Source organism: Chelmon rostratus, chromosome 15 (genome assembly GCF_017976325.1).
Source record: "Chelmon rostratus isolate fCheRos1 chromosome 15, fCheRos1.pri, whole genome shotgun sequence".
Lineage (NCBI taxonomy): Eukaryota > Metazoa > Chordata > Actinopteri > Chaetodontiformes > Chaetodontidae > Chelmon > Chelmon rostratus.
Genome location: NC_055672.1, coordinates 25,371,488 through 25,515,666, shown reverse-complemented (window position 1 = coordinate 25,515,666; position 144,179 = coordinate 25,371,488). Strand labels below are relative to the sequence as shown.

Below are 144,179 nucleotides of genomic sequence, written 5' to 3'. Positions count from 1 at the left end.
AATCCCTCCATTGTGTTGATACTATTAGAAGCAATCTTGTGCAACTGTAAATTGGAAGCTGCCAGTGTTTCTTGAGCCCTCTTGACAACAGCCACAGCCTCACCGTCAGATGGAAATGAGATGAGACCATCATCAACATAGAAATGATGTCCCACAAATTGCCTTGTCGTGTGGTTGCCATCTCCTTGATCTTGGGATGCTCTTCTGAGTTCACAGGCCGCTACAGCAGGTGACGGGCTATTCTCAAAAACATGGACGGTCATGCAGTAATCGACTATTGGCTCCTCCAGGTTGTCTTTTGGAGTTTGGAGAAGAGTCCGGGCATCTTTTGGAAGACGATGGCCATGCCTCCTAAGAACGCTCAAAAAACCATTAACAGCACTTAGAGTTTGATTGCTGGTTGTTGCCCATTGAGCCAAATCTCCAGCTAGAGTTCCTGTCTCATTGTCAGAACTGTCTGCCTCTGCCACGTGTTCATCAGATGAACTAGAATCAACAATGTCATGCCCAAAATCTAGGGATAGCTCTTCGTCAGAATCAACGTGACTGCTTGTGTCATTTTGCTCATCAGACGAAGTACCACGCAGTTCTGAGGTATCATCCGCCAACACTTGTTCTACCAAGGACTGTTCTCCCTGGTGTGAGGTGGTTGCTTCCTGTGATTCATCAAACTCATGCTCCTGTGCAGAAACATCTTCAGCGTCACTGTATTCAGCTTCACCGTCTTCAGCTTCAGCATCTGCTCTCGACCTCCGTCATCTCCACTCATGCAAGTAGTTAGAAGCCAAAGGGCTGTTTAAAGCAACAACAATATGGTTACAATACTGTGAGAAGAATCAATGTAATTTAAGGCGAATGAAGCACAGAGAGAACGATTTTGGACCACATTTCTAAAACAGTGCGAATGATGACTACTGATCCCCTTTGCACACAACACACTGAAGCACCACAAGTCATATTTTCCCCGTTTGCTGTCAGTTTATATCCAGAGCAAAATAGAGCATTAGAGGGTTTTCATTAAAAGGGATAGCAGCAAACTTTTAATTAAAATAATTAATGGCCCCTAAGTACTTTAAGTAGAAGACTCTATGCACTCCTCCCCTTAGCAATGACAGACCATAGCCCGGCCCTGAGATTTACAACATAAGGCGCATTTCCTCTGAATGAACTTCTGGGTGATTTTATTAATATTAATCTGAACTGTTCCTAAATTGACAAATCGTACAATTTGCATTCAACGATTATACAACAACACGGAAGAGGAGCCGTCTGCAAAATCTGCAAAGTTAAAGTCACGGATACTGCGAGCACCACATCAAATTTTATCAGACATCTCAGGACAATACACAAAGAAAGGTGAGTAACGTTAGCATGCTGTGAAGCTTGCTAGATGGCTTAAGTTAAGTTTTTCTTTGCGTCTTTTTTCACCTGGTCGCTCCCAGCATGTCACCATGAAACTCCGGGAGAGCAGATCAGAGGACATGGTGCCAATGCATTGCTGTGTGTGGAAGCATTTTTTCCCCTCTGCCAGATCAATGACAACTCTTGGTGCGCTCATGAAACTAACAGGTATAGGAATTTTCAGCAGTTCTGAACTCATAACAGCATAACGCAATATAACAGTGAAGTTGTTGGTAAGCTAACTGTTTTAACAAACATGTTAATTTTGTTATTTATTCATTCATGGGTTAAATAAATTTATTTCTATTCATCCATAAATTTATAAATTGTAGAAGGTTACTGTTATATTTGTGTCATGCTGAAGTGCAGAACTCAAAAGTTCCTACTGTAGCTGCCATGCACTTGCCATTTACATCCAAAATATCTATACATGCCTGCCTAGAATGAGGCTGTACGACTCAAAACTGTATTCTCAGATGTTTTGACTACTTTGTAGGCAGTAATGACAAGCTGTGCAATGAATAAATGGGTTAAAAAGGAATCTTTGTCTCCCTCTTTCCCAATGTTTAGGTATGAAGAATACCTTCACTCAAAAACAACTACAACAGACTTTGGCCAGCCGCAGATCTCCCAGTTCATCACAAGCAACAAGCAACACTACACTTCGAGCCATCCCCAGCAGAATGCTATCAAACGTTCAATACTCTCAGACCTGGTTATTGACTGTAACTTACCATTGTCCATCATAGAGCACCCAAGTTTTCATCACTTCTTGTCTGTTGTTGACACAAGGTACAGCCCTGTAAGCCGAAGAACTCTGACTTCAAAATTAGATGAGGTGGTGCTGGACAAACAGACAAAACTTAAGAGCAGTCTTGCAGAAGCTGAAAATGTGTCAGTTACAGTTGACATCTGGTCGGATCGCAAGATGCGGGGCTTCCTAGGAGTTACTGGTCACTAGTTGGAATGTGGAGAAGCAGGAATCGTCCTGAAATCCGCTTTGCTGGCTTGTAACAGGTTCAGCGGTTCCCATACAGGTGAAAAAATTTGTGACGGATTTAAGCAAATATATGAGGACTACCAAATCAAAAGAAATATATTGCACATTATATGTGATAATGCTGCAAACATGAGGAAAGCTTTCAGCATTTGTTTTCCACAACATGGAGATGAGGAAGAAGAGGATGAAGGAGTTGAGGATGATAACTTGTGGACTAACTTGCCAGATGAAGACCAAGAGAGGGTGGAGCTTTTTCTCCAAACTAAATCTCAGACAAGACAGCAGTGTTTTGCCCACATGCTGCAGTTAGTTGTGGGGGATGGCTTGAGAGACAAAAATAGCCAATGCAGCTCTTGCGAAAGCCTGCAAGCTGAGCAATTTGCTCCACAGCAGTACTTCCTTCAAGGACATTTTTGAGCGTGAGTTTGGGCAATCTGGCATCCCATCTTCAGTTGTCAAGCGTTGGAACTCAATGCTTAGACAACTGAAAGCAGTACTGAAATGTGATGCCACAAAGCTCACAGCCGTGCTTCGAGAGTCTGGCCACAAGGAGACAGCATTCACATCCAGAGAATGGAGTCAAATTCAGGAGTTGGTGCGTGTTCTTGAGCCTTTTGCCCAGGCCACTGACCTAACTCAAGGTGAAAAAGTGGTAACCATAAGTGCAGTAGCCCCGTGTGTACTCTCCCTCAACCATCATCTTGAAAAATTAAAAGGCAGCATTTGCTACTTGGGAAGCTTCATCAAAACCTTGCAGACATCTCTTCAAAGGAGGTTTAAAGGGATCTTCGTGAATGTGAAGATGGCAGAAAACTCCACATCTGATAGCCAGCCATTGCCCTTCTCTGATCCACTGTATCTGAAGGCAGCCATGCTGGATCCTTCTTTTGGCAGCATGTGGGTGACACATGATGTTTTGGTTCCTGACCACACTAAGGAGGAGGTGTCAAAGATGATCAAAGGTGTGTTCTAGCTTTACAGTAAATATATGAGTAATTTTGCCAAGTTAGCCCATCTAAAAAATAGGCAAAAAATGTCATACACATCATGAGTGATTATGTTTGTGCTTTTTCTTTGCTCAAGAATTGATTCTCCAAGAGGCGAGCAAAGAGGCAAGCAAAGCGGCGCCAACTCCATGTGGAGAAGAAGAGGAAGAGGTTGAGGACACAGAGCCTTCGTCAGGCCTTTTTGCGTCCTACCATAGGAAGAGGCAAAAGAAGGATTCCGCTTCAACACCACATATGCAGCTTACACACTTTTTGGCATTTGTAGTGGACAAGACTGCCCCCATTTCTGGACACTAAACAGACACACACCCTTCCTTCTCTCTTCGAGGTTGTGGCAAGACTGTTGCATATTCCTGCATCCAGCGCGCCAGTAGAGCGTGTTTTCAGCCATGGTGGTGTGATCATGGGACCTCATCGTTTCCAACTCAGTGCAAAAGTGTTGACTTATCTGATGTTTTGCAAGTGTAATAGCCATTGGTAATGGCTCACACAATTCAAGATATTCTGATGCTCTCTTAGGCACACACACCTCTCTCTCTCTCTCTCTCTACTTTTTTAAGTAATAAAAAGCTGTTTGAAATTCATTCATGTTGAGCTGATTCATGAACTTATCAGCTTACTTTAAAAAGAAAAGATATTGATTCTGAAAAACAGGATTGGTGAAATACAGACATTTGAAAAAAGTAATTAATTTGATAATGACTTGACTTGACTTGCTTGACTAAAGCTATGCTTGGACTTGACTTGCATGTATGGGACTTGCCCCCATCTCTGGCTGTTGTCTGTGGACCAAAAAAATGAGGTTTTGTGGGATGTAAAAAAGACCTAAACACTCTAAGAGCCGCCCACCCACATTTTAAGTTGCTGGGCTGATGTGGGGATATAGCTAGGCATAGGAGCTGTATATAACAAGAGCAATGATGGGAAAGTCTTCAAAATCATTCAAGCCCCCATCCCCCTTAGTGTGTGTATCTCACCTGGTGTGCATGTCTTCGGCACAGCAATACACCTGTAAAGTGAGATAAATTGAAAAAATAGTTATCAAAACAGGCCTTAAAAAACCTCAGCACAAGCAACAAGACTGTAACACCTGCACATGTGGGTGGGGGAAGGAAGTTCCCACAGGGCGCCGTCCTCAACCCTTGGCCTACCACGCAGCACGGGGAAGGGAGGGGGGTGAGGGGCCAAAGAAGGCGTTGAATTGATATATATAGGAACAAATCACACATGGATTTTCAATCAAAATATTGAATTAACGATAAGAGCATTAATTGAAAAAATCATGACAGAGATTGGTTACTTCTGTAGGTATTTTTCTCACTATTGATCAAATACTTTTTCTCGCTTTGGCCCCGTCCCAGGTGGCAGCCTGTAGCAGCAGCTCCCGTCTTGTTTTTTAAAGTTTCGTTTATTTGTCGGTTTGTTCTTTTTTCTGTTTTTCTGATCAATCACAACCTGTTCGTTAGAGTTGTGACAATGGCTGGTGTAGAAGCCATTCTATAGTGGTCTTTATTAAGTTCAGTTTTTACAGTGAATTTTAGTTACACTTAATTTAAGCAAACAGTAAATTATGAATACATTATGTTATAAATATTAAGAAAAGAAAACCATTCATTTATCTTAGTGACGTTTGGATATGGGTGGAGTACCTGTATCTGGCCTGACGCACAGGTGTGTGTTTGGAGCCCTTCGTTCTGAGAGGGTGAGCAGGAGCGTCATGGCAGATGTTTTTTGACCGTATGATCTCGGATCTTGAATCATGCCCTTTGAATTTTTGTTATCTTGGATTTGCTTAAATTATGGACATTGTGGAACAATAAAAGGACACTAACAACATATCTGTGAGTACTTTCAATCGTTTCATATTTTGGACTGTGGATACGCGTCAAAACGAATAGACTGCTCCTATCACCCAAGTGGCAATTTTTAATTTTATCTTCCTGTCACTACAGCTGGTGTTAACTTTGCTTCCCTTCTCCGCGTTTTTCTTCTACTTTCCCTACTCTTTGTAAGCATTGTTTACATGATGAAGGGGAAGGACAGGCAGACATCAGGGAGCCTGGACAGAGCAAACCAGTTTAACCTGTTTTTAACAGGTTTAGCTCACCTCCTGCCACCTCTCAGACGCCCCCTGTCTCCCACACACCCACACTGTCCCAAATGGCTAGCACCACCCCCCAGCATTCTCCCGCACATCATCTCTCCATCTGCCCCTCCTTCTCCTCCTTCTCCCCTTCCCCCACTGAGGACCCCAGCATTAACCACCCAACTGTGACTTCAGGCCAGGTAAAGAGGCAGCTGGAAAGACTCAATCAGCGAAAGGCAGCAGGCCCACACATGGCATCACACCTAGGATCCTAAAGACCTGTGCTAGCCAGCTGTCTCCTGTACTGGAACATCTGTTCAACCTGAGCCTTTGTCAGGAGAAAGTCCCGAATCTGTGGAAGACATCCTTCCTGGTTCCAGTCCCCAAGAAGCCGAGGCCATCTGACCCAGCTGACTACAGACCAGTAGCCCTCACATCCCATGTGATGAAAGTCCTGGAGAGACTGGTCCTAGCCCAGCTGAATCCACAGGTGAAGACATTCCTGGACCCCCTGCAGCCCCATTTAGGAGTCGATGACGCTGTCATTTACCTGCTGCAATGAGCCCATATGCATCTTGATGGTGGAGGAGGCACTGTATGGACCACATTCTTTGATTTCTCCAGTGCTTTCAACACCATTACTACTTGACAGGCCGGCCACAGTTTGTCCGTCTGGGCAGCGGGCTGTCTGATGTGGTGGTCAGTGATACAGGAGCTCCACAGGGGACTGTGCTTTCTCCCTTCCTCTTCACCTTATACACCACTGACTTTAAGTACAACTCTGAGTCATGTCACCTGCAGAAGTTCTATGATGACTCAGCTGTTGTCAGGTGTATAAGAGAGGGAGAGGAGGGGGAGTACAGGACACTGATAGGCAACTTTGTTGAGTGGTCCGAACGGAACCACCTGAGGCTGAACATCAGCAAAACCAGAGTGATGGTGATCGACTTCAGGAGGAAGAAGATGCCTTCACAGCCACTACGGATCAGAGGGGAGGTGGTGGAGGACTACAAATACCTTGGAGTGGTGATCGACAACAGACTGGACTGGAAATCCAACACAGAGACTGTGTACAAGAAGGGGATGAGCAGACTCTACTTCCTGAGGAAACTGAGATCCTTCAACATGTGCAGCAAAATGTTGGAGATCTTTTACCAGTCTGTGGTTGCCAGCGCCATCTTCTTCGCTGTTGTATGTTGGGGCAGCAGCATCAGAGACAGCGACACCAACAGACTTGATAAGATCATCAAGAAGGCTGGCTCTGTACTTGGACTCAGACTTGAGTCTTTTCAGACTGTGGTGGAGAGGAGGACGCTGAATAAACTGCTATCCATCATGGACAATGATCAGCACCCTCTCCATCACACAGTGGACAGACAGCGGAGTACCTTCTCCCACAGGCTGCTACAGCTCCACTGTCAAAGGGACAGATATAGGAAATCTTTCCTGCCACAAAAAAAAAAAGAATCTCTTTTGTACAATACTTCTAATCACTACTGTTTGCTACTTTTGATGTTTTATTATTATGTATATATTTTTTACTGCTTGCTTTTTTGATATTTTGTTATTATAGTTTGTTCTTTACAGTCCTATTTCACACATTTTCACTTTTCTCACTGTGTGTTATGCTTACAGTCACGGTGCACTTTATTTTCTACACACTGCCATTTGTTGTAGATATTCTTTTTAGTGCAATACTTTTCATTACTACTGTTTGCTATTTTATTATTATGTATATAATTTTTTACTGCTCCCTATTTTGATATTTTATTATGTATAGTTTGTTCTTTTGTTCTCTTATTTCACAATTTTTCACCTATTTCACTGTGTGTAATGCTGCTGCTGCACCGCAATTTCCCAGCTTGGGATAAATAAAGTCTATCTATCTATCTATCTATCTATCTATCTATCTATCTATCTATCTATCTATCTATCTATCTATCTATCTATCTGTCTGTCTGTCTGTCTGTCTATCTATCTACCTATCTACCTATCTATCTAAGTACTGGAAATGTTTATCATCCATAATCTGAATTTGTGTGTAATGAATTTCTCAAACCTGCATCAAGATAGGCAAAGAATAACATAAACTCCCAATTATCAAACACATCACACATACTGCTGGGACCCTTCTTCCAGCTGAAATGTGAGTCTTCACCCCAGTGAGCATTATTATTATTAGCTCATCTCAAGAGGCCAAAACAAAACAGCAACCAAATAAATAAATATTTATTCATTAAATATCACAAAACAGGGGGCGTGGCCATGGCGCTGAACTGAACGGACGTGTTTCTGTGAGCTCCCGGTGAAATTCGGCTAAAATCATTCGTCATTCTGAAGAAACACGAACACAGCAGTTAACCGAAGCTGACAATATTGCAGAATACTTCACAATTAAAATGCCATCGAGAAAAAGTAAGAGTAGAAACGCAGCAGGCTTCACCGTGGACGACGACGAGGGGGATACTAATAGCATGACTAGCTCGATTGAAGATGCTAACCCGTCGTCTGTGCCAGCGACAGCTCCTGCTGACTCGGACCCAAACCTGAATGTTATTCAAAGACTGGACCTGATGAGAAATGACTTCGCCACTAAACTGGACGGAGTTTTGAATGCTATCCGTGATGTTAAGAGGGATGTGAGAGACTTTTCAGGCCGCATGGACGAGGCAGAGGAGCGGATTAGCAAAGTCGAGGATGCGGTTAACTCGGGCAAAACTGAGGAACTTATTAAACAAGTAGAGCAACTCACACATAAGTTGGACAATCTTGAAAACCAAACCTCAGGTTGGTCAACCTACCTGAAAAAGCTGAAAAATCTGATGCAATCACTTTTCTTCAGAAGTGGTTACCCGAAGCTCTGGGCCCGGTGACATTTCCCTCACCTCCCGTTATTGAGAGAGCACACAGGATTCCCACGGGGACACAGAGTGCCAGTTCTCCCCGTCCTAGAGTCCTCATCATTAAATTCCTGAACTTCCAGGACAAAGTCAGAGCAATATGCGTGCAGCGAGGACCAAAGGCAAGGTACTATACGGCGAGCAGGAGGTCATGTTTTTTCCGGATATATCTGCAGAGCTACAGCGGCAGAGGAGATGCTTTGATGGGGTGAAACAGCAGCTGAGATCCCTGGATGTCTGCTACGGGATAGTGTATTCCGCCAAGCTTCGGGTCACGGTCGATGGACAGACACGCAAATTCAACTCCCCAATAGATGCCGAAAAGTTCACCAAAGGACTGACATGCACCAGCAGTGGTAATGAGACTTGACCTGGACTCATACGGACAACAGTAAACCTGGAAGCCATGTGAGTAATGACGCGGGGTAGACATTGGATTGTTAAAAGAAACTGTACTGGCAGTGTGTAATTTACCCACCTCATAATAACAGACCTCAGCGACCATTAGATGGGAGGCTAGTCGGTTACTTGCCTGGCGATATCAAAAAACTCAATTCAGAAAAAGCTATAAATGCAATTAGGAATGAAAAAGGTTTTAATACAACTGACCCATTGGAAATCAATCAAACATTTGTGTTGTTTTACAGTACACTTTATCAATCGAATTATCCATCAGATTCCTCAGATCAGAAAACTTTCTTATGTGGCCAGGTCAATGAGGGAGGAGACTGGACACAAAAATACTTTTTAGTAGGATCTTTAATACCCCGACTGCCCTCAAACGAGTACAGCATTAATTCTTTAATTTTGAGAAAGATGTTTGTAACAAATTGTAACAGTTGTAACAATAAAAAAATAAAACAAATTCTTTCCTGTCTTTCTTGAATATATTCTGAATGTCTCAGTATAAAACAAGCAAAATCAAACCAAACAAACAACAGCAGTGGCCAATTCTCTATGTAAACAGGAAATGAAATACATTAACACATTTTTAAGCCACTCTCATTATTTCATCAGACATTTCACAGTACACATTAGGTTTTTAACCCAGGAAACTTCATGAATTTAATTTATACACACCATGAATTAACTTTAATGCACATTTTTATATATCTCTTTGCACATTATGTTTTTACCATGACCTTTAATAAACTCACAGTACATTTAGAAAACAAAATCGTGTGCACACTTACTCTAGCTCCTAGCTTGAGAGCCTCACCCTGCACCTGGATGCAGCCCACACGCACACTCCGCTCTCTGTCTCCCCTCTGCACGGGTAACAACATATAACTTTTGTGAACAACGTTTTAAAACAGAGAATATAACGGTAACTAATATTTCAATAAACTACATGACACTTACGCTGACCCGTAGTCGTCTAGGACGGCTGGAGACAAGACACAAACTCTCGACAAATGAGAAATAAAACTATGTCTTCAGTCGCACAAGCCCGTCAGACAGCTCATTTATCGGTCCGCTATAACTCTTCAATGTATTTCCTCTGTTACACCCGCCTTTCAAGGTTCAAACTTAACAACACTTACAGACAAGAAATACACCTCTCCGCCATTATTTGCATTAGGAAGACAACGGTTCGCGGGGGTTATCACGTCTCGTGTGATTTCCTGGTTCCCATGGGATTTTCAACCTGGCTGGCCCTAAAGTGACAGTACACACTCAATTAGAACTCAGCTAACACAAAAAAATACAGTAACCCCTGTTCACTTGGCTACATTAGATGGGTTAGAAATTCCCACTATACCAGAAGAGACAAAACTTAGGTTGGATAAACAGCTAGGTAGTGCTTTTGAATGCACCTCCAGACTCAAGTCCTCAGTAGCCACGCCCTTAATTACAGCCAGCCTATATAGGGGCTGAGTGAGCACATGCTCCTTCTTTTTGGCAGCTGGTTCCTGTGAGTGGTGGTTGCTGTTTGCTGCACTGGTAGGTACGGGAGCCTTTTTCAGTTTAGTTGTCACGTTTTATTTCTTCCCTGCACTTTTATTTAAATCCCCCTTTTTTTCCACTTAGTAAGGCCAAAGGTAGCAGTGGTGTCTTAGCCCTCTCCCTGCTGTAGTGGTCTGGTACTATAGGTGGTAAGTAGGGTTGTGTTTTCTTTTAAACTTTCAAAAGCAGTGTTGTGAACCAGTATTAATCTCATTTTCACTTTATTATAGGTTCACGTTACTGCTGTTTTGCCCTTTCAGAGTTCTTTTGTTTTGCCCTTTTTGAGTCCTTGTGTTTAGCCCTTCCAGGGCCTTCGTGTTTTGCCCCTTTTAGAGTTCTTTTGTTTTGCCCTTTTAGAGTTCTTTTGTTTTGCCCTTTTAGAGTCCTTGTGTTTTGTCCTTTCTAGAGTCCTTGTGTTTTGTCCTTTCTAGAGTCCTTGTGTTTTGTCCTTTCTAGAGTCCTTGTGTTTTGTCCTTTCTAGAGTCCTTGTGTTTTGCCCCTTTCAAGAGTCCTTGTGTTTTGCCCCTTTCAAGAGTCCTTGTGTTTTGCCCCTTTCAGAGTTCTTTGTGTTTTACCCTCTTAGAGTCCTTGTGTTTAGCCCTTCCAGGGCCTTTGTGTTTTGTCCTTTTTAGAGCCTTTGTGTTTGGCCCTCGTTTTGTTTGTTTGTTTGGTTTCCTGTTTTGCTTTCTTGTATTGTGCTCAGTTTCTCATTCTGATTTGCTTTTACATCATATTGAGTTATTTCTTTGAATATATTAAAACATCTGGGTTGCTGTATTTGTTAATTTTGTTATTAGTACTTGTTTCTTTTAGTGAGGTGGAGCGCCATTTTGTTGGGGAGGCTAGGTAACCAGGGTCCTACACATTGCATGTAAGTAAAGGCACCGGGACACGATTGTTGCAATCGCTGTGAGGATTGCTGTGTTTCACTGAGGTGAATAGTGGTGGCACCTTTAGGCACCCCTGCATAGTAGTCTGCCTCCCCACTGATGGCCTCTGCTCACTCTTACCCTTAGGTTATGTTGGGCTGAGTTTTTTAGGTATTTTATTATATCTCTGGTTTTTAGATCGTATTTGTTAAGGCCTTTTTTAGATATTGCAATAAAGAAATGTTTATAATCCCTTCCAGTGTTTATTTAGTTTTAGTTTGACTAGTTAATTTTTCCCTTTTCCTTTGCAGCTTCAGCCCTGCCTGTTTATATAGATTTTCAATAAATAATTCATTTATTTAAAACAATACGTCTCTGTCCTGTTTCTGAACGAATCTGTGTGCTTTACTAATCTCCCAACTGTTAATATTCTTGGTATTTCCTGGGGTGCAATTCCCCAGGTGGCGTTGTCGGTTCTCCCCCCTCATACTACTTTGTGACCTTTCTCCCCTCACTCCGCCACAGACACAAGATTTAAATGAAATATCACTGGATGAATGGGATACAATATGTTCAAGGACCCATTCTCAGACCATTAACTCCCAGCTACGCTTGATACAAGTGGATAATGATATTGTACACTACTCCTGTAAAATTGAACAGATTTAACCCAAATATTCCCGATCTTTGCTTTAAGTGCAGTGAATATCAAGGTACTCTGTATCATTGCATATGGGAATGTGAGGTTATTCAAAGATTGGAGTATGGTGACACAGTATATCTCACAGTTGACCTCTACCCTGATTCCTCTAAATCCTAAATTGTGTTTTGGGTATCTATCCAGCTAATTGCTCTCTACCTGTTAATGGAAAAAAAGGTGGCAAGTCAAGTCTACAGGCTAGATGCTCAATTGCCCTGTGCTGGAAAAATGTTAATGTTCCTACCCTCAGTATGTGGCTGAGTAATCTAATATCAACTCTGGCTTTAGAAAGACTCACCTATGCTATCAGGAAGAAAACCTCTGAATTTAAAGACATCTGGGAAAGATTCTTAAGAGTTTATTAAACATGGTGATATAGAAGATGCTTTGTAAATTATAGTATGTAATTGTGAAGAGATGTGAATTTTTGATGTATCGTGGGATATAAGTAAAGGTTGGAGGTTATATGCTGCCTGTTCAAGTTGGGAAGTTTCAAATATTGTGTCTTTTGATGTCTATTTGACTGCCATGACTTTTTATTGTGGAAAATTCAATAAAGACATGTTTAAAAAAAAAATCACAAAACAATGAATCACTCCAACACACTGTGACGTCAGAGTTTGTCAGAGAAGCTTCTGATTCTCAAATTTGACCTCTTGAACCAGGAACTAGAGAATCAAATGGATGAACTGGTTAAACAATTCAACAATAAGTTGCAAGGGAAATGTAATGTCCTGGAGAGCAAGGGGGTGGTGGACCTTAGAAGGTTGAAGGAAACACTGAAAAACAAGATGAAGTGATGGAGGCAAAAAATTTAGCTCGGGAGTAGCCTCAATGGGTTGGTAACCTGTTGCAGCTGTGTTTGCTTTTATATTGAGTTTTTATTAATGATGCAAAGTGTTCTGTAAACTGTAAACAATGCACATAGTGAAAATGAGATATTCTAACAGGGAGGACTGACATCCTAGATAAGTCCACTGAAATGAATGGCTGATCTGAATGGTTCATGGAATATCAAAGGTTTTTATTCATATATTCTTGCTTTTGAAGCCATACATATGCTTGTAAAAGATAAGACTTATTCTTGTCAACAAACTGATTTAGATTCAACACGAATACATTTATTTTGCAACCCTTGTTTGGCAATTTGATAAATAGAAAATGTCTTCATATGATAAAATCCGCCCTTCTGCTGACACGCATAACATGTTCATAGAACTCCATCTCATCATAATTTAGACTTTTTTTCACATGTTTTATTTATTTTTATTTATTTTATTGAAAAGTTTACAATGAACAGGATTTATTACACAACGGCAGAAGAACTTAAACACACCCAATATAAATTCGCTACTCTTGTCACACAGTGACACTCATGGTAGTGAATTCCTTTCCCATGTATTTACACATTTAAAAAAAAAAACACACAAGACCTCTGAATGGCATCCTTTCTACACTGAAAATCAAGTCAATATCTTCAATTTCCAACTATATACACAGTAAACAATCTTGCTTATGCTGTATCAGATTGCTCGGTGGTACAAGATCAAATGTATAACTAGCACATTCAAGCCAATTGACTGAGGCCACCTTGGATATTCTGGCTCTAGAGTTCACACCTGCTGTTCTATTGAGGTGCAAGTGCATAACAAGAGTGAAATCTGAAGTAACTGCAGAGCACCTTCACCCAAAGCAGGGAAACAAAATGGGCAAAGTGATGTTTGCTGGTCGTTACAGTGATACAATGTCAGTGAGCCTGTGAAATGACAGTCTGGCAGCGCAGGCACAGGCAGTCTTCTGACTTTGCAGTGAAGCGGCGGCAGCGTGGACATTGGGCAGCAGACGTGGGCACCACTGCAATACTGTAGGCACTGTCCTCACGAATAACACCGCCTGACAGGACAGATACACACATACTGAGCAAAATTTGAAGTCATTGCTTACTCATGTGTTTTCCTCAATGGTATAGACCTTTTTCACTGTAGATATATTGATTTGTCCAAGCAGGAAAAGCACAAGGGTCTGCATTTTGAAGCAAATTGGGATCCCTTGTTTTACTTGATACTAAAGCATCAATTATATTTTCCACATCTGCAAAAGCGCTGGGTCTGTGCTACATAAATTTCATCAGCAGAGGTTGTACATGAAGGCTATGTGGACATCTGTGTTTTTCAGATTTGTTGTGCGCCACTATGTTACAACCAGCCACGGTCTGCGCATGAGTGCAACTCCTACAAGCAGACTCCAGAAAGTAGTATAAACAGATCTACAACACGTTCGTGGTGTCAGCAGCTGTGAAAGAGGTGGAGTTGATAATTAGAAGCAACATCATCAGAACAATGAGGGACTATTTAATATGAAATAGTGAAACCTGCAGGGTAATTTCTTTATAGCAGTGGCATAATAGTATTCTGCATTAGGAAATATATACAATATAATCACACAACAAGAAGTTTTTGAAACAGTACAAATATCTGTATGTGACAAATAAGGCTATGGATACATGTAGGAATTATTATATAGACCTGCTTAAATATGGTTGCCATTTTCAACAGTCAAAATTGTAACATTTTGGTGTTTTTTATGATATGAATAACAAACTGAATTTGATTATATATTTGAAAATATTATGAACACTTCAAACTGTTAAAGTAGCTCTTCATGCTCCCAAAGCGGAGAAGAAAAATAGTATTAGTCAAAAAAAGGTCTGAAATTAATATCCGATAAGGTCGCTGACCAAAAAGGGTATGATTTCACAAGCTAATTCACAACGTGTTCAATGGTGTGCGCCATTAATATGCAACTATGATCACCATTCATTGGCTTGTTACTGTGATAAATTATAGTATGTTTGGAAGAAGTCTCAGAGTGAACATATATTTGTGGAAAAACATTTTTCATGTTACGTGTTTAATGTAATTAAAATTGAAATCAAAGCAATTCTACTGATATATTAATATCATGAAAATATATGTTTCTGTTGCTCTTCATTTCTTGTCACTTTGTAAACTCAATAATTTACTGTTAGGATGATCATTTTTCAGTGATCTGATTGGTCTGTAATCAGCCTCTTGGACCTGTGAAAATTAGAATTCAGTATCTGGCCCAAGGATACTTGTCGAGGCCAGGGGATCAACCACCGATCTTTTGATAAGTTAACGACAGCTCTACCCCCCCCCCCCCCCTCATATCATTATATCACTAGCTTAGTGTTGATGTTCCTCACCCTCCAGGTTGATGAGGAAGGTACCGTGGCTAAGCAGGGCATCCGGTGGCAGGTCGCGAGGTACCTCATTGGTCAGGTTGACCCGCGCTACCATCATCAGCTCGGCCAGCTGTGAGGAGGTAGAGGTGGGTTCCTCTTGAAGAGACTGGGAATAAGATATGATAAAATAAGATAGACTTTATTAATCCCCACATGGGGAAATTTGGGTATTACAAGCAGCAGGCAATGGCAGTTGGAAAAACAATAGCAACAGAAATAGAGAAATACAAAATACAAAATAAAAGCTGTATATATGTACATTTATACAAATTACTATATAAAAGAAAAATGTGTAAAATATATATATATATTGCCGCAAAGAACACAAAGTTCTAAGTTAAGACCAGTAAAAATATACGACCAAAATACTATGGAATTTCACAGACTTTACACAAATTGCAGAAAGCTGGACAAGGTTATGATACTGCACAGTAATAAATATATATATGTCACAGTAGAATACCAATATGTACTGATCGATAGAGTACTCAATGAGGGTGATTAAAAAAACTCATTATTGCAAGGTAATTGGTGTATGATAAATCACACATCAGTGCAAAAGACAGTTTGAATATGGAAACCAGTGCAACATTAAGCAACGCTGGAGTTGAACACTCTAACACCTGTAGGAATGAAGGCCCTGCAGTGGTGTTCCTTCTTGCAGAGTGGATGGAGCAATCTGCTACTGAACGAGCTGCCCCCACTGTGTCATGCATGAGGGGTGGGAGGGGTTGACAATGATGGATGTCAGCTTGGCTAACTTCCTCCTCTCACCTACATCCTCAGTCCAGGACAGAGCCAGCCCTCCTGACCAGTTTGTTAAGTCTCTTCCTGTCCCACTCAGAGCTTCCACAGCCCCAGCAGACCACTGCGTAAAAGATTGCAGAACTAACCACAGAGTCATAAAAAGTTTTTAGTAATGTCCTACATACTCCAAAGGACCTCAGTCTGCTCAGCAGATGGAGTCCTCGGTGGCAAGACACCAGGGGTGGATGAGATCCGCCCTGAGTACCTTCAGTCTCTGGATGTTGTGAGGCTGTCTTGACTGACACGCCTCTGCAACATCGCGTGGCAGTTGGGGACAGTGCCCCTCGACTGGCAGACCGGGGTGGTCCCTCTATTTAAGAAGGGGGACCGGAGGGTGTGCTCCAACTATAGGGGGATTACACTCCTCAGCCTCCCTGGTAAAGTCTATTCCAGGGTACTGGAGAGGAGAACTCAGCCGATAGTCGAACCTCGGATTTAGGAGGAACAATGCGGTTTTCGTCCTGGTCGTGGAACACTGGACCAGCTCTACACCCCCCGCAGGGTGTTCGAGGGTTCGTGGGAGTTTGCCCAATTAGTCCACATGTGCTTTGTGGATTTGGAGAAGGCATTCGACCGTGTCCCTCGTGGCATTCTGTGGGAGGTGCTTCGGGAGTATGGAGTCCGGGGCCCTCTGCTATGGGCTGTCCGGTCTCTGTATGACCGGAGCAGGAGCTTGGTTCGCATTGCCGGCAGTAAGTCAGACCTGTTCCCAGTGCATGTTGGGCTCCGGCAGGGCTGCCCTTTGTCACCGGTTCTGTTCACTATTTTTATGGACAAATTTTCTAGGCACAGCCAAGGGCTGGAGGGAGTCTGGTTTGGGGACCACAGGATCTCATCTCTGCTTTTTACGGATGATGTTGTAGTGTCATGCTGGCAAACAACACATTATAGAAAACATTTGCAACCCATGTAGTTGTTTGTTTTATCATATATTATATAATCGGGATACCTATTTCTGCATTTGTTTCAGGAGTTAAACAACTACAAACAATCATTATACCTATACTTAATCATCTCCTGTGGACTCTTTTGCATTAAATCTAAACCATTTATAGTGTCCTGCTGACGTTTGATTTACCTCCATGAGTTCAAACAGCAAACTGGGTTCAATGGCAATGGTGAGGTCATACTGAGCTGCATTTTTGCCTGAAATGGAAGACAGAAAGGAGTCCCTGATGGCACACGCCCCTTCCACTGCCTCCTCCAATCCTGGTCGCCGCCACAAAGAACTGCTTTTGATCCAGCCGCTCTTGAATAATGTCTCTCCTTCTGCAGAAACAATTACAGTTTGTGAGTACTTTTGTTAGCAAACAAAAACAAATTACATAGGGAGCAACCTCAATAGTCTGATAACACAAACCAAGAGGCACATACTGTTATGTCCTGGTGCATGCAGATAGACCTCCTCAGCTAGATGTGGCAGAATGGGAGCTATGGATCTGGTCACTCCATCCAGAATTTTCTCTAAAACTGTCTGACATGATCTTCTGACCAAAGAGTCCACTGGATCACAGTATAACCTGATTGAAAAAGACAGAAATAAAGGAACAGATTGAGACAAAGAAAGACACAGAGATGCGTGAGTTTAAAAAGATACTTAATGAAAAGTAAGGCTGTAGGAGCCAAAGTGAGTATTAGATTGCACATTTATTTATGTTTTGGTTGTGCAAATTCTTGTGATTATGGTCGTTTCCAGTGATGGTAAGGGGTGTGGTTTTCATTCATATATTCACCTGTTCACTGGCATGGCAGGTTTTTTGAGACAAAGAGAGTGAGTGTGGCTCCGATATTTTCTGTTGACCGTCATGACTCATTTTGTTTATGGTTATTCGGAACGCTTTTGTTTATCATCATTGGTTGAAATAAATAGAAGGTTGGAAAATGTATCTGGATCTCAAAGTGTATTTTTCATAAGCTACGCGTCACAGCTAAGAGCCTGCTCCGCCTCTCAGCGGCCTTTTGTAGCCGCTTTAAAGGCCATTGGCAGAACAAATGCACAGCTAAACCAAGTATGGTAATTGTAGTTTTCATATTGTGGCAAGCCCTTTACCTGTCTTTGATGATGCTGAAATAAAAGCTGGAGAGATCTTTTGTGACAAAAGCTTGGAGGACACGGATGACCCTGCTAGCATCAAACTCACTGTAGGCATCTGTCACCTGCAACACACAAGCACACAAGCGCACACACACACACACACACACACACACACACACCTCAGTGGCTTTCACAAGTACAAGTACCCTTGTTTCAGCAGCTGGTTCTGTTTTGACTGAGATGAAAAAGTAATATACACACACCTTGATGCTGTACTCGTGAAGCAAGTGCAACATGTACTGATCAATGTAGTGCATCTCTTTGGGGTCCACAGCCTGCACATGTGGATCAAATCCCTGCAGGTTTCCAAGCAGGAACCTCAGAGTGTTCCTCAGCTGGGACAGTAATATGGATAGAGTGTGAAAGCAATGAGTATCGTTCAAAAAAAAAAAAAGTAGTCACTTGTCCTTACTGCACTGGTACCTTGCTGATGCTGTCTCTGGCTGAATTGAGCGCAGTGGGTCCGATCTGAACCTCAGAGAAGATATTTGACTCTGCCACCCACCAACGCAGCACATCTGCCCCATAGGCTGGCATACTGGGGTCCTGAAAATATATAAACAAAAATACCATTTTATCTTTAAAAGTATTTGAATGACTGCTTATACAATTTCACAAACCACTAAAAACATACCACTTACTCCTTAGGGTATTTTGTACTGCAGATAGCACATTTGTTTTAAAGTAAATTTGAACTCTATTATGGTGTGGTTAAAGTCTCCAGAGGCAGAGGTGTTACACACTACTATGGGTAAGTAGGAAAAAATTTTTGGTCCACATAAATCTGGATGATTGTGTGATAATGATTGCAAAGGACGAGGCCAATTTTTTGGCCTTTTGCCTAAACTTACCTTCCCTCCATTAATGACTTCATCAGGATCCACAACATTGCCCAGAGATTTGGACATCTTCTCTCCTTTCTGACTGACAGCAAAGCCATGAACTACCAGAGACCTACGCATACAAACACACATCAGTGTTTCAAATTGGCAAAATGAGGATAATTTCAAACTGGCTGAAACTTGGAGTTGTGCGGTCTTTCTGCTGGAACAGCTTCTCTCTTAGTGTGTTGCTGGGTTTGAAAAACCCATGCATGCAGTGTTTGTTGAAAATTCTCCTGAGTTAGATACTTAGATACTCCAAATACGTATGGAATGATGACGCTGTTGCGTTTGTTCTTGTTTTCGTCACACACCCACAACATCCCTCAGATGTTTGTGCTCTTTCTGTTGGGCCAAGGCAATTGTGGGTACAGTCGGTGTTGCTGGCTTCTGACAAATCCTACCTTAATGCTCCAGTGGGTGATGAGAGTCAAAGAGTAACCATTGCTCTGTGTGTGGGTTTCGTGCACACTCCAGCGTGGAGGTTCCTGTCCTTTTCAATGTGCATGGCACAGTCCAAGCAGGCCAAGCCATTACACCTGATGTCCTCTTGTTTGAACTTGATTTTACTATTGTAGTGTCAGATCTGAGGGTTACATGACAAGATTGTGCCACTCCACTCTGTGCTCACTCTGTGCTCACTCTGTGCTCAGGGGCATGAGGGAGACAGACACATGAAGAGGATTTCTGAACATGTTTCTTTACTCTTAACTCTGTATACTTAAGAAATCACATCTATGTTTATTTAGTGAAATCTCTGTTTACTTAGTGAGTCGAGTGTCTGTTTAGTTAGTACTATCTCTGTTTTGCTTGGCCTATGTTCTGTTATATAAATCTTTTTAAAAAATGTCCTAAGAGTTGGCTAGACACCAATAAAAACACTAGAATAGAGATAACTTGCTAAACTTAGAACAAAGCAGTAATCTGGAAAGTTCCTAAGATCCCAATAGATACTGAGGCCAGAGGGATCTCAGTGGAAAATCCCTAAAGGCTACAGTGGAAAATTACCAGTAGAAATTAGGCAAGAGATTATTAATTATGCATTAAAGGGGAAGACCCCCCTCTATGTAAACACCAATAAAATCAGTGTAAAGATGTAACTTGATAAAAAGGATGTGGCCAAACTGTGTGGCCAAGCCCTCTGACAAGTGTATAAAAGGTGATGCGCAGAACAGAATTTGGGCATTTTTGGCAGGACTTGCCTGGGCTTTTTGATCTGTGAAGAGAATAAAGCTCCCTGGACTCAACTCTTCTGGACTCTGACTCTTTTTCCAGACTCTGTGCATTTTTTGAAGAAAAGCTGATCTCTCCTAAGACTTAGAATTTTTAAGATTATAAGTGATAATATTAAGAGTTAAGAATTAGGCAAAGAATTATAATTTGACCCTGATCCAGTCAGTATCTGGTCCTTGGCGAGGCAGTAGGAGATCCCCGTCACTATCCACTGAGTTAATGTGTTCTGCAAAGGCTTTAACGTGTCGTCTACATATCTAAACCAGTGGCTCAGTGCGGATCCTCTGAAGGAGTTAAAGGCTCTATCCTGGTGGCTGCCCAAATTGGAAGATACTGGTGAGCTGATGGCACAACCATGCTTTTGTCTATAAAACACCTGTTGTACTGAATGCAGGTGGTGTTCAGACAGAGGCTCGACAATCCTTTCCAAGAAGATTTAACAACTTTTCATAACTGGCCACATGTAACAACCCTAATGTCTGTCATTCACACTGCAAGCAACACTCAAGTGATGTCAATGACTGTGATAACAACCCCACAGAGGTTAAATACCTGAGTAGATAGGACACTCACTTGTACGGTGCCTTGTTCCTGACAGCTACACTGGTGAGCAGTGAGGACTGAAACCAGCCTCCAATCTGGTCCTTCCCTTCCATGTATGCATCTGCCCTGGAGTCTGACTCTGTAGGAATGGAGGGCAGGTTGCGGAGAAAAAAAAAAGGGTGAAAAGTCACTTGTACACTCATGCCCCAAAAATTAGATAAACAAGAAGGTTAGTGGATCTCCTAGAGGACAGATCTGGGAAGAAAAGAAAGACCAGCCAGTGTTAGCTGTAAAATTCCAACAACCATGTGTGCAATGGCTAAACTTACAGGTGGCCACTGCTCAAGACAAGTATGCCTTGCCCATACAGTCTACAAATTACTGTTTTGTTTAACTCAAGATGCTTCCAAATGTTATGTGAGCAGTTTTCTGTCGCAACCAACTTTGGTATTGCAAAACATATCCCATTCATGTGTATTCAACATATAATTACAAAACATCCAAGAGCATCTGAAGGCAAAAAGAGGCCATACGAGCAGACGGAGACATGCCAGAAGTAAAAGCCTGAGAAACAAAGAGGGCCAAAGACATATTAGAAGACAAAGGCTGCTGTACTGATCACAGGAGGTGGACGATCAAATAACCTGCGACCAGAGGTTTGCGAAGTGGAGCAGGGAGCCAGCTGAGATGTGACTCGGACTCCTCAGTGTCCCCTTCTATCTCCTCTGGAAATGACAAACAGCAACAGTGAGCAGGTCCACTTTTGCAACCCATTTGGTCTTGCATTCTGATTCATAAGAAAGTTACATCTCCATCTAAATACTTTTGAGACAAAAAAACCATTGGGATTATCTGGTCCACTGTGACTTGTTATACACAAGCAGAGTCTACAGCCATGTTAGCAGGGCAGCTAACATGGCTGTACTTAGGCTTAGCTGTGCTTTAAACTAAATGCCATTGTTAGCATAGTAATACACTCAACAATGACAATCTGTGACAATGCTTACATGCTAATGGTTTAACAGGTACACTTGCATGGAAAAGTCTGGGCACTCCAGTCAAAATTTCTGGTATTGTGAATAGTTAAGTGAGTGGTGCAGCCAGTGGCATGGGGAACATTTCACTGGTAGAGGGAAGAATGGATTCAATTAAATACCAGCAAATTCTGGAAGCAAACATCACAGCATGAAGAGGATGGCTTCTACAACAGGATAATGATCCTGAACACACCTCAAAATCCACAATGGACCAAACTGAAGGTTTTGTTGTGGCTGTCATAGTCACCTGACCTTAACATCATCAAAAATCTGTGGGTAGACCTCAAAACAGCAGTGCATGTAAGACGGCTCAAGAATCAGACAGAACTAGAAGTTTTTTGCAGGAAGAATAGGTGAAAATCTCCCAAACAAGAGCTGAAATACTCAGAAATCCTCTGTAATACTTGTGGCGGAGTATCTAAGGGGGTGTTAGTAAACACTGACCATGCAGGGTGCCAAAACTTATGCCTTGGGCCCTTTTCCTTTTTTGCAATTTTGAAACTATGAAAGATGGAAATAAAAAAAGTAATCTTGTTTAAAACATTAAAGAAATCAGTCATCATTAACTTTATGTCACTTAGCTGCTCATTGAACAGAAATTTTGACTATGGGTCCCCAAACTTTTGCATGCCTCTGTACAATGTGTACTGTGTTCTCCATACTAGTTTAGTGTGTTAGTCTGCTAACATTTGATAACTAGCACTGAATACAAAGTACAGCTGAGGCTGATGGGAATGTTCGTTTTCTAAGTATTTAGTCATATTAATCAGTCAATATTAATATTCATAAAATCCAATTTTTTATCTAATGATGGCACCAGAGGACAAGTCACATGATCACCCAAAATTATTACAAGTTATCCACAAGTGGAGATGAATGTCTGTACAAAACTTCCCTCAAAAGGAAAAAATTAAATTCAACCACATCGTGGCACCAGAGGAAAAGTCAGTCTAAATGATCCCGAGGGGAACATGTATGTCTGTACACAATCCTAGACTATCTAATAGCTGTTTAGATATTTTGGTCTGGATAAAGGTGGGGGGTTGTCTGACCGACAATGTCATCCATATAGGCAAACTTCTAGCGAACCAAAACACAAATTGCATTTGTGTCCAGCTGCTAACTTTATGAGAGAAAATGTTTCTGCTCCAAATAAAAAAACATTTCAAACAAGATTCATAGAACAAACTGCTTTTCTTCAATAAAAAAAAATCACTGTTTTGTGTGTGGAAAACTTACTGCTAGACAAGCTTAAGGTAGGTATCTCTGGTGGCCTTGATTTTGATTTTGTTGTCAGCAGTTCTACTAATGCTGGGTCAGCAAATGACTGCTTCTGCTGATAAGACGCTTTGCAAAACAACTTAATATATAATAATATAAGGAGACTTAATGAAAGGCATTTTGAAAGCTGACAGTGATTGATATGAACTGGAGAATTAACTTTCCATCTAACTTTCTTGTAGATTATGAAACCTGGAGAAGAAAGCGTATCAGTGTTACAGAGGAAGCGAGTAACAGGCAAAGCATTTGTAGCTGTGGATATGAGTTTTCAACAATCACATCTTCTCTATTGAGCGGGATATACTATTGTTAATAAAAAATAATAAAACGTGCATTTGTACTCAGCATGATCTACATAACGGGACAAAAATTTCAGATGTACCTTCTAGTACAGCAGCCCATGATGCTCCACTGTCAAACCAGATGTCTAGGACATCTTCTCCAAGAATGTAGTCAGTCACTGGACCTGCTTTACTCTGATAGACACACACACACAATAACATATCATGTTTAAAGCTGCACCGATCGATTTTTAGCTACTAGTTGGCAGAATATCAATAACTCAAAAGTATATTAGTCTAGAAAAATATAAATATTGTAATATTCATGTCTTACACGGTGCACTCACCTTCTTGAGCACGTCTACTGGCAGCAAAGTCTCGATAGGAAGCTCCCACCAACAGTCACTACCCTTTTCTTTGAAGAGCTTTGCTATATGGGAAATTGTGTGTCTGCAGAGGCCAGAAACATGGGGAATATTTAATATATATAACACATTTGTTTGTGTGTGTCTCTGTGTGAGTATGAATATATATAAATGCTATGAGTATTTGTCTGCAATATCTCTAAAAATGTGACCAAGCATTTACTATTTGTGTGTATCCAAGCATGTGTACAAGCTTGTTTGTCTGGGTATGTGCTGTGTATCAGCTTACTTGTTGATTAGAGCTTCTCCAGTGTCTCTGTGGTAGAAGACGGGGATTGGGACACCCCAGCTTCGCTGTCTGGAGATGCACCAGTAGGTCCGTCTGTCCAGCATGGCTAGCAAGCTGCCCCGCGCTGACTCTGGCAAAATACTAACATTCTGCAGCGCCTCCTGGACAAACACACACACCAACAGATTTTTTTTTCCCTTGGAAACAAACTTTAAATGTGAAGTGAGTCCCCTCCTTGAAACAAACCACATTCCTTCCTGGATAAGCAAAATGCATCACTTTCTGTGCACCAGGAACAGACAATATAAGCAAATAGAGTAGCTCAACAAAAACTAGTCTAATAATAATACAGGTTCCAGCTTTACCTTAGCTTTGTCTTTAAGTGACACCATGTTGATAAACCACTGTTTGCTGGGCCTAATGACAACAGGCTGCTTTGTCCTCCAGTCATATGGGTAACTGTGGACACACCGCTCCTCCTTTACCAGTGCCCCACACTCCTTCAGCATGGAAATCACTAACACGCAGGATTCCACAAACACAAACAGGAAAGAGGAAGAACAATAGTTACAGAAGGATATGGAAAATAACACAACCACTCACGGTGCACTCACAGACCCTGGGCTAAGAAAGTCTATTTATTTTTTCACACATTTATGCTGTACCTTTTTCTGTCCCTTCTCTCATCACATACAGATGCTGTAGCTCAGGGCCAGCTAGTTCGGTAAATTTGCCATCCTCATCCACCATACACTCCTTTGGTAGAAGAAAAACACAGTTACATAGATGCAATGCATGTTTAACCATGTCATGTCCACCATGTTTTGCTTTCTTTCTTTTCATAAATAACAAACAGTTATCAGTTATCAAAATTGTTGTTTATAACTTGGCTGCAATCATTTCAACACTGAATTTCACTGGACCTTACATATGTGTTTGTAGAATATAATACATAATCTTGTATGGTACAAACAACCAGTTATTCTTGATTCTGGAATGGCTAATTTTTAAAAATAGAACCTACAACAGACAGTTTGAATTGTGAAGCCACACTATAATCCTCCATGCCATGAGCTGGTGCTGTGTGGACTAGTCCTGTTCCTTTTGCCATAGTCACATGATTGGCTGGCAATAGTGGAACTTCCTTGTCAGGAATTGTGGGATGTCTGCAGATCCCGCCTTCAAGTTGGGAGCCTTAGAAGAGAATGACAAGGGACATTAGTATGGTTATGTTTGTGTGAAGACACACATACTGAAGAGTGATGCATGTGTGTGAGCATTACCCATGAAGGTGCCTACACTCTCCAGCTCTGTGCCCAGCAGTGCTGCCACGTTGGCTGTGCGCTCAGTAGCCACTAAGAGCAACTGAGAGGTGTTGGCCTTCTTCACCACAGAATACCTGTAAAAACAGAACATAGCACTTGCCTCCAAAAATAACACTACATATGGTACCACATCACTTTTCATATCACATATCATCATATTTTTTTTGACTATGTGGTTGCATCTGCAATCTTTTACACAAATTTCCCTGGCTGGGAATTAATAAATCTTATCACAGACATGATCTGTATTGTTTAACTCTCATTTTATCATTGGTCTATCAAGAATAAATAAATTCTCTACTGAAAGCCTAAATCCATTGTTATTGTGAGGGAGCTGGGAAGTATCCCCCTCACTAAGAGTGAAACATGCACATTGAGAAACACAGACTGACACAGCAAGTTCATTTGTTTTGTTTGTTGTAAAAGACCCTAGTTAGCTGCTCTCTCTCTCTCCCTCTCTGAGATCCACTTCAGGGGCGTGCTTCATGGAGTGGACACATGAAGATGCGGCCGCAGCATACCAGCAGTTGCCATTTACCTAATTAGGTTAAGCTGGGGGATCAGAGAGGAGAGAGGGGAGGGGTTGTAGCGGGATTTTTGTTGAGTTTGGTTGTTGTTTAGTGTTTCTTTAGTTTATTAGGTGGTTTTGTTAACGGTGTCAGACTGTAGTGTCAGTGTGTTAAATTATACATATATGTGTATGTGTGTGTGTTTTAAGTTAAGTGTGGGCAGGTCACAGTGTCACTGGGGTGGGAGGAGATTGGCTATAAAAGCCAGGTGAGCAATAGTGCAGTATGTGAGATGGGGGGGGGTTGAAGCTCTTGCTCTGCTCTGCTGCTGCAATCTGCAATCTGCCACGATTCTGCCTGGTTCACCCATTTTGTAGAGGTTGAGTACATCCAAACCCCTACACTTATTTTTATCTTTTAAATTAAGTACAGTGCAGTACAGAAAAGCCAACGAAAGTAGCAATTTAGAAATACTGGTCAGTGTTTTGTCTTTTTTTGTGGGTTTTTTTTTCGGAATTGGGAAATTTGCAGTCTTGAATCCACATGACATGTGGCTGGAGAATAACATTTTCCCAGTAAAAAAGAAAAGTAAAGAACAACGCTGGAGCAACAGAAGGAGCAATATTAAGGCACAAGCAACTTGAGGACACAGAGACTGACCAGATTAAAGCAGACAGACATGAAAAAACACCATGAAAAACACAGCACGGGTGATCAACGTCCTAAAAGACTGCTTAGTGGAGAAAAAAATGGAAAAAGATTTTGAAATGTATGACGCTGAACGCTTAAATCAGCTTCTGCGGGCCTTTTGTCCATCTGTACAAAATAGATGGCGTCCAAATGTCTCCAAATTTGACAAGATTACGCTAAATAACTGTAAAGAAATATGTTCTCTTGCCTGCCGGCCTGCACACAGAGAGAGACGTACTCTGTTTACTTTCAGTGCCACTGCATAGTGAGAATAGTGACAGAAGAGAGTGGACTAATTTTTAATCAAAAACATATGTTTTAACCATTTGTGTCACATTATTGAATGCTTTAGTAGTAAGCCATGTTCTAAGGGGGATAATGTAGAGTGAGCAGATTCCTATGGAGAAATAAATCCCGACAGGATGATAAAGAAGCCAGACGCGAAGCGGAGGCCTTCTATTCATTATCCCTTACTTATCACTTAGCTTCCAATGATCCTCAATACCAGGGTTTCTCAAACTTATTACTCAAAGGTCTGCATCTGATTTTTATTCAAGGCCAGAGGTCCAGAAGTAGGCAGTAACAAAATAATATTTAATCAATTAACTCACATCACATCTCTTGCAATTGGGCTAGTACAAAACCGAGGCAGACATGGCATGGCATAGTCCACAATTTAGGAGCGGACAGCAAATTCTCCGATGTAATGCTAATGTGCCAACTTGGCAGAAACAATACACAACACGCTCTCCAGCAGTTAAGGTTGCCATGACATTTATGTCAACAATAGGGAAATCAGTTACATTAAAACCACATTCATCTGGGGACAGGTTCACTATGAATGATCTCCAGCTACACAATATATTCAACATCACTAACAATTTATTGATTGATGGCAAAACTTTAGGAGTTATTAGTGTGTATCAGTGTGAACAGCCACCGAAAAACTTGGAAAATCCACTATGATAACTAGATACTTAACTAGGAAATGCTCTCACACCTTTACCAAGCTCAATAGAAAAAACCCACAGCTAAACTACCTATGAATGAATCCTTATCTCAACAAAATATTCCTCTTCGTGAACCCAGGAAACAAACAAAAATACTCAGTTTAGGACTCAATACTGCAGTTGCCTAATGACAATATATCAGCCATTTAAAGATTTAAAGACAGCTAAAGTGAATGAAAGTTTAGATAAGCCTGACAACGTACAGCTTCATCAAGTAAAGTTTAGCCATTTCTGACAACAGAAAGTATTTTCCACGTAATTTTATGATGCAGGTACTTACTGGGCATTGGGCATGTAACAGACAGCCTGGTTGGCATGAATGGTCCAAGGCTGGGTGGTCCACACCAACACAGAGACACTTTCCAGATCTGCTGAGGTGCACAAACCACACACACACAAGCACCCATAAACTGTTAAGAGATTCCCCAGCCAATCAAAGCATAATCTTTCAAAAAGTTCTGAATTACTAGTTTGTGTGTGTATTTGTAGTACCTGCTTCTATGGCTATTTTAGGTGGCACTGTGATCAGGGGGAATGTAGCATAGATGGCTCTGCTCACATGCTCAGGGTTGTACTCCAACTCCGCCTCTGCTAGAGCTGTTCTAAAGGAGCACAGGGACAAGATAAAAGCACACAAAAGTAGGACAAACGTTATGTTAACACAAAATAGAAAAGAGTAAAAAATACTGATGCCTCTATGCCACACCTGCTATAAGCATATTAACTAGTCAAGTACCTTGATGAAGGAGACCAGAAGACTGGCTTATAGTCCTGGTAGATGAGCCCCTGTCGAACAACAATGTGAATTAAAAATTAGATTGTCTACAGAAAAACAAATAATATTAAATTCTACAGCGACTGAGAGTTAAAAATCAGTTTCAGTTACTACATTAATTATATGTACGTTTAAACAACTGCTAACTAAATAGTGAATTAGCAGTAGTAACTACTATTAGTATGTTACTATTCACAACATTCATAGTTATTAAAAGCACCATTGCCCACCTTGCTGTGCATCTCCTGGAAGACTTTCAGCTGAGCAGCCTCATAGGCCCCGTCATAGGTGTAATAGCACTGATTCCAGTCAGCCATCACACCCCAGCGCTGGAAAGCAGCCTTCTGACGGGCTATGGCCCCATCTGCAAATGCCCGTGCTGGATGGGATGAAAACAACACATTACAGCAGCTGTAAGTCTAATAGGCCTCATGGTCATCTAGTGTTCTGTCTGTCTTTACCTTTCTGTCGGATCTGGAGTGGGTCGAGGCCGCTGGTCCCCAACTCCCCCAGAGCCTTCAGCTCAATGGGCAGGCCATGACAGTCCCAGCCTGGAATGTAATGGACCTGTCGTCCCCTCAGCATCTCAAAACGGTTACGGATATCTTTCAGGATCTGAGTCAAACAAGATACAGTGAACTGAACTTAACAGTTCATGGCAGTGTTTGAGTTGTCATTGTCACCAGAAAGGTTACCATTTTTACAACAGCAACAAAATTGCACCGCAAATGTTGGCAGCATTCACACAATGCAACAGTGATAAGTATGTTCTAATGCACCACAACAGTAGGGAATAACTGAAACAGTACAAGCACAGTGTTAGGTGATCACCTTATTGAGTGCATGTCCTACATGAGGGTCTCCATTGGCATATGGAGGTCCATCGTGAAGACAGAACTCCTTCTTGACCTTCCTCTCTCTCTGCCAGGAGTACAAATCTGCAAATCCACACTCCTGCAAAGGCAGGGAGAATTTATATTTGATATGATAAAACAAACATCATAAATATGGGCCTCTGTAACAGCAAGTTAATCAATCACATTTGTATTGTTCAGAAGAGTAAGAGAGAAATGTAAGCCACTTCGTTATGTGTCCCTAAACCAAAGTCAATACTTAAACTATGATGCATACTGAATTAAACGAACACAGAGTAAATGTAGAATATTTACGCCATGTGCTACAATACATACAATACGTGTCGAGCTGTCAACGCTAATCGTTCGTCGTACCTGCTGTATCTCGAGCTCTCGGTCCAGCAGTTTCTGTCCCGTCAGTTTCATTGGGAACTCAGTCCGGGGAAGGAGCACTGTGTCTCGGTACAATCCCTGAACAGACGCTGATTCCGCAGGCTGAGCACTGCCTTCTCTTGAACCGACACCACTACAGCGGCTGGAACTGAAGGAGAGAGCACGGTGAAGGAGGCCGTCTCCCCGCTGTGACCGCCGTCCCCATTTCGTTACCGTCTGGCGTACTGCCGAAACCCGGAACAGCAGCATTGAGAGGGGAGGAAGCTCTGTGGCTACGTAAAAAACAAATACTGAAGAATGTTGGGTTGCTTCTGCCTTGTGACAGTATTCAGATATGGTGTTGTTATGTTCCGCCCTTCTTCCAGTGTGTGTTTCTCCGGAAGAGATTGCTAGAGGGCAACTATGGAAACCCAGTTGGGTCAATAGTAAACGCCAGTCGCATATTTATCTAATGGAGGTCTGAATGTCAGTTGAGCTATTTTTACATCTTCGAGGGAAACAACAGGGAATATAAGGGAAAATGTTCAACTGGATTATGTATTTCCTAGATGGAAGAACTATAGAAAACGGGATACCACCGGGGAGTGTAGTTAGTCCAACCTTATTTTCCATTATGATAAATGATATATTTGGACATGGAGAGGTCGCTGTTTGCAGAAGACGTGGGTCTGTGGAAAAGAGGGAGAAATGTTGAACAAACGGTGCATCTAAACTACCTCAAGCGGCGTGTATCCCAGCATACCTTGCGCGGTCCGAAGTTTTCCGAAGATTCCCACGTGAGATTGCGCGGACCCTATTTGATGTAAGCTAAGTAATTAGCTAATGTAAGCAATCAAAGTAAGAAATCATGTAAGATATCCTAAACTGTACAAGTGGCCCAGCACTGGATGCTCTGACAGTAGGGCTGGAAGCATTGCAGCTAACCTTTAAAGAATCCTTTGATGCATCGCCTGAAGGGCTGATACTGCTGCCACACAACGACCCAGACTCACGCAGGAACAAACACAGACATAATGACACCTAGCAGCTTTGCCACTTGCAAAGTCAAGGGACAGGAGTGATTACACTTAATGAGGCAGGTATGAGATGAAAGCTGATACAGCAAAGTTATTATCCCAGCAGTAAAGCAAAGCAAAGCACCTGTGACAGTTTGGATGACATAACACCACACCTATTCACTGCCTGTATTCACTCCATCTCACACACAAAGAGTTAGGTCCATAACTATTTGGACAGCAACACAATACACACACACACCCGTTTAGTGTTTTATTTACAGATTATAGTTTTTTATTTATTATTATTTATTTATAATTAAAGTTTATTTACAGATTAATGTTATTTTATGTATTATTGTTTTAATGTTATTTATTTATTATTATGGTTTTATTTACAGATTCATGTTTTTATGTATTGTTATTTTAATATAATTTATTACGATTTTATTTACAGATTCATGTTTTTTTATTTATTATTATTTATTGATTATTAAAGTTTCATTTACAGATCTGCTGTTTTCGTTTTTGTTGTTTTGTTTTTGTTTTTGTATAAGTAATGTATTAAATTAAAACAGGTCGCCTATTGTTATCATTGGGTTAAGTGATCGCTAGGGGGCCTGCACAAACAGGTTAATAAACAAATTTGATATTTTTATGGCTTTGTTGTTTGAAGAAGTCATTATTGTGTTAAAGTATTGTTTGAGTCGTTTTCAAAGTGTTTTCCATTTGGCTTTTTCTTTGTCTATTTTGTTTTGTGAATAGGAAATTTGCCCAGCATGATGATCGTCTGTAACAGGAGGGAAATGTCGTGAGGGAGGGAGGGTGGGTAGGTAGGTAGGTAGGTAGGTAGGTAGGTACTTTATTCATCTCCAAAATCTGCAGTTCCAGCAGCTCAAAAGGTGGAAACACAAGGGCATGCAAAATAAGAACAAGAACTACTTTCAAGTAATGAACAACTTACAAGTGATGAACAACTTTCAAGTAGAGAACAACTTTCAAGTAAGTGGCAAAAATACAATACAAAATACAAAATAACAATATAAGAAAAAATAGTGAAATAAAAATATAGAACTAAGCTATCCAGGATAAACATCTTAACATCTGGCTATACAGGATAAACATCTGTAATACCAGATAAACATTCAAGCAGTTAAATATGGGCACAGTAGTGCAGTTGTGCAAAATAACAGTGTGCAATAGCCGGTTTGTCCACACTATTTAGATGTGTGTGTGATAAAGTCCAGCATTTAGATGTGTGTGTGATAAAGTGCGTGTGTCCATGCTGTGTGGTGTGAGTGTGTAGTGAGTCCGGAGTTGTTGTGTTGATTATTGCTTTTATTGCCCTCCCCGAGAGGTGTTGAAGAGACGTACGGCGTGGGGGAGGAACGATCTTTTCAGCCTGTCAGTAGAGCAGGACAATGACAGCAGTCTGTCACTGAAGCTGCTCCTCTGCCTGGAGATGTTGCTGTGCAGCGGGTGATCAGGATTGTCTATTATGGACAGGAGCTTGTTCAATGACCGTTGCCCTGCCACAGATGTCAGACTGTCCAGCTCTGTGCCGACAACGGAGCCTGCCTTCCTCACCAGTTTGTCCAGGCGTGCTGCGTCCTTCTTCTTCAGGCTGCTTCCCCAGCACACTACTGCGTACAGGAGGGCACTCGCTACCACAGACTGGTAGAAGATCTGCAGCAGCTTTTTGCAGATGTTGAAGGATGCCAGCCTTCTGAGGAAGTACTGGCGGCTCTGACCTTTCCTGCACAGAGCGTCAGTGTTGGCAGTCCAATCAAGTTTCTCATCCAGCTGCACTCCCAGGTATTTGTAGGTGTGAACCACCTCCACGCAGTCCCCTTTAATGATGACTGGTTCTGGACATGGCATGGGTCTCCTAAAGTCCACTACCATCTCCCTGGTCTTGGTGGTGTTGAGGAGCAGGTGGTTGGAGTCACACCATGTGATGAAGTCCTGAATCAGTTTCCTGTACTCATCCTCTTGTCCACTCCTGATACAGCCCACTATGGCTGTGTCGTCCGCGAACTTCTGTACATGACAGAGCTCCGAGTTGTACTGAAAGTCGGACGTGTACAGGGTGAACAGGACCGGAGAGAGCACAGTTCCCTGCGGTGCTCCTGTGCTGCTGGCCACAGTGTTGGACCTGCAGTCCCCCAGCTTCACAAACTGAGGTCTGCCAGTCAGGTAGTCAGTAATCCATGCCACCAGGTGTGTTTCAACTCCCATCTCTGTCAGTTTGTCCCTGAGGAGCAGTGGCTGGATGGTGTTAAAGGCACTGGAGAAGTCCAAGAATTTAATCCTCACAGCCCCACTGCCTCTGTCCAGGTGAGAGAGAGATCGGTGGAGCAGGAAGATGATAAGGTAAGCAAACTGCAGAGGGTCAAGAGCTTGGTGGATCTGTGGCCTCAGGTGATGGAGCAGCAGCCGTTCCACAGTCTTCATCACTGGAATGATGCAGGATGTCTTCCACAGCTGGGGAACCCTTTCCTGTCCCAGGCTCACGTTGAATATGCGCTGAAGGGGGTGTCCCAGCTCCCTCGCACAGGCCTTCAGCAGTCGTGGTGATACTTCATCTGGACCTGCGGTTTTGCTGGGGCACAGCCTCTTCAGCTCACTACAGACCTGAGCTGCTGTGATTGTCGTGGGTGTGTGAGGGGAGGAGGGGAGATGTCCTCATCTGTGTTGGTGATGGCTTGCAGGAGTAGGAGGGTGGGGGCTGCTGTGCTCAGAGGTGTGAATGGGTTGGGGTGATCAAATCTGTTGAAGAAGTGGTTGAGCTGGTTTGCCCTCCCCACATCCCCCTCAATGTGGGCACCCTTCTTGGAGCTGCAGCCAGTGATGGTCTTCATCCCCTCCCACACCTCCCTCATGTTGTTGTTCTGCATCCTTTCTTCTATTTTCCTTCCGTACTGCTCCTTCGCCTTTCTGAGCTGGACTCTGAGTTACTTCTGTACCCTCTTGATCTCCAGTGTGTCACCACCTTTGAAGGCTTTCTTCTTCTGGTTCAGAAGGCCTTTGATGTCACTAGTTATCCAGGGCTTGTTGTTGGCAAAGCAGCGTACAGATTTTATTGGAACAACAGTGTCCATACAGAAGTTAATATAGTCTGTGGTGCAGTCAACCATCTCCTCCATGTTCTTGTTGTGAGACCCCTGCAATGCTTCCTGCTACCACTTCCTGAACGAGCGTGTGGTTGTTGGTAGTCTCCTCACTCTTGGTGTGTAGTGAGGTTTGAGCAGGACCAGATTGTGATCTGCTTTCCCCAGTGCAGGCAGGGGGGTGGCTCTGTATGCATTCTTCACGTTTGCATACATCAGATCTATAGTCCTCTTCCCCCTGGTGTTACAGTCCACGTATTAGTGAAAAGCAGCCAGTGTATTGTCCAAAGTGACATGGTTAAAGTCCCCAGAGATTAGCACAAGGGCCTCAGGATGCTGTGTTTGAAGTTTGGCCACAGCGCTGTGGATGACGTCACACGCAGCCTCCGCATCGGCGCGCGGCGGAATGTAAACAATGAGAACAATGGCGTGTCTGAACTCCCTGGGCAAGTAATAGGGACGTAAACTTACAGCCATGAGTTCAATATCCCTGCAGCAGCTGGAGATTTAAATGTTCACATGCCCAGGATTGCACCACCGTTTGTTCACATACAGTGCGAGTCCTCCTCCTTTGCACTTCCCACAGGCTCTTGTGTCTCTGTACGCTTTGACTGTGCTGAAGTCCGGTAGCTCCACGTTAGCATCTGGGATGTTAGCTGTTAGCCACATTTCAGTAAGACACAGTAAACTGCACTCCCTGAAGGTCTTTAGGTTCTTCGTCAGCGCAGCCAGTTCGTCGATCTTATTCGGTAAAGAGTTCACGTTTCCCATGATCATTGAAGGCACCGTAGGCTTGAATCTCCACTTCTTTGCTAGCCGCTTAGCTTTTAGCATAGCGCCGGCTCTGTAGCCCCGGTACGGCTTCCTTACATCCACAGGTAAACACGGGACCACACCGAAGTGGGACTTTGCTCTCAAGGCGTTTAAAAAGTTCCTCGAATAAATGAGTGTCGGCGTTGAAGTTGAAGAGTCCATATCCATAGGATAGAGAATGGAGGGGTTTTCAACATGAAAGAGGATGGAACTCGGAACCTTTCAGAAGCTGCAGAGTTTCCGTTGGTATTATATTAGTAACTGTAGTGTATTCTGTTTGTGAGATTGTCAGATGGTATTTGTTAATAAATTGGTTGTATGATAAGACTTTCCCTTGTTCATCAATCAACTGATTAACCCACACTATCCCCTGATCAAACCATGATTTGTAAAATATTGTTTTGTTTCTGTGCTGTATGTGTTGGTTGTTCCAGATGTAGCAGCTGGTTGGCGAGAAGCTACGTTTGTAGACCAGCCCCCAGGAAAGCAACGCCTGTTTATGGAAGTTTGACAGCTTAATAGGTATTTTGTTAATTTTAAAGTTACACTTGAGTAAAAAATGAATTCCTCCTAATTTATTGAATATGTGATTTGGAATTGCATTCCATATATTAATCTTATCTCTGACAAGATGACATAACCAGTTAATTTTGAAGACATTGTTCATGGTTTCAAAGCTTAAGACTTCCAACCCTTCATTTCCCCTCTGGTTACAGAGAATCTCTCTTTTTAGATAATGGGCTATGTTTCTCCATATGAAGTTAAAAAGCACTTTTTCCAGTTCTTTGCATATGTTTACGGGTAAATCCATCGACAAAGACATGTATACAAACCTTGATATTCCTTTAGGTTTAGCTAACAGAACTCTACCATGAATAGACAAATCTTGCATTAACCACATATTGAACCTTTTTTTTACTTGACTGATGATGGAGCTGAAGTTCAGATCAGATCGGTTGGACTGGTTGTTTATTGTTATCCCAAGGTAAGTAACTGTGTTCTTGACAGTAATATCACAGACTTTTGGCAGGCTACAAGTTTTAAGTGGCAGCAAAACAGATTTTCCTAGATTCATTGTTAATCCAGATACATCAGAGAATTCTCTGATACAATGTATTACTTTACTTACTTCTGTTTGCGTCTTAATGAAGATGGCAGTTACATCTGCCAGTTGTGATATTTTAAATTCTCAGTCAAAAGCACAGATACCGTGAAAATTTGTCATCTTGACTTGTGTAGCCAACATCTGTGCAACAAGGAGGAACAGGTACAGGCTTAGAGGACAGCCCTGTTTTATTCCTCTGTCAATATTGAATCTAGGAGAGGTTCCATATTGTAGTTTTACTGAGCTGTTGCATCCCTTGTATAATGTTCCAATGATATTGATAAATCGATCTCCAAATCCAAAGGTATTGAGGGTTTTTACAATGAATTGAATGTTTACTGTATCAAATGCTTTGTAAAAGTCAACAAATAAAACAAGACTGTCCTCTTTGATGTATTCATTGTAATCTATTAAGTCCTGTATTAATCGCACATTAATTATACTTTTATCTGCCATAAACCCAGATTGTTCCTCATCAATAATTTCTCCCAAACCCATCTTTAGTCTCTGCGCAAAGATGGAGGCAAATATTTTAGCATCATTGTTTAATAAGGTTATTGGCCTCCAATTTTCTATATTCTATATAGAATGGCCCCCTGAAGCCGGCCCTCTTGCCCTCCTTACGGGCCTGCTCCACCTGGGGCCACAGCTTGTTCTGGGCATCCTTCACCTGTTGTGTGAGGTCTTCAAAGACCCTAATCTTACACTCCTTAAGCACCGCTGCTGTCTTGGCGTCCCTCCAGATGCGGCCCCGGTGGGCTCTGGACATAAAGAGCACAATGATGTTGCGGCTGGACCTCTGCTCTCAAGACCGGGAGCCCAGCCGGTGTGCGACATTCACCGTCAGCTCCAGCTGCTCCTTGATTCCCGGGGAGATCTGTCCAAACAGGTTGGCGATGATCTTCCTGGTGTCCTCACCGGTTGTCTTGGGGATCCCGGCCACCCGTAGGTTCCAGCGCCTCCTGTATGCCTCCAGCTCGTTGCATTGCTCCCGCAGCTCCACTTTCTCCTTTTGAAGTGCACTGACTGTCATCTCCAAGGTTTGAACTTTTGTTGTAACTTCTTCCAGCTGCTTCTCCATGCCGCCCAGTGTATCTTGGACCTCTTTCACAGTTTATTCTACAGATTGTGTGCGTTTGAGTGTTTCCTTCAGTAATCGTTCAATTCTTTCAACTGCAGCGAGAATGCGGGGGTCCTCCGCACTGGCTAAAGTTTAGGATTTTTTAGATGGTCTGTTAGGTTGACTGGCAGTGCCTGAGGCATCTGTGGTGGAAGTTTTCTTGAGCTCCTTGTCCATTTTTTGCAATAGTTCGTCCATGGCCTTTCTCGCGTAAGAGTGTATATCCTGTATATTGCTCATATTCCTCCAGAAGCAGCAAGTCCTGTTCAAAAGAGGCTTGTGATGCCAAAGTGCAGCGTTCAGGCTCACCCATACAGGTGCGTTTGTTTAGCCCAATAAGCACTGTGGCTCTATGCCAGCTTCTTTGAAAACTTTAAGGTCTTTTAGTCCTTCTCAATGACGTCTTTCTAACTTATTAAAGCCCTTTCAAGGTAAGACAAGAGTCAATTTACCGAGATAGAGTACATCATTAGTTAAATTAAAATTACAAACATACAAAGGGTAAGGTAGGATATAAACATAAGAAAAGAAAGAAGGAAGAAACAAAAATAAAACATAGATAGGGTATAGATCTAGGGATTCTCTTTCAGGTTAAGGTCTTCAACTAGACTGTACAGTTTTCTTGCATTATTTCTTTCCATGTGTTTCAATGATGAGAAGTAGTGACAGAGCTCTGTGTTTTCTATGGAAAACATAGAAATTTGGTTTGCTTTTTTTGAATTTGTTTTTATGTATAAAGAATTTTCCTTGGATGATGATAGTGTTGATGGCCATTTCATGCATCGTGTTCTTCACTGGTAAACGGAATAAAACATTTTCTATGGAGAGACTAGAGAGGTTAGAGAATTTAGGAGATAAATCAAGTCATCCCAAAAGGCATCGGAAAAAATACCATTATAGAATAAATGGTTTGTTGTTTCAATATGAGTGTCACAGAATGAGCAGTTGTTGTGGTCTATCCCAAAGCGGTGTCTGAGGAACTCAGCAGAGGGGTATATTTCATTTACAGTCTTGAAGTGGACTTCCTTCGGCTTTGGTGGAATAGGGAATTTGAAAAATTTAGCTCGCAGTTTCAAAGCTTCTTCTTTAGAGAAGAAACGCAGAATTGAATTTCTGTTTGAGGAATATGGAGATAATTCTTTAATGAAAGCTTGTCTGATTGCAATATTAGGGAGTTTTGGATTAGAAATATTGTGTCCATCCACCAAAAGCGAAGGGAGAGTTGGGTTTACATCACTTTGTAACAGATTATAGGACATTATGATTACAGATTGTGGGATTGCTTTGATAATGTTGTCATATTGACGTCTACTATTTAAATTAAATTTTGAACAAAAATCCTCCAAATTAATATGGTTCTAATAGATGCATCACCGACCATATACCTTTCTGTAACCAATCCTTGTAGAAAAGTGATTTATTCTTAGATAAAATATACCTGCAGTTCCATATAGGGGTGTTATGAGGGCTATAGTTAAGTTTGAAAATCATTTTCCAATATTGTAAGACCTGTCTATGAAAGGCTGTTAGTTTGATGGGGAGCTTGTTTAAATCATAGTCACTCCTAAGGAGCAGATTAATGGCTCCTAATTTCGTGAAAATATGGTTTGGAATGTGAAACCAAAGGCTCTTTTCATTCTTTAATAATGATCTTAGCCAGATCATTTTAATAGTGCCATTGAAACTTTCTATAACGATGGCTTTTAGGTCTCCTTCCTCATAGTCTTTAATTATGATTCCTTTTTTAATGTAGTGTGTTTTCCTTTTCCAAATGTAATTAAAACTAGCCTGGTTTATAGATTTTATTGCACTTTTGGAGAGTGACAGTGAATAGGCCGGTTAAATGAATCTTGAGAGACATTCCATTTTTGTGAGGAAAATTCTGCCAAGAATAGAGATGTCTCTTTGGGACCAGAGATTCAAATATGACTTGCGTTTTTTTAATGTATTCCAAATGTTAAGATTATCTGAAGTATTTATGTCTTTAGTGACATGTATACCAAGATACTTGACAGTAGATTTGACATTTGACATTGGGATATTGTGAATTGTTGCTGAAGGAGAAACATGCATTGGTAACAGTTTGCATTTATTATTTGGAACTTTGTCAAATGTGTCTTGTAACTGCTGGAAGATAAACTCACGGTGTTTTGCAAGTTCTTCAACGTTGTTTTTGTTTTCTGATGCTATTTTTAAAACATCGTCCATTCTCTCGTTCAAACTGCCAAGCGCCTGTGGTGGCAGCCATCTTCATTCACTGTCCCCGAATATAACGGTATATGCAGCAGATCCAGCTGTGTCGCGTCATCAGAAACAGACGTCGCTTCAGGTGACGCTTCAGAGGAAAGGATGTCTCAATTCTCCTAAAACAAATTTCCCCTTTTCTTCCTTGCGTGGTTTCCTTGCGCAAGTGAGGAAAACGTGGGTGGGTTAAGAGAAATGGGATGTACCCATAGTTAAAAAAATGCAATATTGGATCAATCAAGTAGAAAAATGGGGCACAAGGTGGGGATTTACATTTTCGTTGGAAAAAAGAAAAGTTATGTTTTTCACAAGAAAGAAAGTCAGTGAATAAATTGTGAATTTATTCGGAGAAAACTTGGAGAGAGTTGAGAGTTTTCATTTTCTGGGAGTGTATTTTGATCATAGACTAACATGGAGAGAACACATTAACTATGTCGTTAATAATAAAGGAAGAGGAAGTGTAGGATAAGGTTAGGAGTAATAATAGTAGTTGGGGGGTGAAATAAAGGCAGTGAGGGAGTAGGGGAGGCAGAGGACATGCATGCCTAATCCGGCAGGAGAAGAGGTTGAAGTCTGAACAAGACACCTCTCCTCTGCTCTGCTTTCCTCTACCTTCAGCACCCTCTGAACTTTCTACCCCCTACCCGAACAAGGGTTTGTATCCAATCCCTACTTTCATCTTTGACTCTACCTCTTTACTTTCTGCCCCCTACCCGAACCAGGGTTTGAATACCCTCACTCTGCTTTTATTGGTGCAGTTGGTGAGAGGCAGGGGTAGATGATGGTAGTGCGCCACTTGGCAGTTACATGTGGCATCTAGGCCTGTGCTAGCATTGTAGCAGTCAACAATAGCTAAAGCGGTGGTAGTATGATAGTATCTTAGCAGTTAGCATTGGCATCTAGCAGTCAACATTAACAGTATAGGTGAATCTAGCTGTATTGTCTTCTTCTGCAGTAAGCATTAGCATTGGCTAAACGGTAGCATCGGTACTGGCCACTACCTGGAGCGTCTTCTAAACAGGCCTGGGTCAGTTGAACGTGACAGTGCTGTTTGGATTGTGTAGGAGCAGTGTGAACTGGCACTAGGGGGGTGACTCTGGGACGCTTGAGTTCACCGCCTAGCCTCCTGGAGGTGTAGTGAGCCAAGTAAGCGAAACACTGTTGAAGGGAGGTATCCACCTGATGACCCCCAGAGACGTGTTAGGAATCACTGCTCTTTGGCATGTAAAGAGGCAGATTAGGGGTCCAAGGTTCTTTACTGAGAATGAATCCTCTTTTTGAGCACAAGTATCTTCTGTTTAAATTAACTGCAATCTTGGTGTTTCATTTTGTATGTATTTTAGGATGGATGTGCTGTCAAGCCAAAATACAGAGGGTTCGAGTTGAAGTTCAAGTTCATCCTGCATCATCCTGTCAATCCGTACAGCAACAGTGGCAGCGGTTAGTTCCATTCTTGGAATAGTAATAGGTTTGAGCGGAACTACCCTGGCCTTAGCCATGATGAAAGCGCAATGAACTGTGTGGGCTTTGTTTATCAGTAGAAGGTAGGAGACTGTACCAAAACCACTTTCTCTTGCATCCCCTAAGTGGTGAAGCTGTGCTGTGACTGGTTGTCCAAAGTCATGTGGCTTAATACATCTTTTCACCTTGTAGTCCTTTAGCAATTTGAAGTTATGTAACCACCTGAGCCTCTGTTCTTTTGGGATCCTTTCATCCCATCCAAGTCTCAGTCCGTTTATTTTTTGCAGAATTTGCTTAGCAGGAAGGATGACAGGGGCCAACATACCGAGAGGGTCGTAAATGGAGCTCACCATGGACAAAATACCTATTCTGGTAAGTGGTTTTTCCTGTATGTTGATCTTAAATTCAAATGAATCAGTTTCAGTACACCACTGCACTCCAAAGGCTTTTTCTACAGGCAGGATGTCTTGATTAAAGTCCAGATCTTTCATTTCCTTTGATCGACTGTCTTCTGGTATTGAAAGAAGCAGGGTTCTGTTGTTGCTAACCCATTTCTTCAGCTTGAAACCACCTGTACCGCACAAAGCCAAGAGCTCATGAGCGATTTTTAATGGCTCTTTGTTGGTTTCCACTGATTTTAAGCACTCATCCACATAAAAGTTCCTTAGCACAGTTGAGAATGCTTCAGTGCTAAATCCATCTATATTATCCCTTGCACACTGTTGCAAGGCAAAGTTTGCACAGCTCGGGGAGGATGTTGCACCGAAAATGTGCATAACCATCTTGTACTCCTCCAACTCGTTACTGAGGTTTCCATTAGGCCACCACAAGAACCGGAGCAGATCAGTATCATCCTCTGGCACCTTGACCTGATGGAACATGGCCTCTATATCCGCCATGAATGCAATGCCTTTTTGCCTAAATCATGTGAGAACGCCAACCAGACTATTTGTTAAGTTTGGGCCTTGCAGAAGATGTGCATTCAGAGATGTTCCTTGATAGGATGCTCCACAATCAAACACAACTCGCAGTTTGTGCTTTTTTGGATGGTAGACTCCATGGTGTGGTATGTACCAGATCCTTTTGCTTTGACTTGTTTTAATCCTTTGTTCAGGTGTCAATTTGATGGCAAAACCCTTGTTCAAAATATCTACCATGAAGTCTTTGTATTCTTGGTAGAATTTGCTATTCCGCAGAAACTTTCATTTCTGGTGGCATGTTATCAATATCCAGCGTCTCTAGGCAACTACCTCTGACGTGGATGATGTCATTACCGAACGCCGGGCGCTGCGAGCAGCCAGCCACAACACGGCTGACTCTGCGGCGGTCGGCTACGAATATGCAATAACAAACCATAGCTGTGCCAAACTACAGCTAAACTAGCCGACCGCCGGCTCAGAGGGGAATAGCACCAGCATATCATAACAAAATATTGGAATATGAACGAGTTTCGCCGCAGATTATGCGTTATATAGAGGCCGCGCATGGATGCCCCGAGTACTCGCATTATACGGATATACGCGCCGCTCCTCTGGGGCTAATTTCTTCAAAACGACTCCAAATGCCACCAAAGTTGTCTGGGTGAGTAAATGGGCATATTTAATGCTACAAATAAGGTCCAGGTTGTAAAAAACGAAAGTTATCCTTTAAAGCTCTTTGTTCAGCCACCATGATTGTTGGGAAACTCAAGTCACTCATCCTTTAATGGCAGTCCAACACAGTAGTGTCCATCCACTTATTTGACAGTTTTGGAGACACTTTCCAGAAACCTGTGATCCTCCATAGACATTTCTGAATGTTCCTGATGCTGATGTTCTGGGCAATCCATCTTAATTTGCTGCTGCAACAAATCCTCAACTTTTATGACTGAAATTCTGTTTGCTGTGACGACAGGATTTCCAGTATGTTTAACATTCATTTTTCTTAATGGTCCATTTATCGTCCAACCCAGGATAGTTTTAACGGCGTATGGGCCATTCCCATGGCTGTTAATTACTTTCCATGGCTCCAAAGCCTAGGGCACATTGCATCCAATCAGCAATCCAACATCCTAATCAATTTTAGGGATTTTAACTTCTCTTAAATATGACCATTGATCGACATCCTCCTGGGATGGAATGTTCTCTTTCTTTACTGGAATTTTATTTTGTGTGAATACATGGTGAAGTTCCACTTACTGATCATTTTCTAGGCCACAAATTTCCAAGTCCCATGCAATAGATGTTTTAGTGGACTCCTCCCTGTTCATTGTTCGCAGAAGTAGTTCTGCCTTTCAGCTGCTAGAGGATTGCTTCAGTGCAAAAGATGGCAGTACTGCCTGGGTCCAGAAAGGCACAATATTAATATTATGTTGCTACCTTTTTTTGTTTTCACCTTTACAGGAACAACAGCTAGGGTGCCCTCAGGCTCCCCGGCCCTGGTATCCTTCCCTCCTCGACTTTCATCCATATCCACTAATGCACTGGATGTGTTTGTAACAGTCCTTTCTTTTTCTTTGCTGGCAATATGGAGAAGAGTATGGTGATTCAATTTACACTGACTGCAGGCGAGTCTCTGTGTGCATCCTTTACTCATGTGTCCTTTCTCCAAACACCCAAAACACAACCCTCTAGTCCTGAGAAATTCCAACTTCTCTTTATGTGTGTTCTTGAGAATTTGAAGGCAGGCAGCAAGCTTGTGTTCTCCTTGACAATATGTGCATTGGTTTGATGGCAATTTGCTAACATGCTTTAAGGGTGGTTGAGATACTGTAGTGACACTTGTGGCAAAACTGCTTTTACTTTGTTTAGTTTTCATACTGATAGCAGGGACAAACCGGATTGTGGCACTCTGGGGGCCCTCTCCTTCCTCAGGCAGGCCACATTATGGAGGACAGCACAAGCCACAGTAATATCGCATGCTGAAAATCTGAAAATAATTCATAATCAGAATACAAGTACGTTTTTGGGGATGTTAATAAACTATTTGGATTGTAATTGTGATGGTTTCAGTGGAGTAGTGAGTGTGTGTTTGTGCAATACTTACGCATTCAGGCGATCTGCAATACTTTGCCACGCTTTCTCTCGTTGTTTTATGGCGGTGTTTCCTTTTTTAAAAATTTGGTCTTTCACCTCTTCATATGCCTCCATAATTATCTCCTGCTCCAACGGGGAGAAGTATGCTGCACGAGATGTCATGGTGAATCTGTGATTGATTGCGGGCCCTATTTGAGGAGTTGTGTGCTGCAACTTATCCAGGATTGGTTTCACCTGGCTTGATGAATCCATGTCTACTTATCCTGGCTTGGCGTTTGTGCAACCAATTAAGCCTGAACTCTGTTGTTTTAAATTTGTTGAGCCAGGCTCAATAACTTATCCTGGATGTCTGAATCCTACTTTTGTGCAACAGGCCCCTGTTCTCGTTGTCTTGTACATCACAAGCTTTAACCCACCACTTCTCTTTCAGCTTGAATGGGAGTTTAGAGAGAATAGCTCTCATGTTAGCTGCATAATCCATTTCCTCCATGTAGTCCATTGTTTCCATTGTATTAAGACAGCCATTAAGAAACACTGAAAATGTCTTTAAAGCTTCTGGGTCTTCAGCTTTGATAGGTGACCAATTTGGGGCCTTTTTGATGTAAGACACAGCAATCTGGTATTCATCCCCATAGTAATGTTTTAGCAGTCTTTTTTTTCTACTGAATCAAAAAAGGAGCAACTCACATACCGCTCCTGACCTATATATACACCAGCTGATGGACTTGACGGCAATCAGCTACATGTTGATCAGCTGGTTGACATGACGCCACTCCCTCTGACAACAATCGGCTGATTGTCAGAGTGGCTGCACGTCAGGACAAAGCCTAATTAAACAAATAATACTGAATCAATTCAAAATAGTAAAGTAACAACAGTAATGATTTTAGCACAAGTTTTCCAATTACCAAATTATATATTTGGCTCCAACAGCTAGGGAACCATTAGAACCTGTAAGTGATCTGTCCCTGACCCCCCTGACCCAGGAGAACCAGCAGAGCCAGTACTCTGCTGTTAATATCAGGAAGTTCCTGCAGGGAATGAAGGGTTTCAGGCTGGTTAAGGCAGGAGATTACTTTTCAGATCTGAAAGTGTTTGTTGAATCAGCTAGACCTGTGACAAAAGATCAGGAAACAGTGGAGAGGAAATTCTGACAGAGCAGGAGATCTATCATTTATAAAAACTGATTCTGAGAGTAAAAACACAAACAGCTGCTGCTGATGACGATGTTTGCAACAGTAATCTTGATTTTCTCTCTGTTGTTTCTCTGTGATTCTATAACCATCTTTCTCTCCACGAATGTGTGAGTTTAAATTAGGCACTCTGAATATTAGTGGAGGCAGAGACAGTGTTGAAAGAGTTACTATCTTTCAGCTGATGGAGCTGAAGAAGCTGAATGTCATGTTGGTTCAAGAAACACACAGTAAGAGAATGAGAGTGAGTGGAGGAGGGGGTGTAATGGGGAGGTCTGTCTGAGCCATAAGTCCAGTGGTGGTGGAGGAGTGGGCATCTTGTTCTCCAGGAGTTTCCTGCCTACCTCCTGTGAGGAAATCACTCAGGGCTGTTTATTAAAGGTCAGAGCTCAGACTAACAGTACTAGATGTGTTAAGTGACACCATACAGTGGTGATGTTAACTGTACTGAGAATGCAGAGCTGAAGAGAAACCGCCAGGGAGCCTCATTCTGCGTCATCAGGTTCAGACAGTTGACTGCAGGTCATGAGATGTCAGACGTGCGGAGGTTTTTTCATTACAATCACAGGCAGTACACCTGGAGTCACTGTGAAGATAATGTGTTATCTCTGGCCAGGCTGGACTGTCTTTGCTCTTTTAAACACCATGTTAAACCATTTTAACCAACCACCATTTTAAACAGTTGTCACATAAACCCAGTGGGCCTCTCAGATCATTCACTCATCTCTTGCTCTGGTTTTAAAAAAAATGTCATTTACAGAGTGCATATTGGCATTTCAACACCGCCCTGCTTCATGACAAGGCTTTTAGAGCAGCTCTTGAATGTCTCTGGCTCACCCACAGATCATAAATCTGACTTTGCCGGTGTCGAAAAATGGTGGCATTTTGTTAAAATCCAGACTAAGCAGCTGTGCCAACAGTTCACTCATTATGTCACTAGAGACATAACCAGATCTATGAGGGACCTGGAGACTCAGATGGCAGAACTGCAGAGTTTAGCAGATTCGACAGGAGATCGAGGGCTTTTATGATTCCCTTAAATCTAAAAAGCTCTGATCAGGTCGCGGTTTAAAGCTTCCAAAATAAGACAAAATCATTTCATCAACTTCTTAGCAGGCGTGCTTGGGAAACATTGAAAACGAGTGGGATTCACTGTTACAGCCAGTCAGTGTTTGGAACTTTCTGTTGCACCGCGACACGTGTTAGTTCCACATTCTCCATTTTCAACAGAAGTCGCAGGGAGTGTCGCAACTCTCTTATTCGAAGGCGCTGGCAACGCCGAACGGCCAAATATGTGTTCTTACACTAGCACATGAATACACTACCTGCCACACAGCAGTGAGCCTTCTATTCCAGATAAGACAGGCAGACTATCATCAGTTAAATACTTAATGTCATCTCCACAGGTTGAGTGGACAATTGAATACCCACATTCATACAAATGTCATGTTCAATGAGGAAGGTAAATTGTTCGCAGGGGTGGATCTAGAAAAATATTTATGGGGTGAGGAGAAGGGGGCAGGCATTTTTGAGGGGTGGCAACATGACAGATGTACATATACTGAACTTAATAGTTTGATGAAATAGTTTGTACATACTACATAAGGGCACAGGCTGCATACAGACAAACTTAATCTCATTTGAAGTTTCATGTGAAACACTTCAAAGAGTACAGTACTTATTAGGAGACAGAAGTATGGTAACACTACAGTAGGTGGGGCATTATCACAGGAAAGGCATTAAAGGAAGCAAACAGTTTTTGACTGTGTCAGAGTGGCAGCGTTGCAGGCAGCATTTGTACAAGAAGAAACTAGTCAGAGAAAAACTTACCCAAGAAGATCGATGGACTGAGCTGCACTAAGGGGAGCATAAAGACACTGTGTGGAAATAAATAGGTCCTGGCACTCAAACAAGGTACTGGACATCACTTTTATTCTTTACTGAGAACACACATTCTCTCCATTTCTCCCTCTGTAGCTTGAACATTTTTTTGATGGATGGGTTGTTTACTGATTATTTTGATGCTGTATTTACTTCACTGACAACATTATTTTGTGAGTTGGTTCATACAGGGCTGTAGCAACCAAAAACGTAATAACGGCCAATTATGTAATAACTACCAATAACGTAATAAGTTTGGCCATTTTAAATGTAATAAAACCAATAATGTAATAACTTGCCAATAATGTAATAAAACCTTTGAGCCAATAACGTAATAACTTTTTGCCAATAATGTAATACGTTATTACATTATTGGCTGGTTATTACATTATTGGCCTAGTATTTAAAAACCCTTTGAAAATGTAATAACTGGTGCTGATAATGTAATAGTATTATATATGACTGCAGTTCTTTTAGATTTTTAGATTCTCTCTCTATCTCTCTCTCTCTTGCCTGATCTCTCTCATTATTAATATTATAAATATATATAAAAATGATATTTTATCCTGTAAGATCCTGTGATGTCATCCTGGTGTTTAACAGATCACATCTGGACTCTATGAGGAACTGGAGCTGTTTTATAAAATATATGTTTATATTGTTGATATATATCTCATCAATTAATATCCATCTAATGTAAGCTGATGGAGGATTTTCACTTCCACTCCAAGCCTCTTCATTGTCTCTCTCTCTCTCTCTCTCTCTCTCGATGTTGAGGTGTCAAATGAATTAACAATATTTTTTTCTTGGACTATTATTTATTTCCAATCAAAACTTCTCAACTGTAACATACAATATACAGCATGCTGTGTGAACAACAAAAATAAAAATAAAACTGTTCATCCTCAAATGAAAAATGGCTTCACAGTATGTGCATTCCAAAAAGCTGAACTGCATATATATGTATATATATACTGTGTGTATATATATATATATGTGTGTGTGTGTAGAAAAACATGAACAATAATTATGAAACTAGACAATTCCGGCGCCGCCAAAATTTTGTGGCAGTGGCACGAGGGGGCTGCTGGTGTTATTAACTGAATCAATAAACATGAATGAATTTAATAGAAATGAGCCATCTCTATTATCATCCAAAGCTTCCTTTTACTAACAGAGCTAACGGCGCTAATGCTAATGGTGCTAACAGAGCTAATGCGAACGGAGCTAACAGAGCCTACACTAACGGGGCTAACAGCTAACGGCGCTAATAGAGCTAACGGTGCTAATATTTCTAATAGGGCTAGCAGAGCTAATGGCGCTAATAGAGCTAACGGCGCTAATAGAGCTAACGGCGCTAATAGAGCTAACGGCGTTGTGTCTGTCTATGTATATGAGGCTGTGTGTATTTTACTGTATTCTGTGTGACTGCGTATGTGTCTGTCTTCATCTGTTTGTGTGTGTGTGTCTGCTTGAACTACACATTTATTGTCCCAAGTATTTTGAACAAGCAGCCCAACCAGTTCCTACATGGAGATGTGTCTGGTATATGTGTGTCTGAATGTGTTTGTGTGTGCGTGTGTAAGTTCTGCCCCACCTGCTGATAATTACCTCTCTACCTCTCCCACTTTTTACCTGTTCCTGAACAGCTACTGTCTCGCTGTCGTTTTCTTCCGAACAACTTGTGATTGTGACAAAACCGTAGCTGCTGTCAAAAAAACGATTACACTGTGAGATGCGGACAAGTCTGGGCCAGATGTACGTGTGTTTTATGTCCAGATATTCTTTAGAAAAATGACTAAATGGTCGATTTAAAAAGACACACTCCGGCAGGCTGTTACTCAGAAAACAGGAGATTGTATGGATTTAAATGAAGCAGCAGAGCAGGGCAGCTGGTGCAAGATCCTCTTTTATTTAAATTTGGTGGGGGCTAACCCTTTAAAATTGAACTTTGACGAGAGGAGAAAGGTTTGTCTACAAAAAGATCCAAAAAATATGTGTCTCCTATTCACTGTTTGGATTTTACGGCAATTTTAGAAAAAAATTACAGGCGATTTCTCACTGGCTCTGTCACTCTAACTAATGATGTCATCCACTCTAGGGGGAGAAATTCTGAGCATTTTTTTGAGAAACTTTATGGTCTTGAGATGGTCATAGGTCGAAAACCGTAAGAGGTATCAAAAAATGTGCAGAGGTTCATTTCGATCCGACAAAATTATCTACGTTTTAAAGTTTGAATGAAGACTCTAGGAGAAAGTATGGCGAAGCAGCAGACAATTGAAAAAGGCTGAAATTTCCCATTCATTTCTTATGGGAAATTCTTCGCAGTTTTTTGCGAATAACTTTGTGAATGAATGACGAAAGAGCTATAAAAGTCATAGCACACCATTCCTGATCCAGCCACACGTTTTGATATATAGTTTGCAAGGGTTTTCTCAAAGCTGCAGGACTAGTTACGCGCCGAAATTCTGGCGGAAGATGTAAAATGGGAAGAAAAAACGCGCGCGATAATAATATGCTCAAGCCACTCGCCTCTATAGCCTCTATAGCTCAAAGAGTGGCTCTTGCGTTGCTCTCCTCAAGTGTTTCTCTTATATAGATTGGGATAAAATGCTGCCGACAGTGCCTGGAATGAGCGCGAGACTTGATTGAATGTCCCAAGTATGGACATATCTTGGATTAGAGCAAACTCAATAAATTTGGAGTTTTTAATGGGTAAAATTGTGCTGCCACTTAATTAGCAACTTCAGTGACTTTTAGTGTTCTGGAGATAACACTAAGCATCACCCATTTGCAAACATATAATGAGCATGGTAGAAGTTTGCATCTCAATGTAGATTAGAAAAAGGCACGCAGTGCAGAACTTAAAATGTTTCACAATTGTGTTGAAGTCACTGTGTGGTCATTCAGTGGCATCAACCTGAGCATAAACTAGACATATTTGACAGTGAAAATAAAAAAATAACAGTCATATGTAATATTATTACATTATCAGCACCAGTTATTACATTTTCAAAGGGTTTTTAAATACAAGGCCAATAACGTAATAATCAGCCAATAATGTAATAACTTATTACATTATTGGCAAAAAGTTATTACGTTATTGGCTCAAAGGTTTTATTACGTTATTGGTAGTTATTACATTATTGGCCGTTATTACGTTTTTGGTTGCTACAAGGGCCTTTCTGGACAGTTTTATAATGTACATACAAAAGAAGAGACATCAAAAAACAACAATAACAACACTGCTTCCTGTTCAGCAGGATTTACACCATTTACACCAGTGTGGAATTTTAAACTTTTTTTCTCACACTAGGTTTTATAAAAGGTGATTTCAGATTTTCTCAGTTGCCAAAACAAAGATATAAATACAGAAAAAAAAGAAAAAAGTGCAGATTCTGTTGAGGTCATCATTTTAAGACCTTTGTAAAGCCTCACCAGTGAGCATAACATGAAGTTGGCATGCCTATAACAGCTGAACGTGGTGATTTCCATGCTGCTCTGCAAAACGCTTCACAAATGTATTGAGATCTGATGCTGAGCAATTTTCCCACAAGAGAAAAACTGCAAATGCTACCTTTCCCCTCATTTCTGTAAGATTCAAAGTAATTTCACGGTGTTTTACAGACAGTGAATCAACAGAGGCTTTTGTAGCCTACTTTACACCGAAAACGTCAGACCTAGCTAACACTACATGTATAGCTAGCAAAACAACGTTCTTCATTCTCCATTGTTGTTATCTCAAAATCAGCATTGCAACTATACTGGCACTGTGCTTTCATTATAATTACTTTTCTTAACAGATTGACATATCGATAGTTGCTCAGTTTTTACCTCTTTCCTCTGTGTCTTCTCTCCTCGCGACTCCTTTTTTTTAAATTGAAACATATATATATAGATGTAACAGGTGTGTTCATGCATCACAGTTATAATTCACCAAAAGTCCATCCTTAGTATTTATTTTCATTTTGTCATATCGTTTTCATGTTGGATTATTTATTTTACGTATGTTGGTGTTTTATTTTGAAATTTGTTTTATTTTGGTGACTTCCTGTAAGGACGGCACTTCCTGTAATTTCGCGCTACTCTCCTCAGACGGCGTGAGACTCCGCTGAGGAGAGGTAACTTCATTTAGTCGCTCTTGTTCTCAGAGCTCAAGCACAGTTAAAAACACTCTGAAGTTGTTGAAATTTGTGTTGTTGGGTTCACATGTATTATATGAACATAAGGTGTGCTTTCTGTTGACTTTTTTGAGGCACTTTATGTAACGTACAGTAGCGGTATTCACATGCTAGTTTACCGATCTTTAAGCTAGGCTAAGAGAAGAGCATGTGTGTTGTTTCTCATGCAGTCTGCCGTGTTTCTCCTCTTTGTTTTAGAGGTGTGCATGTAGAAACCCAGAAGAGTTGCTGTACTTATTTTTATTTCATTTTGCACAGGTATGTGAGCTCATGGTTTGTCATTGATGTTATAATGTTCATTATAAAACATAAAAATTGCCACTGTTGAGTGTAAAAATGTATTTGTGTTTCCAAATGTTAGGTTGAATGAATTATATGAATTTATAAAAACATGCATTAGCTCAGACGGCGTGAGACTCCGCTGAGGAGAGAGGTGTGCATGTAGAAACCCAGAAGAGTTGCTGTACTGATTTTATTTCATTTTGCACAGCTGGCCTGAAATAAATCCTGCTCCAGTGGCAAAACAGCTATGGTCCCCGTCTCATCCATTTGCACAACACAACGCAGAGATTTATCGCAGTGAGACAAGAGTGGTAGGCCAGACCGGCTACAGTGGTGCCGTGACCTGGATCCACTCTGCTCCAGGCTGGTTCGTTGTCATCGTGGTTCCTGGAGCTGTGGATCAACATCAGCTTGGTCACCAGAGGTTGCTTTGTCTCACATGTTAATGTTAAGATTTTTATTAACATGGTTTTAAAAAACTAAGAAAAAAAGGTTATTCTTTTATTGTTAAACATTTTATGTCCTTGAGGTGAGTTTAAAGGCCACAGTATTTTTTTTCTGTATATTTAAGTTATTCAAGTGGTTAAAAGTGAACTTTTTATGTCTTTTCTGGAAAAATGGATGATAAAGGTCAGCTTAACAGTTTCAGTCTCGGTTTTGGGAGAGATAGGCTGCCTGCCACCCCAGTTAGACATGTAAATGTTGCAGGCTCTCCAGCTTTCTGTTCTACTCGCATTCATGACTGTACAGCTGCTAGTCTCCAGCACAGTAACACACTCCCTGACAACTCAGCTACAACTGACCCGGCTTTAAATGACTTAATAATACACATTGCACAGCAGGTGGGACAAACTATAAGGGATCAGTTAAAGGAAGAATGTAGAGAAAGTGGTGTACAAGCTCAGAGCAATGTCAGCCAGTTGCCTAGTGACTCTACTTACCTTAACCTGACCGGTGCCAAGTTAGTCCTACAGTCAGATGTGAAAGAGCCTCCAGTCTTCAGAGGAGATGGGTCAGACAAGATCACAATGTGCGAGTGGGAAGAATTGATGAAAACCTACTTCAAGAAACGAGCCACACCCGTAACAGATCAACATTCTGAGATAATTTCTAAGTTAATGGGAAAAGCCAAAGACATTGTAAGAATCACTCTAAGAAGCAGTCCCTCACTGAAGCCACAAGAGAGCCCAGAAGTATCTACAACATTCTCAGTCAACATTTTGGTGAGGTGAGTTATTCATGTATGGCCATGGCGGACTTCTACGGTACAGTCCCGACAGCAGGAGAAACTCCTCTAGAGTATTGGGTTCGGCTAAACAAGGCAGTTGATGAAGCCGAAGAAGGTTTGAAAAGGCTGGGATGACATTTAGACAACCCCTGTCAAGAAGCTGCTATGATGTTTGTTAAATATTGTCCAGATCCCTCACTCGCAGCAGTCTTCAGGTTTAAAACACCAGACAAGTGGACTGTTAGTGATATTCAAGAGCAGATAGATCAATATCAGATCGAGGCCAGAGGACAGAAGCTCTCCAAGTCAAAGCAGCCTGCACTTGTCACAGTTAACATCCAGACCCCTGCACCTGATAACTTAACACCGACATGTCAACCCAGAGAGTCCCCTGTGCAGGTTGAGGATAACCCAGCAGTCAAATCCCCCTGTAATGACAGTTGCTTGAGAACACTGATTGGTCTCTTTGATCGTGCTTTATCACAAAATGTCCTGGCCACAGACAAACCAATCCATCCAGCACAAACTCACCAAAGATCCTGTAGAGTCTGTCAGTCTCTCAAGCACTCTACCCTTGCACACTGCAGGCAGGAACGCTTGTGTCTGTCATGTTTTGAGCCAAATCACATCAAAAGAAACTGCCCTCGTCGCCTGCCTGCTCAAAGTCAGTTTGTCCCTCAGCCACAAAACTCCCAGCCTTTAAACTGAGTGGTCCGCATTGGGAGAGGGGGCATGTGGACACTAGAGAAGAAGCCCTCAGTAAAGACGACATTGAACAGCATTATATTAAAGTATGCGCAGCTGCTCCAGTCAATGCAAAGGTGATAGTTCAGAATACACAGAGAATGGGTCCTTTTGATGAACTGTTTTACACCTCTGTCAGCATCAACATCAAGTCACACATAAAGGGGATGCTGGACTCTGGTTCCATGGCCTGCACACTGAGCAAGCAAGCAGAACTAAAGATGTTAAGTGACAATGTTCTATCAAATTCTATTCCTCTGACTGCAGAGATTGTTCTTGTGGGCTGTGGTGGAAAACTCAGCAAGCCCAAGTGCATGTATGAAGTTGAGATGAAAGTGTATGGAGAGACCTGTGTTGTTCCTGTTCTTGTTGTGCCAGGCCAACGTGATAATTTAATCTTAGGCACAAATGTTATCAGGTTTCTCATGCACCAGCTGAAAATAACCAATGACTATTGGCGTCTCGTCTCCAGTGGCAATCTTCTTCCTGAGTGTGAGCAGTTTCTTGACCTCATGGCAAACTCATCCAGGTGGAGAGGTGAGGAGCTCCCGGAAAAGATCGGCACAGTCAAGCTCCAACAGTCAGTCACCCTGCTGGCGAGACAAGAACAACTTGTGTGGGGTAAGCTACCGTACAATGTCCCTATGTCACCAGGAAGTACAGTCATTGTCGAACCCACCTCATCAAAGACCATGCCACGCAACATCATGGTTGGCCGTGTCATTACGCCACTTTGGGGAGACAGATGGGTTCCCATGAAAGTGACTAACCTGTCCAACAAGCCAATAACCCTCAAGAGAAACAGTAAGCTGACAGATGTGTCTCCCTGTTTAGCTGTAGAAGACTTTGAAGTTTTCCAGGGTTCCAGCCAGCCTGAAAAAGCTGAAACAGAGAACAGTCATAACTATGTCAAGCTCACAGATCTGAAACAGCGGTTGCAACAAGTCGGTCTCAGCAACATTGACATCGACCTGTGTCACGCTGGTGATGAAGGAAAAAAGAAGTTAGTTGAGCTGCTCGAAAAGTACAATGACATCTTCTCAAAACACACGTTGGATTGTGGTGAGGCGAAAGGTTTTACCCACCACATCAGACTTACCGATGAGAGACCTTTTCGCCTTCCTTACCGCCGCGTGCCACCAGCCCACTACCAGAAATTGCGGCAGGTCCTGTCTGAGATGGAGGAGCAAGAAATAATCCGGAAATCAGTGAGTGAATATGCATCTCCTCTGGTCCTGGTGTGGAAAAAGGACGGCAGCTTAAGACTATGCACTGACTTTAGGTGGCTGAATGCTCGCACATTCAAAGATGCACACCCACTGCTACATCAGTCGGACTGCCTCGCTGCGCTGGGAGGAAACACCTACTTCAGCACCATGGACCTGACCTCTGGGTTTTATGACATCCCAATGGCGGAGGGAGACAAGAAGTACACTGCATTCACAACCCCTGTGGGTTTGTATGAATATAACAGAATGCCACAAGGTTTGTGCAATAGCCCTGCCTCATTTATGCGCATGATGCTCAGCATATTTGGTGACTTGAACTTTAGCAGCCTGTTATGCTACCTCGACGATTTGCTTGTGTTTGCTTCGACAGAAGAGGAAGCTTTGGAGAGGCTTGTGGTTGTGTTTCAGCGGCTGCGACTTCACAACCTTAAGCTGAGTCCTAAAAAGTGTCACTTGATGCGATCTTCAGTTAAGTTTCTTGGTCACATCATAGATGGCAATGGAGTGACTGTGGATCCATCAAAAGTTGATGTAATCACAAAAATGTCCAAAAGTGATCTGATGGAAGAAGATGGCTGCACCCCATCAGTGAAAAGGATAAAGTCTTTCCTCGGAATGGTATTCTACTACCAACACTTCATTCCAAGTTGCTCTGCCATAGCAAAGCCACTCTTTGCCCTCACTGCTGGACAAAAGAAAAGAGGAAAGGTCCATTCAAAAGCAAATGCTGGCTCATTCAGGAAGCTCAAACCCTCAGATTGGTCCAGTGAGTGTGATGCGGCTCTGTCTAAGCTCAAAGATTGTCTTTTGAACTGTGTCGTCCTCACACATCCAGATTTCACGCTGCCCCTGATCCTGTCCATTGACGCCTCGCTAGATGGGCTCGGTGCTGTATTGTCACAAGTACCAGCTGGACAAGAGAAAGCCCGCCCCATAGCATTTGCCAGTAAGACCTTGAGCAGTTCTCAGAAAAGGTACCCAGCTCACCGGCTAGAATTTTTAGCCTTGAAGTGGAGTGTGTGTGAGAAATTTAGCCATTGGCTGAGGGGTCATTCATTTACAGTATGGACAGATAACAACCCACTCACTTATATCATGACAAAGCCGAAGCTCGATGCTTGTGAGCAGCGTTGGGTGTCCAAGCTTGCTCCTTACACATTTGACCTGAAACACATACCTGGTTCAAAGAACACAGTTGCTGATGCTCTCAGCAGAGATCCCTTTGTGACGACAGTCAGTCATCGGCTCATCACAGAGCACTACAACCAACTGCTTGCTGAGGCCCAGGATGTCAGCTATGATGGTATTCAGGACACCTTCCGTTTAAAGGTCCAGTGTCATCGGGTAAAGAAACCATCCCGTACCAGCCCATCATCTCAGGTTAGTCCAACTAGACACTCCTGTGACACTGTGGCTGTCAGGGCTCTTTTGGATGCTCGTGACCAATGGGACTCAGCTGCTGAGATTAGAGCTGTGGAGCTGTTTCAGTCTGTGCAGGATCTTTTGACACAAGGCCAAGATTCACTTCCTGTCTTCACCTTGGAAGAACTCCAGCGAAGCCAAGAGCTTGACGCCACCATCTCAAAGCTTGTGCGGTTTGTCATTCGAAAAAGTTGACCATCCAGGCGTGAAAGAGCAGGCCTTGACTCAAAAGCTGTAGTGTTACTTAAACAGTGGGACAGACTTCACATTCAGAACGGTGTCCTGTACCGTGTAACTAAAGATCCCCTCAGTAAACAAAAGAGGCATCAGTTTATCTTGCCAGAGACTCTCAAGAAGAAAGCGATGCATGGTATCCATGACATCGCTGGACACCAGGGGCAGGCAAGAACTATACACCTGGCGAGACAACGCTTCTTTTGGCCCAAGATGGAGTCTGATGTAAGAGATTACGTCAAGTGCTGTCACAGATGTATTCTAGCAAAAACACCAGACCCTTCTGCTAGAGCACCACTTGAAAGCATCAGAACCTCTTTCCCCATGGAGCTCGTATGTTTGGACTTTTGGAGTGCAGAAGACAGTAAGCAGCGCGCAGTCGATGTTCTTGTCCTGACAGATCATTTTACAAAGCTAGCCCATGCCTTTCCATGCACAAACCAGACCGCCAAGCAAGTAGCTAAAAAGCTGTGGGACCACGTCTTCTGTGTGTATGGGTTCCCAGAACGGATCCACTCCGATCAGGGGGCGAACTTTGAGAGTGAGCTCATAGCTGAACTGCTCAGACTGTCAGGAGTCTCAAAGTCACACACTACGGCTTATCACCCCATGGGAAATGGAGGAACAGAGCGCTTTAACAGAACATTAGGCAGCATGCTCAGATCGTTGCCCCTCAAGGAGAAACACAAATGGACACAACAAGTACAGACTTTGACGTTTGCGTATAATGCAACAGTACATGAAACCACCGGATATGCTCCTTTCCAGCTCATGTTTGGTCGTATTCCAAGGCTCCCCGTGGATGTGATGTTTAAACAGGTGCTTCATGATCCTGTGGTTGTCGATCACAAAAGCTATGTGAAAACTCTGATGTCACATCTTAATGAAGCAGCCAGGATCGCTCAGACACATGCTGTCAAAGAACAAGACAAACAAGCAAGAGAGTCCAACAAAAAAGTGAAAGGCACTCACCTGAGCATTGGAGACTGAGTACTCATCGCAAACAAAGGTGAAAAGGGAAAGAAAAAGTTAGCTGATAAGTGGGATCCAACGGTGTACACAGTTAAAGACAGAAATCTGCAGGCTCACACATACAGGCTGGAGGACAACAAGGGCAAAACAAAAGTAGTTCACCGCAACTTAGTCCTAAACATCAGTTTCTTACCTGTGGTGTCGACTGAAAGAGAACTGTGTGCCACTGAGAATGAGGATGGATCAAGTGTGACAAATTCCCTGGATTCTTTGGAGGAGGAGAACTCAGAGGAGAGGACAAGTGCATGGGTGATGAGTGAATCAGCAGACGTCGAGAGTCAGGTCAGCCTGAGTGAAGGGCAGTCAGAACTGGACCAGTCCAGTCAGGATGCTGCAGAGTTGGATCATGAGGAGCTGTCTGCAGATGAGTTGATCCAGTGTGCACCTGATGGCAAAGACTCCAATAGAGACAGTGACATTAACAGTCTAGCTGCAGAACCTGATTCAGACTCCCCATCAGCACCTAAGGAACATGTAGTCAGGACACGGGTTGGCAGAGTCAGTAGAAAGGTCAATCGTCTTATTGAGTCCATGGTTCAAAAGCCTTTTGATTTCAAAGATATGGCAAGTTCATTCAGTAGGAGATCTCAGTCACTCTTGAGTTTGTTTTAGTGCATTAGGGTGTCCAGATAAGTGAATGTGTTGTGTAAAATGGACAACGTCACTACTGTAATGATTTTGTGTGCAGTATGTTTTGCAAAGTTTAAGGTGACGGAGAGTTTGTATGGTGTACACGGCATCATATTGACCTAGGAGAGACTAAGGCTTGATCACCCTTATGTTCTTTCTGAACCTATTTTGTGGGTTTCTCATAGAAGGTAAAGCTCAGAGCTTTTTAACTACTTCCGTCAGGTTTCACAGAGTGTGTGACTTGTCTGGTTTTTTGAAACACTCACATGTACAGTCTGGATTTTGGTGAAGTTAGGAGGGGTGGATGTAACAGGTGTGTTCATGCATCACAGTTATAATTCACCAAAAATCCATCCTTAGTATTTATTTTCATTTTGTCATATCGTTTTCATGTTGGATTATTTATTTTACGTATGTTGGTATTTTATTTTGAAATTTGTTTTATTTTGGTGACTTCCTGTAAGGACGGCACTCCTTGTAATTTCACGCTACTCTCCTCAGGCGGCGTGAGACTCCGCTGAGGAGGGGTGACTTTATTTAGTCGCTCTTGTTCTCAGAGCTCAAGCACAGTTAAAAACATTCTGAAGTTGTTGAAATTTGTGTTGTTGGGTTCACATGTATCATATGAACATAAGGTGTGCTTTCTGTTGACTTTTTTGAGGCACTTTATGTAACGTACAGTAGCGGTATTCACATGCTAGTTTACCGATCTTTAAGCTAGGCTAAGAGAAGAGCATGTGTGTTGCTCTTCATGCAGTCTGCCGTGTTTCTCCTCTTTGTTTTAGAGGTGTGCATGTAGAAACCCAGAAGAGTTGCTGTACTTATTTTTATTTCATTTTGCACAGGTATGTGAGCTCATGGTTTGTCATTGATGTTATAATGTTCATTATAAAACATAAAAATTGCCACTGTTGAGTGTAAAAATGTATTTGTGTTTCCAAATGTTAGGTCGAATGAATTATATGAATTTATAAAAACATGCATTAGCTCAGACGGCGTGAGACTCCGCTGAGGAGAGAGGTGTGCATGTAGAAACCCAGAAGAGTTGCTGTACTGATTTTATTTCATTTTGCACAGCTGGCCTGAAATAAATCCTGCTCCAGTGGCAAAACAGCTATGGTCCCCGTCTCATCCATTTGCACAACACAACGCAGAGATTTATCGCAGTGAGACAAGAGTGGTAGGCCAGACCGGCTATATATATATATATATATATATATATATATATATATATATATATATATATATACACACAAACATACACAGTACAAACAATAAACATACAATGAACACAAAACAAAAAATATATACATATATACGTTGAAAGGGGTAATTATTATTAAATCATATAGTTTGTAGTAATTTATAATATTTTAATGTTTTTATGGCTTTTCTGTCTTTCATATTTTGTAATAGCTGCATATAATATCTTATTTCTATTTTAAATTCATAGAAATTTGTTTTTTTGGATGACCACTTACATTTGTGATCATAATATTTTCCTTGTGAAAGAAAAAAAGATTAAACAAAAACAATTCCTTTCCCTTAATTTTTTTTCATCATAAGTGAGAATTATATCTTTTTTCTTAAGTTTAATCTTGATGCCTGTCAAACATTTAAACATAACTTCAAGTTCTATCCAAAACACATGAGTATAACGATTCCTGGCCAATCAGTCTCTTACTGCGCCTGCGCCGCAGCCGCTCGTGCTGCATTCACTTCACTCAGACATTTGGTTTCCTCAATCGTAAATGTCAAATTCGTCGCTGCAAATTGGGATGGCAGCAGGGGTGGCAAGGCTTTCTTTTAGGGTTGCATTTGCCACTCTATGTCACCCTGGTACATCCGCCCATGAGCGTGCGCTTAACTTGCTTTTGTATATTTCCGACACCACTTGAATGCAGCATGGTATCGGCTACTGCAGGTGGTATTGAGCGGCTGATTATGTCTGCAGGGGTATAAAACACACAGCTCCCTCTACAGTGTCATTGAACAACCAGAGGCACTGACTGAGCGTATACACTGTTCACGCTCAACATCAAGATGAGTAAGATGTTTATGGCTCACTTTGGAGTTCTCCTGCTGGTTCTCCATCTCCTGTCATCACAGGTTTGTTTTGTCCCTCATCTTGTTTTTTCTCTTTAACTTCAACTGGATGTTAACCTTACTTTAAAAGTGTTAAGCCGTTGTAGCTTTGAAAAAGGCGTGAACAAGTTTTTTTGTTTTTCCTCTTCTTGGCTTCCTAACAAGCGCACAGGTCACAGATGGCCTTAATTTTCAATTAAAATATAGTTTAGCCGTGAAATACTGGCTCGCGTGTGCTATAGAGTAGCTTTGTAGGCTACTGGGTGAATCTAGTGACGATGATTGTAATTTATGCGGTCTACTGCCAAATATTTCAGATTTGGCTTCTCCTTTGCCTCTGACACATACGCACGCATGCAGTGTCCATAGGAATAATCACGAGGGTTTGGTCATCACTTAATTGTGGCACACCTGCTGCCCTGCATGATGTAAGAGAATATGGGATTATGTGGTCTTGTATATCACAGGTGGTTCAGACTCAGAACACCACAGACGCCTCCATGAACATGACTGTGTCCAACTCCACCATGGCGCCCACCACCTTGGTGAACGTTACAGCCAAAGACAAGAACGGCTGTGGGAGGACCGTCTCCTTCAAGCTACTGCTCCCGCTGGCACTTGCAGCTTCTCTGCTCCCAATGACCTAACTCATGGATCTTCGCGCTTGATGCACACCGTCACTGGCCTGGGATGGAACGTTGCTTTTTACAAATCCCCCCTGTCCTGAAAGTCATATTGGATTTCATCACAGACGTGCTGTGTCCGATTAACGCACCAACCAGGGACGCATCCTGCAGCGTTTTGTCGTGTCCTAGGGGTCTGTCATAGACTTTTCCCTTTTTCCAGGAACACACGGGTCCTAGGAGGGTGGGAGATAATTGTGGCAGGTATAGAGGCCTGCAGCCCTTGTGCGCCCCCCCCCCCAAAAAAACCTTGGATTTAATTATGCAAATTCAGTGGAGTTTTGTAATAAATTCTGGAAATTGTTGTTGTATATGGTTGTGCTTTTAGATCTTAAATTTTGTAAATCCAATAAAGATTTAAGTGACAAAATGGACCTATTTGTGTTTTGAAGATTTTGTGGTGAACTGAGAAATGCTGAACCATTAAAGCTAGTTTGAGAAGCTATTGTACTGCAGAGGTATGTCAGATATAAAATGAGTATCTTGTTAACACATGGTGTATTGCAGGATCTTCTTTAGATTAGGATTCTAATCTGGTATAAAGTCAAGGAAAATAGCCAATGCTTGTACACTGAGGAACAGTACTGGAGTTGACCATTTGGAAAAATCTAATTCAGTCTGACTCTAAGAAAGCAAGTCCCATCCCCACTGTTCAACAGCTAATATCAAATTTAGCAGCATTTCTTTTCATTTGCATTCTTTTTCAGGTAATCTAGTTGTAAATTCTAAATTTTGACAATTTAGCTTTTTGTGGAAAACCTATCCCTATCTCACCTGCTTCAACCCTAGATCAGGAGCCTTCCTCTCATCCAGACCTCCACCCCCTTCTCCCTCTTATCAGTTACTTCTGCTTCTTCCTCAAACATGGTGTTTCTTGCAGAAGTGGCTTGACATCTTTACACTGTCTCTTTTCCATCTGTCGCTACACAATTCAAAGAAAAAGAGGCCTAATTGAGCACCAGCCACATTCCTGCAGAGCGGCAGTGAAACTTACATGCCACTAGAGTGCAGTCAGGTGATCATGAAAATAGTTCTACTTTAGTTAATAGAGTGTGACCACTTAAGGTCCTCCTTCCTTTCAGCCACTTCACCGAAATCCTCCCATCTACCAGAAATGTAAGGACAAACCTGAGTTCAGGTACATGTATATACGTACGTGTCACTAGTAACTGTGACTGTCAAGCAGATGTTATAGGCATGTACATGCAGGTGTACCAGAGTTATGTCTGTGGAAGACACACAGCTTAATGAACACTGGAAAGAGCAAGGATGGAAGAGGGGAGAAGGGGATACCATGCAAATCTACACAACAGAGGAGAATATCAAAGGAAAGAAGACCCCGGCATGGGCTCTTTGTGTTCAGCTGTGTTTTAGAATGTGTGAAATGCTGGAAACAACAAAGGTAGCTCAATAGATGTGATTTAAAACTGTACATTTCACTGGCCACACTGGTTTCCCCCTTTTTTTCCTGATACCCATGTTACAGACTGGTTCCTTCATGTTGTAACCATCTAGAATGACCTTGACCTATGGTATGACTTCCTTTGTAATAGGGCAGGAGCTTGATCAACACTGACATTATAATGCTCCTCAAATCCGCACAAATGTTGCTGTTATACATTAACAGCCAGTTTAGGCATTTATGAACTGTTTTTTGTCACTGTTTATATGACATAGGTCATTTGTAGGAACACTTTAATATTTTAGGAGTCAGCTCAGTGATTTGCATAGCTTAGGATAAAACCTGGAAGCAGGGGGGAACAGGTAGGCTATCTCTGTTAAGTTAAAATATGCAATCAGTATATTTCCCAACATGTCAAACTATCCCAAGCTCTTGTTTACTCAAGCACCTACAGAAACAAGGGTGCAACCTCTAACTAGCCTCTTGATCCTATTCTTAATTGTCTTAATGTTGCATGACATCATAGGGGCTGGCTTCAGAGCTACAGAGGTAGAGTCTCAAAAAGATATTTGGTGTTGTTCTTAGTCAGAGCTGACCTTCTTTCAACTGATGCAGAACAGGTCATATGTTTAAGTTTGCAGGCCTGCTGGCTGCATGCTAATTGTTACAATGGTGAGCTAGGATTTGTGGATTATTTGACAGTAACAAAATCAGGAAATGGTGGACCTCGTCTTGAATGACACCACAAAGGAATATGATAAGGGTTAGGGTTATCTTCTTATCAAGTCATTTTTGTCGATAATTTTATTTTCTGACAAAATCTGCTAGCATAGTAAGAATATTTCACCATGAAGCAAATCCATTCGAAATATATTTAAATATCTAGATAGACACATAGACATCAATTTGTAGAAAATAATTTAAAACAAGATGATTAACCGGTCAAAGCAGATGGCCGCCCACCCAGAGCCTGGTTCTGCTCAAGGTTTCTGCCTCCTAAAAGGAACTTTTTCCTCGCCACTGTTGCCGAGTGCTTGCTCTTGAGGGAAATGTTGGGTCTCTGTAGATAAAGAGTTTGGTCTGTACCTGCGCTATACGGAAAGTGTCCTGAGACAACTTCGGTTGTGATTTGGCGCTATATAAATAAAACTGAATTAAAATTTTTACAGTGCATACTTTTCACTGAGAATTATGTGGTCATTAAAGTCAAGAGAGAAGGAATTGAATAATCAAGTTAGTAAGAAGTATTTATGTATAAACACTGAAACAAATGAGAAGAAAAGAGGAAGAAGTATATTCAGTGGAGGTTTTAAGACAGATTTGAGACAGGGTCTAGATCTGTTGGTATACATAATGCCAAACAGTGTGTGTCTCAGCATGTGATGTGGGATGACCTTTTTACATCAGATACATCACATAAATGTAACAGGAGGAGGACAAAAAACTTACTCTAGGATTACAATAATTTCTTGACAAGCATAAAGATTACTGTAGAAATGTATATGCAGCCTGGTCATCAAAGATCTTTGTTTGCTAAGACCTGATGTGTACATTTATTTTAAAAAAAACTGACTTTAAGACTTTAACGAGCTTTTAATATAAAACAAGACCAAGTGTCTACAGTCATGCTAATGGATGAAAAATTAAGGGACCACCAAAGCTACATATGATTCAGCCTCTGGTTACCCTGTAACAAATTTCATGGCAATCCATCTACTTGTTGTCATGAACTGACAGATTAACATGACAAGTCAATAGAAACATGTCGCTAGTATGGCTAAAAAGGCCAAAAGTTAGCTAGTTGAGGCCAGTCAGTTGTGAGGGTTGAAAATTCTGACGTTATGAACAACTAGTCATCCTCCAAATTTCATGCCAATCCATTCAATCGTTGTCAACAGATTTCACCCCCCCAAAAAAGAAAATCAAACCCCATGGTGGTGCTAGAGGAAGAATCGGGGAATTGATCCTGATAACCGTGAATGTACAAAATTTTAATGCAATCCTATCAATAGCAATGGAGATATTTCAGTCTGGACCAAAGTGTCAGACTGTCCAAGAGACCGGCATTGCCATCCCTAAGACCTGTGATCGTGGCCCGAAAAAATAAAAACTCTTTTCTATCAAGTTAACAGATTCAGGTGACGCACAGACTTATAGTAGAAAATGTTTTGACTTGATTTGGTAAAAGTGCAGTAAAACCATCAAACTGTCAAAATAAATCTCCCAACTTGTATTTATTTAATAGCATCACCTTCAGACGACAAATACAGCAGCAAGTTGCACATAAAATGTGATGCTTCATCACTTGTTGTAAAATTATGTTTCATTTCATCAAGGAAACTTAAAGCTATAGCAATGGACTAGTGGCTGAAACAAAAAATGTTAATAGCATCATAGCATCTTACGAGCTATGAGCTAAGAATATCAATAATATGACACAGTCTATGTTGTGTGCCTGTATTTGGTGAATTTGTCAATAGTGGGTCTCTTGTGTCCACAGTTCTCCTCATACAGCTGAAGTCTGCTCCCTTTTGGTCATTTCTATGTCACAGCTGCTCTCGTTGGAGTCTCTATGGTCACTGAAGGAGGGAAACCCAACCCTCTGCTCTATCCATTGGGCAACACTAAGCAGCTTCTTGTCTTGGAAGGTTGGACCAATGAGCTGTAAACCAATGGGAAGGCCCCGTCTTGATAAAGCAGTTGGCACAGAGACAGCAGGCAGACCTGGGGTGAAGAAAAAGACAGCTGAAGGACAGTTCAGAGAAAGGCAGTCATTAGATCTCAAGGTTAGTTAGGTTATCTTGAAGTGATAAAAGGCGGAAGAAGGTTTAACTGAATATAATCACGCTCCTTTAATGCTCTGAGGTACACTTCAATTGTTGAAGGATTCATGAATAAAGAAAAATATGTGAAGATTTTGAAAGAAAACCTTAAGCACTCAGCAGTAAAACTGGGTATGAGTTGTCGCTTCATCTTCCAACATGACAGCAATCCTAAACATACATCTCTCTTGGTGAAGAACTATCTCCAGAAAACCAAGGTGAATGTAATCAAATGGCCTGCACAAAGCCCTGATTTAAATCCAATTGAAAATATGTGGGGTGACCTTAAGAAAAATGTCCATGCCAGACCATCAAATGTGGAGGAACTTGAGAGATTTGCCATAAAAAAATGGGCTGGGATTCCTCAAAAGAAGTGTCAGAGACTCGTTGAAAACTACAACAAACGACTGCAGGCAGTTATCCAGCAAAAAGGATACACAGCTGACTATTCGAATGTGGGGGGCTAATCATTTTGACCCTAATAGTTTTTGTGTTTTGTGGAATATTTTCATTTCTGTGTGCGAAATAAAATAATGTAAGCATCCAAAATAAAAGTAGGATGTCTAGAAAAGCTGTGTTAAAAATGTGTTGCTCTGGTTAAAAGCGCTTGGGAAAATCTTGAAGAAACTTGAGATTTCATAGGGGGGCTAATCATTTTGTCTTCAACTGTAACTTCCCACACATGCATGAACAGTTTGACCTGAAGGCCTCTTTTTCTCTCTGTACCTGCCATGTTGACAGGCTGGGTGAAGACATCTTCCTGTGCGCTGCGTGTTCGGTTGTCTTCCTGTGTGAAGTCAGAGTAACAGGCTGCATCAGTCAGAGTGGAGGGAGTCAGCAGCACATCCACACCTGAGCTGAACACATGCTTGAAATCATCTGCAATCAGCCGGCGGACTTTCTGAGCCTTTACAAAGTAGTGCTGGTAGTTCCTGGAAAAATGAGGGCGAGGGTGTCGACAGTTAATTCTTGCTGTTTTGGTAATATCACAGCTCCACTGAACAATTTTATCCTCTCTTATATTTCATGACAGACAAGTTGATAAATAACCAAATGCTTCTACCTGTAGGGTCTAATGACAACAGAAATTGGAGAGTAGAGAAAAGATTGAAGAGAATCGCTGACATACTGTCAGCTATACACTAGTTTCAAGTTAGTGAATTAAAGCAGAAGGGTGCACAAGGTTCAATCTGTGGTCTTACTCTTTAAGTAAGAAGTAATTTCCAGACAGGATCCTCCCTCTCACTACGTCGTTGAAGCCCTCATGTCGGGTTGAGGCATACATGGCATCCGTCGAGCTGTCCACAATACTGCGATGGCCTGATAGAAGAGGGACGGAAATCAATATTAGTAGTAATAGTATCTTTTCTGATTTTGGGCTGTAAAATAATCCATCAGATTCTCTGTAATCTCATGCGTGACGTGGCACCGAGTGTGAAATACTTCATGCTACACCCGTAATATATTGTATACTAGTTCATACCATATTGCAGGCCGTCGAAACGGGCCATGTTAGACGCCACTTCAGTATGGCATAGGACATGGTAGCATACAATGGAGTACTGGGTGTGGGGGAGGGATACTTGCTGCACTTTTGCCCCTGCCCTCTCAAACATGTCAGCAACACGATTCCACTGCGCTAGAGTCTCCTCAGACAGACCCGGGGCGTGGTACTCCTGACATATATTAAGAGACAGCAAAAACAAGTAGCTTTAGGAAATCAATGCATTTGTACTAACAGAGAAAAAAAAAATTGGATTAGAAATATCTTTATGTACAATGTATATAACAGGAATGCAACGATATATCGAATGTCACAATTTCGCAATAGAAATATGGCTCGATGCTGCTGTGGGACTGTGACTCTATCTCCTGTGACATTACATGGTTATTTACTACCTTTCCTTGTCACAAATTGTATTGTTTCTGTTTGAACAGCAGAGGGTGCAATCATAGTAGTCAGAAAGACAGACTCCGGTCATCCTTTGCGTGCAAGCCCAGCACTGCTAAAAATAAACCCAAAGAGAAAATTATGCATGAACGTGCCAATAACAAAATAGAGCTTAAAGATGTTCCATTGACTTTTAGAGCTGATGTGTGGCAACATTTCGATTTTCCATGGCCAAACGAAGGTCAACTACACGACAGGAAACACATCAAACATGAAAAGCCATTTGGCATATCGGCAAAAGCTCAAATCACAACAACAACAAAGCTTCAGCTGGTCCAAAGGAGCCTGAAAGAACATTTGGAGCCCTGCTTCTGCATAACAGTCAGAGAGCTGAAGAAATAACAAGACACATCAGTGAATATATAACCAAGGACTTAAGGCCATTTTCTGTGATTGACAACGATGGATTTTGGAAGTTAGTAAACACATTGGAGCCATACTATATAGTATAATTCCACCAAGGCCACACTTTAGTTAAACAGTGATACCAGTTATGTACCAGGTGCCAAAAGCTGAAGTGACACAGGGCCTCAAAGAAGCAGAGTGCATCGCAATAACCACAGATGGGTGGACTTGACGAGCTACTCAGACCTATATTACAGCCACAGCTCATGCAGCTCAACTGCCACAGCTGAGCTGTCCACCAAACAGAGCCTGTTAAACCTGCCAGTACATAGATTGGTCAGAACAGGTCTTTTAATTTTATAGTAGGACTGCTACTGACTGCTGCATTGTTTTTGTTTTGAAACTGTACATGGTTCAATCACTCATTGCCAAAGACAATTCATTCTAAGTTTTTGCACATGCTGAGGTCATGGCTGACTACTTTTATGAAATACGGAAAACAGGAGCACATTAAGTTAAAAACAAATTGTATATAAATAAAAAAAGCAGATTTATTAATAAAGGCCATTTTTCATTTTCCCTACTTTTTTTTAAATATCACATATATCGTATTGTGGGCTTAATATCAAGGTATTATTGTACCTTGAGTTTTTGATATTGTTACATCCCTAGTAAATAATGTACTCTAGAAGGAATTTGTCTTGATTCAGGTACAGGACATGAGGTCAGGTTTACCATTAAAAAAAAGTGGAAAAAAGAAAAAAAAAAGAAATTTGTCAAGGTGGAAAATAGACAACATATAATACAGATATAATATCAACTGTTTATTCTCCACACACACACACACACACACACTTCGAAATAGCCACCTTTTGCTTCGATGACAGCTTTGCACACTCTTGGCATTCTCTCAATCAGAATCATGAGGCAGTCACCTGGAATGGTTTTCAATTAACAGGTGTTTAATTTCAAGAGTTTATTTGTGGAATTTCTTGCTTGTTTGAGTGTTTTAGACCATCAGTTATGTTGTGCTGAAGTAGGGTTGGTATACAGTTAACAGCCCTATTTGACAACTGTTATAATCCATATTATGGCAAGAACCACTCAGCTAAGTAAAGAAGAACGACAGTCAATCATTAATCTAAGACATGAAGGTCAGTCGATCCAGAAGATTTCAAGAACTTTGAATGCATCCTCAAGTGCAGTCGCAAAAACCATCAAACGCTGTGATGACACTGGCTGGAAGACCGCTACAGGAGAGGAAGACCAAGAGTTACCTCTGCTGCAGAGGATAAGTTCATCAGAGTTCCCAGCCTCAGAAACTGTAAATTAACAGCACCTCAGAATAGAAGCCATATAAATGCTTCACAGAGTTGAAGTAGCAGGCACATCTCAACATCAGCTGTTCAGAGAGGACTGCTTGAATCAGGCCTTCATGGTCGAATAGCTGCAAAGAAACCACTACTGAGGAAGACCAACAAGAAAAAGAGACTTGTTTAAACACAAGGAATGGACATTAGACAAGTGGAAATCTGTACTTTGGTCTGATGAGTCCAAAGTACAGATGTTTGGTTCCACCTGCCACGTCTTTGTGAGACGCAGAAAAGGTGAGTGGATTGTTTCAACATGTCTGGTTCCCACCGTGAAATGCAGCAGGTAATGGCAGTTGGAAAAAAAAAACAACAGAAATAGAGAAATACAAAATAAAAACCAGCATGGCAACCACACATTCTGCAGCGACATGCCATCCCATCTGGTTTTGCACCAAACACACCTCCAGGCTATGTAAGGGCTATTTGACCAAGAAGGAGAGTGATGGAGATGACTTGGCCTCCACAATCACCTGACCTAAAACCAGTTGAGAAGGTTTGGGATGAGTGGACCTCAGAGTGAAGGCAGTGCAGCCAACAAGTGCTCAGCACCCCTGGGAACTGTTGGAAAACCATTCCAGGTGACTGTCTCATGATGCTGATTGAGAGAATGCCAAGAGTGTGCAAAGCTCGAAGCAAAAGGTGGCTTCTCCGAAGAATCTAAAATATAAAGCATATTCTGGTTTGTTTAACCCTTTTTCATTTACCACATAATTCCATATGTGTTCCTTCATAGTTTTGATGTCTTCAGTATGAATCTACAATGGAAAAAGTGTCCAAACCTTTGACTGGTAGTGTATATGTATAATATGAATCTTCAAATAATCAGAGCATCAATCAATCTTTTAAAAAAAAAAAGTGTCAGCTGAAACAACACATGAAACAACACAATGATTTTAATTCAAAGCTAAACTCACCTTGGGGATGCCTACACAGATGTTACTGGCATCAAAATCTTCAGGTAGCTCTGTAAGTGATGGGGGTGCAGGAATTGTTGTTGAGTCTCTTAAATCAAAGCCTTGGAGGACATCTGTGTGACATAACAAAACCCAAGGTTAGGGCCATTATTTGAGGGCAGTATGACAAATGTACAACAAAGAAGAACTGTTCTACGATGTCACGTATTCTTGCTATTACATGGATGTATTTAAAGGTGCCCTGTGGAGTTGGAAACAGAAAAAGTTTATGTTTAGTTCAAGTGTTAATAACCAAAACACACTGTGTATCCTTCAGGTCTAATATATGTGTTGAATGCATTTCCTTCCTAGAGAAAAACTGCGAGGCCAAACTTTAAACATTAAGTTAGAATAATATTCATAAATATAAAATACCTTAAATTGTGCAATCTTTATGTTCACGTTTGCTTGCTTATGTTTGTAGGTGCATAGCTACTTTTGGTGGTGTGTTATTGTCGCCAACTCTTGATCAGCAGAATGATGTGAACGGCAGGATGAGAATCGTGCTGTTGGCATGCTTGTTACATACTTGTTATAATTTTAAAAATGGCATCCTGCAAAATCGTGGTCATTTGATGAAGTGCAAAGTGCAAGAAGGAACGCTACCGCAGGTCCTTCACTCCAACAGACATCAGGTTATTCAACTCAGGCATTGGATAATGTAGCACTGCGCCCATACACATACTGTTTTTCTCTGCACTACTGTAAAACAATTGTCTATCTCACACATGCTATGACCTGTGCAATATTTCCTTTTTCCTTAAATACTACACCTATGCATATTATATGTGTAGACATACAAAACTGTGAAATTCTGTAGAATTTTTGGCATTATATTTTTATGGCAATATTTCTTTTCGTTCTTTGTGGCAATATATATTTTTTTACATATTTTTTCTTTTATATGGTCCTTTGTATATAATGTACATGCATATAGTCAGCTTTTATTTTGTATTCTAACCCTAACCCTATTGCCTGCTGCCTGTAACACCCAAATTTCCCTGGCTGAGGATTAATAGTCTTATCTTATATATTTTTATTTTATTGGAAATAAGTAACACACATACATATTCATCTACTGTGCAATAGTGCATTTTTTCAATATTTGCAATATGTTTTTGGTATAAAATGTACATATATATAAAGTCAACTTATTATTTTGTATTTTTTATTTTCCATTACATTTGCTATTTCTATTTCTACTGATGCTGCCTGTAACACCAAATTAATAAAGTTGATCTTATCTCATCTTATCTGAAACATTCCTCTGGAAGATCATCTGAAGGTGATGTCACGGCAGTTTCACCGTCGCTATGATGATCTCCTAAGAATCCCACCGTCACTAGGGGGTACTGGCTGCGGTGAAAATGAAATCAAGAATAGTACCAACCTGGTACCAAAAGTGAGTTATGTGCAGGTGCACAGTCTATAGCACTGTATCTACGAGAAGTGCAGAGTATAGGAATGGAAAGCATACACTACATCAGATAAGAAAAAAGAATGTAAGCAGACAAAGTGAAAAGATAACTAGCTCTGACAATTTCAAACTGTTGTCTCCCTTGTTATTCCACAAAGGATTTGAAAGACTACAAAAGACTGCTTTGTTTTTGTATGCCTGAGTCTTTGTATGATGAGCAGCCTCATCATACAAAGACTCAGGCAAGGAGTGAGGAAGTGCTGATTGCTCAATTGGCGAAAGAAGTGCAAATCACACATCCTGTTAATTAGAAATACAATGACCCTTGTGGTGACAGTCTGCCAATAAAACTTGTTATGTTACAGCCTTATTCCAAAATGGATCAAATTCTTTTTTTTCCTCAAAATTCTACACACAATATCCCATAATGAAAACTTGAAAAAAGTTTTTTTTAGATTTTTGTAAATTTATTAAAAATAAAAAACTATTAAATCACATGCACATAAGTGTTCACAGCCTCTGTCATGAAGCTCAAAATTGAGCTCAGGAGCATCTTGTTTCCACTGATAATCCTTGAGATGTTCCTGCATCTTAATAGGAGCACACCTGTGGTAAATTCAGTTGATTGGACATGATTTGGAAAGGCACACACCTGTCTACATAAGGTCCCACATTTGACAGCGCATGTCAGGGCACAAACCAAGCATGAACTCAAAGGCATTGTCTGTAGACCTCCGAGACAGGATTGTCCCGAGGCACAAATCTGGGGAAGCGTACAGAAAATTTTCTGCTGCTTTGTAGGTCCCAATGAGCACAGTGGCCACCATCATCCGTAAATGGAAGAAGTTTGGAACCACCAGGACTCTTCCTAGAGCTGGCTAGCCGTGTAAACTGAGTGATCGAGGGGGGAAGCGCCCTAGTCAGCGAGGTGACCGAGAACCCGATGGTCACTCTGTCACAGCTACAGCGTTCCTCTGTGCAGAGAGGAGAACCTTCCAGAAGGACAACCATCTTTGCAGCAATCCAACAATCGGGCCTGTACGGTAGAGTGGCCAGATGGAAGCCACTCCTTAATAAAAAGCACATGGCAGCCTGCCTGGAGTTTTAAGGACTCTCAGACCATGACAAACAAAATTCTCTGGTCTGATAAGACAAAGACTGAACTCTTTGGCGTAACTTAGCGTAACTCTTTGACATAAGTTACCCCCATCAGTCAGAACGCAATCTACTTCACCAGGTTAGTTCCATTGAATTCAAAGAAAGCAGGAGCTGGGCATGTAGAATGAATAAACCAATAGTTTCCTACCTAAGACGATGGCTGCATCACTGACACTTCGGGTCATAATTCCGGGGACGTCCATGGAGTTAACCAGGGGAATGAGACCATGTCTGGACAGCAGACCATAAGTGGGCTTCAGGGCCACAACACCACACAGTGCTCCAGGGTTACGAGTAGAACCACCTGTGTCTGAACCCAAAGCCCTGTCAAAAAATTACCAAAACCAAAGTAAATTTCAGAGCAGCATTTGGAATCAAATCTTTCTTTTTGTATGCAACAGTTTTTTCTTAAACATTTTTCCTCAACCAGTGAACATGAATTTCAATGTGTTCCCTCACAGGTAGCTGGTGAGAGAGGCCACGGCTGCAGCACTTCCTCCTGAACTTCCTCCAGCAATGACCCAGTCAGAGTCTGGCGCTGCTGTCTGCTCTCTGTAGGGAGAAGCATAGCTCCAGGGGTTTCTCACTGGACCGAAAGCCCCATCAGTACTGCCTGCACTGCAAGACAAATAAAAACAAATTATAGATAAATAACACAATAACAACTAGATAAAAAATGCACTCAAGTCTCTTCTTGAAGGTGCACACAGCCATAATGGCTTTATCAAGCAAATTACAAAAAAAATTGACTAGTTGTTACAAAAATGCATGCTGTATCTTAGTGTGAACTATTTGGCCATTGATATCAATGGCCTTACCCCATAGCGAACTCATCCATGTTGGTCTTTCCAATAAGAACAGCCCCTTGGTCTAAAAGCTTCTGGACCACTGTAGCATTGTAGGGTGGAGTGTAGTCTGCAGCAAAACTAACGGTAAGTTATCTTTAATGGACTGACAGAGTGGAAAATATAAGCATTGTACTTTCACTGAGGTTTACACAGACCTTTCAGCATCCTGGAGGCACATGTGGTCTTGATATTTTCTGTGCAGAAGTTGTCCTTGACTGCAAAAGGGATTCCATCCAGAGGACCTTTGGGTGCACCTGAAGTAAAACAACAACAAACTGTAACACCTATGACACTACACAGAATATACAGAAACACTCACGTATCCACACCATGCAGCAGTCTGGTTTCTGCTTCTTGAGCTTGCTTCAGCGCCAACTCCTCTGTCTTGGTGATGTATGCATTCAGATATTGTGTTTTCTTTATGCGGTTCAGACACTTCCTACAAAGCTCTGTTGGAGATATACTTCCCTCCCTGAGCGCCAAAGACACCTGGAGAACGATAATAAAACAGCAGTGGTGGAACTGTAGCTCAGATCTATTCAATAGGCCTTTTCCACAACAAAGTTTGAATTGTTACAGTAGGAAGAGCACAGGGTTACTGGTAACATTAACAATGGCTACTTTCTATTCAAGCGTCTCGGTAAGGTGTGACAGTGAACCAGCATACATAATAACACAACCCTTAAACTGAAAGCAGCCAATTGGAGTTCCACCATCATGAACTTAATTATTTACAGCTGTGCCTTACTTACTTATTTTAAAATGTCTTCTGTAAAAACAGCCTAGTATGAGTTTTGATGACTTTCATTGAGTATTTACATGTTATGCTACTTTATACTTGTACTCCGCAACATTTCAGAGGTCAGTGTTGGACGTTTTACTCCACTGCATTTAACAGTTTGTTTTTAAAATATATATTTGGCAAGTTATTTGTGACAAAGATAATCATAAAATAAGCTGTGTTGCTACAGATTAAACTACCTAGCAGTATAAAATGATAAAAACTAGGCACAGAGCATTAAAAGGCTGCTTAAATGTTAATGCATTGGTAATATTCCAGTAATATATTAATGACAAATCTGACACTCTGAATGGGATCCGTCTTCATAATGCTTTTACTTTTGATACTTTAAGTATATTTATCTGCTAAAACTTAATGCTGTACTTTAGTTCAGGTTAAATAAACCTCTATTTTGGTTAAAAAAAAAAAAAAAAAAAAACTACTTCCAAAACTACGTTACACATTTAAATTGTCATTGTTTTGTTTCCGAAACAGACGAGCAATTTTAAATTGTAAGGTTAGTGGCTAGTTTGTCTCCCTCAGTATGTAGAAAGCAGAACAACCAAAAAGAACAATTAGAAACGTATGGCTGACAATATGTTTTAGCTACAAACACGAAGAAGTAAGTTCAAAGATCAAGGAAATACTGGTACTAACCTCTTTTATTGTCAGGCTGAGCATGTCTACAGTATTTTTGTGAAAACCTTTCGAATTTACAACAACCTTCGTAGTAGTCTGCAGGCTGCCATGTTTGTTTCCACAATCAACGTATAACAACGCCTTCTGTGATTGGACAGCGGTTGAGAAAACTGCGCTGTGATTGGTGAAGTGGCTCAGGGCTGCCCAACACACGTCGAGGAAGTGGCATGTTACGGGAGAAGACTGATTTGAAATGACCATTAACTTTGGATTCATTGCATTTATCGAAATGACTAGACATGTTCATATAAAAAGAACATATTTATAGTCATAAAGTAGTCTTGGCTTATAAATAACTTAAAGAATACGGGATTTATTCAAATTTAGCATACATATAACTGAGTGAAAGCATTGCTAATTTTATATGACGATATTTAGGCTTGTAAGAGTTGAATGATGCGTTCTGTTAGACAGTTAGCGCTCAGTAGATGGTTGTGTCACCTTAGTAGATCACTAAGTGTGAACACGTCACTTTCCTGGCATGGCAGCCAGACAAGGCTGTTCAGTACTACTAAAATCGGCATGAATGTTATGCCTGCCTGGGTTATTGATAAATATGGAAGCAATGATGTGTTACGGCTCACTAAAAATGCTAGTTTCCCCGTCATCAACTACCCGAATGAGGTTATTGTCAAAGTGTTTGCAGCAGGACTGAACCCACTGGATGTCAGCATGAGAGGTAAGTGACAGCAAGCCTATGTGCATGTTTAAAGTGACGTCAGGCTGAGATTAATAAAGGTGTGAGACACTCTCGTGTCTGTACTGGCAATGGATTCAACTCATAAATCCACATCTGAAACATGACTGCATATCAAAGCTTAAAAATTATATATAGTGTGATTGGAGAGTTTTTTCCCCTTCATGAGCAAAACAGATATTAAACAGTGAGGATACAGAGTGTTAGACTGATGTTACCTGTGGTTGTATGTTTGTAAAACTAGTCATGCAGCTCATCAACCTTCTCCCACATAGCCAGTTATACCACATAATGATCTTAAAGGAGGTGGTGGGCTAGTGTGGGTGTGGATAGAGGTGGGCAAAAGCGGTGAAAGTTTTTGATGTCACTTCAGGAAAATTTAAGCTTCACTTGCTGTCTTGCACTTTGATTATTGCATGTTGGAAGGTTTTATTTTCTTGACTCACATGAATAGGACAACATGAAGCTTATCTTTTGCAAATCCCATACCTGGGACGGACCAAAGAAAGTAAGAAAGTTTTCTGTTTTCAGGTTGGCGAGTGTCTGGCTTCTTTCACTGCAAAGACAGGGTCTGTTAAAGATCCCCTCTGGACATGTTTTTGGAATTTAAGAATACTTAATTCACCTTAAATTGGCAAAATAAATAAATAAATAAAAATCATAGAATTACTTGCACTCCTTCTACCCCACTTAAATATTCTTCTGTGAATATTTTTCATTTCCAAGGTTTAACTTCTGGACACTCTCCAATCTCTCCTGCATCACACATAGCCTTGGAGGTTTCAGATTTGAACATCACACTTGTGTAAATTGGACCATGATTGACTTCCAAACCAGTTAAAACATCTGACAATTTCACTGGTGACCTAAACACATTTCTAACCTCATTGATTCAGTGGCACCTGTTTACCAAAAAACAATTTACATGCAGTCCTGCTATGGTAGATATAATCCACATTTGTGCTACTGTTATTTAGCTCAGTATAGAGTTTGACACATTGACGACTGTACACTTCACACATTTTGGCATCTCAAATCTTGTTCTTTCTTTTTGTTTTGGTTAGTATATCCACCAAACCCCAAAAGTAAAATTTTTTTTTCTTGTGCTGCCGCTACAGCAAACTATCTTGTGTAACTTTTTATTACTCTGTCATATTCGACTCTACTGAAGCTATAAGCTTTTGTTGTAATCAGAAACTCTTTCCCTGTCAGGTGGCTATGGTGCTGCAACGCTGTCTATGAAGAGAGACCCTCTGAATATCAAACAGTCAGGCAGCGAGTTCCCTCTCATCCTGGGAAGGGACGTGTCTGGGGTCATCATGGAGTGTGGCCTGGATGTGAAGCACTTCAGAGAAAGGGATGAGGTAAATTTAGCAAATAGCAAGTGACAGATGTGTGCATGTACACTCAGGAACCACTTCATTGCACTTCATTAAGCAGGTTTCTGCATGCAGTGAGTAATATATAAAATAAAGTAAGAGTGTAAAGTATGTAGTGTAAACAGAACAGAAACATCTAGCTGTGCATGAAAACACCTTGTTGAAAGACAGATTAGACAAGATTTAAAAAAAATCATACAGACACATCACTGAACAGTGAAACTATGTGCTAATGGCAGTCAGTGTTTGGCAACAACAGTGTTGATGGTGCAAGCAACTGGTGGTATATTGTGGTATAGAGTGTTCTCTAATGTCTCTGATGTTAGGCCCTGTAATGCCAACTAAGCATCATCACCACAGTGTAGCTTAGCACCATGGATGATTTGACATGTCTCGAGACTTTTACATGTCTCACCCCAAAATAAGCATTGAGGTATAACAAGCCTTAGCAAACTGCCAGATGCTGTTACTTCACTAATTATGACAAGATTTCACCTAAATGTCTCATAGGTTATAATGATGTAGTGATAACATTTTATACCAAAAAATAGATAGATAGATAGATAGATAGATAGATTACAAGTAGAGATCAACTTTCTAGTAAAGAACAACTTTCAAGTAAGAGGCAAAAATACAATACAAAATACAAAATAACAATATAAGAAAAAATAGTGAAATAAAAATAAAGAACTAGGCTATCCAGGATAAACATCTGTGGGGGGAGGAACGATCTTTTCAGTCTGTCAGTAGAGCAGGACAATGACAGCAGTCTGTCACTGAAGCTGCTCCTCTGCCTGGAGATGGGGCTGTGCAGTGGGTGATCGGGATCATCTATTATGGACAGGAGCTTGTTCAATGACCTGCCACAGATGTCAGACTGTCCAGCTCTGTGCCAACGCGTGCTGCGTCCTTTTTCTTTAAGCTGCTCCCCCAGCACACTACTGCGTACAGGAGGGCACTCGCTACCACAGACTGGTAGAAGATCTGCAGCAGCTTTTTTCAGATGTTGAAGGACGCAAGCCTTCTGAGGAAGTACAGGAAAAAAGGTGAAAGGTCAACTTCACTTTGACATAATGATGTTCTGCAAAACCACTCGTCTGGCCATTATTCAACACCATAACTCAGGAACAGATGGGGAGATTGTAATTTTTTTCCACATTTGGTTCTCACTGAAATGATAACACTATGGGTACGCATTACATTACACAGAGGATAGGGCATAAGTGCAAAATGGGCATCGGTATGGTGATGTGCTGACTTGCCAAGGTAAGCATATTGTCTCATTTCCGGTTTCTGTGTTAGTGGTAGTTTACTTTTCCTACTTTTCCTGCTTCATTACAACCTGCTTCATTACAACCTAGAATTACCGGCTGTACATTTAAACTTACATTATTTCGGCTCAAGCACTTAGCCTTCTCTCTCTTTCAGAGACTTCCTGGCTAATCCCACTGTTGTTTACACTTAGAGTTTCCAACTTTCTCACTACCAATTAAATAAGGGACAAAAAGTGGCATGTCACAGTGGTGTAGGTATGATGTGTGAATATTCAGCGTATTGTTTTGAGTCATTTATCATAATGATAGCGAAGGTTACTGCCAAAGTAAAGATCAATGAAGGTGCAGGTGAAGGTGGAGGTGAAGGTGGACAAAGTCTGGTGTGCAGTGGCTCATAGTCCTCACAGTCTCTCACTCCAGTGAGGGGCTGCTGGGGGTAATAGTTCTGACAGCCCTGGGGAAGAAGCTGTTCCTCAGTCTGTTGGTGGTGTAGCAGATGTTCCTGTACCTCTTTCCTGATGGAAGCGAACAAACAGTCTGTGGCCTGGATGGCTGGGGTCTGTGGCGATGGATCTTGCCCTCTTCCTGACCCAGCCCTCATATATAGAGTCTAGGTCTAGGAAGGGGGGCAGCCCACGGTGCCCTGTGCAGTTTTAACCACCCGTGCCAGTTGTTTCCTCTCCTGTGCCGTGCAGCTGCCATACCACACTGGGGCAGAGGATGCTTTCAATTGTGGCCCTGTAGAAGTTGACGAGCAACTGAGAGGAGAGTCCAGCCCGTTTCAGTTTCCTGAGGAAGAAGAGCCTTTGTTGTGCCTTCTTCAGCAGGCGGGAGGTGTTCATGGACCAGGAGAGATCAGATGTGATGTGGAGGCCCAGGAACATGATGTTGTCCACACACTCCACCACTTCTCCGTCCATGAGGAGGGGGGCATGATCCGTCTTCCTGGACCTCCTGAAATCCACAATGACCTCCTTGGTCTTCCCTGTGTTCAGCACCAGGTTGTTGGCTGAACACCACTGGGTGGGCTGGCGTATCTCCTCTCTGTATTGGGTCTCGTTGTTATCTGAGATGAGACCCACTATTGTAGTGTCGTCCGCAAACTTCACGACTGTGTTGGTGGGATGGATGGCAGCACAATCTTGAGTAAACAGGGTAAAGAGGGCTGGGCTGAGAACACAACGCTGTGGCGTGCCCGTGCTGAGGACCAAAGGGGATGATGTTGTGTTCCCTATTCTCACCACCTGAGGCATCCTGACGTAGGTGTTGGGCTGCTTCAGGCTTTAGAACATACCACAGCAATGAAACTGTTCTTACTAAAATATTCACTGACCTAGCTGGAGGATAAGCTAGTAGACCTGGAGAGCCGGTCTAGGCGAGAGAATGTCAGGATTATGGTGTTCCGGAGGGGACTGAGAAGGCCTCGGATTCGATGATTGCATTTGTGGAAGCTTTGCTGAGGGAGGGGCTCGGACTAGATGACACCGGGGAGACCTGCAGATAGAGAGAGAGAGTGCATCCGGCGCTGGGACCGCAGCCGCCGGAGAGCGCACCGCCAAGCTCAATAGCAGTGAGTTTTTTGAGCTTTAAAATGAAAGAGTCCGTACTTTGCAAAGCTTGGCAACTTAAGGGATTTGTCTGGTGTGAAAATGGATAAATCTGGATCATGACTACCCACCAGCCATCCTCAGAAAGCGCAGAGAGTATATGGCGGTTCTGAGGGTCCTGAAAGAGAATGGGGTCCCGTTTCAGACCCTCTTTCCAGCAAGGCTTCGAGTGAGATATCAAGAAGGGTCCAGAACCTACGACTCCATAGAGGAAGCGACTGAGGATCTGGCCAAAAAAGGGTACAAGGTAAAAGTCATCAGATCACCAGATTCCCTGAAGGAGCAGATTGAGCGGCTGTCCTGGAGTAGGAAGGAGGGGAAATCAAAGAAAGGCACCTCCAGCTCTGCAAGAGGAGAAATCTACAAAGAGAGGCTCCAGGCATTCAGGAGAACATCACCTCCAGCTACTTAAGAACAGAAAGATTCATTGTTTCTCCTCCCGGTTATGCCATCTCAGAGTTAAGTCTGCAGAGGGCTGTGTTAAGGATGATGGCGTAATAAAAAAGTTAGTCTGGGTTTACTCTGGGCTGCTGACATTTGGAAGGGCCCTCCCTTATAGACTTGGGAGGACTTTCCCTTTCCGCCTGTCTTCAAGAAGCTCAACAGGGTCTAATTAGCAGACCCCAGCTTTGGAAGCCGTACTTGTTCTGTTAGTTATGGTTCTTGTAAGTATGTATGTTCTTGTTTTATCTGTTAACATTTTGTTCGTTCCAGTGGGCTGGAGGGGGCTCTCCAATGTTATTAGTGAAATGGAGGATAACATTACATAGATGGAGAAGACACAAATAAAGGTTGTTTCATTTAATATAAATGGCATACAATACAATGGAATAGCACCAGCATATCATAACAAAATATTGGAATATGAACGAGTTTCGGCGCAGATTATGCGTTATATAGAGGCTGCGCATGGATGCCCCCGAGTACTCGTTAAATTAAAAGGAGGTAAGTCCCCGGGAAAGGATGGTTTTACCTCTGAGTGGTATAAAGAAATGCAAGATCAGTTAGTCCCTACTTTAATAACAGCGTTCAACTGTGTACTGGAAAAGAAAAATATACCCCCTTCATGGAGAGACACAGTTATTTCAGTAATTCCTAAAGAGGGGAAAGACAAATTGAATTGTGGTAATTACCGTCCGGTGAGTGTGTTAAATATCGATTATAAATTATTTACTGCCATACTTTCACAAAGACTTGAAAAAATTTTACCAGCAATAATACCAAGGACCAAACAGGTTTCATCAGACAGAGACAGACTCAGGACAACATCAGAAAAACGTTGCATATTTTAAATCATGCAGTACGAACAAAAAATGGAGACCCTTGTACTGAGTCTAGATGCGGAAAAGGCGTTTGACTCGGTCAGATCGTCCTTCCTATATAAGGTGATGTCTAAATTTGGATTCCACCAGACCCTAATTGATGTAATTGCTGCATTGTACAACAAACCATTGGCTAGGATAAAAATTAATGGAGATCTATCAGACTCATTTACGTTGGAAAGAGGCACAAGGCAGGGCTGCTGTATTTCGCCGCTCCTCTTCGCCCTTTTTATAGAGCCGCTTAGTCAGTGGATAAGGCAGAGGCCCGACATAATAGGAGTTCAGATGGCAGCGGGCGAACAAAAGCTGTCCTTGTTTGCGGATGATTTACTGTTAGCTATAACAAACCCTACTCAAACCTTACCTAAATTTATGAAGTTAATTGAGACAAATGGTTCACTGTCAGGGTACAAGATTAACATTAACAAGACTCAGGTCCTAACACTAAACTACAGTCCACCGAACAGAATTAGGAATTTGTACAGATGGAACTGGGATGCAGATTCCATAAAATATTTAGGTATCATACTAACCAAAGAACTTTCTAGGACTTTTGATGCCAATTATGGACCCCTAACCTCTAAGTTAAAATCAGACATACAGAGATGGAAGGTGATTCCATTTTTAAATTTATATTCCACATCAGAATCAGTTAGGATGAACGTTCTCCGACACTTGCTGTATTTATTTCAATGTCTTCCAATCCATGTACCAGAAAGGCAATTTATAGAGTGGGATAGATTAATGTCACAATACATCTGGCAAGGGAAAAGGGCCAGAATAAGGTACAAAACGCTGCAGTTTAAGAAGGAGAAAGGTGGACTAGGTCTTCCCAACCTACAGGCCTATTACCTTGCAGCTCAACTAAGACCGTTAATATGTCTATGCTCTCCGTCATACAATGCAGGATGGAAAGATATAGAAGGAACATCAGTGGAAGGAATACCTCTAATATCTGTGTTAATGGATAAAGAAGTAGAAGAAGAGTTGATGATACCACAGGACTCAATGTTACGCACAATGTTAGACTCTTGGAAAAAGAGCCTTTAAGCCAAATAAAAATGATGGGAGATTTAAAAGATGGATCTTGAAAGGAAGAACATTGTTTGATTTTTTGTGACTCCTGCCCAATAAAAACATCAGGGTAGTGGAGGCACCTGCTGGAGGCTCTGTGGGACAAATAATGCAAATCACTACCATATTTTCTGGGATTGTCCTGTGATCAAATCATTCTGGGAGCAGCTGAGTGAACATATAAATAATATTATTACTAAGAAAATCCCTTGTAAGTTTGAAGCTCTGTACTTAGGAGACATTTCAGTTGAAAACTGGACCTGGAAAGATAACAAACTGCTGTTAATGCTTTTGGCTGCAGGCAAAAAGACTATCACTAGAAAGTGGTTAAAGCCCGAAGCACCTACAATTGAAGAATGGATCAATATTGTACAAGATATTTACACATTGGAGAAATTGACATTCACCCTCAAAAGGCGAAAGGGAATCTTTTTTCAAGATCTGGTCAAAATGGACAGAATATGTAAAACCCGTAATCTCTGTGAATTGAATTTGATTGTCATATGAAAGGTTGTCATGCCATACATTGCTCTCTTGGTTTGTGTTAACATACACACTTTAATGTGTTTTTTTTTTTCTTCTTCTTTTCCTGATGTGAATGATTGGAGGAGTTCCCTCACTCCCGCCCACATGTTATATTTTTTCTGTTACGTTATTGAAAACCTGGATTAGCATTTAATGGTCCTGCATCCACAGCGCTGATGTGGACATTAAATTGTATCCAGAAGTGAAGTTCTGTACTATCTGCTTTTCCACATAATAATTTGAATTACAAATGAAAAAAAAAATCACTGACTTCAGACTAAAATCTGATGAAAATAAAGTTTCAATTGTCCTCTTAAACCTAAGTGCAGCATTTGATAATCAATAATTTTATTGAAATATGTCAATACATCTGATTGGCAAATCAGAAAGTATGTATATTGTCTCTTGAAGTGACCTTCAATTATGTTTTAACTCGTTAAAACAAGGGAGAGATATCTTGAACTGAAATTGTGACTACTGAATGTTTAGTATAGATCAGTGTTTCTCAATCCTGGTCATGGAGTACCACTGCCCTGCATGTTTTAGATGTTTCCGTGCTCCAACACACCTGATTCAAATGCTCAGCTCGCTACTGGGCTCTGCTAAGGCCTGACAATTAGCCATTCATTTGAATCAGGTGTGCTGGAGCAGGGATACATCTAAAACATGCAGGGCAGTGGTACTCCAGGACCAGGATTGAGAAACAGTGGTATAGATCATTGATCCCCAACCCGTGGGCCATGGGTCATTTGGTACTGGGCCGCACAGAAAGAAAAAATAATTTCCATTATTTTGTTTTTTCACATAATTTGAAAAACAGGTGGTGCCTGACAGTGCCAGTCTGCAGCCAGGTCCTCTTGACATGACTAAAAAGTGGATTTACGTTCATTATTATTGTTATTATTATTATTTAAGAGAAAATACCACAGTTTTTAAATGCCGATCTTATAGTTTTATTTTGTTTTTATCTGCTACACCTTTAGACTGGGCAGTGAAAATATTGTCAGACATAAAACTGGGCCATGGTACAGAAAAGGTTGGAGAACACTGGTATAGATAACACCAGCAGCCCCCTCGTGCCACTGTCAAAATTTTGGCGGCACCGGAATTGTCTAGTTATCATTATTATCAAGTGGGTTTTATTCTCCATCTTATTTTACATTCATTTTCTATCCCTGTTTTTATGTTCATTCTGTGTCTTGTTTATGTGAGGCACACACTGCATGTGGTCTCTTTCTGTTGTTGTAAAGCACTTTGAGCTGCAATTCTTGTATGAAAGGTGCTATAAATAAAATAATAATATAAATAATAAAGTTTATTATTATTAATATAATATGGAAGAAACAATTGTTTGACTAGTTGAGAAAATATTCGCTGATTAATTTATAATGAAACAAATAATTTGTTGATTTATTCAGGCAGCACTGAAATAGAGAGTCACCCATTATGGAACATTACACATGTGCAATTTTTTCATTTGATACATTACTGTACAGTCTTATCACATTGAACAACTGTGAACTAACTTCTAGAAATGTAGACCTTTTTGTGGCTTTGGTTAATGAATGTTGTGTTGTGTGTTGCTGTGTGTTTCCCTTAGGTGTGGGCAGCTATCCCACCATGGAAGCAGGGCAGCCTGGCTGAGTTTGTTGTGCTGAGTGCCAATGAGGTATTGCTCATCTCATGGACTACATTGTAGCTTTGAGCTAATCTTCTTAGTGCTATCTCAAAATTCTCCACTTAGTATAAAGGTTTGCTTCTGCCTGGAATTGGAATGTGAGTAATTTGTCAGTTCTGTGTCATTGCTGTCTTGGGTAAATCTGGCACAATTGTGCTTTTTCATTATGACTCAGACAGTGTACTGCTGAAAGGTGTTGAGGCAGTTCTACATTTATAACTGCTTTTATTATGAATGTGTGTTGTGCTCAGGTATCCCACAAACCAAAGTCACTGAGCCACACAGAGGCAGCAGCCATTCCCTATGTAGCAACTACTGCCTGGTCGGCACTGGTGAACACCGGTGGGCTTAGTAAGGACAACTGTGCAAAGAAGCGGTAAGGGAATGTGGACACTGCTACACACACAAACACACAATTCCCACTTGTTGTTAATCCATGTTCAGCCCAAAAAAGCACCCTGTCTTGATTTAGCCAATCATTCGAGTCAATTCTTCTAAGATTAGCTCCTGTTGGCTGAATCCGCAATGAGCCCGATGTATTCTGGTTCTCTGGCACTGGCTCAGATACTCCCTCACACCACAGTGAACTTGGAACGCTAAAGCCCAGAGTGCATTTCACATTGATTCTAATGAGGGAGAACCCTAACCCATGCAACAGTAGTGTATTTACAAAGTGTAGTTGACAAATTTGTTGTAAATGTCTGCATCTCCATGTTCCTACAGAATTTTGATCCTTGGAGGATCCGGAGGAGTGGGAACATTTGCGATACAGGTGTGCATGAAGTGGAGGAGGATGATAGCCAAGCTGCATGTTTTACTCATTGTGTCATTATGTAACACAGTAGTCTGCTTTAAATATACAATACCTCTGCTCTATGGTAGCAGTGTAAAAATAAACAAGAACACTGATCAGCACTGATGTGGTGTCAGTGCTGTTATAAAAAGTCTGTTTCACCTGTCAGGTTTCAGACTTGCTTGGTGACCTGAACAATGATGCTCACATTATAAAGATGTAACACTTAATTATTTATGCAATCTCTGTGCTTTTCAAACATTGGGTAACATTCTGCACCCTACAGTAATCCAAATATATACTTGTAGTTACAACAAAAATTATACAAATTATGATTAGGATTTAGCAATTTGGACACACTTTTGCCATGTGATGGAGCTCATGCTATCATTTGTGAACAGATGCTAAAGGCTTGGAGAGCCCATGTAACTGTTACCTGCTCCCAAAATGCTGAATGGTTTGTAAGGGGTCTGGGGGCAGACTATGTGGTGGACTACACTACTGGACCTGTTGAGGAGCCACTCAGTGCACTGGAGAAGTGAGACACACACACACACACATATACACATTTGCAGTTATTTTTCACTCATGTTAGTATTTGATTGGAGTTGGCTTGTGTATGTATCAGTGGCTTGTTTCAAAGGCAGCCCAGTCCCTTTAACTGCATTCAGATCATTAGTGTGAGAAAACAGAGTCCTTTCATTTTCTAGCAAGCTTAATCACACTCAGATCTCCATTTCAGTCATCTGCCCAACCATCCTTTTCTTTCTACACCTTCAGATTCTACCTTTTATTTACTTTGTCTTTTACTGCCCAGTGACCTCACATGTATGTATTTTTGCTTGTGTCTCTTGTTTTCACCAACCCTAACCTTCTTCACCTCAAGATTTGACCTGATCCTGGATAATGTTGGGGGTGACACAGAGCGTTGGGCGTTAAATCTGCTTAAGCCTTGGAGTGGCGCCAAGTATGTCACTCTTGTAACACCATTCCTCCAGAACACTGACAGGCTGGGCATTGCTGATGGCATGATGCAGACTGCTGCCACAATGGCCACCAAAGCCCTCAAGGTAATCATGGCAGAATAACGTGGATGCAGTTTGAATAACTACATGTTTATAGAATTAATTTTTACCACACTGATTGTGGCCCCCACCTGAATTGATCATAATGCAAGTTAATTTAAACACAAGATACTTGTGCTCAAAAAGAGGATTCATTCTCAGTGAAGAACCTTGGACCCCTAATCTGCCTCTATACATGCCAAAGAGCAGTGATAACACATCTCTGGGGGTCATCAGGTGGATACCTCCCTTCAACTGTGTTTCACCTACTTAGTCCCACACACCTCCAGGAGGCTAGGCGGTGAACTCCGGCGTCCCAGAGTCACCCCCCCAGTGCCAGTTCACACTGCTCCTACACAATCCAAGCAGCACTGCCACGTTCAACTGACCCAGGCCTGTTTAGGAGATGCTCCAGGTAGTGGCTAGTACCGATGCTACCATTTAGCTAATGCTAATGTTAGCTGCTAACTGCTAAGAAGAACAGAAGAAGACAATACAGTTCCGATGCTACCATTTAGCTAATGCTAATGCTAAATGCTAACCGCTACCTGCTAAGAGAACAGAAGAAGACAATACAGCTAGATTCACCTATACTGTTAATGTTAACTGCTAGATGCCAATACTAACTGCTAAGATACTATCATACTACCACCGCTTTAGCTATTGTTAGCTGCTACAATGCTACCACAGGCCTAGATGCCACATGTAACTGCCAAGTGGCGCACTACCATCATCTACCCCTGCCTCTCACCAACTGCACCAATAAAAGCGGGTGGGAATACAAACCCTGGTTCGGGTAGGGGGTGGAAAATAAAGAGGTAGAGTCAAAGATGAAAGTAGGGATTGGATACAAACCCTTGTTCAGGTAGGGGGTAGAAAGTTTTAGAGGGTGCTGAAGGTGGAGGCCTAATCCACAGACTAGATTTAACATTTCCTTCAAGAAGCAAACAAAACAGGAAAACAACAAAAAAAGAACAAAAAAACAAGCCAACTCTGTATCTTACAACACAAACTCACCTGAACAGGCCACATGTTCCCAAAGAGAGACTCTAGCTGGCTACAACCCCACCTTATCTGCACTTCCTCTTCCTGGATCTCTTCCTATTGGGAGAGAGAAGATGGGGCGGGGAAAGCAGAGCAGAGGAGAGGTGTCTTGTTCGGACTTTAACCTGTTCTCCTGCCGGATTAGGCATGCATGTCCTCTGCCTCCCCCTACTCCCCACTGCCTTTATTTCATCCCCCAACTACTATTATTTCTCCTAATCCATATCCACTGACTGACCTAGCAGCCTCATCTGACATCTCCCTCACTGTCTTCCTCAAATTTTGCCCCTGCACTCCCAGCTCCCTCAACAGTGAAACAGCTGACCCTGCAACAAAACCTCTACACCCCACTTCAACCGGACAAACCCTGGTCTTCCATCCTCTCTGCTCAGAGTCTGTCTTTAAATCTGCATACTTAGTCTTCTTCCTTTCATAAGCTGCCTCCACTGAATTTTCCCAAGGGAGTGTTAACTCAATAAAATACACAGTCTTTTTACTCATGGACGATAAGACAATGTCCGGCCTCAGATTACTATAAACTATTTCCTGGGGCACAACTAGCTTTTTCTCCCAAGTCGACCTGCATTTGCCAATAATCAGTCCCGACCAGGCAGCCACCAACCTGCCTTCTCCCTGACTTAGCAGCTCTATTTTTCTCCCCCTCTCAAACAAACTGCACAACTAACCTCTCCTTTCAAGAACTTCCAGAATTCACCTGCTTCCTTCTCTCTTCAATGCCTGCGGCTAAGCTTCTCAGCACCTGATTATGCTGCCATGTATACCGGCCTTGTGATAAGCTAATTCTACAACCTGACAAAATGTGCTTTAAACTTGCTGAGCAGAGTGGGCACGATTGGTCGCCCTGTACCCAGAGTCTTAGGTTCTGCGGGGTTGTCGCCCCTATCAGAAATTTAATACGGCCTTCCTCCATATTCCACAGGTCCCTCCAACTAAGTTTCCTCTTCTCAACACCTTTGCAATTCAACCATTGTCCCTGTTTGGCCTGACCAACTGCTTTTGCCCCCCTTAACAACTCCTCCTGCCTACGCACCTGTTCCACTACAAGCTTCTTTTCTCCTTTAGACCTGCTTTATTCCACACTGGTTTGCCTGGGCCAAGCCCCAAGCCTCCCCGGCCAAATTGAACATTTCCTACTACTTCTGCATGCCTAAGAGCTGCCTCTGCCTCCTGCACTGCTGCCCTTGGGTTCCATTTCCTCCCCCCAGAAGGATTCAGAACCACATTGCTAACTATGTCCTTACTCCCAGATAATAAAAGTTCTGTCCTAACCTTAGTGCATTTAAACTCCTCTGTTAGACTGGATACTGGCAGCTGAAGCATTCCTTTCCCATACAAAGCTACATTGCTTAAGCACCTGGGAGCACCCAACTGTTTTCTAATATAACAGCTAACTAGCCTTTCCATTCTCTCTGCTACAGATAATGGGACTTCATATACTGACATTGGCCACATTAACCTAGGATACAAGCCAAACTGCAAGCACCACAGCCTCAGTTTTCCTGGGAGTCCTGATTTATCTATTCTCTCCAGCTCTTCTGCAACATCCTTTCTAAATTGCACAACCTGTTCAACATCATTCAGGTCCACATTATACCACCGTCCTAGACTCTTTACTGATTTCTCCCTAATTGTTGGGATTTCCTCACCATCTATAGCAAACTTCCTATCACTTACTTTCCCTCTGTATATTGAAATACTCCTTGACTTACTAGGCTTAATCTTCATACTAGCCCACTTGAGATTCTGATTGACTTTATCTAACAACCTCCTTGTACATGGCACTGTTGAAGTTAGCAGTGTCATATCATCCATATAAGCCCTAATTGGTGGAAAACACATTCCTTTCTGCCGTCTCTCCCCACCTACGACCCACTTGGAAGCCCTAATAATTACCTCGGGTAAACTGTACATCCTGCCATAATACCAACCTCCAATCTTTGCCAGCCTGTTGTGAGCTCTGCGATACTTGCACACAGACTAATGTGTTGGAAATATGCTTTCACCAAGTTAACAACTATCTCCGGCACTTTAAAGTAGTGAAAGGAACTCCAAATAAGGCTATGCGGCACTGACCCAAATGCATAAGCCAGATCTAAAAATACAACATTCAAGTTTTATTAGGCAAGTAACATTCTGCCCAAGGACTACGGTTGCAAATTAGCTAATCAGCTATAAACTGGCACATTTACAGCAATGTTCACCAATGTGCACTGTCCTAAATAAAAAAAAAGTCTCTTTTCTCCCTCTTAGCTGTCTGAATCTGATGCCAAATCATGCTAGAATGTTCTAAGCATCCCGCAAATCCTGGTATCCCTGCTTTTTGCACTGTCGTATCTATCATACCATTCCTTTCTAAGTAATTAGCCAGCCTCTGTGCTACGATACTAAAGAAAATCTTTCCCTCAACATTTAGGAGAGAAATCATCCGAAACTGGCTAGGGTCCAATGACTCCTTCTCCTTAGGGATGAAGACACCTCCTGCCCTGCGCCATGCTCTTAGAATACTTTGTTTCTCCCAAACTATTCTCAGATATCTCCATAGTGTCCTTAAGATGCCAGGTGCACTCTTATAGACACGGTAGGCGACTCCATTAGGCCCTGGGGCCGAAGAAGCCTTTGCACGCCTAACCACCTCCACAACTTCTTCCTAATGGTGGCATGTCAGGTGGAAGACCTATGTTCCTATTCTCCTTTGAATCTGAATACGTCGACTTCAAATACTGTTCAATCTCTGATTTCTTTGCCTTAAGTTGCCCTCCTTTTTCTTGATTAAACAAGCCCTTCACAAAATTAAAGGGGTTCCTAAAATGCTGACCTTGCACGGTCTTTCTTCTTTCTTATCTCCCTAAGGTGTTCTGCCCTTCTGAGTACTGCTAACCTGCTTCCAGTTCCTCCTGCAACACATTAATTCCCTCCCTTTCTTCCTCTGACGCCTTCCTCCACCGCTTTCTTAACTGCCTCCTTTCCTTTACTAACTTCTCTTTTTCTCTTTACCGCCTAGACTTGCCGACCTGCACCCTCTCGCCTTTCCTTTTGACAAGCACCCCAAATCTCTCTAGACCATAGGAGTAGATCACATCTCCAATTTTATCCAATTTCTCCACTACATCTCCTCTAAGCCTGCTTAATATGACTGATAAATCTCTATTAACTGCCTCCCACTCTTTGGTATCATTAGCCCTCGGCCACCTAACTCTAGCTTTCTGCTCCATGCTTCTCTCCTTGGCTGGCCTGTTGACCTCAACACCAACTGCATCCCCTCTCCGTACCTCCTCCTCCCCAGGGATAGTGTTACTGATATCCTGCAAACTGTGGTTTTCTACCTGTCGCTGGACTTCATCCGACTGATTCGACTGACTTCTCAAGAAATACTGGTTGATGCGGCCACTCTGCCCTTCCACCGCTAAACACTTCCTCTTTCCTTGATGAGTTCTAAGGCCTCGGATTGATGTTATTTTCTGCCAGCCACATGGGCAAACTTGAAGCTTTTTATCCTCTGCTGCACAACTTTTGCTCTCCTTAGTTGCCTTCACAGTCACCTGAGTACTGCAACCTCTGGCCCTAAGAGATAGGTCTGTGCCCCCATCCCTCACTGAGTCATGTATCCAAGGCATAGTCATATCTGTTATCCTGTTCGTTACCATGCAATCCACCTGTGCGTCACCTTCCACCCCTGTTCTCGCTGACTCTTGAGGTTAAGATGTTGATCGCATTGTGCGCTATGCAAGGGTGGGTGATATCTGTTGCTGAGTGTAGGTGTTGTAGGAATAGGAATATTATCATATTATTTAACAACTCAGGAGGTAGAGCGGTTGTCCACTCATCAGGTCAGCCCCTGCAGTCTACATGTCAAAGTGTACTTAGGCAAGATGGCAGAACTATCAGGAGCTGTGCCATCTTGTATAAGTGTGCTCCCAATGAGCAGGTGGCACCTTGCACATTATCCTCTACCACCAGTTTGTGTGTGTGTGAATGGGTGAATACTTTATAAAGTGCTTTATAAATGTAGTTCATTTACCATGCCATACCACTTGGACAAACACACTTTTTAGTACACATTTTGCATACTATCTACTGTGGAGTCTTGGTCCCTGCCAAAACAAACATGACAACTTCAAATGATTCAGTTCAGTTTGACTGCATCCAACAGTATTAGAAACACAGCGTCCTCATTCATTTGAATGGGTCCACTGCGCTGACACAATGGCCGCCCCAGCAAAAAAAATGTTTTAACCTGACTCAACAATGCAATGTCATCCAATAAGGTGCTGCATTTGTCACTATGTACTGTACATGCAAGTACACATTCCTGGTTGATCTCTTTGTGATATGAACACTGTGTTTGTACTGTTTACCTTGTGACCATTTCCGCAAACGATAGAATGATTGCTACCATGATAACTTTCCTATGTGGCTCAAAGTATTTAGACATGCAAACAAAGTATGTGGACACTTGCAGATCATACAGTACCTATATGTGACTTCAGAACATCTCATTTCAAAACCATGAGCATTAATCTACTGTTCCAACAGTCTCTGTTCTTCTAGGAATGCTTTCCACAAGATTTTGAATCCCGGCTTCATGGATTTGCTCCCATTCAACCACAATAGTGCCAGCTAGACTAGGAAGGTCAGGAACTACTGATGTTGGTTGATAAGACCTGGCTCCTAGTCAAAGTTCCATTGTAACCCAAAGGTGTTGGGTGGGGTTTAAATCAGGCCTCTGTGCATGCCAGTCAAGTTCTTCCACACCAAACTGGAAAAATTGGTGGACTTCAACACGGGCAATTGTTGTGTTGTAACAGAAAAGTGCCTTTCCAAATTGTTACTACAAAGTTGGAAGTATGCGATTGCGTTAACTATCTTTGCTTCATGTAGCATTAAGATTTCGATTCACTGGCACAAAGAGGCAGAGACTAATCCATAAAAACAGATCCAAATTAAACGTACGCTAAGGAACAGTACATGGATAATGGCATCCACATACTGTACTTTTGACTGTATACACACACAGCTGGATCTGCTCCATTTACCGTTATATTCACACCCTGACCACCCCCACCCTTAATACTCTGCTTAGACACAGTCACTTATATTTACATTATTAGAAAAAAAATCTCCAGCACTAGAAAATAAATATGTAACACTTTTATCAACCCACATGAGAATTAATGAGTTCATTCTTGGCTGGGTGCCTCTTCCCATTAAACTTTATCAGCCATACTAACCCTAACCCTAACCCTTTCCCTGTTCAATGAGACAGACTTCAGAGCTGTCAGTGAAGGCAAACCTACAAGCCATGAAACACATTATTTCACTCAGATAACACTCAGAGCAAGTGATTAGAGGCCGATGTGTTTGGTTTAAATATCAGTGACAGTTCTGTAAACATAATGTGGCCACCTCAAGGCTTGTAATCATAATTCTGACATGGAGGCTGCTGTTTGTAAGGTTTATAACATAACAAAACAGGTTCTGGATGAAATAAATTTAATGGAAACATGACGGTTCCTCATGTAGCGTTGCATTCCTGAATTACAGTCATTCATTGCAGAAAACTTACACTAGTGCACTTCACTCCTCCACTTCCTTCAAACGTGCCAGCTGTGGCTTGTGCACTACTTTCCACTTAAGTTTTAACCACACAATCCACAGGATAAACTGACTTTTTGCCTGACTTGGTGTGGCAACAAGTGCAGGAAAAAGTATCACCTCTACTAAGTTACTGGTTACACCTAAAGCCAACAAATTTGTGTCCCTTTTCATTAGTTGGGGTAGTTTAGGATTATGTTTTAAAGTAATTACCTGGAAAAGTATAGGTATTAGTAGTAGGAAAGTCCTGCCTAGTTCTGTGGATGGAACACACATTTACTGTTTGGGAGTTAAATCAGGGACTAACAAGTGGACATAACTGCTATATGGTAAATCCAAATGATTAGAACTCAATGCAGATTATTTCCAATACTTTACTAAGTAACAAAGAAATTGTGTCTTGACACATTTCTACCTGAAACAGGATATGAAGTGAAAATGTTAGAAAGTTGCAAGTTGAAACACAAGCTACACTGATCAGGGGATGACGTGCAGGTGGGAACAGGAGCAGAGAAGCTGGTGAGGAGAATGAGGTGAATGTAGCAGGAGAACAGGAAAGGAGCTGATTGGCTCGGGAAAACACTGGGAGCAGGGCAGGGCTAACTAGGCTGATGCAGGGCAGGTGTGGGGGGAAAGTGTTGAGGAAAAAGCAGGCTGGGGAGAAACAAAGGTGTCTTTTCCCAGTTGCTGATGCATTGTTTCAGCATTGATGACTGGATTTGTCAGTCGAGAATTAACAAGGTGTTGGTCGGAGAGTTCTCTCATAGAGCTGATATGGAAAGACACATTTAGAGTGCCGACAGCTGACTTGGTTATAACAGTGTCCTTATTTCTAAATAGGCCTGAAGGAAGCATGTTAAATTACTCCTTTATATTGAAAACCCCTACAGCCTCTGCATGCGCAAAAAAAAAGTCAGATGCCACTCGACTCCATCTAACTGTCATTGTCTGATAGGCCTACAGATACACAGGAATTCTGAGCAAATCTGTAGGCTCTAACACTCATTTTATGAAAGTTTGTTAGTTGTGAAGTTAAACACATCTAAGAAACCCATAACCTGGTGGAATTTCAAATGTGATAAAGATTTCCTTTAGAGCAATTCATCATGCCTTTTATCTAGCTTCCTTACACTGCCTCAGACATTACTATTGTGCACTGTCCAGTTAACATCAGCAATAAAGTTTCTGCATTGCACACAAATAAGCTTGTATTCATGCCTTTTCTCTCATTCTGTTCCCTTGTAGCACCTAGTCAAAGGCGTGCACTACCGCTGGGGTTTTTTTACACCCAGTGGTCCTGCATTGGATGAAATAAGGGAAATGGTGGATGCCGGACAGGTATATTTCTCACTTAAACATGCTCCTGCACAAGCATAGTTTGAAATGAAGAGCATAGCACAGCATCTAGATAAAAGATGGTGTAGTAAGATGGTAAGAAGTAACATTTGAAATCTGATTGTGTTCTGTTGATTATGGATCCCATTCTTGGCTTACTTTGTAGAATTAGGCATGATGGAAAGTTTACTTACACATTAGAAAAGTCTTAAGATCTTTTTTCTTCCTCTATCTACTCTTTCAGATCCAGGCTGTGGTGGAGGAGACTTTTAACTTTTCACAAGTTCCTCAGGCCATTGAGAAGGTGGAGAAGGGTCACGCTCGAGGAAAAACTGTGGTCCAGTTCAGCAAAGGGGGAGATGACTAAAAGCACTGGTGCTTGGAAACTGTGTATTTTGATTACTGTGTATGTAACCACATCAGCTGCTGTTGTACACTAACTGTTATTGCCATTTTTATATTGGCCTGTGTAAAAAAAAAAAGCTGATTAAAGTAATAATGTTAGCAGTGCGAATGTATTTAAAGAGTAATGAGTAATTATTGACTATGTAAAAAATAAGTATTTCCACATACAAACTCAGCTGCCAGTTTATGAGGTACAACTAGCTAAAACTAATACAGTCTAATACTACCTGAAATAAATCTTATCCTCATGAAGGTTATAAAGATCCGATTGTATGATGAACTGTATTTCATTAAACAGAAATATTTCTGTTAGTCTACCCTCATTGATATAAATGTGGTAGACAACAATAACAACAATAGAAACACCTGTCAGTATTCCACTATTTTATTTCAGCAGCATCACAAACTGCATCATCCAAAATGATCATAAAGTTGAATCAACACCTCTCCAAAACAGTTTACCAACAATTGAGCATTATAACCTTAGTGGGGGGGGGGGGGGGGGGGGGGGGGGGGGGGGGGGGGGGGGGGGGGGGGGGGGGGGGGGGGGGGGGGGGAACTGACTGTATATGTTTTGACAGTGCTGGGAAAACGTAGCTGTTGTCTGAGCCATTTACACGCTGAGGTGTTTCATACTGTTACTTCCTGTCCATATCATTTTCTCCATCTATTTCAGATGCAGGAGACTAGACATTGGAAGAAATTTGATTTTATTCTGCTTTTGGTTTGTACACATTTTATTGAATTTGAAGTGGTGATGAAAAAACAAGTCCCCTCCCCCCCCAAAAAAAGAAAACAAAACAGTGTCCAGATCATACCAAGTGGTTTGTGGCAAAAGTAGCAGCTTGCTCTGGTGAAAGCAATTCTACCCCGAATCCACGGAAGATGGAGCAAGTCACCTGACTGTCAGAGAAATTATTCTTACTTTCACAGCAGCAGGTAAATAAAACATAAAGACAATGTTTTATTTTCAAGAAATAAGAAGAACACACAAGAAAGAAAATCACATTCTTATTTTCATGTGTAACAGTTTTCTTACGTTCACATATATACAATCAACAGTGGGCAGAATTGTTATTGCAGTTCTGCTTTGAAATTTAGCCTCAAATCTATACACTTGATGCTTCTATAGAACCTACTGCAGTAAAGTACAGTTTGTGTAAAATCCTAAAAAGTTATAAAAGCAACTTGATAATATTTGATGTACAGTAATTACAAAAAGAAAACATTTTATTCTACAGAAATCTATGAAGTGTAGGCATATCAGACTCCATACTGCACCGGTCAATATACTGTATAAATTCATTTATTTACCAACATTATGATCAGAAAGCAGACATGCAGTAGAAAAGTACCATAAAGTAAACAGAGGTATGCAGCATTGAAACAGGGCTGAGTTCTCACTACATGCTATGACAACATAGAGAGGGTGGATGAAGTCTTTGGTATATAGTGTGCGAAAATCAACTGGCTAAAAATAAGTAAAATTTTAGCACTACTCATTCATTCAGAAAAAGAGAAATCCCTATTCCATCAAACACTGTGTGTGTGCACATTTTTCAAAGTATGGTTAACAGTAATAATGCTGATCCAGTCAATGATTACCCTCCTCAACAGGAGTACAGAAGAGTCTAAATACTACAAAAGAGTGCAGCGTTTGTGCAAAACCCCCAATGGGCCCATCTCTGTGTTGTGGACCTGCATGACAGAGCTGCAGTAGAGGGCTACAGTATGAAGACCACCACAGAGCATTTCTGCAGAGTTGAGGCTCATCAGATCACAGGATCTCCAAGGTCCATCTTTGGTTCAATTTTTTCTCATCAAACATGTTGAGGATCACCTGGTTCTTACCATACTGATGACCACCTGGGAAGCAAAGACAATACAAGTCAGTTTTTGGATTATAGAACAACTTCTTGACCAACTGATAAAGCTTGACATTCAGGAATCAAAATAATGAAACCCCATTATTTAGCAACAAGTGCTTTACAAAAGTCAATACGGAATGTTGTGATTGCACTCGGACAACTAGCCAGATTTTTTCAATCATTGCATCTCCTCAATACACCAGGAGACAGAGCAGTTGAATCAGGACTGAATCAGTGAGTTGTCCCACTCCAGGTTGCTGAACCATCTTAATTTATTCCACAAAACTTAATTTGACCAAGGTACAGTGTATGTCTGAAGTTAAGACAAAGCAATCTGACCTTTCACATCCAGGACCAGGTCAGGTTTGAGGTGGCAGCGCACCAGGCCATCTGGGGTGATGTTCCACAGCTGGTTGTTTTTGCCTCGCTCTGGGGAAATACAAAGCCTGCTGCCCACCATCACCACACTCCCTGTGGTCTGCAGGCAACACTCCTCCACCAGCTGAACACATTGAGAACATTACTGGTTGATTTTCCTTGTTGCTTAAAATCCTGCATCCAGCTGATACAATCCTCTAAATGTGTTATTTCATTATAGAAAATATTTTAAATCTGCATCAAAATACACAGTGACACTGTTGTGCAAAAATGCAATATTTAGGGCTCATGTGTGGCACAGAAACTGTAACTTTAAGGTGACAATAAGGTCAATATTAGACATTAAAAGCTAAACTACCAGTATTTGTAAGTGGAACAGTTTGATTATACTGTGGGTACTGCTTGAAGATTCATGGCCATTGTTTCCATATTTTGAGCGATAAAAAGATGGCCACGTTCACTTAAATCATTTTGAAGTAATTGTAGCCCTGTCTATTGTCCCTTTGAGCTTCAGTGGATTTTCCACAGTTATGTAGGTAAGAAGATGATTTGGGATTACAACTGACCAGAGTTTTAGCAATTTGTCTGATGTTGGTATCGTGCCGTACCTTGCAGGTAAGCTGCCCGTTCCGATAGAGCCAGACCTGTTCTTCCCCTCCTGTCTCCTCCACAGCCTGAACCCTCATCAGCTTGATGTCATCGAAAGTTCCTGTCAGAGACATCATACATCCTGTCTCCCTGTGTCGCAGACGTAGGTACATCTGCTTCTGTTGGAGGGAAACATGCAAAACCACATTTGATTAATGAATACATGTCCAGGTCATTTACAATAAGGTGTGTCACTTGTTTTACAGAACTGGAATTATTAGTGTGGCAGCATTTACTTGGTATTCTATTTATCTTATATTCCTCAATTTTTAATTATTTTCCAACTGAAAATAAACAAAACAGAGATACAAAGCTGATGTATGAGACAAAGTCCTACAACAATTTTTGAATTTTGAATTATCCTTCCTCCCATACCTGAAGTAACGGACGTAGGGATCCTATTCGTTGCAAGCCGCTGAACTTGTACAAATCAGTCACTTCACTTGGCCGGAGAAGCAGCTGTCGACCACAGTAATTACTACCTTCATACAACACCCACCTGGGGAGAAGACAATCAGCCATGTGTGCTAGCTCAGCTTCACAGATTTGCATATAAACATGGATTATGTAGAAAAGAAAATCATAACTGGACAGCCTATATTTACATTAAAGCTGAACTCAATTTACTTCCTCGCATTTTTGACATGTTTACAACTGAACATGTAAAATTCTAACAATAAGATGAGGGAATTTCATGTGTCCCTGTAAAACCTTTTGCAGGAATATGAATATTTAATGTCTGTTTGTTTGTATGTTCTTATTGAAGCCTTTTGCATTTCCTCCACTCATCAGTGGCTAGGAGCTTGGTTAAAGAACGCTTAGATAAAAACTGTGCTAATTTAAATATATACTTACATTTCCATCCATAACAGGTTTTTTTCACAAATTTAAGGTACCCTCATATACACAACTGAAGAGTTGGGTTATTTGTTTACATTCAGATTACAGACTGTGCTTTTAAAGACACTAAATAGATAGTAGTGGAAATTTTAAGGTAGTCACCTACATTCCTCCCTCCACCACCAGGGAGTGTATGCGTGCATCCAGGCCTGCCTGCAGCAGGTTCACAGCTCCATTTGTCAACACCACTCTGCGACCTCTACAGCCCACCTTACTGAACAAGATGATGGAGGGCAGAGAAAGCTCCTGAACAAGGAGACCAGAGAGTTGAATTCATTATTAGTCTCATCCACAATGTCTTCCAATGATTCCTTTGTCACCAACAGGGCAGAGTGAGTGTCACAAAGGGCCCCAAAAGTAGCTTTTGAAACATACGTAGAAAATACTTACATGTCCAGTGGTCTGTATGGAGCGGACGGTAGAGTCTGAGGACAGGAAGCCCATGGCCTCTGTGTTGGGATATTCACCTTTCTCCAACACATACATATTCTCTGTGAACTGGACTCCTTCATATGCAACCCAGCTGACACAAAAAGACACACACACACACCCAAGAATGCAAGTACACGTTATTGTTGTCATATTGTTAATCAAGTTTGTCAATAACTATATACCATCTTTAAAATGTCATCTTATAACACTGCTTCATACAATCAACTCCATGGCACTTCCTCCAAGTGTTGCTGAGTTTATTCAGTTTCTTAACTTTATAACATGTAAAATTAACTAAAAAATAGGTTTTCGTCTGGCAAAAGCACTTTTTAGCTTGGTGCCAAATAAATACAGAATTCGTTTTTCAGCCAGCGACAGCTTCATGCCAGTCATCTCTATAATGTCACTGACAATTCCAGGGAGTGTTTGGTGAGAATTTAGTTGTGCCTACCTGCCAGCCAGCACCTTACAGGACCTGGGTATGAACTCCTCATCCAGAGCTGCTGTACTGTCCTCCAGAGCCACCAGCCTTCCCTGGAAGTCTGGCTCAGAATACAGCTGCACCTGAAACATACATAAAAACAGAACTTACTTGTTCTGACCTAGTCAGAACAGACAACTAGGATGGTTGAGGAAGATGGAAAAAAAAGATCTTCCTTATAAAAACCTGGAATAGAGGTTTGATACCTTGAATTTCGTTTTTCCCATCAGTGTGTCCTACAGAAGAGAAATGAGGGAACGATTTTAAATTACATTTAATACATCACAGTGGCAGACACTATTTCTATTAACACTCAATTTATTTAACTAATCTCACAAATAATTTCTTACATGGAAAATGGGTTGTATGGATGAAATCTTGGAGTTTAGGGCTCCCCAGTCCTCTGGACTTGCATACAGACCTTTCTCCAGGACGTAGAGCTCACCATTGAATCCAGGCTTCTCAAAGCCCACCCACCTTAGCACCACAGTAACAGAGGAATTGATCAGAACAGATAGAGGTGAAGCTGTCTCTTCAGAATCACAGTGCACCAAATCATTGTATTGAACTGTATGCCATTATTATAAAAATAGGAAGTTCATGCTTCTAAAAGGCTGTAAAACAATTCAACAGGAGTGGCAGATGTAAAACAAATGGTGGGATGTTACATAAATCTATTGATAAAGGTCAAACAAATTTACTCAGCTCAAAGGCAGTTGGCTGATTAACTAAAAAATGTGTGCCATGTTTAAAAAGGTATTTATGATAAATCACTGACTTAAAAATGCATTTAAAACATTGCAAAATGTTTTTAACAGTTACAGAGGACTGCAGGTCCTTCATCCCAACAGCTGTCAGACTATTTACTCCAGCATTATTTAACATAGGACTGTGTTGTTTCCCATTACAACGTGACAAACCTACTGTATGCATGACTGTTATTTTTGCCAACATACACTCATATCCATTTAATCTATTCCATATTTTTTACTGTGTTGTAGATTTTTTTTCTACTGTGCAACAGTACAAACACTGTATTTACAATCCAATTATCTGACTCATGTGCCAACCAATATGGCACAAGTATTTTCATGGCAACAGCATTCTTACACTCTTGTGTATATATAGAGTGTTGATTTTTATTTTTTATTCTGTATCATTTTTTACTGTCTTTTTGATCTTTCTATGTCTCTCTTTTATACTTAACTGTCTGTAACAACTTAATTTACTCTGTGTGGGATAAGTTTTAGCTCATCTTAGATTCATTTTCTATTCTAATTTTTATTATAACTTCATAAAATGTGTAGTATGTACTATACAAGGATGAATGCCTTCTTTTCTTCTTTCTCTAAAAGCTCACTCTTTTTATTAGTATCATCAAATCCTTGCTGTCAAAGGCTTTTTTTCATCCTTTGTCAAATCTGACTTATCAATTGCCGAAATAATCTGTCACATAAAAAGTTGGGATGCTGTGTAAAATTTAATAGAAACATATAAGAATCCTATATCAAATGTTGAAACTGGGAAATGTTTTTTAAAACCTTCATTTAGAATTTGATGCTAGCAATTTGATGCTAGCAACATGTTTCACAAAAGTTGGGACAGTGGCAACAAAAGACTGGAAAAGTTCTGAAATGCTAAAAGAAAACGCCTGGTAGAACATCTTGCAAGTAATTAGGTTAACTGGTTAGTACCATGATTGGGTATAAAAAAAACAAAAAGAGCACAATTTAAGAATATTGTTTCTCAACGTAAATTTGCGGACAACACTGCATAGGCTCAGGAACACTTCCAAAAATCCGTGTTTGAGAACACAATTCGTTGTTGGATCCACAAATGCAAGTTGAAGCTGTATCATGCAAAGAGGAAACCGAATATAAACCAGATCCAGAAATGCAGCTGCCTTCTGTGAAGTGGAAAACTGTCTTGTGGTCTAACAAGTCAAAATTTGAAATTATTTTCGGAAATCATGGACGCCACACCCTCCGGGCTAAAGAGGAGAGAGCTCATCCGGCCTGTTATCAGTGCACAGTTCAAAAGCCAGCATATGTGATGGTATGGGGGTGCATTAGTGCACATGGCATAGGAAGCCTGTACATTTGTGAAGGCATGATTAACGCTGAACGATATATACAGGTTTTTGGGGCAACATATGCTACCAAGATGATGATGTCTTTTTCAGCAAGACAATGACAACCACATTCCGCACATATTACAACAGCATGACTCCATAGTAAAAGGGTCCAGGTGCTAAACTGGCCTGTCTGCAGTCCTGACCATTGAAAATGTTTGGCGCATTATGAAACATGAAATATGACAAAAGAGACCCGGAATGTTGAGCAGCTGAAATCACATATCATATATTCAATTAAAATATGGGGTTTCAGTGTTTTGCAAATCATCCCATTCTGTGTCTATTTGTACATTTTACATAATGTCCCAACATTTTTGGATAGTGACAAAAAACTTTTGTCATGTCTGGAAGGTCAGACGCAGCCCCTATGAATGCTACAAGGGTGTGGACAACACACATTCAAACGTTTCCCTCCTTCCTGCCTGTGAATATTCTCATTCATCCAGGTCATTGTAAGCTTTAGGGCATTCAATCGTTCACAACTGGACCTCGTCAGTTTGTCTAAGAAGACGTTTTGCCTCTCATCCGAGCAGGCTTCATCAGTTCATACGCACCAGACTAGATCTAGTCCAATGCAATGGTATTAGGTTCTCTGAGGCCTCACTCAGGGGATAAATACTTCAACCTAACACCTGATGAAGCCTGTTCGGATGAGAGGCCAAACGTCTTCTAAGACAAACTGACGAGGTCCAGTTGCGAACGATTGAATGCCCTAAAGCGTTTCCCTCCTTTCTAATGCATTTTTATTTTCTCATTTGTTTTTGTTTTATTTTATTTTTTAACAGAAACTGTTTGACTTACACTCCACTCATGACATTGACAGACTGAGTTTTCACACCATAACCAACATCCTCCATGTTGAGAACGGCACCCAACAAGTCAAGGTTGAGCCCCAGCTCATCAAAGTGCCGCTCACTGAACAGCTTAACATGGGGTGACAGGAAATCCTTGGAAAGATAATAACAGAGTAAAATAATTAGAAAAGACAGTTCAGTTCATTTCAAGTCCCACATGTCCGGGGAAACAACATAGCTACACAGGAGGTTAAGTCCATTTCCATGTTTCCATTTCATTTAGAATCAACAGAGGCAGTGCTGGCACTGTTCAAATGACCTGTGAACTGTTAAAGGTGGAGTGCCGATCTCCACAGCAATCAGCCCTTAGTGCCAAAGATGGAGGAAGATCAAACAAAAAATGGCAGATTATCACTGCGGGTGATACTTACTGTACATATAGGTCGAAGTGACAGGAGGCTGTCGTCAGATCCTCCCCAGTCACTGCAATGAGTATATTCGCCCTCCTCGAGGATGTACTGCTGGCCTTGGAAGTCTGCCTCTTGATAGCCCACCCAGCTATAAGGACAAAACAAATAAATATTAATAAAAGTTCACAAATTGTGCTTTAATCTTATTTGATTTTAAGAAGACTAAATATCCTGATGGTTGCTTGCCTCCCAAACAAAGATGATCAGCAAATGACCTTTGGCTGCTGCCACTGCTGCTCACCCCCTTGCATCTATGAACTCAAACAGATACTTACAGACCACAAAGTATCTTTATAGATCCCACTGTGGATATTGTTTTCTTGATCTCATCTGGTTTGCCTTTTTCTTTCTCTTCTGGTTCTTCTTGCAAGTTGTAAATGTTGTCATCAACCTCTATGCAGGCTCCATCAAAATTGGGCTTCTCGAACACTAAGGCCTAGGTGAAGGTAAAGGGAGGATTTAAATATGAGCCTTTGTTGTATACACAGTCCTTAAATGTGTCATCTGTAGAGTTTGTGGCCCATATGTGGTTTTGGCTCATTTCTGTTCAAAGCTAGAATACAAATACATTCCACAAATTACAGTGCAATGCAGTATCTTAGGCTATGGACAGAATACAGAAGTGTTTGGACATGCGCTTTATTTGTTTGAGCTTTCTCTTTGAGCTGTATCTAGGAAACCTGTTGGGCATTTCCATCGCATAAACCTTACCATGGGACCAAGAAACCAAGAAAGGAAATCAAGAACTTATGAGCATTAAAAATAAACTGAGGCTTTGTTGTGGCTTCCCAAAAAAACAGACACACAGAGACAGAGGCAGAGAGTTGTAGAGAAAGCTAGCGAGTGAATGGTAAATAGATAGTATTTATATAGCGCACTTCTAGTCTTACTGACCACTCAAAGCACTTTACAGCATGAGCCAGCATTCATCCACCTGCTTATAATGAACTGTTGTCATTAACAACAACACTAACACACATTTACACAACATCAAGAGGAACTTTCTTTTCTATGACTCTGTTGCATCTGCAATCTTTTACACAGTGGTCTGCTGGGGCTGTGGAAGCTCTGAGTGGGACAGAAAGGGACTAAATACACTGGTCAGGAGAGCTGGTTCTGTCCTGGACTGCCCTTTGGACACCACTGAGGATGTAGGTGAGAGGAGGATGTTAGCTAAGCTGACATCGATCATGGACAACCCCTCCCACCCCCTGCATGACACAGTGGGGGCCCTTAGCAGCTCCTATACTAGCAGACAGTAGTAGACTGCTGCATCCAGTGTGTAAGAAGGAACGCTACCGCAGGTCTTTCATTCCATCAGATGTCAGATTATTCATCTCCAGCACCACTTAACATAAGACTGTGTTGATGATGTTTGACAAATTACACGTATATCCATACTTTTGTGCAATTTTACATATTTCCTTTTACCTTTTGTGCAATATTACATATTTCCTTCTACATTTTGTGCAAAATTACATGTCATTTACTGTTTTGTATATTTTATTCTTCTGTGCAATAGTAGTAACATTATTTGTTATTTTTTAATCAGAAGGCAGCTTACATTGTTTTTTTTTCCACAGCTACTGGGGCAATACACACTTTTTACATATTTCTTATATATATATTTCTACATATTTCTACATATTCTATTTTTTTTTGTCAAATTCCATTTTGCTTGTATAATATGTACATATATATAGTCTACTTTTTATTTTGTTTTGTTTTTTCAAATGTTCTCTACCTCTGCTGCAATTTTTTTTCTTCCCACTGCTTTCAATGCTGCTGTAATGCCCAAATTTCCCCAACTGGGGATAAATAAAGCTTTATCTTATCTTGGGGTTCAGCACCTTGCCCGAGGATACATCAACATGTAGACTACAGGGGCCAAGACTTGAACCACGGACCTTCTGACAAGTGGACTACTGATGAGCCACAGCCCCCCCCCCATGAATGACAGAAGGAGTTGCAGATGAGTCACAAGAAAAATAAAATTTTATTTGCTGATTGCAAAGCCCACAGTGATGTCCTCAATTTATGGGTTTTGTCTAATCAGTAAGTCCCAAATCTAAAAATATTTAATTTACTGCCAGATATGACAAAGAAAAGCAGTGAATCCTCACATTTGAGAAGTGGAACCATGAGAACATCTGGCATTTTTGCTTAAAAAAATAAGAAAACGATCAGTCGATTATCAATAAAGTTGCTGACTACTTGATTAATGGAGCAACAGTGGCTTAAGAGGTAAAGCGGTCATCCATTTATTAGAAGGTCCAAGGTCTGATCTCTGGCCCCGGCAGTCTACATGCAACTTTGAACAAGTACTGAACACTAAAGTGCTCCCAATGCTGTCCCATTGGTGTGTGAGTGTGTGTGTGAATGGTCACTGCTTGTAATGAGCAGGTGGCACTTAACCACCAGTTTACAAATGTGTGTGTGAATGGGTTGCTTGTAGCTTGCTTGTGTTGTAAAAGCACTTTGAGTGGTTGCTAAGAGTAGAACAGCGCTATATAAATGCAGTCCATTTACCATTTAATAAAGCTCTGCCTGTTTGACCAAATACCTGAACATTATGTAAGTTTTTCTAACTCAATATTATCCACATTATTTTAAAGGTACTTCTGTTATTCAGGGCCTTAGCATGCCTTAGCTTTTGCATAAATTGCATAAACCAACCTGTGAATTTGAGCCAGGCATGTTTATCATGAATCATATCAGGTAAACATGCCTTTGCTAAACTTTTGGGATTCATTGTATCTACTCAATATCCACAACAAAGTTTCCCTTCTCAACCATTGTTTGCCTCTAAACAAGATTCTCTGACAGTAGTTAACAAGCACAACATTTCAGACTTTGTGTTGATATTTCAATCTGGCTGAGGTTTCTATAAACAGGAAATACTGATACAGGCAGCAAATCTAATGTAATGCAGAACACACCTTAAATTCATTAGGATGCTCCACCCTTATCGCTCCCTGTAATGAGAGGCACATGTTTGTCAGATCAAGACACGTGACAAAATGACAGTAGTAGTGCAAATATACATCCATATTTCATTTACTGTACCATTCGGAGGGGTCTGAGAGAGCCTATGAAGGGCTCATGGAAACCCCAGGTTGCAGGGCAGGGATATTCCCCAACTTCCAGCATTCCTACAAAACCCCCAAACCCTGGATCAGTGTACACCAACCAGCTACAGACACACAGACAAAGCAAAGGAGAGAGACAGTGAGAAAAAGAAAGGGGGTGGTCAAAAAGGTAATGATCATTTAGTGATTGTTTTATCCTACTACATAATGAAGGGACAAAATACAGTACTTTTACGCTCTACACCATGAGCCAGTCAAGAATGTAAGTACTAACCATCAGTAATAAGCTGCAGTTCAAACTATGTCAACCACAAGCCTGCAGCCTGCATTTTTTTTATGGACAGAGAACAGATACTGCACACAGAGTCTGTCAGCTTTAAAACTACTAGTTAGCAGGGTTGCCACCAACAATGAAACTGAAACATGTTTCCCCAATGAAACATTGCCATTTACATACAGTACATACCCTGCTACTTTTAATGACTTACACTCCAGAATGGACCTTGATGGAGCCAGTGGTCTGTGGGATCCCAAAAGAGCCAATCTCTACAGTGTCGTCACAGTACGATGACATCCTTCCCAACCCATTTATCTCTGTAAACAGGTCAATTCGGGGTATGCTATAGTCCTATAAAACATAAAATGCATGTGCAAGAATTTCAAATTTTTAATCTGAAAATTCATATTTACAGATGGTGCAGACTTTCTTAGAGGTTTTTACAACTTACAAATACAAATATATTTTTATACAAAACCTTTGTTCACCTAACAAAATACACAATAAACATATCAAATGTTAAGTGATGTTTAAACACAAGTTGTCACACAAAAACGTCTACCTAAATAAAATATAGCCTAAAATTGGCAAGACTGTAATTTATTAAGGTTTAATTAAAGTTAAGGTTCCACGGGTATCATAGGAGCATATATTACATCTACATATATTATGAAACCTGCAAAGGCATTCCGTGGAATTCTAGGAGAAAAACTAAATTACAGGACATAAAAATATCTCCAACAATATAAACGCTGTATGACAGACCAAATTAATCAATCATTGACAGCATCAGTACTTACTCTGACTGCCAATCGGATAGAACCTATGACCATAGGCACATTTAGTACAGGCTGACCCATCTGGTCTAAAGTTTCTTCTGCCCACATATTCACTATGTGGTCTGTGGGACCCTCCTCAAGGGCAATGATACGACCTCGGAAGCCAGGTTTTTCATAGAGGAGCCAGCTAAAGACAAAGAAAACTACATAATCAAAAATTTGAATTATCTCTCATTATTGTTAGTTTATGGTTTGTTAATGGGGATAATTAAACAGCCCCATGGATGGCTCTATTATATACACTCACTGGCCACTTTATTAGGTACACCCCTCCAACTGCTCATTAACACAAATTTCTAATTGGCCAATCACATGGCAGCAACTCAATGCATTTAGGCATGTAGACATGGTTAAGATGATCTGCTGCAGTTCAAACCGAGCATCAGAATGGGGAAGGAAGGTGATTTAAGTGACTTTGAATGTGGCATGGTTGTTGGTGACAGACAGGCTGGTCTGAGTATTTCAGAAACTGCTGATCTACTGTGATTTTCACGCACAACCATCTCTGGTTCGAGCTGATAGAAAGGCAACAGTAACTCCAATAACCACTCGTTACAACCGAGGTATGCAGATGAGCATCTCTGAATGCACAACACGTCGAACCTTGAGGCAAATGGGCTCCAGCAGCAGAAGACCACACCGCGTGCCACTCCTGTCAGCTAAGAACAGGAAACTGAGGCTACAATTCGCACAGGCTCACCAAAATTGGACAATAGAAGATTGGAAAAATGTTGCCTGGTCTGATGAGTCTCGATTTCTGCTGCGACATTCAGATGATAGGGTCAGAATTTGGCGTCAACAACATGAAAGCATAGATCCATCCTGCCTTGTATCAACGGTTCAGGCTGCTGGTGGTGGTATAATGTTGTGGGGGATATTTTCTTGACACACTTTGGGCCCCTTAGTACCAATTGAGCATCGTTTCAATGCCACAGTCTACCTGAGTGTTGTTGCTGACCATGTCCATCCCTTTATGACCACAGTGTACCCATCTTCTGATGGCTCCTTCCAGCAGGATAACACACCATGTCATAAAGCTCGAATCATCTCAGATTGGTTTCTTGAACATTGCAATGAGTTTACTTGGCCTCCACAGTCACCAGATATCAATCCAATAGAGCACCTTTGGGATGTGGTGGAACGGGAGATTTGCATCATGGATGTGCAGCTGGCAAATCTGTAGCAACTGTGTGATGCTATCAATATGGACCAAACTCTCTGAGGAATGTTTCCGGTACCTTGTTGAATCTATGCCATGAAGGACTAAGGCAGTTCTGAAGGCAAAAGGGGGTCCAACCCAGTACAAGCAAGGTGTACCTAATAAAGTGGCCGGTGAGAGTAGATGCCAATAAGGACAAAAAACCCAAAAACAAGTGGAAAGGATCTGGGAGGATGACTCTGAAGTGTAAAAGTGCCAAGTGCAGACATACGATGCATCCGGAAAGTATTCAGAGCACACATTTTGTTATCTTACAGCCTTATTCCAAAATGGAATAAATCCATTCTTTCCCTTAAAAAACACAACACCCCATTATGACACCCCATGTGGATAAAGTGTTTTTGAAATGTTAGCAAATTTATTAAAAATAAGAAAATAAGAATTGACATGTAAATAAATATTCACAGCCTTTGCTCTATACTTTGTTGATGCACCTTTGGCAGCAATTAAAGCCTCAAGTCTTTTTGAATACGATGGCACTATCTTTGGGCTGTTTCACCCATTCCTCTTTGCAGCACCTCTCAAGCTCCATCGGGTTGGATGGGAAGCGTCGGTGCACAGCCATTTTAAGATCTCTTCAAAGATGTTCAATCGGATTTAAGTCTAGGCTCTGGTTGGGCCACTCAAGGACATTCACAGAGTTGTCCTGAAGCCACTCCTTTGATATCTTGGCTGTGTGCTTTGGGTTGTTGTCTTGCTAAAAGATAAAGGTCACTTCAGTCTGAGGTCAAGAGCACTCTGGAGCAGGTTTTCATCCAGGATGTCTCTGTACATTGCTGCATTCATCCTTCCCTCTATCCTGATTAGTCCCCAGTTCCTGCCACTGAAAAACATCCCCACAGCATGATGCTGCCACCACCATGCGTTCAATCTTTGTCTCAATAGACCAGAGAATTTTGTCTGTCATGGTCTGAGAGTCCTTCAGGTGCATTTTGGCAAACTCCAGGCTGAGTAAGGAAGGAGTGGCTTCCATCTGGCCACTCTACCATACAGGCCCGATTGGTGATTTACTGCAAAGATGGTTCTCCTTCTGGAAGGTTCTCCTCTCTCCACAGAGAAACGCTGTAGCTCTGTCAGAGTGACCATTGACTTCTTGGTCACCTCGCTGACTAGGGCCCTTCCCCCCTCGATCACTCAGTTTAGACGGCCAGCCAGCTCGAGTCCTGGTGGTTCCAAACTTCTTCCATTTACGGATGATTGTGGCCACTGTGCTTATTGGGACCTTCAAAGCAGCAGAAACTTTTTTTGTACGCTTCCCCAGATTTGTGCCTCGAGACAATCCTGTCTCGGAGGTCTACAGACAATTCCTTTGAATTTATGTTCAGTTTGTACTCTGACATGTGCTGTCAAGTGTTGGACCTTATATAGACAGGTGTGTGCCTTTCCAAATCATGTCCAATCAACTGAATTTACCACAGGTGGACTCCAATTAAGCTGTAGGAACATCTCAAGGAAGATCAGTGAATACAGAATGCACCAGAGCTCAATTATGAGCTTAATGGCAAAGGCTGTGAATACTAATGTATATGTGATTTCTTATTTTTTCTCAAAAAAAAAAAAATCCCAAAAGAACTTTTTTCAAGTTTTTATTATGGGATATTGTGTGTAGAATTTTGAGGAAAAAAATAAATTTGTTCCATTTTGGAATATGGCCATAACCAAATGTGCGGCGCTGTGAATACTTTCTGGGTGCACTGTATTGCTAGGATAGTTATTATTGTAGATATTATAATATAGATAATACTGTATCAGCAAAAAAAATTAAAACAGAAAATGATAAAGTAATGTTCTCACCCTCTGTGGTTTTAGTGAATTACACTTCTGATCATCAGCATTCATATTAAACCTGCAGGGACTAGCACAAAGGCCCTTACCATCCTCTGATGACGCTGACTGAGATGACAGAGGACAGCTTCATTGTGGTGCCATCCTCTACATCAGAGTAGAGTTCAAAACATTCCCCTCCAAAATGGGCATGTTCATGTATGACAATCTGGATGAGGATTTAGACATTTCATTAACATATGTAGCACCAAACAAATAATTGACACAATAACTTACAAATAATTATCAACCATTCAAGTAACTATCATTTGATCATACCTTTCCAGGCCTTTTGTGGAACCCTCTTGCTGCAGGTATCTGAAAGCAAATGTAATATTTTGATTATGACCTTGAACCTGTGCTTTGAAAAAGACTTCAGTCCTCCAAACAGGAGATGTAACTTTGCTCATTTGTTAAGCTCTTCTGAGCCAATTTACTTCTGGAAATAAGAACCATGGTTATCACTACTAATGTTGTGATAATTTTAGTCATTTGAATGTATTTTAAATTAGATGTTTAACAATTATATTAAAGTGGGTGTTGTTGCAATGTTTTCGCACAAATGTGATTAGGTCAGTTTGGTCAAGTTTGCATCTGTACTGCAAACGCCTATACTAGCATCTACTATCTATTTCTGTGTCTATACCTCACTTTTATCTATTTCAACTGTTTATCCATCTCTTTAGCTATTTCACTACTCATCCTTTTCTTTTACCTATCTAACAATATATCCGTTACTTTTAACATACTTTTAAGTCCCTATGCTCCTTTTTGCAGAGCCAAAAGTGCAACAAATAGTGTTCAGGTGTTATAGCTAACTCAATATGTGTATATTTTTTAAAAATGAAATCCTAATTTCTATCTTACCAAATTAATTGAGCTACTCAACAATCTTTCCACATATCCTGCAGCAGCATCAGAAGTACCCGCAGGGTATGAGTACCCCTATTTGGGAATGACTAAGGTATGATATACATTTTGACTGAAGAAACCAAAATAATTGTCCTGTAATGTGAAGGGTTTAAAGGGAGAATATTGTGCAGCAGGTATTATACGCTCACTGCATTCACCTAAACACAAACAGGTATTTTGCATAGTTCTGCTATATTTGCATATTGATGCAAATATCTTGTTGTGAAAAATTCCAGACTGAGGACATGCTTCTTCGCCCTGCCTTACTTGACAGGGCGAATGACACATGACTTTATTGCAACAGCATGCCAAAACAAAAGATAACTTTTTGAAACTGAGACACATTACCACGGAAATACAATATGTCAGTGCTTTGTGTAAAAGCCTAGCAGCCAACCTATTCAAGCTTTAGGGTGGTATTTCTTTATCTTAAGACTATAAAAAAACTAAACTGAAACCACAATCACAAAGCCCTTCTTTTAAAGTATTGAAATACCTACCCTAGTCTTCGACGTAGAAAGTCCATTTTGTGAAGTCTGCTGGCTGTCGTGGTTAGTTGGAGGCAGTCCCACAAGCTCCTTCAGGCCCACATTAGTTGCCCCTGCTATCAAGGCCTGGTCTCTCACAGCACTCCCGTTATGATTCAGTTTATTTTTAGTCATCTGTTCCGAGCTCTGGTCGGCCTCAGATTCTCTTTTGTTCCTCTTGAGATATTTCTCTAAATGATCAGGTAGCTTTGCTTCTGACAAGGGCAACAAGGGCAGAGGAGGAGGAGAGGATTGGCTGAGTGATGACTCACTGACTATACCTGTACCATCACCCATAAGTGGGCCTTCATCTGTGCCATGAGATGAAAGTGTGCTATTTGAGGCAGAGGAAGAGTCCTCTTTGGTCCTCTTGGACCGAGGAGAACTCAGTAAGCTGGAGAGAATGGAGATCCTTCCAAGTCGTGACATCGGTTTCCCGGGCCCTTCTCCATTGTTGTGTGGCTCTTCTTTTCCTGCATCATTATTTGTTCCCTCTTTGACTCCATCTTGTCCTTCCACCTCATCAAGTGATTTCATTTGGTCTTCAGCTATGTATATGGCATTATCCTGTGCACGTTTTTCCATGGTACGTCCTTCCCTCTTAGCTGCTTTTTGTTTAAGCACCATAGCTGGGGAAGGATCCCTAAAACATTTGCCATTTTTTCTTAAACCAAATTGGAATTCTTCTGGATCAAAAGTTCTCTCAAAATGGTCCTCCTTGATTGCTGGCATGGCAAAAGATGGCGATGGGGACTTTTTGTGTATATGCCTCTTTGGAGGTAGTGAGAAGGGAATGCTGCCCTCCTTAATGCTTCTGATAAAATCATCAAAGTCATCAGGCTCAAGAGATTCATCCTCACTGGCTGATGCATCTACTCTTCTTTTATATTCCTTTTTCTGTTTTTGATGATGTTCCACATTTAACCAGCTAGACGGGGATTCCTTCTTTAGCTGAAGACTTTGAGATGGAGTGGATGGTTTCACTGCAGCTGAGAGTAATGAACTGTTATTGTGTGTTTGCTTTGCAGGCTTTTGTGGATCACCGAGGTTTATGATTTTCTCCTCTCTTAAGGTCTGTAGTCCCTTTTTCAAACAACTATCTGTTTTGTCTTCTTTCATCTTTAGAGATTCTTTTGCTTTAGTCCTTGGTTCCTGTTCTAGGTTAGTATTTAGACATTTGGATTTTTTTGATTTGATTTTCTTTGGGTTTGTAATGCCCTCATCTTGGTGTCTACCAATTGTGGATTTCTGGTCTTGTTGGATACAAACTTCTCTGTTAGCACTCACAATTGCAGTCTCATTCACCAAACCCTTTACAGACAAATCCATGGTTTCAGTTTCTCCTTTAGCACCTTCAGTACTCTGGGTTTCATTTAGTTCTCGAGCTACATCCCTTTGTAATAGTTGGCTTTCTGTTGTCTTCTCTGGAGCTTTTTCTGTCTCAGTTTGCTGCTCAAGGTTGGCATTTGGACATTCGGATTGTGCTGATATACAAGCATTTTCCTCAGTCTTTTTAATGTCCTCATCTTGATCTCTAGCAATTGAGGTGTTCTGGTCCTTGTGTCTACTAACTTCAGTGTCAGCAGCCTCATTTGAAAACTCATTTGGAAAATTCTTGTCAAACGCCCTTGTGTCACTCTTTTCATTAGTGCCTTCAGACCTTTGAGTTTTAATGCTTAAGGCTTTTAGTTCTGGAGTTTGCCTCTCTTTTGCGACATCAGTGTGATTATCCTCCTGATGTGATTCATTATCCCTGACCTCCTCATTTTTGGTTAGAAGATCAACAGGTTTCTGTTCATTTTTCACTGTTGGTGCTGCTATCTGCTGACCTGTTTCCTTATTCACACTTTCTGCATTTTCTTTTGAGAGCATTGCCCATTCCTGCTGTGTATTGACCACACTGGCTGTATTTTCATGGAGTGCACTTCTTGCTTGCTCTGTCTCAGTGTTCTTCTCTTCAAGGGCATCTGTACGTACCATCTGTGGATCCTTCTCTGTGTCGGGCTGTGAACATTGCTCCTCTGATAATAGATGTGTTGTTTTCTCTGGTTTTGTAATGTCTTTCTCTGCATCATCCTCAACAGTTATACCCTTGAGCTCCTTTTTGCAACTGTTCTGTAAGTCAGTGATTTCCACCACTGCATCATCCAGCCTTTCATTTGGTTTTGAGTCTTTCTCCAGTCTCTCAATTTCTTGTGCCAGTAAAAGAGGCTCTTTGTGTAGCTGATGAACAACATTCTTGGGCAAGTCAAAAACAGTCACAGTCTCAGTTTGAATGTCCAAAGCCTCTACTTTTTTCCCCTCTTTACTTTCCTCCTCTACCTCAAAATCTTTTACTAAATTTCGGCTGAATGGGGGCGATCCATCATTTTCATGAATGACATTTGTGGTTTGATCCTTCAATAAATCATTTTGCTGCTCCTTGCTGGTCAGGTTAGAATCAACTGAAGTGGATAAAGGTACATCGTTTGGCTCAGCATCTTGGTCTCTTGAGGCCAAATTAACAGGAAGACTATTTCTGGTATCATATTCATTAGAAGTGACCTTTTTGGTTTTTTTAAGGGAAACAGTACCAGGTATAACACTGTCCTGATTTGAGTATGTTGTTATTTCACCCTGAATACTGTCAACCAAAACAGGTTTGGCCGACATATCCGTTTTGTCCTCATGAGCTGGTATTGAGTCCTGAGCTAACACTGCAGAATTTGGTTCTGCAAAGCTTTTCTCCTGGATTAAATCTAGTTTAATGTTACTTATTAGCTGGGTTGTCTCTAAAATGTCTTTCTCCTTTACATCTTCTGGACAAATACTTGGTGTTTCCTGTTCCTGTGTGGTGTTGTCACGTTGAATATGAGGTACATCTTCAGGTGGAGACTCAACTTTTGTTTGTTGTTTGCTCTCACACTGTCCTCCCTGGCTACCGGCCTCAGACTTATATACATCAGTAACTGGCAACTGAGAAGGACTTGCCTTGACAACCTCACTCCTAGGAAATACCTTAGTTCCTGGGCCTGTGCCTGGTGTAACTTTTGCTTTAGTGTCCTCTGTAATAATAGCATTGTTGTTTTGAACTGGTTGGATTTTTGACATCTCTTCAGTTGTAGGACTGGTTATGCTCATCTGTAATTCCTCATCTCTTGTACTTTTTTCTTTCAGTTTGATCTCACTGATACTGGACTGATTATCTTCTTGCTCTGTAGACAGAGACTTGAATTTAAATCTGTCACTGTCCTTCACTTGCTTTGTGTTGGGAGAATCCTCAGGAGGTGAGCTGTTTTTGGAGTTTGCTTTGTTGGAGCTTCTCTGACCTCTTGTGGGAAGCTTACTTACAGATGATGATAGATCAGCTGAATCCTTGACTGCACTTTTGTTGTGTTTGATGTCGCTTTGTTTGGAGAGCATCGATGGGACCATTTTCTCTTGCTTAGTGTGAGATGGAGAGACACACAAGAAGGGTGTGTCAATCTCTTTGTGACTAATGCTTCTTTTAGATTGGTGTTTGGATTGTCTTGGTGACAAGATGCTTCCTGTTGGAAACACATACAGACAAGTTTAATAACCAAAAAAAAAGGTTAATCAGCTGTTGGCAGTGCTCCATAATTAGAGCACAGATAAGTGATATCAACCTTTTAACTCTCAGCAAGAAATCAAATAATTTGCCAAAATGTTGAATTATTCCTTTGACACACAACCAACAGAGGGGCTTTCAAGATTTTCTTAGAATGACAGTGTAAACAATACAGGTACTGACTGATTTACTGTCGAGCATACAAAATGTTGTGATGGTACTATCTTACCTTTCTTGGGACTTTCACCAGATCTCTCAGCAGGAGTTACTTCTTGCTTCTCTGGACTCAGCATTCGGACTGCCTTGCCTTCTGAGTCTGTCAGATTGGATGTAATTTTTCTATACAGGGAGCCACTTGATTCAGTTATGTCACTGTTCCTCTTTGTTGTTGGAGATGAAATGGGCAACTGACTATTTGATGCCAAGGATGCATTATTCTCCAGACGGTCTTGCCCTTGTTTTTTGACACCTAGGTTCTTCCTGTCAGTTGGGCTTCCTGTTTTAATCTCCTCATTGTCTTTCTCCATGCCACTTACCAGGTTTATAGAGTCACTGTGCTCATCTGACTTTTCTTTGATATGCTTTGATCCTGAACTGTGAGTTGTTCTTGTGGGAGAAATATCTCCTGACAGAGCTTTCCCTCCCTTGGCTTCTTCAAAACTTGGTTTCGTGTCAGTCTTGGTTGTAGTGATCAGAGATTTCATAGATTCTTTGGTTCTGGGTTGTTTCTGCAGTTTAGAATTGACCAATGATCCAAAGGCATCAGTTACTGATGTTTTATCTGGTGTTCTTGATGATTTCACCTCAGCATCTGATGCTGACCTTTTGGGGATTTTAGACTTTGAACCTGTTGCACTTGAGGGACCACTGGTTCCCACTTTCGTGCTCTCTTTGGAGGCCTTATCCTTTGCTGTCACATTTTTGGTCTTGCTGCCAGCTGCTGAGGATGGGATCTTTGCTCCACTTGCTGTGGTATGCTGACTTTCTGATACTGTTTCGACCCTTAGTTTAGAGGGAATAGCTTGGTTAGTCCCTTGACCTCTTACCCCTGACTTCAACACTTGTGACTTTGCTTTGTACATGTGTGAGGTTGCAGAGGTGTCATCAAATTCAGAGGCCTCAGAGTCTATTTTTAATTCAACTAGGGGTTCAGGAGTATTTGTCTCAGAATGTGTAGTCTCATCTGTTGTTGGAAATGGCTCAAGGATGCCTTCCTCCACAGTTTTGCTTTGGAAGCTTGGCAGTCTGAGGAGAGAGAGAGAGTAGTAAATTACATGCAAGTAAAATAGTATAAAATAAACCTAGTTTAAAGTCTTATAGTTTGACCTTTTTTGGAAATACACTAATTTGCCTCTTTGCCCTAAGTTAGATGACAAGATGGATACCAGTCTTATGTACAGAAAATATGGAGCTGGAGCTACTAGCTGGTTAACTTAAATTAGTATAAAGAAAGTTAGAAACAGTTAGCATGGCTCCATCAAAAGTTAACAAAATCTGCTATCAATCTTTCCACTCTCAAAAAGAAAGTTAATAAAAGTATTTCCCAAAACGTAAAACTGTTCCTTTACGTTTATACTGCTAAAACTCTATACGGTCAAACTTTGGCTATGTAAAAGACTCACCCTGCAGTAATTCTGAAACTGTAAATCAAACCAAGTCTTTTTAGATATTTTTTGGGCATGACCATCAGTAGCCTGAAGTGCACCGAAAATCATAAGGTATTAGTGTAGTTCATTCTTTTGACAGTGTTTGTATGTATGCCATGCCACTTATCTACAGGAATGTGTCAGGTAAGTGTAACCATGAAACCCTGAATTCAAACTAAAGTGTGCAGGCAGTATTGTAATGACAAACCTATCATGGTAGTGAAGCTACACCATAGGTAAACACAGCAAAGGTGACCTTAATATCAAGTGAAACTTCCAAACCAACTACTTTTCAGGAATTTTAAACATAATTTAAAGTGTGTTATAGAAATAATGTCACTGTTCTTGTAGGATTAGATATACTGTATATTATATGTCAAGGCCTCAGTGCAGGTTTAGCCTGCATTGTTCTCCTCTGGTACAATGGAGCATGGGAACTCAGAGCTCAGGTTGCATGCAGGCATAGTTTTCTTTAGTTCTCCTGCTGTCTGTTTCTCCCAGGATCAAAGGCAAGGGACTATTAGACAGTAACCACAGAAAATCAAAATAGACAGATACTCACGCTTTTGCTTGTGTTGTGTCTAAAGTCTCTGAAGCTGTATCTCTGCTGTACTTTTCTCTCTCTGATTTGTTCCCATCCAAACTTGGCTCCAGGCCAACATACACTGTCTGGGGGAAAACCTTGTGTTTTGAAGGCAGATTTACAGTCTTGCGTGTAACACGAATTTCTCTGGATCTACGTTTCTCCTGAAGTGAAGTTTGCTTTGAGGACCAGCCAGTGTCAAGACCATCTGGCTGCGGTGAGGCTGTTTGGATATGCCCTGTAGTCGGTGCGAAGGAGATGGCTGATTCTGATAAGCTGCCACTGTATGGTAAAGTCTCCGAGCAGGTAGAAGGGCTGTCTGCAGTGCCCTGAGTGACTGAGTCATCCTCAGGTATTACTGTGACAGGTATAGCCAGCACAGGAGGCGAGTCTGCTCTGAAGCCTTCCTCCCCTTCTTTCATTACATGCTTCTCTTTCTGCCACTCCCCCTCCCCTTCCTCCTCCTGTCCCAGGGTTGTTTCCACCCATATGGCTTTGTGGAGTTGGACAGGAGAATCACCTCTGGGTACTTGCTCTTTCTCAGATGAAGGGTTCCATGCCACGGCTGCAGTTTCCCAAGAGAGTACCTGAGCCCTCCTCTTAGCTCCTGAGTTTTCCCATATGTCTGGAGAGTCTTCATCTTCCAGTTGAGTCTTGATGACGTGTGAGGTAGACGACTGAGGGCCAAAAGTCAATCTTCTTAGGACAGTGCTGTGCCCCTTCTCTTCAACTTTCACTGATGTTGTCTTTGATGCTAAGCTTATAGGGATCAAGTTATGTGACTCTGGGACCTCAGTTGTCTTAGAAAGCGGGAAAGCTGTCTTGGACCAGACTAAACTGGTCTGTTTAACTGCATTATCCTCACTGGAATCCTCTGTATTCTTCAGGATGCTTTCTTCCAAGCTAACCTGCAGCCTCTTGCTTACTTCTTCCACCACTGACTCTGCAAAGCCTGGTTCTGAGCTACAATCAGCACTTGGATGAGTTGTAATAGCAAGGTCCAGAGTGGTGGGTGTCAAATTCCCAGAATTCCTTTCACTGCTGGCTGTGCTGACCCTGCACACATGTACCTGCCTCACACTGCTTTGGCTGCTGCTATCACTATCTGCAAATGGGAGCTCTGCTTCAGATGTCAGCAGAGAAGCCATGCTTGAGCCACTGCGATTAGAACTTTGGCTGAGGGTCTCACCATGCTCTGTTTCCACTCTAGCCTGTGCATAATGAGGCACTGTCAGCTCACTGTCTTTTTGAGATGGAGTTGGAGTCTTTAGCCCATACTCCCCTTGAGACTGGAGTGAACGTGAAGATAAGGGGGATGCTGGCGAACTTGCATTGGCGGAGGCGTCTGAATGCTGCCTACTACTGCTTTTCTTTCTCCTGGAGTTGAAGAAATTGCTGAGGCGATGCAACACTCCCCCCCTCTTTTCCTCCGAATTCTGAAAGGACTGACAAGAAGCAGACAGAAAGATTAAAGTACTGAGGTGGAGAGAGCAGGCCATTTCTCTGACTTTGCCAAACACAGAAAAAATGAAAAAGAAAATCTAAAATGAAAACTAATGGGTGTGCCCTTCAACAGATAAGTAGCCAAAAGCTGAGCAAGAAAAATGTACACAATTTAACATACATTTCCTATGAGGAACTGCATTTACAATATGAACGACCACGTTTTTGTGAGCTATCTCCAGGTTAGAGGCTATTTACGCAATCTTGAATTTAGTGGGAAGTCAATAATTGACCTGCATCAAGTTACTCAATATATTTGGAAAAACTATGAACTTACTTATCAAATTAAAGTGTATATAACATTTTAGATAAGTAACAAGATTTAGATGTATAAGATCAGAAAAGATTTGGAGAAGATGTAAGAATAGACTTAACTAATCAGCAATGTAAAATGCAAAATACATGTAGAACAATACAAATAATGCATTCAGTTTCTGAAAAGAACATGGAAAATACAGATGCACTGTTATCATACTGATTCAACAAGCTTATTACAATCGATAATAATTAGCAACTAGCAACATAAAAAGGTAATCTTTTGGCATAATCCTCAGTTAGTCACGCTTTCTGTATTTTGCCCAACGTTGAGGACATTCTGGGAAAAATAATTGCAGAAATAAAAAAAAGAGATTTTGGATTTTAAATTTGTATGACTTGATAGTATACCAACTTGAAAATTCAAACCACTGAGTAAATTAATTCAAGAGGAAAGTCACATGGAAGAATATGTAAGAAACTGTTTCATTTGTTTCATTCTGACTATCAGTATAAGCCTTATGTTGATGCTTTTTTTAACTAAAAGTTTTGTTTTTTAATTTAATTTTTTTGAGTAAACACACACACCATGTCTTTCTTTTCTTTTTTTTTATTACTATTTGTGTCATCTTTGAGCTCAAAGCTAAAAACTAAACAAAGCTGAACAGATTAAATGCAGACATCCTTGTGCAAAAAACAACACACTGGTAAAACAATCAGGTTGGAGTGGAATGACTAATGACTAACTAGACAGATACAGAACTTCTTTGTTGCTCAGCTCAAAGGTCATCGAAGCTATCACAGCTACTAACTGTACAGCAACAGTGAAATAATGCAGGAAAAAACAAATAAAAAATAACCTAATAATCACTGAGAACTATGTTAGTAATTAACATAGAGTACAGTGTGAAACAACACTGACTTCAAAATATTTTTTTCAGTTTCAGTTCTGACATGGCACTTATTATTAGGATTTATAGCACAGCAAAGAAGACCTCACACAAAGGAGAACATGCCAACATAAAACATACATCGCAAACCCTGTCTGACTGTAGCCACATTATAAAATGCACATGTTAAGACAAGAAGCAGGAACAACAGAGTAAAAAAAAAACTGTTGCAAAACAGTAACATACCATTTTGATTTCCTGGGGTCTAAAGTATTGAATTCCTTCGGAGTTTGGTGCCAAATTAATAGTTAGATCCCAAAATTAGCAAATGAAAGAAGTTAAAATGTATGTCTTTTAGAAGACATACAGATCATTAGAATGACCTTGAACTAAGTAGATGCTTAACTTCAGTTCAACATAAAAGACAGTATCCTACTTCTTTACCACACTGCTAGAAAAATAAAACAACAGTCAAACAGTCTTCTCTTATAACCAGAAAAGCAGTACTGGCTGCAATGACCCGTGTGTGTCTACAGTTAAGTGCCCCAGTGTCTAACTTAAGGGCAAATCCATTTGCATGGCAGCCAGCGTGTGAAAAAATAATTGCGGAAGATGGTACACATGGGAAAAAATCCAGTGAAATTGAAAGGGTGTGGAAAGAACTCCTGGAAAAAAACCCACCCTCCACATTCTAAAGCTGGGCAAATCAATAGAATCTGTTATCTACTGTGGCTTTATTTAAGAAGAATCCAGTTTGTATCGGTTAAGACTCATTAAATTTATCACTTAGATAGGTACCATACAGTGAAATGGGTCAAAGGTGCAATGACCCAGTGCTGTATGACAAATGATGTGCAGGCCAGTATGCATTATCTTAACTGCTCTGAGAGCTAAATCTGAATACTTTCTGAACTATAGCAGTTCCTGAACAGGCAGTTTTCTAAGGTAAAAACCTGTTTCAACACACTCTTCAGTGTGTTGAAACATTAACATAATTTAACTGAGCACACAACAAGTACAGACAGTCTGTGGCCGGGTTTTCCAGTTCATGTCTAAATAGAATGAAACACAGAAACCTAAGTGAATGACCGGGTTTGGCTCAAACATTGCTTTTGTTTTAATGTGTAGTCAAGGCAGGAATACTATACCTCCAGGCTGTTTTGACTCACAAATCCATAGTCTTGAAAGGAAATTCAAGAAGAGCATAAATTAAGTATCTTTTGTCCAGCGTATATTAAAGTCTTGAATGGCCAGCTGTCCTCTTCTTCTTCTTCTTCTTCTTCTAGTATTAGCCCTCCACTGAGCATTGCCCTTGTATTTACTCATTGCTGTTTACTCATAGCAATGACAAATGTCAGGCAGGTGGAGATAGTGTATCAGTGTGCATGATGGAGCACTTCCTTATCTGTCAGCCAAAGCTCAGCTTCATTATTCCATCTCAGCAGCAGATAATAATAAAGGCACACACTTGATCTTTACGGCAGTTAACTACTGCAGGGCACTGGATCTTTCAGGCTGCATGTAAGACTGTGAACACAGCAGGTTCATTTTTTCCTCGCTATAAACCTAAAAAAATTAAAAGTGTTTCTTAGTGTAACCCACTCTAAATATGACACACTTAAATCTGTGAAAATGATTAATAAACACATACAACACATACTTGAGCACCACTTCTTAATGATTCCAACTGACACAAATATCACTGAGAGCAGGTTTGACAGGTTTGAGTCTATGGAAAATAGCCTAGGGACAATGAGATCCAATAGCATTTTTTCCCCTCTTATCTCAAAGGGCAAGGACACTTTTACAGCCCCTAAAAATGTTATTTCAATCACCTCTGATAGGCTAGTCTGTTAGTGAGCGTTTACTGCCCCATACAGTCGGTTTTGAAAATCACTTTGTAAAGGGTACAGCGGGATAATGTTTAATCCTGGTACCTGCTTGTGTTAATCACTTGCACTCTCTCTTCTCCTTCCTCCTTGGTCTGCCACAACCACAAGACTCAAGCTACACCTTCTTGAACTAGGATAATTAGTGGACCAGTAGGCGTTTTCTGCCAAAACACTTGTGTTTCCGGACGGGAATTTCACAGCTACTGAGGCAAACTCCATGACTTTCTCCTGTGTGGTATTGTAATCCTGGACCAAACGTGGGACGCTGTCGTGCTTGTGATTCTGCAACCCGGTATCACGCTTACGGGTCCAACACATACCCTGGTCAACCCAGTGTCATCTTTAGCCACACTAAGGCATGCCGTGCACACGTACATGCCATTAGCAATAATAAACATGCAACATCCGGTTGGACGTTCAAAATAAAGCTTGCTGATATCATGGTTTGGCTTAAAATAACTACTTTCTTAAAACAGTCGATATGACTCTTGGTTTCACACAGGAATCAAACCCTGGTCTCCTGCGTGAAAGACGCACCACTCCACCCAAGTGAGTGGAGTTTCTTCGAAAAAGTTTAATTGGAAAAAGGATTAAATTTAGAGAGAATCCTCCTGCATTTAAGACAGCACGTCTGCTGTGTCCAGTCTGTTCAGCCTAACCGCTCTGGACTGCCTCTTCTTTTATTCACATGCATGCATTTTAATGCAACGTGTGACATCATGTGCAGTTGTGGTGGTTGCTTTCCATCCCCTGCGGTTGGCTTATCAGTAGCTCGGTATTTCATCGTTGTGGTTATCGCTACAGCCCCAAAAATGCAGTGCAGCAAGTATTCAGATTCTTTACTTAAAAACAATCAATATTACACAAATTATCAATAGTGCATCAATCCTTTTTCAATTGCTCTCAAATATACTTACACAAGGTACAGAACAAGGTAAGTAGAAAAAAGTATATGAAAGTAGGAAAACTTTTAGGTTAACAAAGCAGAATTAGTTAATTTTCCATTTTCTTTACAGTTGTACAGTGTAGATACTGTATTTTTTAAAATTGCACATTCATGTAGACATATGCAGACACACACTAATCTTTAACATCTGTCTACTATCTTGTACTATGTTTTTAGTCTTACACTGATGAAAAATGTGAAAATAACAGTTAATTAAAAAAAGTTAATAAAACCAACCTTAAAGAATTTAGAGGGCGAAGTAGGGCTGTATGGCTGAGTCATGTCAAAGCTAACCATAGAGGTGGACTCAGAATGAGGGTCCCAGTCCGATTCAGTCTGGAAACTGCACTCTGTTGATACACTCATCTGGTCATAGCTCCTGGTCAAGAGAGGTAGGAAGTGCAGAGAGAGAGAGGATGTTATGACATTGGCCCTTTGCTTCCCCTCATAATATAGAGTGCATATGTTTTTACAGCATTTTGTATTCTTTAAACTCCTTATCATCAAGCTTTGCTACAATTTATGACAGTTTTGATAGGTATCTCTTTGAATATGTGCTGTTTCTAATAACAAATTTAAGAGTACAATAACAAGAGAAGAATATCTTTTTTTTAAATTATATGTTCTATGAGTGCAAAGTAGTGCATGAGTGCACAATTTTGAACATAAAGTGCTGTGTTGGTCTAGTTCAATAATTTACATATAGAATCATGGGTTGTCCCCAGTTTGTGTATACATAATGTTCCTCATTTACAATAATAAACAAATAAAAAACATCAAACCCAAACCTGCTTTTGTCTAATGTTGCATATGTTACTGTTCTTAGGTGCACTGACACCTCTAATTGTTCTTAACTGCAGTGACATTTTCCATTCTGCCTTTGCACTTTTTGAAAAACACTCAGACGACACACAATATGACACTTGACTGACAACATTCACTCCCCAGTGGCAAACCAGACACGCTGAACAATTAGAGTACCATCATAGATTCTAGAGCACATGTGAGGCATGAGCATGTGCATCTATTTCAGGAGGAGTCTGGAATGAAAGAGTCTTCTGAGCAGCCAAATACAATGACAGAATGACAGACAGCATTCCACCTCATTTAAACAATATGTGCTAAATTTGCACCCTAAGCAAAGCCGTACTGTGTCTATGAGATAGTACTATCATATGACATAATCATCATCACAAAGCGCCTGAAAATGGCAGTCTCCAGGTGTGATGTGATTAGTTCTGCTACATATCCAAACGTCACTTTCCTTTGTAAGAAACATTAAGACATTAATCAACCCTGGGATATTGTTTGTCAAGACATTACAATAATATGACAGCATGTTGTTTGCACCTGTGGCAGTATTTTTGCAGTAGTTCCCTAATCAGCACCTTGGCTCCAGCCACCAGGACTGCCCTGGTCCTGGACAAAATGTGTGGTGTTTCCCCACAAGGGGGCAGAGCTAGACCTGGTTAAAATGTGCCAAGACTTGGAAGGCAGACTCTGCAGTTTATAGCTGATCATCTCCTTTTTAGTCAGAGTAGTACACTCTGACAAAAAAGTCGATGAACATCCAACGATCTGACTGTATTCATTTTTGTATGGTCAGGTGGACATGTAGGTGACAGGAGTAAGAGGCAACAGCATCCACAACTCTTACCCTGGATTGATGTGCTACTGTCCCGCTGTAGACGCCTCCGGCATGTGAACTGATTTATTGTCTGGAATAGTCTGGGATTAATCTGGGATGTCATGCACTGACTATCATGGCATCAGTGCAACAGTAGATGGATGTACTCTACAGTATCAGGCTATGTAATGTATTCAGTTCATGGTTTGGCCAGATAACAAGGACTGATTGCTGAGCTGGAGAACAATGATCTAAAGGCACAGAAAACATTAGCAGTATTTCAAGAGCTATAATGTCTACAAGCGACCTTGTTAAAGGAAAGTTACACAATTAGTTAGTCTAGTTGTCTCCCTAGAACCCTGTCAACATGGAGGCACAAACCAGCTCCAACTTGTCTGAACCTTCTCTTTGCTGCACCATTCACAAAAGCTCTACTGTTGCATGTGCACAATTTATGAGATTTTAACAAGGAATGTTTATTTTTGATAATCCATGGCAATTGACGTCAGTCCTTAAATATTTCTGGTAATAAAAGTATATCTTTTAGAGATGATTTGATCCAATATTAGTGTAACAATAGGTGTAATATTAGATGTAACAAAAAAGGTTACATTTAGCTAAATTGAGTTGGATGGCTTCTCTTACGCTTTCCTTTGCTGCTTGTCATCTTATCTAATTCTTTTAAAGAAAAGTTGTGTCAAGGCTGAAATGTTGCAATTGTACATTGTCAAAATCAGTGCTGCCATTAATGTGCTTATGATGTCAAGTTTAAGTAAACAAAATACTGCAGAGCAATACAGTTTTAGTTCTTAGCCATTTTATATATCTTTATTTGCTGTGATATTACTTTGTCATATTTTTCATACTTTCTAAAATATTCGTCATTTTTCTGGAAATGTTACAAATTTAAAATAGTGGGCAGAATGTTCAAAATTCACACATTTTCCTAACACTCATCATTTTTCATACATTTTTGGTATTGAAATTTCAAATCTCAGTAAAACCTTTCAAAATGTTCAACTTTCTTTAAAGCTTAGTTACAATGGAAGTTAATTAGAAAACCCTCTCCAATTTCCACCATTTTGCATCCGTCATCCTTTTTCCCACTTTTCCAGCTATGCATACTCTTTTCAACTTTTATCTGTTCATTCATACTTTAAGATGCAAACTCAGTTTAATCCATTTAATGTTCCACACCTTCCATACATGATGTGATTTATTCAACTTTTCAGATGAATTGCACAAAGCTCTAAGTGCACATCAGTGTAAAGTGCCAGCAGAAGCATGTAATTATTGCACTAGAATGTGATATATAAATGTATTATGTAAAGACTAGTGATGAGAAAAAATCATACACAAAAGTATCGTGTAATTTTTGTATAGATGTAATGGAAAAAGAAAGAAACTCTGATGTTGACCCAACAACTGCACTGCATTACAGGTTACAGGTGGTTGCATGTTTGATTTTCTAGTAACCATGCTTTCAGCTTCCCCTTGAAAGTGCTAAGAGTGGTGATCTCTCTGAAAATTCTGGCCAAAGGTTGTTCTTCTGTGTGTATTTTCACAGTCACCTCTCGTGCCTGATCTAGTACCATGTCCTGTGAGTCTTTTTTTATGTATGAACTCTTTGACGGGAGCTGGTGCTGGTCCATGTAAACATTTGTATATGAAACAGGCATTCTTGATCTTGACATAACAAACTTTGTTTTCTAGTGATAATAAAATAGCAGATTATAATGCAAGTTTTGACAACTGTATTGGGATCTCAAGAAAACAGGGTTATGTCACAGATTAAATAATGTGAACACATTGTAAAGTACAGAGGCACAACAGAGTTTTACAGCATGAATTAGCTTGCTTGACAAACATATAGAAGGAAGAACACCAAGCTCTGGTCAAAGTATCCTTGGGCAAGATACTGAACCCCTGTGCATTGGTTTATGTGTTAATGCTCGTAATGAGTAGGTGGCCTAGCTACCATTGTGTGAATGGGTGAATGCAGACTAGTGTTGTAAAAGAGCTTTAAGTGGTCATCAGACTAGAAAATATAAATACAGTCAATTTACTATTTACCATTCAAGCTGTCCAACAGGAAACTTGAAGGTGCCCTCTATGCTGAAGCACAATGCAGCAAAAAGTAGAGGCTCATGATCTGCAATGAGTCTAATTTTCTCTTTTCATGCTCAGGCAACACAGCAGTTTCCTTTAGGTCTGTAAAAGTCTTATGCTAGGCAGTGAGTGATACAAGTATAAAGCATATCCATACAACAACCTATGCTTATGAAGTGCTAATGAAATGACATAAATAGACTCTAATGTTGTTTCATAAAATGAATTGACAACAGCTGTGCAATAGGGAGTGCCTAGAACAGGTGCTGCAGGCCGAGTGTTTGCCAGGTGCTGGGTGGGTCTCCAACAACCAGTACGCTGCAGCCACTACACTTCCTCTTGGACCAATAACTGGTATGATGGCGTGCGATGGAAATGAAGCCAGTATGTTTGTAAATACTTTTAAGTGTTTTCCTTAACTTAAGAATGCAGAGAGCAGACAGGATGCTTCTATTGAAAAACTACTGCAAATCAGCTACATGTGCACTCCATCCTGCTGAAAGCAAAATGCAGTGGGCTGCACACAATTATCGCCTGTCAAAATGTATTCAGGATCGAAATGCTAACTGACAGAAGAAGAGAAGGAGAACGGGATGCAGAGCTGTGTCGGGACAAGAGGAGACGGTATAAACTATGCATACCGTCCCTTATTATGGGGAATGTACTATCTCTCCCTAAAAAGATGGAAGAGCTAATGGCGCTAACCAGACTGTAGTACCAGGAGTGTAGCATCATGTGCTTCACAGAGACGTGGCTGAATGAACTCACGCCAGACATGCATGTCGCTTTGGATGGATTTCACGTTCTGAGATCGGACAGGCAAGCGACGGAGACTGGTAAGAGTGGGGGCATAGAGATGTTTGTAAACAATAGATGGTGTAACCAAGGGCACATCAGTGTAAAGAAGCAGCGCTGCACAAGAGATATAGAGCTGCTAGCTGTTAGTATTCAACCATATTACCTCCCGAGGGGGTTTTCGCACTTCATTGCGATAACGGTGTACATCCCACCTCGGATGATGCTGCAGCAGCATGCAAGCTCCTACACACTGTACTTTCACAGCTCCAGACATCTCACCCCCAGGCCCTCCTCCTCATCACTGGAGATTTCAACCACGCTTCCCTGTTCTCAACTCTCCCCACCTTTACCCAGTATGTCAAATGCCACACCAGAGACAATAAAACACCGGACTTACTGTATACAAACAATAAGCATGCTAGTTTTTAGATCTGGGGACAGAACTGAGTTGAAGAGGGTGCAGAGGGAGCTGAAAAGGGAGATAAGGGGAGGAAAGACAACTACAGGAGGAAGATGGAGGAGTGCCTGCAGGGGAACAACAGCAGAGAGGTTTGGAGAGGCCTGAAAACCATCTCAGACAACAGCGAGGGGTCCTGGGGGATTCAGGGGTCCTGAATCTGGAGATCGGGAATGGGCAAATCAGCTGAATCTGTTTTTCAACAAGCTTGACTCTACTCCCGTTCCCTCCCCCACCCATCAGAGCCCTGACCAGATGCCGTTACCTCTCTGCACCCCCTTCCTCACCCCCTGAGCATCCCTGACACCGGCAGCCCCCTCACTTCACCTACCTCCACTCAACAGGAGCCAACCCCCAGTACCCCCCGGCCTTTGCATAACAGCAGATCGGGTGAGGAAGGCTCTCAGGAGAATGAAGGCAAGGACGGCTGCTGGCTCCAGCCTGCTCCGGGACTGTGCAGATCAGCTCTGCGGGGCCGTTCTGCATATCGTCAACATGAGCCTCAGTCTGGAGAGAGTTCCAGCCCTGTGAAAAACTTCCTGTGAGGTTCCAGTTCCAAAGACTGTGCATGTCAGGTAGCCCAACCACTTCTGCTGGTAGCCTTAATTTCCCACCTGATGAAGACCCACCTGGGACTGGGACCACTGTGAGGTGAGATACCACAGTATGTGAGGCTTCGGGACTTTGTGTCGGATGTGGTAGTTTGCAGCACTGGGGCTCCGCAGGGTACTGTGCTCTCTCCTCTTCTCTTCACCCTCATCACCAACTTTGGTGACTGGTGTTCACTGAACCACCTACACATTAACACCAGCAAGACCAAGGAGATGGTGATAGACTTCGGCAGGAAGGTGTCACAGATTACACTAGTGAGCATCCAGGGTTTGGAAATACCTGGTTGTTCACCTCAACAAAAAGCTGGACTGGACCACCAATACATACAGGAAGGGCCAAAGTTGTCCCCATCTGCTAAAAAGACTGAGGTCCTTTGGAGTATGTAGGACACTGTTAAAAACATTTAATGAGTCTGTGGTTGCATCTGCAGTCTTTTATGCAGTGGTCTGCTGGGGCTGTGGAAGCTCTGAGAGGGACAGAAAGGGACTAAATACACTGGTCAGGAGAGCTGGTTCTGTCCTGGACTGCCCTCTGGACACCATTACGGGCATAGGTGAGAGGAGGATGTTAGCCAAGCTGACATCTATCATTGACAACCCCTGTCACCCCATGCATGACACAGTGGTGGCCCTCAGGGGCTCCTTCAAGCAACAGACTGCTGCATTCACTCAGTAAGAAGGAACGCTGCCGCAGGTCCTTCATTCCAACAGCTGTCAGATTATTCAACTCAAGAATTGCATAATGTAGCACTGGGTCCTCACACATACTGTGTTTTGCACAACTGTTGTTCAACAGCCCTTCTATCTCATACGTGCCATACCCTGTGCAATATTACGTTCTTTGTTTTTTTCCTTAAGCACACCTATACATATATATTTTTATTTCCACTGTGACACATATATATTTTCTAAGGTCCAATCGAGCAAACACTGTACTTAACTCATCCATACCAACCATGTGCATTTTTTTTCAAATCCTTGTGCATTTTTTAACATGTGTCAATATTTTCCATTGGCAATATATTTTTTATCGTCTGTTATGTATAAGATGTACATACACATAGTCAACTGTATTTTCATTCCATTGCCTTGCTATTGCTATTTCTATTGCTGCTGCCTGTAACACAGAATTTCCCTAGCTGGGGATAAATAAAGTTTATATTATCTTACATCGAGGCAAGAAACATAAATGGAAAAATAGATCTGCTTTGGCCAGACAGTAGTAAATACATATGTATCCAATAAGCTTGTGAGAAGTTGGCCCGATTTCAGCAGTAATTAGAAGTGGTGTTAAGTGTTGTTGTTGTTGGAGATGTAGCAACTCAATCAACTCATCAAGTACCAACTGTTGTGGTAGCTATTATTTTAAAATGGACTTATTATTATTTAAATCTATCTTTGGACCTGTTTTAAATCAAAGCTGACTTTTCCGGTGACATTTATTTCTTCCATTTGGACTTGGTTGGTCAAATAGCACAATGTCGACAATGCACTTGCACGTACACAAAAAGCAGATAACTTGCCCATGCTGTGTAGTTCAAACCCCAGTTCAAAGCCTCACATAACCAGAGTACAGCTTAAGATAAGATAAGAAAAGATAAAACTTTATCCCTAGCCGGGGAAATTTGGGCATTACAGCAGCATGTAATTGGAAAGAAAAATAGCAACAGAGATAGAGAAAATTCAAAAAACAAAATACAAATTAAAGAGACTATACATACATGTATATATTACACAAGCAAAATTACATTTTGAATATATAAAAGAAAAAAAATGTAGAAAACATATATGAAAGAAAAACATGCATTGCAATTGTACAGCTTGCCAAAACCGGTTTTCACTATGACAGGGGTTGGACACTGTGGGTGCCCGCTCAGACAAAAGTGAGACAATCCCTATCGTCCCTGTATGCAGTTGAAAGAATTTAGGGGCTTTGGGGGATGTAAATAGGAAATATAATGTTGCCAGGGAGTCAACAACTTAGCTGTGAGCTACAACTTGTGCTCCATTTCTTTGGCCTATACTTGTTTACATTTTGGCAAATTGGCAAAATATTTGGAATTAGCTAATAGCACTTCCTGTTGGTAATGTGCCTATTGATGTCGGGTCAACTATCACTGGATTATGTTGATACTAAGATATTTCACTCTGAAAAGTGACTGACATGGCTGACTGACATTTAGCATGGCTAAAAATTATTTGGCAAGGCATAAAGAGTCAGTACAATGGCCAGGTCTTTCCACATTAGCAATTTAGTCAGCAACAGGTATCGTTTAAATGCCTTTCAGCTTCTTTCTAATTTACCTTGGCATGCAGTGGCAGGGCACCCCTGGTCAAAATTTGTTTTACTGTGAATAGCTAAGCAAGTAAAAGATGACCTGATTTCTAAACAGCATAAAGTTAAAGATGGCACATTTCTTTAATATTTCAAGTGAGATTACTTTTTTATTTTCATCTTTTACAGTTTTAAAATAACAACATGGAAAAGGGCCTCAATCAAAGGTTGGGCACACTGCATGGTCAGTACTTGGTAACCCCACCCAAGTATCACATCTTATAAAGGCATTCTTTCAGTTCTTGTTTGTCAGATTTTTGCCCATTTTTCCTTCAAAAGGCTTCTAGCTCTGTGAGATTCTTGGGCTGTCTTGCCTGTCTTGTGAAATATCTGTGTACATGGACACAAATTTTTGCCTGACAATCTGTCTGCCTTTCCAACAAATGAGGACTGTTTTGTCTGAACAGGCAGAGATTAAAACAAATCATCCATGACAACCAGCTCTGGTCCCCAGGTCTCACATCACTTTAGATTCCCCCTTTGAACAGTAAAGTTGTCATACTCACTATTATTGACCGTCTTTCTAAAGCTGCTGACTTTGTCACATTTCTGGAACATATTCTGGAATGCATTTGCTAGTGCTTCAGCAGTATGGGAGCTGGAGAAATCTAGGGAATGCAATAATGCATTACGAAGTCTGCATCAATCCAGTGAGCTGCAAAACTCAGTACTGACATGGGGCAGATGTCCAAATGCCAAAAATCACTTGTGAAGCAAATAAAGGAAATATCTTCTTTTAGCAAGCTATCTATGCTTGAATACACTGCCTGGTAGAGCTTGGGTTTGGCAATATCTGTGAAATACATGCGACCTGGGAGGGTGTAGCAGGGGTCAATGTGAGAGACCAGTCAGCAGAATCCAGTCTCTTTGACCACATGGAATGGCTGGTCATCCAGCCCTTTGAATTTAGCTTGCTATCACCGTCATAAAGGCAGTTGCTCTCTAAAGTGGTGTCCATAACCTGGTGTTTGGGTCTGCCTTCTCTGACTTTATCTTTTCACCCTCTGCTTTCAGTTTGACAAAACGTGCCATGCTCTGCTAGGTGATGCATCATCTAGTTTTATCAAATTTGTTGTGTTAAAACGTTATAACTTCCGCTGGGACGTTTGTTTTTATCCTGGCATACATTGCAGATGGCATTGTTACATCTGTCTAACACACACTGTAAAAGTGTCACACTGGACAGCAACGAATCTCTCCATGAATTAATTAGCCAAAATGAAATTCAAATACCACCATGTAATCATACCTTACAGGAAATAAGTCACAAGGGGTCTAATGAGAAACAAACTATAGATACTTCTAAAGCACAGTCAGAAATTTTACAGTGGTAAACTGTAAAATAAAATAAATGTTAAGCTTTTCCTGGATATCAGACAATTCCAACCATGAGGGCCTTCAGAGACATAGATTTGTCAGAATGTACAATATGCATCATAATAATCTGAACAGACATGACTTGTCAAAACAAAAAACAACATCAAGTATGCTTAGCCATCTTTGTAAAACTGAGCTATTACTGTATACACACATATTGCACGTCATGAACCTGAGTCATGATCACCATATTCCAGTATTCTTAATTCATGTTTAAATCAGTCAAAAAGCAAGGTATGAGTGATTACATTAAGGGTGATTTACTAGTTAACTGCTGCATTGCTATGGGACCACAAAAATGCTGACTTGTTCATTTTGGCTTTCAAACTCCACACCCTAACCTCAGGGATTATCTAGATTTTTTTTTAGGGCAGAAAACCACAGCCTCTGTTCAAGTGTGTGGCAGGTTTATCTTGTCTGCTATATTATACCATGATGGAGAATGAGCTGCATGCTGTGTAAGATATAGAAATAAAACAGAATATGATCATTTGCAAATCATTCAATCAATCAATCATATATACCCAATTGAACGCAGAACAAAAAGACATATTTAATCTTTTAACTCACCTTAAATCACCTTCATTGGTTTTTGTAAATATATGCTTATTCTGAATTTGATGTCCCTGCCCCTTTATGGCAGCAGCAATTGTTGTTTTAATAGTATCTTAATGAAAAGGTCAAACATGTTTCCTTACACCTTCGCACAAACTGCTCATAAACACAAACTCTGAACTTTTGCTAATCCCTCAGTATTATTAGTGACTTTGAACAGGTTGTACCTTCCCTGTTCACTGAGCACATGATAACATTATTCACCTCTGTCAATTTCAGGTGCAGCCAGCTGCTTTTAAAAGTCAATAATTGGTTAAATGGAGATCATCTGAGTGTAGTCAAAGGGTTTCAATTGACTGTACAATAAACACACCTATCTGGAAGGTATCTCGTTAGTCCGTACTGTGGCAAAACCAACACCATGAAGACTCAAGAACATTCCAAGCAAGTCTGTGAAATGGTGATTGCAAAGCACCAGTCAGGGAATGAATGTAAGAAAATTTTCAAGTCACTGAATATCCCTTGGAGTACAGTGAAATTGATTATCAAGAAATGGAAAATCATTGGCAAAGTTGTCAGCCTAGCCTGTCTGCCTAGAGCAGGCCACACACAGAAAGTGAATCACTGTGCAAAAGGCATGCTAGTTAGTTAGTCAAAACACTAATGACTATTCTGAAGGAGTTACAGCTTTTGTGGCTGTGACTGGAGAAACTCTGCATGTGACAACTGTTGCCCTAGTGCTTCACATGACAGCCCTCTGGGAGAGTGACAAGGTGAAAGCTCCCGTTGAAAGCAACCAACGTAAAACCTCTCTAGAGTTTTCCAAGGTGTTATGGTTTGATGAGACCATAACTGAACTTTTTAGCCATCAAACAAAATGCTTAGCTTGGCAAAGCCAAATAACGCATCATAAAGCCAAAGCTACACAGGAATGAGTTGAGAACAACAATGTGAATGTCCTAGAGTGGCCAAGGCCTGATCTCAACCCAACTCACTCATGATATCCTCGCAACCTGATTGAGCTGGATAAAACAACATAATCATTACTGATTCTCCACAGAGGAAATTCAGGTGTTACAGTAGCACATGGACAGAAAAAGGTACAGATCAACAGAGCTGTTACAGTGTACATCTGTCATGACCCGTGCTGTGCACGCCGTTTTTTTGTTAGTTTCCCCTTGTGTGTTGTCTTTGTCTGGTTTTTGTCACATCCCGTTTTATTTTGAAGGTTTATGTTATGTTTCTTGTTTGCTTTACTTCCTGTGTTTTCCCGCCCTTGTGATTGTCTGATCGTGTTCACCTGTGTGTCATTAGTGGTCCCTCCTTGTGTATAAGTCTGTGTCTCCCTCCCAGTCTTTGTCGGGTCGTTGTCTGCGTCACCTTGCTGTCTTCGGTTCCCTTGCTGATTGAGAATCTTGCCATAGGACAGGTTGAAAATGTCCAGGAACACTCCTCCTGAAAATGTCCAGGAGGAGTGTTCCTGGACATTTTCAACCTGTCCCTGCAGCTGTCCACGGTTCCTGAGTGCCTCAAGTCCTCCACCATCATTCCGGTACCGAAGAAGACATCCATCACCTGCCTGAATGACTACCGGCCTGTTGCACTGACCCCGGTAATCATGAAGTGCTTTGAGCGGATTATTCTCAGGTACATCAGAGACTTCATCCCCTCGGACCTAGACAGCCTTCAGTTTGCTTACAGAGGGAATCGGTCCACAGAGGATGCTGTCTCCATCACCCTGCACACAGCCCTGACCCACCTGCAGCAGCCCAACACCTACGTCAGGATGCTATTTGTAGACTTTAGCTCAGCTTTTAACACCGTCATCCCAGACAAGCTGGCGCTGAAGCTACACACGGTGGGTCTGCCTGCGTCTCTGTGCCACTGGATCAGAGACTTTCTCACCAACAGGCCTCAGGTGGTGAGAATAGGGAACATCACATCATCCCCTCTGGTCCTCAGCACGGGCACGCCACAGGGTTGTGTGCTCAGCCCAGCCCTCTTCACCCTGTTTACTCACGACTGTGCTGCCATCCACCCCACCAACACAGTCGTGAAGTTTGCGGACGACACTACAGTAGTGGGTCTCATCTCAGATAACAACGAGACCCACTACAGAGAGGAGATACACCAGCTCACCCAGTGGTGTTCAGCCAACAACCTGGTGCTGAACACAGGAAAAACCAAGGAGGTCATTGTGGACTTCAGGAGGTCCAGGAAGACGGATCACGCCCCCCTCCTCATGGACGGAGAAGTGGTGGAGCGTGTGGACAACATCAGGTTCCTGGGCCTCCACATCGCATCTGACCTCTCCTGGTCCATGAACACCTCCCGCCTGGTGAAGAAGGCACAACAAAGGCTCTTCTTCCTCAGGAAGCTGAAACGGGCTGGACTCTCCTCTCGGTTGCTCGTTAACTTCTACAGGGCCACAATTGAAAGCATCCTCTGCCTCAGTGTGACAGTGTGGTATGGCAGCTGCACGGCACAGGAGAGGAAACAACTGGCACGGGTGGTTAAAACTGCACAGGGCATCGTGGGCTGCCCCCTCCCTGACCTAGACTCTATATATGAAGGTCGGGTCAGAAAGAGGGCGAGATCCATCGCCACGGACCCCAGCCACCCGGGCCACAGACTGTTTGTACCGCTTCCATCAGGAAAGCGGTACAGGAACATCCGCACCACCACTAACAGACTGAGGGACAGCTTCTTCCCCAGAGCTGTTAGAGCTGTCACCCCCAGCAGCCCCTCACTGCAGTGAGAGACTGTGTGAACTGTGAACACTGCACACCGCACTTTACACCTACACCTACACCTCTACCTCCACCTGCACCTTCTGTGTACTTGACTTTTATGTACACACATATACTATAATTATATACATTTTAGTATATCAGCACATTTCAGTTTCATTGGCATATTTTATTCTGTCGGAACATTTCACTGTGTATATTTTATATTTTATTCTGCTTGTATATTTTATTCTGTTTGCACATTTCACTTCCATATTTTATTGTTTATTGTTTAGTATATTTTATTGCCTAAGTATATTTTCATTCTGTTATATTTTTAATTGCTTCACGAATATTTTTTTTTTTTATTGCATGTTGGTTTATTTTATTTTATTGTAGTTATCTTAATTTTATTCACTCTTTCTAGCCTTATCTTTCTTACCATCTAACATGGGGGTTGCAATGAAAATTTCATTGACATGTGCAATGACAATAAAGACTCTTGAATCTTGAATCTTGAATCTCTCATAGTCCCATAGTGAATGTTTTGTTGCGTTATCTTTGTTCATGTCTGTGTCTCTGTTCATGTCTGTGTTTTTCCCTTGGTTTGTCTGTGTTCATGTCTGTGCCGTGTTCCCCGTGAGTGTTTTTGTTTGTTGTAATTTCTTTAGTCTAGTTTAGTTGTTTTGTTATCGGTAGTTATAGCCCATTTTCAGTTCTCTGTAAGATTGTTTTTTTGTTTTCATTTCATAGTAGTGTTATTATATATATTGTTTTCAGGAGTGATTCTTTGTTTCTGTCGTTCTGTAACTTAAGTTCTTAAGGTCTTTCTTAGCTGTTTGTTTCTTCCTCCTTCGGGAGCGTTTTCTGTAATTTATTTTATACATTAATAGTCATTCTTCGTCTCATTCCCCGCTCTGTTGTGTTGCGTGTTTGTGTTTATTCAATGTTTCCCGGTGTTGTCTTCATTCTCTGTGTGAACCCTTTTACCCTAGTGTGTCTTTAATCATTGTTCCCAGGGTGTTGGCTTTGTTTTCTTCATGTTTAATAAATTGGTTTATTTGAATCTGCGCCCCCCCGAGTGTCTGCATCTGGGTTCACACCTTAGCTTCCCCTTAAATTCCCACCTCCCTGACAACATCTCAATATAATTATATTATCTTTCAATGTTTCTCTTTTATTCTTTGCTGTCTGTAACAATTTCATTTCCCCAGCCTGGGATTAATAAAGTTTTATCTTATCTTATTTTAGATAGGGTATTCACTACACTAGTCTCAGCAGGATGCTGTACCATTAAAGTAGCTTAGAGGAAAAAAAAATACAAAGATAATGAACAAAAAACTATACAATATTTGTATCAATATCTTAACAATGGCTTGATATAAGAGGTAGAATTTCCATTCTCCTTCCCAAGGCAATTGTATTTCTATTCTCTCTTGTATTTAATGTACATACTGTATACAGTATATAGTTGGTCTTATCTTAGATCCCACACACACACACACAAGTATTACTGTACAGTCGTACCAACTAAAACCAAGTTAGCTGGACATGCTGAAATTGCAAATATATTGTAAAGCTGTAGCTGAGTCAAAAATGTTGAATGGTCCAGGGTGAGAGTGACTGTATTTTAGTCTGTTAGGTGTAAGTCTGACGCTTCACCTCCCAGTGTCCACATGCACAAAGCTGACAGAGACCTATCGAAAGAGACTTCAGGCCGTAATTGCTGTAAAGCAGCATATATGAAATACAGACTTGACAGGGGTGATTACTTGTGCAAATTATGATTTAAAAAAAAGATTAAATCAATAATTTGTTTTTAGGTTGGCATGGACGACATTTTCATGTTGATAATATAGAAAAAACGATTCACTGTGGTTTAATGTTGTAAGACAATAAAACGTCCAAGGGGGTGAATACATGTTCTAGGCACTGTGAATACTGAAGTAGTGCTGTCATATCACCAACCCCCGAGGCTACACAAAAGCTACACAGACCTTTAGCAAGTTAAATTCATTGTTGGTTTTACTCTCTCCAGATAAATAGTTGAGAGTAATAAAAAGATCAGAACACCAAGTTCATAAACATTTTTTGTCCTTTTGCTGGTTTTCCAGAAGCACCCTTAGAAACACGGGATTGATCAGATCTTATCTTATTCCCTGTATGTTATATATTAAGACAGAGTCTGTGAAGTAACTAACAACTACTTTATCAAAAAACAGTGACAAAGCCAGTCACTATTTCCCAGAGCCAGCGTTCAAAAAGCTCATCTTGTCCAACCAACAGTCTAAAATTCAAAACATATTCAGTTTACTGTAATTTAACAGAGAATGTTAAATGTTAAAAATGTTAACAGTTGCCTGTTACATATGTGTTAATGAGATAATTTTGTCAAAGTTGTTATCTGAAGTGTTGCACAATGGGTAACCATTTTTGAATTCTATTGAACTGTTGAAATACACATCAAGGGCCCTGAGGCACTACTGCAATGGGATGGAATGCTTCATCACATCTGCTGGATGTTTAAGTTGGCAATTGTTTGCCCTCACCTTAGCCATGACATCTTTATATGACATTAATATGTAAATGGGGACTGGGCTATATTTATAAATACTACTGCTGTATAAAAACAGTCCTTGGTTATTTGTCTTTGAGCTTATTTTACAATTCGTCTACCCCTAGCAGCCCTAGCCACAAAAGCAAGTGGTTAAATTACAAGAATTTTTATCTATACAGAGATGTCACATTGCATTTGAAAGTTCCCAGTGTAATGGAAATGCACTCTAATGCAGATGTAGGGAAGCAAAGACTAGTTAATCACAGCAGATTTGCTAGTGACTGATGAGTTTATCTGTGAACAGATGACATTAATTAGCTCCACCAAGGCACCCATAAAACAAAGCGACAGTATAACAATATTGTAGGGTAGACAGGGTCTTTATTTAGTCTACTTGTTATGTTGAAAGTTACCCTGTGTCATGTTTTGATTTACTTCCTGCCTTTGTGTCTTTCGCACCTTGGTGATTAGTGATTTGTTTCACCTGTCCCTCATTAGCCTTTGCTCTTGTGTATTTAGTCCATGTAGTAGTTAATATTAGTTAAATCCAAAGTATTGTATTATGAGCAAATACTATCTGCTACTAAAATGTACATATATCACAGTTTGCTTGTCAGTAATCCTGCCTTTGTTCCTCATACTCTTCTTCTCCTTTTTTTAGTTTAGTCTAGTTTTTGTTGTTCACATTTGTTGTTCCTTTTTTGGATTTGCCACAGCCTGCTTTCTAAGTTTTGCTGCCTGCCTGTTCTTGTGGACTGTAACCACCTTTATTTTATCAAAGGACAGCCATGGCCTAGAGGTTTGAGAAGTGGCTTGAGGTCAGAAGATCGCTGGTTCGATTCCCCCACCGGACAGGCAGAAAAATGTGGGTGTGGTGGAGTTTTCCCTCCCCCTCCATTAGGGGGAGGCTGATGTGAGAAAGCACTTAACCCCCCCCAATATGCTCCCTGGGCGCTTGATTGCAGCCCACTGCTCCTGTGTGTTTCACTGCACGGTGAGTGTTGTGTGTGGTTAAAAGCAGAGAATAATTTCCCAGTCTTGGGATCAATAAAGTAAATAAACTTAAAAGCTTGATGAACTACATTTGAGTTAGGTTGCTTCCCTGCAGTCCTGTGTACACACAACTGTCACATAATTATTGTCATATTGCACACCCCTTCATTACATGATAAGATAAGATAAGCAAGGGCAATGGGAAATGTGGTTATAAATTAAGTATAGTATTTGCTCTATTGCACAGCAGATAAAAGTACATATGTATATATAGTCCATTTTGACATGATAGCAGTTGCTGCAGATTTGTCGGCAGCACATCCATGATATGAAACTCCTGTTCCCCACATCCCAAAGGTGCTCTATTTGAGTACAGTGAACTCATTGTCATGATCAAGAAATCAATCTGAGATGATTCGAGCTTTATGACATGGAGCGTTATCCTGCTGGAAGGAGCCATCAGAAGATGGGTACACTGTGGTCATAAAGGGATGGACATGGTCAGCAACAACACTCAGGTAGACTGTGGCATTGAAACGATGCTGAATTGGTACAAAGGTGCCCAAAGTGTGTCAAGAAAATATCCCCCACAACATTATACCACCAGCACCAGCCTGAACCGTTGATACAAGGCAGGATGGATCCATGCTGTCATGTTGTTGACGCCAAATTCTGACCCTATCATCTGACTGTTGCAGCAGAAATCGAGACTCATCAGACCAGGCAACGTTTTTCCAGTCATCTATTGTCCAATTTTGGTGAGCCTGTGCGAATTGTAGCCTCAGTTTCCTGTTCTTAGCTGACAGGAGTGGCACGGGGTGTGGTCGTCTGCTGCTGGAGCCCATTTGCCTCAAGGTTCGACGTGTTGTGCATTCAGAGATGCTCTTCTGCATACTTCGGTTGTAACGAGTGGTTATTCAAGTTACTGTTGCCTTTCTATCAGCTCGAACCAGAGATGGTGAGATTTCACGCACACCAGAGATGATGTGCGTGAAAATCACAGTAGATCAGCAGTTTCTGAAATACTCAGACCAGCCTGTCTGGCACCAACAACCATGCCATGTTCAAAGTCACTTAAATCACATTTTTTCCCCTTTCTGATGCTTGAACTGCAGCAGATCGTCTTAACCATGTCTACATGCCTAAATGCATTGCATTGCTGCCATATGATTGGCTGATTAGAAATTTGTGTTAATGAGCAGTTGGACAGGTGTACCTAATAAAGTGGCCAGTGAGTGTGTGTGTGTATATATATATATATCAGCTGTATCAGCTAGCAGAACTGCCAGCATGGTGAATAATGGGCCACCCAGGAAGAACAAATCACTTTCCATACCAGAGGCACTCGAAACTGTCAAACAGCGACTAACAGCTCAACAACCGGTCAGACCAACCAAGAGCTGATATGGGAAAATACCAGACATATGGGAAAGAGAGGCATCACACAAACCGATGCCCAATGGTTAGTAGACCTAGCTGACCACAGCAACCTCCCAGTCGCCTGACACTGTAAGACTGGACAGACCAACCTGTGCACTGCCTGGATTGACTACAAGAAAGCCTACGACTCAATGCCGCACACATGGATACTGGAATGTCTGGAGCTGTATAAGATCCAACAGGAACCTAAGGGCCTTCATCCAGAACTCGATGGAAATGTGGAAGACGACCCTAGAGACCAATTCAAAGCCAATCGCCCAAGTCAGCATCAAAGGACAAGTACCTTGGCATCCCACAGGCTAATGGAAACCATGAAGAGGCCACAAGGAAGTCAACCATAGCCAAATACCTCCAGAGAGTAAGGCAGGTCCTGAAAAGTCAGCTGAATGGTAAGAACAAGGTCCGAGCCATCAACATGTACGCAATACCAGTCATCAGATACCCCGCTGGTATCATAAGCTGGCCAAAGGAGGAGATAGAAGCCACAGATATCAAGCCTAGAAAGCTCCTCACCATGCACGGAGGGCTCCACCCCAAGTCCAGCACCCTGAGGCTATACACTACGCGGAAAGAGGGAGGCCGAGGGCTAGTGAGCGTCAAGGCCACAGTCCAGGATGAAACATCGAAAATTCGAGAATACATCGAAATGGCCCCTAAGGATGAACTGCTAAGTGATTGTCTCAGGCGGCAGAACCCTGATAAGAGTGTAGAGGAGGAGGAGCAGACAACCTGGAGGGACAAGCCCCTACATGGCATGTACCACCGTCAGATAGAGGAAGTGGCTGATATCAAGAAATAGTCAAACTAATCATTCTAAAAATTGATGTGCCGAACACTATCTGTGACCTGTGTTTTGTTCTGATACCAGGCTAGTATTTACTATGTTATTTTAAGTTATGCCAGTTGTTTTTTGTCTTTTTTTTGTTCTGACAAGTCTTCTAGTTTGAAGCTTGTTGTTGAGACTTTGAAATAAAAGCCAAATGTTAAGCAAGGGCATGAGGAAAAGTTATGCAAAAAAAAAAAGAAATGTTAAACAATAAATGTTGAACAATGCAGCGAGTTTGTCCTCATTTTGGAATAGAAATAGAGTCATAAATGGTGGGGATTACTGATAGTTCAGTTGCTTTAATAGTGGGGACCACAAGATATTTTCTCTTTGATCCTCACAATTTTGGAATCCAGTTGCTGGCCGGATTGGACGACTTGGTAGGCCGGATTCGGCCCGTGGGCCGCCAGTTAATGATCACTGTTTTATACCGTCTTCACTTCAAGAACTCTGCTGTTCACTTTGCTTCAGCTCTGCGTCCAGAAAAGAGTGAAAAGCAAATCACAAGTCTCACCAGCTATACATCCGTAAGAGCACACAATTGACCAAGACTAGTGACAGAAAAAACACAAGAAAACACTAAATCAAAGAAAAGCAGCCATAGCTCCTGTAGCAAGCTTCTACTTGTGCAGCGCAATCTCGAACCTTGATTTTATTAAGAAGCGACAGTCACCCCTTTCACCTATGCACAGTATGTCATCCACACTCTCTCATCAATGATAGTCATATTTGCTAAGATCCAGACCAGCTCAGACACAATGTCAGCTGAACAGAGCAACATATAATGGACTGAACAGGAAAATGCGTCACACCTGCACAGCAGGTTTGTCATTTCAGCATTAAATGTTATGCAATGCGTGTCTTCCTCATATCACAACAGCATCTGTCAATGTACGTTAGAATGACATGTGGCAATAACATCGGAGTCAGAGGCAACAAATCACAGCCCATGAACAGCTTGGTTTTGACGCATAACAATACAGATCAAAATACACATCCGAAGAAAAAAAGAGAGAACTGGAAATATCTAGGATGAATAAAGAACTAGAAACTTCTCTGACATCATTGTGACCACTTGAGGCTAACCAGTTTCTTTTTGAATCTTAAATTTATCCAGGAAAGAGTTACTCGGTATGGACAGAGGTATTTCTGCTAACCAATCAGGCTCCCAACATTCCCATCAAGGAATTGCCACAGCCTTGCACTGTCAGCCACTGGATTGAAGGAGTGGGGATCAAATGCCTAATCCAAGGGCGCCTAAAGAGAATTGGGTCACTGTGTGCATCACAGTAATTTTCCACAACTTCCTATGGAGTGGAGACCTAGTACGTAAAATTAAATATAATATAATACAACGACACAACTAGAAGCCACAAAACAGCATCTCATGTTCTGTGTGACAGTTCAACTGCACTCCCTTCTCACTGTGTCTGTTTACCTCCCTCTGCATTTTCAAGCTTGCTACCAACAAGAGTGATGCATGACTAAACTAGCTCAGTCATAGCTCAATGCAAGTAGTCAGTGCCAGAGGGTAAAACAGTCGCTCTGTGACATGTTTCTACTCACACACTTCAGTGCTTCCCTCTGTTCAGTCAACTTGTGAAATATGGTGTGCTATTTCCAAAGTGGTGTCTGAGGGACCAGGGGCCCCTATGAAACATTTCAGGGGTCTCATTAAGGGGTATCATTAATTACTTACATGTACATATCAGAAAATTTGTGATTTTGTTTTGATTTGGTGTTTTGCTCAGCTGTCTGCAGAGTAAATAAAAATATGTAGATTATATTTCACTACAAAGATATTTTCTGATAAGGGCTCTTAAGACCATTATTTGTACTAAATGTAGGCTTCTGACGTATATCTGCGGTGGTTTGATCATTTAAAACAATGGCATTGCTACAGTGGCAATAATGTGATACATAAGGTTGATTTAGCTAAGCCTCAGTTGTTAAACTAATCACATTTAAACATCATTATATAGGCCTATATCGAACTCAAACGACTATCCCTGGCCCCAAAAAGTGGAAAACAAAAATCAATCAACTCAGCATCGATATGATAAAAATTATTATTTTTTATCTTACCGGTAGCTGTTGAAGCTGTCCAGTTCATCAGTGTCGGGGAGGAACACCTCTCCCTTTTCCTCGCGCTTGGACTTCTTCCGTTTCAGCCTGAACGGCAACAGCCGCTTCCCCTTCTTTGCTTTCGGGGAAATGGGTAAAACATCACCGGCCAATGTGGCGCTGTCTCCCGGGCTGAGGGGACCGGGGCTCGTCGGTAGGGTCTCCGGCTTGTCTCGAGTGCTGGTCGCTGGCCCATCTTTGAGGGAGCCCGACTGTTTCAGCTCCTTGCTGTCCTTTTCAGGTGATTGCAATTTAAACAAGCCCTTTACTTTCAGTGTGCTCGACTTACTCATGGCGTCTGTAAAACAATTCCTGCTGAAGAAAGTGCGAGCAGGAAGATGAATCCAGGTCAAGAGCTGCTACTTGAAACTGCTGGATTCACCGGGCTAACCTGTAGAACGGGTTACCTGTGAAGACTCCGACTTGCTTGAACTAGTACCACCAGGTAAGAGAAAAGTACATCGGTATCCAGAAGACGCGAAGTTTCCGACTGGTACCTTCAAAATAAAAAGTCTTTATTTAACGAATACTGTACATGCTGAAACAACATACCGCAAGTTAACTACATTACAATAATTAACTTTTGACCAGAAGAAAGTCTCTCAAGGGTGTAGTGTAAGTATGTGGGATAATATTATTTTATGTTTTCAGGTTACAGTCTATACTGTTTACTGTGATTTTTGCCAACCTAAGGATCCACAAATGATTTGTACACAGATATGCACGTACCAAAGGTTTCTCCACGCAAATTGAAATTAAAATTAAAATTACATTCTGCTGTAGAAACACTGATTTATTTCATTTATTTATAAAAAAAAGGAAGAGGGAGACAAAATTAGAAAGAAAGCAGAAACACTTTTTTTCTCTGTGGAACTGCTCTTTTGGTACTTAACTCTCTGCAAATATACTGTTTCAAATAGACAAATATTAATACATAAATACTGAGACCAAAAATGCTGGAAATCAACCTCTGGCATACATTTCATTATCAATTAATCTGCCATTTGTCTCAGTTAATTAATAATCAGTAATTGTTTTGTTTATAAATTATCCAAGGCTTCAAGATGGAATTGCTTGTTTTAACTGACAACAGGCCAAAACTCAAAGATGCTTAGTTTACTAATATCGATGGAATCGATTATCAAAATAGTTGCTGGTGAATTTTCTGTCACTTGACTAATTAATTAATCAACTTATTGTGTCAACTCTAGTATAGTGTCAACTCCCAACAGGCTGCTAAAATGTCCTCAATGTTAGCTGTCATCCTGCTACTTATAATCTTCATTATTTTATAGTAACTTTTTTTTAATTGATATTTCAATAGTTTTACACATTCATGTAATCCAGTCAGTCAATCAAAACAATACACCAATGTTTTCCCTCGACATGAAATATATATATATACACACACACAGACACACAGACACACATACACACACAAATATATATATATATATATATATATATATATATATATATATATATATATATATATATATATATATACAGTGCAAAAAGTATTTGCCCCCTTCCGGATTTCTGTGTTTTTTGCATATTTATAACACACAAAGGTTTCAGATCATCAAAGAAATTTTAATATCACACAGACACAACCCAAGGATATATAAAATGTAGTTTCTAAATGATGATTCAATTTATTAAGGCACAAAAAAAAAATCCAAACCTGTCTGGCCCTGTGTGAAAAAGTAATTGCCGCCTGAACCTAATAGCGAGTTGTGCCACCTTTGGCAGCAATAACTGAAATCAAGCGTTTGTGA

General features: G+C 41.2%; 4 protein-coding genes across 7 annotated transcripts; 1 reads left to right on the top strand and 3 right to left on the bottom strand.

Moving 5' to 3' along the window:
* Positions 1-12,919: 12,919 nt before the first annotated feature.
* iars2 (isoleucyl-tRNA synthetase 2, mitochondrial) lies at positions 12,920-29,912 on the bottom strand. Of its 3 annotated transcripts, XM_041954060.1 has the most exons (24): positions 29,526-29,912; positions 29,128-29,250; positions 28,758-28,911; positions 28,527-28,675; positions 28,258-28,307; positions 28,014-28,123; positions 27,802-27,892; positions 25,271-25,386; positions 25,012-25,181; positions 24,653-24,743; positions 24,353-24,504; positions 23,988-24,148; positions 23,681-23,783; positions 23,435-23,528; positions 21,379-21,459; positions 20,765-20,873; positions 18,929-19,031; positions 18,501-18,623; positions 18,281-18,412; positions 18,033-18,139; positions 17,357-17,502; positions 17,061-17,251; positions 15,137-15,281; positions 12,920-13,803 (listed from the first exon to the last, which is right to left on the bottom strand). In XM_041954060.1, exons 1-24 carry the CDS (start codon positions 29,790-29,792, stop codon positions 13,658-13,660), a joined length of 3,114 nt encoding a protein of 1,037 aa, XP_041809994.1. In that variant the 5' UTR covers positions 29,793-29,912; the 3' UTR covers positions 12,920-13,657. The 3 variants fall into 3 exon arrangements, with proteins under 3 accessions (XP_041809994.1, XP_041809995.1, XP_041809996.1); XM_041954061.1 differs by lacking the exon at positions 21,379-21,459; XM_041954062.1 differs by lacking the exon at positions 21,379-21,459 and having other exon boundaries at positions 27,802-27,889.
* A 33,934-nt stretch (positions 29,913-63,846) lies between these two features.
* qrsl1 (glutaminyl-tRNA amidotransferase subunit QRSL1) lies at positions 63,847-74,031 on the bottom strand. Of its 2 annotated transcripts, none has more exons than XM_041954477.1 (11): positions 73,937-74,031; positions 72,828-72,987; positions 72,654-72,752; positions 72,469-72,565; positions 72,110-72,268; positions 71,799-71,974; positions 69,037-69,149; positions 65,937-66,129; positions 65,656-65,773; positions 65,180-65,385; positions 63,847-64,355 (listed from the first exon to the last, which is right to left on the bottom strand). In XM_041954477.1, exons 1-11 carry the CDS (start codon positions 73,958-73,960, stop codon positions 64,138-64,140), a joined length of 1,563 nt encoding a protein of 520 aa, XP_041810411.1. In that variant the 5' UTR covers positions 73,961-74,031; the 3' UTR covers positions 63,847-64,137. The 2 variants fall into 2 exon arrangements, with proteins under 2 accessions (XP_041810411.1, XP_041810412.1); XM_041954478.1 differs by having other exon boundaries at positions 65,180-65,240.
* A 104-nt stretch (positions 74,032-74,135) lies between these two features.
* On the top strand, positions 74,136-94,149 carry rtn4ip1 (reticulon 4 interacting protein 1). The gene is made up of 9 exons (XM_041953727.1): positions 74,136-74,657; positions 75,888-76,039; positions 83,457-83,525; positions 83,786-83,910; positions 84,258-84,306; positions 84,729-84,865; positions 85,214-85,397; positions 93,294-93,386; positions 93,628-94,149. Exons 1-9 carry the CDS (start codon positions 74,372-74,374, stop codon positions 93,748-93,750), a joined length of 1,218 nt encoding a protein of 405 aa, XP_041809661.1. The 5' UTR covers positions 74,136-74,371; the 3' UTR covers positions 93,751-94,149.
* A 189-nt stretch (positions 94,150-94,338) lies between these two features.
* crybg1a (crystallin beta-gamma domain containing 1a) lies at positions 94,339-142,735 on the bottom strand. The gene is made up of 23 exons (XM_041953206.1): positions 142,363-142,735; positions 122,101-122,242; positions 116,357-117,822; positions 114,378-115,393; positions 110,554-114,107; positions 109,421-109,459; positions 109,192-109,310; positions 106,060-106,225; positions 105,471-105,610; positions 104,960-105,086; positions 104,833-104,868; positions 102,169-102,329; positions 101,855-101,981; positions 101,431-101,576; positions 98,846-98,972; positions 98,702-98,731; positions 98,466-98,578; positions 97,973-98,105; positions 97,689-97,828; positions 97,058-97,181; positions 96,643-96,801; positions 95,996-96,158; positions 94,339-95,654 (listed from the first exon to the last, which is right to left on the bottom strand). The coding sequence occupies exons 1-23, from the start codon at positions 142,692-142,694 to the stop codon at positions 95,566-95,568; spliced, it is 8,649 nt and encodes a 2,882-aa protein (XP_041809140.1). The 5' UTR covers positions 142,695-142,735; the 3' UTR covers positions 94,339-95,565.
* Between the last annotated feature and the right edge of the window lie 1,444 nt (positions 142,736-144,179).

Bases quoted from the DNA above. Each gene is read 5' to 3' on its own strand.
- iars2 (XM_041954060.1), bottom strand. From the start codon at position 29,792: ATGCTGCTGTTCCGGGTTTCGGCAGTACGCCAGACGGTAACGAAATGG. The intron at 28,308-28,526 runs GTGGGCAATGGT...GTTGTTCGACAG, and splicing joins TCCAGGAGATGCACAGCAAG to GGGCTCATCTACCAGGACTA. The intron at 13,804-15,136 runs GTGAGGAACATC...CTGTCCTGTCAG, and splicing joins CTTCCTCATCAACCTGGAGG to GCGGTGTTATTCGTGAGGAC.
- qrsl1 (XM_041954477.1), bottom strand. From the start codon at position 73,960: ATGCTCAGCCTGACAATAAAAGAG. The intron at 72,566-72,653 runs GTCTGTGTAAAC...GTTTTGCTGCAG, and splicing joins TGCCTCCAGGATGCTGAAAG to ACTACACTCCACCCTACAAT. The intron at 65,774-65,936 runs GTATGAACTAGT...CTCTTCTATCAG, and splicing joins TTTCGACGGCCTGCAATATG to GCCATCGCAGTATTGTGGAC.
- rtn4ip1 (XM_041953727.1), top strand. From the start codon at position 74,372: ATGATGCGTTCTGTTAGACAGTTAGCGCTCAGTAGATGGTTGTGTCAC. The intron at 84,307-84,728 runs GTGTGCATGAAG...ATTTGTGAACAG, and splicing joins TGGGAACATTTGCGATACAG to ATGCTAAAGGCTTGGAGAGC. The intron at 84,866-85,213 runs GTGAGACACACA...CTTCACCTCAAG, and splicing joins CCACTCAGTGCACTGGAGAA to ATTTGACCTGATCCTGGATA.
- crybg1a (XM_041953206.1), bottom strand. From the start codon at position 142,694: ATGAGTAAGTCGAGCACACTGAAAGTAAAGGGCTTGTTTAAATTGCAA. The intron at 105,611-106,059 runs GTAAGTACTGAT...TATGTTTTATAG, and splicing joins CTATCCGATTGGCAGTCAGA to GACTATAGCATACCCCGAAT. The intron at 101,577-101,854 runs GTAAGTATCACC...TATCTTTCCAAG, and splicing joins CACTTCGACCTATATGTACA to GATTTCCTGTCACCCCATGT.